The 120049-nt window shown below is 44.3% G+C and overlaps 1 protein-coding gene across 1 annotated transcript; it reads left to right on the forward strand.

The window, feature by feature from the left end:
* The first annotated feature begins 779 nt into the window (after positions 1–779).
* LOC143988977 (aminopeptidase NAALADL1-like) lies at positions 780–90536 on the forward strand. Its single transcript, XM_077488948.1, has 19 exons — positions 780–1024; positions 3848–4020; positions 9702–9823; positions 11661–11780; positions 21691–21880; positions 28509–28602; positions 34157–34255; positions 37367–37455; positions 42030–42149; positions 43383–43468; positions 47380–47443; positions 49474–49541; positions 62894–62982; positions 63837–63927; positions 73236–73317; positions 75028–75201; positions 80357–80444; positions 87483–87575; positions 89838–90536. Exons 1-19 carry the CDS (start codon positions 834–836, stop codon positions 90019–90021), a joined length of 2217 nt encoding a protein of 738 aa, XP_077345074.1. The 5' UTR covers positions 780–833; the 3' UTR covers positions 90022–90536.
* Positions 90537–120049: the final 29513 nt, after the last annotated feature.

Genomic DNA, 120049 nt, shown 5'->3' on the forward strand with positions numbered 1-120049 from the left:
TTAAGTGAAGTGCGTGCATGGAGTCAGCGCTAGGCACACAGCGGGGTCCCATTCTGTTACTCGGAGTGAGCTAGTGAAGATATGCTAGGCAGGGGGAAAGGGCATTGGCTCTGCATGTCCCTCCTAATTGCATTAGTGACCAGGTGGTATAAATTAACATTGAGAGAGTTAACTAGTGTTCAGCTGTCCGTTCAAGCAAAGGTACCCCATGTGTAAGGCGGTGACCCTTTTCAAGGTGCCTAGCGTGGCCCAGAAAAACCCACACCGGTGCCCAACGAGGAGGGGAACATGGAGGAAGTGTTAACCACCTACTAGTGTCACTAATCACTAGTCAGTGACTGATGGGTCTTTTTACACCACATCTACAAAGTCATTTCTGCTACAGGTGACACCAACTTTGAGGCCAAGGGCCAAAGTCAACAATTTCCACTGAATGAACTTATTTTTCACATGACTGTATAATCCAATGGGAATTTTTTTTTTTCGTTGAAATAATGATGTGGCTACAGGGTCTCTTTAAAGAAAAGCATATTGAGCATCTAGTGAACATTTAACTTACAGTTTATGAACCACCATATAATAAAAATAATTGCCCCTAGAATAAATGTGTTATATATAATTCCACTGCCAATGTGCAAAGGGCATCCTATCAGCAAAGACACCGTATGATTATTTTGATAATTTTTAACCAAACTGCAATAAGTTCTAGGTTAAGGAAAAAGGCACTCTTATCTCTCTTATGATCTAGGCTGAGGACTCCCGCTTGCAGGGCAGTTATAAAAAGACATCCCAGCCAGGTTCAGTCTCTGCCAAGCACCAGGTTGTAAGGGAACATGAACTGCATAAAGGTGGTGGGTAGTGTTCTAGGGGCTGCAATCATCCTGGCCATTGGTCTTCTGATTGGCTATTTTGGCATTCCTGGGAAGCCAGAATGGGTGACGGACCTTGCTCAAGATCTTGATGAAAAGTTTATTAACCAGTTCATGGAAGAAGTTGATAACAAAAGGATAGAAGATAACCTGAGGTGAGACTTGCTCTGTTCTTATATTTAGGCTTGGATTTGTGGAAGGGCAACGTAGACTGTGATCTCGAGCAGAAAAACATTATCATCAGCAATAGTCTGGCTCTTGTTTTATTCCGAAATTATTATTTTTAGAAGGGTGGTGAGTTGAGTGATGGAAAAGCTGCCAACTGTCAATTTTGCTGCAGTACCTGTCCTCTGTAACGTTCCAGATCTGGCCAACATTTGCCAGGGGCACACATTTGGTAAACCGTCTCCATTTTCTGTGAAGATAAACAAAAAGAGTAGAAGAAGTTTTTAAACATTCTCCAAAATCTATTCGAGAGCACTATTGATGCTTTCAGGTACTTGTGATAAAGTGATGCTTATAATCTGATATTACAAGGCTGATTTGCAAGATAGAGTTGAGAATCTTCACTTATATTGAATATATTGAATGCATAATTACTTCAATTATCCAATTATATGACAAGCTAATTCATGTTTACTTTTTTATATGCTCATGATTGGGTGTCCAATGTAAACAGGAATTTGCTTTTCACATGACTGATTAATTGAATTGAATGTTCACTCAATCTATTCATTGATGAATCTTAACTAATTTACTATCTAAGCCCAGGTTCACACTGATGCGGGTTAGAAATCGTGCAAGTTCAGCTGAACACGCACAAAGTCAAAGTTCGAAATTCAAATTTCAAAGTCTGACTTCAGGGGTGATTTGACAGACATCTGTGCGGGTTCATGCACAGATGTCTATTCAAATTACCCTTCGAAGTCGCCAAAAGTAGTACAGGAGCTACTATTGGGAATTGGTGCGGCGCCGCCCCAATTTGGACGGTGCCATTGCCAGCGATAGCGATAGCCATGTCAAATCGCATGCCAAATCGGCCCAATGTGAACGTGCACTAAATATCTGTTTGAATTCATACTCAACTTTACAGTGTGTTAAAACACTAAAGAATAAATCTTAGACAGGGTATATTCTACAATCTTGTCTCTGACATTCTTGGACAGCTCTTTGGTCTTGGCCATGGTGGAGAGATTGGAATCTGATTGATTTATTGCTTTTGTGGACAGGTGTCTTTTATACAGGTAACAAGCTGAGCTCCTTTTAAGAGGGTGCTCCTAAGCTCAGCTCATTACCTGTATAGAAGATTGCTGAAAGGCAGAAATCTTGCTGATTGATAGGGGATCAAATACTTATTTTACACATTTTTTTGTGTTTTTCTGGATTTTTTTCTTGTTGTTATTCTGTCTCTCACTGTTAAAATAATCCTACCATTAAAATTATAGACTGATCACTTCTTTGTCAGTGGGCAAATGTACAAAATCAGCAGGGGATCAAATATTTTTCCCCTCACTGTACATATCATAGTGTAGGCAAGCAGAGTGTCCCTGAGGACATCAAGACAGACCCGCTATGGTAGAATGAATGGCAGTCTCAGCCTGGACCCCCCCTGCAGACTATGCCTCCAACGTATTTTGCGATGCCCCCAAAGCTTGTTCATCTGGGCGGAGCAAAACACATTAGGAGTGTGGGCTGGCGGAGGTCCAGGCTGAGACTGGCCATCATTCTACCATCGCGAGTCTTTCTTGATGTGCGGCCTCTGGGACACTCTGCTTACACTATGCTTGGAGCACAGACAAGCACCTTCCCCAGCCAGCACTCACAGCAGTGGGTACGGGATCAGCATTCCTTTACAGCCTGAGCGGCAAACATCCTTTTTCTTGATTCACAGTTAATATACCATACCTGGACAATGCACCTGGATGCTGGAAATCACTCTAGTAGATACCACTACTCCAGTGATTTCCACTTTTTGAGCGGCTGGCCTGCTACACTGTGATCAAGGAAGGTCGGCAGCTCAGCAGGGGTGCCATTCAGAGAATGCTTTGCATTCCTTCTGTCAGCTTCCTAGAACAGTCTCCTGCTGGCAGCTGGGTTTGAGAAAGAAGGGCTGTCCTTCGAAACACGTTACTGCCCTTCTCTTTCCGCCAGCATGTAGTGGCCACTATGTGTCATTAGGCAGCGGCACTGGATGCTGTCTATTTGCGGCTTTTTGACAGCTGTCAGAGCGGGTCTCTGTGATGCCGGCCAGGGGATCTGGCGTTGCCGTTTCCTGTATACAGCCTTGCTTTGTCTCCACCTTGATGATTCTTACCACCTATGGTGATTCCCAAGAACTTTAACTGTGAGTGTGCTATTATTTTCTTTTAATAAATTATTACTGTTATGCTAACGAGGATCACCCACTCCTATTTTCTTGTTGGTTAAGCTGCTTTGGATCATCCCAGATCTCTTTTGGAAGCTGCAGGATCCTCCTGTCATATTTCCTTATCATCCTTCTCATTGGATTAGGATTCTTATTGGAGCAAATCACATTGATATTACTGCCATTGGAAGCTGGGACTTGTAGTCCACTTTGCTGGTTTTTGGATTTACTTTCTTCTACATGGCGAAGTGTATGACCTGTAGCATATGGGATACCATTGCTGTAAAGTGGCTCATTTATGTGAACAGTCAAATACACTGGTTAGACCCTGCCTACATGCTGACAGCCACATAGGTGAGTATGCTAGCCCTTTAATTGCAGGGACGTAGTTGTTTTTTTTTTATAGGGCAGCTGACAGGGTCCCTTCAACTATATTAAGACAACCAAAATGACCTTAATTCACAAGAAAAGTTATTTTGATAGGTTGGTATCATTTTTGTAACGGCAGCTCTCCCTATCGAAGTGTCTTACGATCGCATATTAGTGACTGATACATAGATCTTCCTGTACGGCAGTTGAAATCTTCAGTTTCGCTCTATACCTGTCTTTACAGAATTCTCTCCGAGAAGCCACATGTAGCTACAAGTGCAGCAGATGAGGAGTTGGTGAAGTTGATGCTGTCCCGCTGGAAGGACCCTAATTCTGGCCTGGATGAGGCAAAAGAAGAGCGATATGATGTGTTTCTCTCTTTTCCAGATGAAGCGAATCCAAACACCGTCAAAGTTTGTAAGTGGATAAGCATGGGTAAACTGTGGGCATCAACATTTGCTACAGCTGAAGCTGCACTCCAGGCTAGACATGTGCAGAAGGAAAACGTTTTGTTTTATTTATTTAAATACATTATTTACATAAATTTGTTTAGTTAAATTTGTTTTTGGAATTTGTTTCATTTATTCATATTCAAATTGATCAGAATTTTCCAAATTCGAAACAATTCAAATTTTCTGAATTCCAATTGACTTGAATTTCCGAATTCGAAATTGTTCGAATTCTATTTGAAATTCAAATTTTGGATGATGGTTATATTCTTTCTATTCCATTCTATTCTATTGTTTTTTTAGTCTATTCCTTTATTTTATATTATATTCTTTACTTTTCTATTATATTATATTCTTTTCTATTCTATTAAAACGTATTCTGTTTGAAATTTGAATTTCATAAAACAGTTATATTGTTATATACTTTCTATTCTATTGTTTTCTGTTTGATTCTATTAGAATTTCGGGAAATGGTCATATTCTTTCCATTCTAGTCTATTTTTTTTATTCTATTCTTTTTTTTCTATTTCATTCTTTTCTATTCTATTCTTTTGTTATGTTTTCAAATTTATTCTACTTGAAATTGGAATTTCAGAAGATGGTTATATCCTTATTTTATTCTATTCCATTCAATTATTTTTGTTTCTATTCTGTTCTTTATGTTCTATTCCATTTCATTCTGTTTTACTCTATAATATTATATTTTTTTATGTTTTGTTATATTATTTTCTATCCTATTCTATTTTTTATTTTCTATTCTATTTTATTCTCTTTAGAAATTAGAAAACAAATTGAAAAACTATTCAAATTCAAAAACTTTTGAAATTTGAATTTGAAAACTTTGAATTCTATTTCGAAAACTATTTCAATTGACTCCAATTCGAATTTTGTCCAATTTCTTTTTTCGTTATTTTGGATTAATTTAAATGCGTTACTTTTGTGATTTGGAAATTCGGATACATTAGAATTTCAATTCAGAACATAACAAACTGCACATGTCTACACCAGTTTGACACAGTTTGACACAAAGTTGAAACATGTACATAGGGAGTATATTACCAGCCAAAGATTTGCCAAAGATTTGTATTTCTGTCCAGCCAGTCCTGAAAAATATTCTCCACTAACAGACAGCATAGTGAGACCAGAGACCTGACTTTTCTCAGTTATACATTACAGCCAGGTCAACAGCAGCAGAAGACTAATGAGGTCATCTCTCCTCTCTCTTTCTGTTGTCCTACTCCTTGTCAGCCCATGTATGCTTTGTAAGTAAACCTGATTGATTCTTAGAGCTTAAATGCTGCAATGCAAGGAAGGACAGGATGCTGATATCAAGTCAAATTTGGGTACTTATGTGTAGCACACACACCGCTCGTAGGGGTTGCAGAAATTAGGATTCACTACTGCTACACGGCCAGGCACACAGCATTTCCTTCATGCATTCAAATGCAGAAAACAGTCATTTGTCTTTTTAGCACAAATCTGCCTATTTTCAGTTAACCTATGCATTGATGTTTTGTCTTTCTTACTTTTTATATATTGTAAGATATGGCCTGAAGTATAGAAAATAAAGCATGCACACCTTTTTCACAGACTTACCCTCTGAAAGGTTTTACCCTCTTCATGACCAGGTAATTTTTTGCTTTTCGGCACTGCGCTACTTTAACTGACAATTGCGCGGTTATCCAACGCTGTACGCAAATTTTATTTATATTATTTTTTGCACACAAATAGAGCTTTCTTTTGGTGGTATAGAATCACCACTGGATGTTTTATTTTTATTATATAAACAAAAAAGTCCAAACATTTTGAAAAGAAAACAATATTTTTTACTTTCTGCTATAAAACACATCCAATAAAAATTGTAAAACAATCACATTTTCTTCATGAATTTAGGTCAAATTGTATTCTGCTACACGTCTGCTACACGGTAAAAAAAAATCCCAATACATGTATATTATTTGGTTTGCGTGACAGTTATAGCGTCTACAATTTGATATATATGCTGGAATTTTTATTTACTTTTATTTAGTTATATTTTTATACTAGTAATGCCAGTGTATTATAGTGTGACTGTGATAGTGTGGCGGTAAATCTGATACTAACTGACACTGGCTGGGGGTACACTAACTGCCAATAACATCAGTGATAATGCTATATGCTGTCACTGTACTAATGACACTGGCTGGGAAGGGGTTAAAGTGGTGCTGCACACACAAAAAAAAATTTGGATTTTTTTTTTAACTTCCCTCTAAATGGCTGTTGCTACGGCGTCCCTTGTAGTCTGCCTCCTTCAGTGCCTGAGCTGGTGACATCACTTCCCCTCGGCGCAGGAAGGGCTCAGCTCTGCCCCCACCCTCCTGTCAGCCATCTGGGACACGTGACAGGTCCCAGATGACTGCAAGGCCAATCGCGGTGCTGCTCGTGCATGCACAGTGGGTGCCCGGCTGTGAAGCCACAGCCAGGTGCCCAAAGTTGCAATGCCGGCGCCGCCAAGCGGAGGGGGGGACAAGTGGAGCTTCGACCCCCCCCCCCCCCCCCCGCATTGCTGGACCCTGGGACAGGTAAATGTCTGATTATTAAAAGTCAGCAGCTGCAGTATTTGTAGCTGCTGACCTTTAATTTTTTTTTCAAATGGAAACTCCTCTTTAACATCTAGGGGAGATCAAGGGGTTAACTGTGTGCCTAACAATGTGTAATATGTGGTGCATTTACTAAGTGATCTTGTTCTTTTCCCTGCTTTGTAGGGAATAAAAAAAACAGTAAGATTTCCTGTCAGTGTACAGAGCTCTGTGTTGTTTACCAACACAGAGCTCTTCTGTAAATGATGGAACAGATCAGTAGGTCCCAGTGATCAATCATTGAACATTTATAGTTTGTGTCAGTGTAACCCCTGTATCTGCTGTCAGTGATTATATGAACAGGAATGACGTGGCTTGCAGCCACTGCACCTGTGTAATGGCAACTTTCAGTGGCCTATTAGGAAGCGCTCTGATTAAAAGTTATAATACATTTAACTCTGTGTAGCCAGCCCTTGGCTCTGTCAGAGCTATCACTATATCTTTGCTATGCCTTTGCTTCACTCTGGACACACTTGATCACACCTCTTATAAAAACTCTTTGTACTGCCTAAGTGGCTTCAAAACTCTCTCACTGTAAGCCTGATTTTAATTTCATCTGGTATGACGCAGAACATTCTTGATGTTTAACTCCAGGCTTCTCCTTCCCCAGAGGCTTTATGTTACATATACCTTTATGGAATGAATTCAGGCCTGTTTCATGATGTGCAGGGTTTTCTTCCTCGATGCAGAGATCTCCACTCAAAGCATTGTGATTGAAGGGATGTGTGGAGAATGAACTATGACAGAATGCCATGGGGGCATGGCCCAGATGGCCTGCACTTATAGTATGTCCTCAGTCTTCTGTGTAGAATGATGCTGGGCATCATACCACCTAGAAGACTGAGGACATCTTGTGTCAGAGAGAGGGTACTACAATACACAATGCTTAACCACTTGCTTACTGGGCACTTAAACCCCCCTCAGTCCCAGACCAATTTTCAGCTTTCAGCGCTGATGCACTTTGAGTGACAATTGCGCGGTCATACAACACTGTACCCAAATGAAATTTTTATCATTTTTTTCCCACAAATAGAGCTTTCTTTTGGTGGTATTTAGTTACAGCTGGGAGTTTTATTTTTTGCTAAACAAACAAAAAAAGATGCAAAAAAAAATAAATAAAAAATCATGTTTTAATAGTTTGTTATAAAATTTTGCAAACGGGTCATTTTTCTCCTTCATTGAAGTGCGCTGATTAGGCGGCACTGATAGGCTGCATTGGTGGGCACTGATGGGCTGCATTGGTGGGCACTGATGGGCTGCATTGGTGGGCACTGATAGGCTGCACTGGTGGGCACTGATAGGCATAGTTAAGGCGGCACTAATAGGCACAGATAAGGCGGCACCGATGGGCACAGATAAGGCGGCACTGATGGGCAAAGATGGGCACAGATAAGATGGCACGGATGGGTGGCACGGATAAGTGGCACGGATGGGTGGCACGGATGGGCACTGATAGGTACCACAGATAGATGGGACTGATGGGCACTGATAGGTGGCACTGATAGGTGGCTCTGATAGGTGGCACTGCTGGGCACTGATGGGCGGCACTGCTGGGCACTGATGGGCGGCACTGCTGGGCACTGATGGGCGGCACTGGGGTGCAGCACCTTTGAGGCAGATTTTGGGTGGCACTGTGGGTGGCACTGTGGGTGGCACTGTGGGCACTGCTGGGTGGCACTGTGGGCACTGCTGGGTGGCACTGTGGGCACTATGAGCACTGCTGGGTGGCACTGACAGGGGGGCACTTACTTTATTTCAGGATGGCACTGCGGGTGGCAGGTGGGCACTGGCAGGGGGCAGGTGTCCGCTGGATATGCTGGCCGTGATCGGGACTGATGTCCCGAACACGGCCGCCGGCGATCGGCTTTTTTTTTTTCTCCTCGCGCTGTCAGCGCGAGGAGGAATACTAGCCGATTACCGGCTCCGTTTTATCACATGATCAGCTGTCATTGGCTGACAGCTGATCACGTGATAAGGGGTCGGGATCGACCCCTTACACGGATCGGTGATCAGGCGAGTCTCACGGACTCGCCGATCACAGAGCGCGCCGCGCGCGCCCCTCAGGGGGCGCGCAGGCCGCTCGTAACCGGGACGACGTCAATAGACGTAGTCCCGGCAATCTAGGTCCGCGCTAATGCCGTCATTCGGCAATAGCGCGGTACCCAAGTGGTTAAACACTTAAGGACCAACTGCCGTCATTATACTGTGGTAGTTTGGCTCTCCTGGGCGAATTGCCGTAAGTGTACATCAGCCGCTTTAAGAGCAATAGGGGGTGCTCGCGCACGCCCGTGGCACAATGCCGCAGTCAATACACATCCCCAGCAGCCGCGGTGTCTGTCGGCCACCCGCGATTGCACAGGCATCTGTCAATGTAAACAAACAGATCCCCAATCTGACCGGGGAGGAGAGATAGATCTGCTGTTCCTAGTAATTAGGCACAGCAATCTCTCTCCTCCTCCAGTCAGTCCCCTCCCCCCACAGTTAGAAACACCTCCCAGGGAACACATTTAACCCCTTGATCGCCCCCTAGTGTTATCCCCTTCCCTACCAGTGACATTTACACAGTAAAGCATTTTTATAGCACTGATCGCTGTATAAATGTCAGTGGTCCCAAAAATGTGTCAAAAGTGTCCGATCTGTCTGCCGCAATGTTGCAGCCCCGCTAAAAATGTAAAAAATGTACAGCACAGTGATTATGTCACTGCTACTTTTACAAGGTGAAAAATGGGTTTACCAAGTCACGCAAAATGGAATTATATCCTTTGTGACTAAGTAATACACTTAAATGAGAGTTTTTGCGCCCAAAGTTCAGCTGTACCTAGGTGCATGTGCAGGCACAGGTAATCTCAGAAATGGTTTACATGTATTCAAGTGCCCACAGGTAAACTTTAGGGATCACTGAACCCAAAAACATTTACCTCCATTTTTGGATGATGCTGGAGAGTTCCACAAATTATTTTCTACCTCTCTCTGGGATTAGAAAGATTTAGAGCCTCAACTTCTAAATTAAACCCTGCCGTGTTGTTCACAGTGACCCCGGATGGTAACAACCAGTTTACTGCCAATCATACAGAGGATCAGCTCACAGAAGACCAGAAGGATCCAACCATTCTTCGGCCGTTTCTTGCCTATGCTCCCAATGGATCTGTCAAGGTAATGAGATTTTGTATCGAGCAATGCTATGAATAGAATGTATAAAACCCTAGGCGAGACTATAGATCTAGCACCTATGCTGCAGCTGTTCCAAGTTGGCTCTAAGACCGAGAACTGAGCAATCACATGGCTGCTGATCACTCAGCTCTCTGTCTGCTGGGAGAGGAGAGCAGTGACTGTAATTCATTGCTCTACGCCAGGGATATGCAATTAGCAGACCTCCAGCTGTTGCAAAACTACAAGTCCCATCATGCCTCTGCCTCTGGGTGTCATGCTTATGGCTGTCAGAGTCTTTCTATGCCTCATGGGACTTGTAGTTCTGCAACAGCTGGAGGTCCGCTAATTGCATATCCCTGCTCTACGCTCTGCTCCTCAAGCACTCACTGGAGCACCGGGCAGGGGAGGAGGAGGGCACAACTGGCTCTGGTTCTCAGAGGAGCTTCACTGAGAGGTGAAGCCAGCTGTTAATCAGGTAGCTGGGTGTATTTAGACAATATTGTCAGAATCCTTCCAGAGCCTGGAGCAGCTCTGCCATATCATCTGACTCTGGAAGGGCACACCTGGCTCTGGTTCTCAGAGGAGCTTCACTAAGCCCCTGTACACACGGTCGGAGATTTCCACAACCAAATCCATCGGATTTTGCCTGTTGGATTTTGTCCGTCGGATCTTGTCCGAAACTGTTGCATACACACGGTCGGGCCAAGTTGGCGAAAAATCCGATCTTTCAGAACGTGATGACATAATTTCGTTACGATAGGACTACGTTCAGGCTAGTAGCCAATAGCTTTGATGTAGGAATTTCATCTGAGCATGCGTGGCACTTGGTCCGATCAAAATGCTCTACACATGATCGGATTAGGTCTGTCCGGCCCAGTTGGTCGGGAAATATTTCCAACATGTTGGAAAATTGGGTCGGACGGAGATTCGGATGGAATCAGTCCGATGCATACCACACACAGTCGGATTATCCGACGACACGGTCCGATAAGACGCAATCCGACAGATTATCCGACCGTGTGTACAAGGGCTAAGAGGTGAAGCCAGCTGTCAATCAGGTAGCTGGGTGTATTTAGACAATATTGTCAGAATCCTTCCAGAGCCTGGAGCAGCTCTGCCATATCAGCTGACTCTGAGTCACAGGACAGCAAAAGTGAGCACAATCCTGTGACAGACTTCTATTGCAGGGAGGTGCTGTATCCAACCAGATCTATTAATGAGTACTGATTATTGAGTGCATTGGGTCTAGCTCTGCTTCTTATTGTACTACACCTTCTTATTCAGACACACTGCATACCTGCTGTAACAGGAAAGTGCAGGTAATACTGTAGCAGAGTGCCCATGTACTCACCATGCTCAGATGCAGGCACAGGCCACTTTGACTCCATTTTTGCACCCAGGAAGTATAAATTCCTCTGCTTCCCTTTCTTCATCAGCTCAGAATGGCGCACCTGATAAGGCAGATGTAGCTGGGCCAGAGATCTGCAGCCAGGTAGGAGGCTCTCCACTCTCAGCATGGGTGTGCAGCATTTTCAAAGGACCCAGCTACTGTGCACCAATTGCTATCAGAGTACTGCTGTTTTCATGGGGTGCCCATCCTGTGTTATTCAGCCTGGAATCCTTCCAGCTGCTCATTTGTGTTACTGGAGCAACCCTGGACTTCACTGGGTAGGATGCTCTCTATGAGGATAACCACACTTATGCCAAACTAACCAATAAGATTTAGACAATTTTTACTTGCAGTTTAGAAAATAGGAAATCAGATACCGTATAGCTCCTATGTTTTTATTTATCTGCATCATTATATCACAGTGTATACTTTATTCCGTCTCTTCTATAGGGGAAATTGGTTTTTGCCAATGAAGGGAAAGTAAGTGATTACCAGTACCTGGCTAACCGTATAAACCTGACTGGCACCATTGCTATTGTGCGCTATGGAGGAACAGGAAGAGTGAACAAGGTGGGGTATTTCCTAAATGAAATTATCATTTACAATACAAAAAAAAAGAGTACACCTATGTGAATGTAAGAAATGTGCACAGGTACTGTATGTTTATTTTGATAGCAAATCCTGAGCATTAGGGAGGCAGGCTAGGGATAGTCCATTTTTTGAACGTTTCACCAAGAGATCTAAAAATTGGGGTTGGTTCCACTGTAGTCCCAGGCAGGGCAGGACTTAGGGTGGTGGGGGCCCCTGGGCTTGAGTCACTTTTGGGCCCTACCTTCTATACATTACTGTATTTATTGACGTATAACATGTGCCAGCATATAACACGCACCCCAAGTTTAGGAGGGAATTTTAAGGAAAAAAACTTTTAGGAGGAAAGTTTAACCAGTTCCCGACCGGCGCACGACGGTGTACGTCGGCAGAATAGCACGGGCAGGCAAACTGGCGTACAGGTACATCCAGTTGAATTTTCCACCCTGCCATCGCATGCGTGCAGCTGCCGGCGCGCGCGCACGTGCGTGTAGGGGTTGGTGACCCCCTACATGAGTCCGGTCGTGGATCCCGTGGACTCGATCGCCGCGGTGATACCCGCGATCGTCTCACGGGGAAGGAGAACGGGGAGATGCCGTTGTAAACAGCATCTCCCCGTTCTGCCTAACAACAAGTGACGCTGATCTCTGCTTCCTGTGATTGGAGCAAAGATCAGTGTTCACTAGCACACAGCCCAGCCCCCCACAGTTAGTAACATGCCCCTAGGACACACTTAACCCCTACACTGCCACCCCCTGGTTAACCCCTTCACTGCCAGTGTCATTTACACAGGAATCAGTGCATTTGTATAGCAGTGATTGCTGTATAAATGACAATGGTCCCAAAAATGTGTCAAAAATGTCCGATGTGTCTGTCATAATGTCTCAGTCACAATAAAAATCGCTGATCGCCGCCATTGCTAGTAAAAAAAAAAATTATTAATAAAAATGCCATAAAACTATGCCCTATTTTGTAAACGCTATAATTTTTGCGCAAACCAATCAATAATTGCTTATTGCAATTTTTTTTAACCAAAAATATGTAGAAGAATACGTATCGGCCTAAACTGAGGAAAAAAAATGTTTTTTTATATATTTTTGGCAATATTTATTATAGCAAAAAGTAAAAAATAATGAATTTTTTTCAAAATTGTTGCTCTTTTTTTGTTTATAGCGCAAAAAATAAAAACCGCAGGGGTGATCAAATACCACCAAAAGAAAGCTCTATTTGTGGGAAAAAAGGACATCAATTTTGTTTGGTAGCCACTTCGCACGACCGCGCAATTGTCAGTTAAAGCGATGCAGTGCCGAATCGCAAAAAGTGGTCTGTCATTGACCTGCAAAATGGTCCGGTCTGAAAGTGGTTAAGGAAAAAACTTACATTTAAATGCCCATCAAAGCAGCCTTATCAGTGTCCATCTGCAGCCTTGTCCATCCATCTGCAGCCTTGTCAGTGTCATTTGCAGCCTTGTCAGTGTAGCCTTGTCATTTGCAGCCTTGTTATTGCAGTCTTGAAGTTTAAAAATGGTGCCTCCGAGATACAGAGTCCCGTGTATCTCGGCAGATCTCGGGTCCTCTCAGCGGCTCTCGGGTCCTCTCGCAGACCCGAGCGGAGCCGAGAGTAGCTGAGTCTACTCGACTCGGCTCACCGTCACGCTCAGTCCCTGTGTTATGCCCATCATAGGGCAGGACTGGGCTTGACTGTGAGTGGAGCAAAGCCGATTACACCGAGTACACTCGGCTGTGTATCTCAGGGGGCCTGCAGGGCCCCCTATTGGGCCGGGCCCATGGGCTTGAGCCCAGTCAAGCCCAATGGTAAGTCCAGCCCTAGTCCCAGGTGATGTGCTCACAGCTGCCCTGGATTCCACTGTAAACCATTGTTGTCCAACCAAACCTTTTTTTGTTTGCTTTTTCAGTTTTCTGTTGCTGTCTGTGCTCTCATTAAGAAGATTCTTCTTCACTTGCTGTGTGGTCACAGATGCAGGAAATGAGGAGCAAATCTTCACTGGGGACATAGAAAGTTTTTTATCTCTGTGGTCACCAGGAGAGAAGTTGAAAGGAATTTGCCTCATTGGGGCTACAGATATAAAGAGAATCTTGACATACAGTATCTCACAAAAGTGCGTACACCCCTCACAACATTTTTGTAAATAATTTATTATATCTTTTCATGTGACAACACTGAAGAAATTACACTTTGCTGTAAACTGGTGAGTGTACAGCTTGTAGAACAGTGTAAATTTGCTATCCCCTCAAAATAACACAAAACACAGCCATAATTGTCTAAAATCGCTGGCAACAAAAGTTATTACACCCCTAAGTGAAAATGTCCAAATTTGGCCCAATTAGCCATTTTCCCTATCCGGTGTCATGTGATTTGTTATTTTGACAAGGTCTCAGGTGTGAATGGGGAGCAGGTGTGTTAAATTTGGTGTTATCGCTCTCACTATCTCATACTGGTCACTGGAAGTTCAACAGGGCACCTCATGGCAAAGAACTCTCTGAGGATCTGAAAAAGAATTGTTGCTCAACATAAAGATGGCCTAGGCTATAAGAAGATTGCCAAGACCCTGAAACTGAGCTGCAGCATGGAGGCCAAGACCATACAACAGTTTAGCAGGACAGGTCAGAACAGGCCTCACCATGGTTGAGCAAAGAATTTAAATGCACATGCTCAGCGTCATATCCAGAGGTTGCCTTTGGGAAATAAATGTATGGGTGCTGCCGGCATTGCTGCAGAGGTTGAAGTGGTGGGGGGTCAGCGTGTCAGTGCTCAGACCATACACCGCACACTGCATCAAATTGGTCTGCATGGCTGTTTTCCCAGAAGGAAGCCTCTTCTAAAGATGATGCACAAGAAAGCCCACAAACAGTTTGCTGAAGACAAGCAGACTAAGGACATGGATTACTGGAACCTTGTCCTGTGGTCTGATGAGACCAAGATAAACCTATTTTGTTCAGATGGTGTCAAGTGTGTGAGACAAATATAGAGAAAAGAACATTAAGGCTATGGGGGTACCTCATCCTTATTCAACTTTGCATAGATAGAGAACCAACATGATGGATTATTGCAGTACCAGAGAGGGATTTTATACACAGGTTAATAAAGAATAAATTTATTGTAACAAAATGTACACATAAAAAACACACATGATAAAAACATCCAATTAATTGTAAGGTTCAATACAATAGTTACAAAAAATATCACAGAGATTGTTGACGCGTTTCACTTAATAGCTTCTTCAGAACTGATTACTCAGTGATTTGTAACAGCAGAACCTCATATTAAGAACCTGGAGGAGAAAAAAAAAGAGAGGCTGAGGATAGTTTCATGTCAAACAGGTATGGAGTACACATATCCCATGCAAGAAAATATCATAATAATCAAAACGTCTTCAGAAAAAAAGAGAAAAAAGAACTATACTTAATTTAGCATACAGACTTACACAAGATAGCTTCACCTACTCCACCTAAAAAAGGAGAATTGATATGCCCATGTCAAAAAAAGGAGGAAAGATGGATGAATAGATGCCAATACACCGCAGCCCCTAGGTGAGAGCAATAACCAATATAATAATCCAAAATACTTTCATTCATCCAACAATATATTATTCAAAAAATATGAGAGTCCCTTATACTAACCTCTCCTATATAATATATAATGGCTCAATAGCATTAGCTGCCAGGGTTCCAACCCCAAGAGGATAATATATATAGGACCCCGAAAAAAAATTATACAAAATAACTCATATTAGAAAACGTAGAATATCCCCAAACACAAAAAATAAAAAATAAATTGCCAGAGGGCTGGGAAAGAATTCCCTGAAAAAATAAAAATAAAAAGGAATGCTTATGGGGCCAGCGAGGACATTAACAGATCACTCCTGCTAGATTAGTTCTGCTAACAATATCCAGCTATAAAAGAGTATAAACATAGAATTACAACAGGTCATATGAAAAAGGACTTAACATAGATTGCTCCAATTAACCACCACCGTCAATACAGTAGCCTGTAAAGGCAGACTCACCATTCATATCTTTACACAGCAGAAAAGGAGCAGCTCACAAGACCACACCACCAACGCTGACTATATAGTCAGCTGGGCACCAAAAAGCAGCATTCAGCTGATTACTCAAATCCACATCAGCTGAGGCTGTGCAAATACCGGAAACCGGATGCAGAGTTACTCCTATCCATAAGGCGCCGTCATACACAGAACGTCCCGTGCACCAGCGGCATGGCTTTATATAGAAGAGATCATGGCTAATTAGCACACTTTATAATAGGTTCCCAGGCAGCAACATACCTATATATACCGGCCCATCATTAAATATAGTGAATCCCTGTTGTACTAATATATGTCCTCACTAGACTGACTATAAAAAATGGCAGATGATGGACCCCAATAAATCAAAGCATGTTCTCATCATGTGAATGGTAATGACTGATGGGAACCCCCCCGACGTCTCCACCTCAATTCCACCACAAGGCATTAGTCTCCTTGCCCACAGATAGATACCATGCCAGGTGGGACCTGCCATATCATAACTACAGGGAAGGCAGCCCTGCATCAATTCACATCCAAACCGTTCCAAAAAAAAAATTGCAAGAAGGCTGGGAAAGAATTCTCGGAGAGAAAAAAATTGCCAGAGGGCTGGGAAAGAATTCCCTGAGAGAGAGAGAAAAAAAAGGAATAATAGGTTCTGTTGTTGCAAATCACTGGGTAATGGGTTCTGAAGAAGCTATTAAGCGAAACGCGTCAACCATCTCTGTGATATTTTTTGTAACTATTGTATTGAACCTTACAATTAATTGGATGTTTTTCTATGTGTAAATTTTGTTACAATAAATTTATTATTTATTAACTTGTGTATAAAATCCCTCTCTGGTACTGCAAAAATCCATCATGTTGGTTCTCTATCTATGCAAAGTACAAAGACAAGTCTTGCCTACAGTCAAGCATGGTGGTGGGAGTGTCATGGTCTGGGATTACATGAGTGCTGCCGGCGCTGGGGAGGTACAGACCATTGTGGGAACCATGAATGCCAACATGTACTGTGACATATTGAAGCAGAGCATGATCTGCTCCCTTCAGAGACTGGGCCGCAGGGCAGTATTCCAACATAATGACCCCAAACACACCTCAAAGACGACCACTGCCTTGCTAAAGAAGCTGAGGGTAAAGGTAATGGACTGGCCAAGCATGTCTCCAGGCTTAAACCCTATTGAGCATCTGTGGAGCATCCTGAAATGGAAAGTGGAGGTGCGAAAGGTCTCTAACACCCACCAGCTCTGTGATGTCATTATGGAGGAGTGGAAGAGGACTCCAGTGGCAACCTGTGAAGCTCTGGTGAACTCCATGCCCGACAGGGTTAAGGCAATGCTGGAAAATAATGGTGGCCACACAAAATATTGACACTTTGTGCCCAATTTGGACATTTTCACTTAAGGGTGTACTCACTTTTGTTGCCAGCGGTTTAGACATTAATGGCTGTGTGTTGATTTATTTAGAAGGGACAGCAAATGTACACTGTTATACAAGCTGTACACTCACTACTTTACATTGTAGCAAAGTATCATTTCTTCCGTGTTGTCACATGAAAAGATATAATAAAATAATTACAAAAAATGTGAGGGGTGTACTCACTTTTGTGACATACTGTATCTAATGCTTCCCTACTCCATACCAAACTAAGGAAAATGGTCTAGCTGTACTTAGGCTTTGAGCGACATACAGTTTATAGTAGCTTATTACAATAAACCCATACCTTTCGCATATGTGGCCTTAGAATTTTTTTTTTGGTTTCATAATATTTCATACGATTCATTGGATAAATACTTACCTTCTAAACATTTTCTCTGTCAACATTTATGAAAATGTATTTCTGTATGTTTTACTCACTTTGATAAAATTTTGTGGAATAAGAAAAAAAAAAAAAAGAAATACTGTAGCAATGCATCTACAATCTATCTTCAGTTAAACATGTATACTTGTGCCTATGGGAAAGAGGGAGGGGAGCACTGCAGGGAATACCATAGCAATTGGCCACCCTGGCCAGCTGATTTTTCCCTTGTGTTAACTCATCCAGGGAACATTGACCAGGCCCCCAGATACAGGCCCCCACCCTATGTGAATGAGTATGGGGTACCATGTACCCCTACCCATTCACCTGGTGAAAAAAGTGTAAATAACACAACACAAGTTTTTAAAATACTTTAGAAGACAGCTCCGGGGGTCTTCTTCCGTCTTGGGGGGTTTTCTTGCCGGACTCCTACTCTTCTGCTAGCTCTTTTACTAGTTGAGGAGCCCTGCTTTCTTCTTCGTCGTTGCCGCCGCTGTCTGGGGGTCTTCTTCCGACTTCGGGGGTCTTGTCCCCCTCTTCGGTTCTTCTTTCCGGGCCTCCGCTATCTTCTTATAGATCTTTTACTAGCAGTGGCCCGGTCTTCTGTTGTCGCCTTCTTCTCTTCTTCTGACTTTGGGGGTTTTGTCCCCCTCTTCGGTTCTTCTTGCCGGGCCTCCGCTTTCTTCTTCCAGCTCTTTTACTAGTGGTGGCCCGGTCTTCTGTCGCCGCCGCCTTCTATTCCTCTCTTCTTCCTTTCGATGTAGACACGCCGCACAACGCGTTCCTGGTATACCAAATACAGTGCCTGGTATTGGTGGGAATCCAGTTCGGATCCCTGCACCAGTGTGAACCCGGCCTTAATGTCAGCGATGCTTGTCGCTTATCGGGAAAGGAAAATAAACATTTTTCCTTTCCCGATGTGAGCCGGCACGGCACTGGCTCCCCACGACGGGGCTCGCAGGCTGTCAATCTCGCCGATAAAAGATTGACACAATATCGCTGGCACCTACTGTATGAGTTCCAAGTTGGCCCACAGGAAGTACTCGGTGAGGTCACTTCCGGGGCGTATGAAGTCATCAGCGGGCGCCGGAGACATTAATTCCTGTCTCTAAATGGCGCGAACAGGGAAGCTGGTATTTAAAAGAGTAAAATCCGGCAGAGGCGCTGGACCACTGCAGGGGTGGTATGGACTCCTCTGCGATACCTGCACAGGCAGCGGAAGCAGGCCCTAACATCAGCACCTCACAGGTAAGCCTGAAGTGTATTTTACTTACTTGCACATCCTGTGAGTGTTCTCCCCCTTGTAACCAGTAGGGACTAGGTGAAGGGGGCACATTTTTACTTTCCTCTTGCATGGGGTGTTATGGAGTGTATGTGGCATGAAATTTATTGGGGTCATTTGTTCTCTTGCAGGACAAGGCCCAAGCGCAGCCACCAAAAAGGAAATGTGCGGTTTGCAGAAACAAATTTAGCTCCTCAGGGAGCAAAGCAGTTTGCCGCACCTGTATAGACAGCCTTGTTATGAATGACCCGATAGTCTCCTGTCAGAAAATGCTGTCATCTGTTATGAGTTTTGATGAGTTTTCTGATGAGTTTGTCTACATTTAGCTCCAGTTAGGGCTTCAGCTGGTCCTAGCACTCCACAGCAGAGTGTGGAGAGTGAAGACTCTGAGGCTGAAGCCGGATCTGCCCAGTCTTCCCCGGAAGTATCAGGGTCAGATACAGGGCCCAGGGATAAAGATACTGCAAGGGGCTTGAGGTATAAGTTAATATTGGAAGATGTAGATGACTTAGTAAAGGCTATCTATACGATGCTCGATATAGAAGAGAAGGTAAAATTGTCTTCTTTTCCGGTAACCTTAAAGGGATTGTAAAGTAAAAACTTTTTTTTTTAAATAACAAACATGTTATACTTACCTCCACTGTGTAGCTCGTTTTGCACAGAGTGGTCCTGAACCTGCTCTTCTAGGGTCCCTCGGCAGCTGTCTCTGCTTCTTCCCGCAGGTACTTCTCACGTTCATGCGAGCTCCCTCGCATGGTGAGAAGCACCTGCGAGCGCGCTCCTGTGATACAGCCAGCGGCTATAGCTGCTCGCTGTCTCACAGGGCCCCACCCCCCGGCGTTCCGGGTCATTGGATGTGATTGACAGCAGAGCGAGCCAATGGCTGCGCTGCCTTCAATCCATCCACTCCAGCCAATCAGCGGCCAGGCTGAGCGGCGAAGAGGACGGCGGGGGCGAGCGCGGGACTTTCGAGGGGTGAGGTAAGTAAAACGGGGGGGGCTGGGGGCGCTGGCAGTGTGAGATGTTTTTTCAAATTAATGCATAGAATGCATTAAGGTGAAAAAACATTTACCTTTACAACCCCTTTAAAAGAAGGTTTCTATTTGAAGAGGACACAGCGCAGCAATGGAACAAAAATCCTAAGTTAGATGCACCTCTTTCAAAAAACTCGGACCTAGCGTTTGACGATATGGGCACACTTAGGTATCTGATGGATAAAAGAGGAGATATCCTTCTTCACAGAGCCTGGGACTCAGCCATTGGGAATCTTAAACCAGCTCTGGCCTCCACTTGTGTAGCCAGAAATTTAGAAGTATGGTTGACACAAATACAAGCACACTTGTTGGCAGGTACCTCTAGAGCAGATATTTCCCTCTGCTTTTCTGTGCAGTTTGTTCTTGGCTCATTCTGCGGCAGAGTCAATAAGAATGACAGCTAGGACCTCGGCCTTAGTGAACTTGCCCAGAAGAAGCCTATGGCTTGGTCAGGCGATGCTGCCTCAGAGTTGCGCCTATGTGGTCTTCCCTTAACAGGCGATCGTCTTTTTTGTGGCTAAAGTAGGCAGCATGGCCCTAGAGAAAGGAACAATAGGCCCAAAAAACATTGGCAAGGCACAAGGGCAGAGGTGGAGGGGCCGTCTTGTTTAACCCTCCTCAACAACCCACCAAGCCACAGTGACTCGTGTCTCCCAGTGGGAGGAAGATTGAGGTCTTTTCTCCTACAGTTGGACAGCAATCACCTCAAATCCATTCATCCTGGACCTAGTGACCAGTGTGTACAAGTTGGAATTTTATTGCCAGCCACCAGGGCGATTATTGGTCACCTTCCCTCCCCAAGATAGGGAAAAAGCGAGAGCCCTGGGTATCCAAATTGGAAACTTGCTAGATCAAAAGGTCCTGATCCCGGTTCCCCGGTTGGATCAGGGCAAGGGATTTTAATCCCATATATTTGTCATGAGAAAGCCACCAGGAAAATATTGGCTTATCGTGAACCTCCGGTCTCGAAACCGTTCAATCAGTTACAAGCACTTTCGTATGGAGACCGTGTTCTCAATCAAAAGTCTGTTTTACTAAAACTGCTTCAGGGCCACGTTGGATTTGAGGAGGAATGCCTATCTCCATCCAGGCTTCCAAAGATTCTTGAGACTAGCGATCAAGATGGGAACAGAGATTCTGCTCTTTCAATTTCAAGCCTCCCCTTTGGTCTGTCCTCAGCCCCACGCATTTTTACAAAGGTGTTGAGGGAGGCGCTGTCTCCGACAAGGGTAAAGGAGAGAACTATAATCCCTTACCTGGATTTGCCAATTCGCTTTGTAAGAATAAATCATCTCTAACGTTGGGTGTCCTGCATGTGTGTAAATTACTGCATTATGTAAAACTATTCGTTTAGTTTTTATATTTTAAAATGGGGTGACTCAAGATTGTGCATCACTTTGAAGGTTTCCTTGAATGAAAAATGGTTGAGAAAACGTGGGGTTGATTTACTAAAGGCAACAAGACTGTGCAATTGCTCCAGAGCTTAGTAAATGGAGTAAAGCTTCACTTTGCAAAGAATAGCCAATCTCATGCAAGAAAAAATAAAAAAGCATTGTTGCTTGGACATGATTGGATGATGGAAGTCAGCAGGGCTTCTTCTCATTTACTAAGCTCTGGAGTAACTGCACTTTGCCTTTAGTAAATCAACCCCAATGTCTTAGTGTACGAACATGTGTAACATGTGGCGTTATGTTTACAGAATACTTGTTAATGTCGTCATGTATTTGTTTTAGGCAATTAATGCTGCCAAATTTGGAGTGATCGGTGTAATAATCTACACTGACCCGAAAGATATAAATGATGGATTGTCAAAGCCTTCAGATACATACCCAAATTCCTGGTATTTGCCACCTTCTGGAGTAGAGAGAGGATCATTCAAAGAGAATTTTGGTGATCAGCTCACCCCGTACTATCCAGCTAAAGGTAATAACTGAAGAGAAAGGGCATGCACTCTCTTTGCATGTGTGTGTGCTGTGTGGTTGATTTACTATAACTCATATCCTACCTACTTATTCCCCATATACTCATCTTTTATTATTCGCCATGTCCTGTTTGGTTGTTATTCCCCATATCCCACTTTATTATTATCCTCAATGCCCTATTCTATGAATATTGCTTATGTGATATTTTTCTTTTATTGCTCTATATGCTGCTCTCCTGTTTTCCATCTCCTGATCTCTTAATATTTCTTCTGCTCACTCTGTTTTATTTCACATGTTCTGCTGTGTTATTATTCCCTCTAGCCTGCTCTCTTATTATTCCTTATGTAATGCACCAATCGGGCCCTGTTGATTTGCTCCAGGCTCTTTTCCCCTTCAGGTATACAGGCAGCCATGCACACTGCAGCTCATGTAGCCTCACAACACAATACTCCAAATTTAGTACACAAATAGCCAGAGGACACCCTTCACTCTGTCTACTCTCTACAGGGCAACTTCTCCTCTTGCCAGGCACTAGGGGAACAGACACTTCTGGGACTCCAGCATTAGAAAGGTCTCAATACAGCACGCTGTAGCAATTTCTCAAGGAGTTAAAACAGTGGACAGTCACTAGGATCTTACATCCAGGCCTATACTCACAATGTCCCTATATACTTGGATGCCTCCATCCTATATCGTCCAGAACCTTCTCCTGTGAATCTCCAGGCCAGATCCTCAATGAATCCCCCTTGATCCAGCTCTAACTATTTCCAGCAAATGGGCCCATCGAGCTGGAACCTCGAGGAGCTCCTGCAGACTTTAGCTAAACTGCCCATAATGGCTGCAGCCCTTCAGGCTGGGATCTTTTCCTGGACAACAACTCTGCTGTTTCAGGCCACAAACGTTTTATGCCTTCCTCAGCCACCTACTGAGCATTCTCCACCAGAGATTGCCTGAGACCACATAGGTATTCAGGCCAAGGGTCTGCCTCTTCCAGCCCACTACATTCGAGAATCCACTAGAAGGCAGAGAGAAGTAGTTTAGCCTGCAGCCAGTAGGACCCAGAACAGCCAAAAATTACACACTGCTCCAATGTTTACAGAGGAGACAAAAAAATTGGTTTACCTGAGCCTCTCAAGCAACATATTTAAGGAGGGTGCTCCACTAATGTCCACCTTTCTTATTATTCCAATATGCTGCTTTCTTATTCCCCATATCCTAGTCTCGTATTACTCCTTATGCTAACTCTCTATTATTCCTCATTTCCTGCTCTCTTATTATTCCCTGTAGCCTGTTCTTTTATTATTTTCATTTTTTTTTCAATATTTTGCTGTTATTGTTCAATAATATTGTGTTTTTTTGCTGATATCTTATTATTTTCTATTTCCAGCTCAGTTATTATTCCCTATATACTGCTCACTAAATATTTCCATATCATGCTCTCATAATAAGCCCCATGTCCTGCTCTTATTCTCCATATCCAAATTTCTTACTTTTCCCCATGTCCTGCTTCCATGTTCCAAATCTACTGCTCTAATACTGTTCCTAAGTTTAGTTCTTATTGCCATGTCCTTCTCTCTGGTCCCCACATTCAACTTTTTATTATAAAAATATTCCACAAATCTTGCTTTCTTATTATATTACACATTTTATTATTCCTCATCTCCTGCTCTATGCGGTTCCCATATCCTGCTTTTTTATTAATTCCCATATTGTGCTCTTATTATTCCCTGTATTTTACACTCTTATTGTATCCTATAGCCTGTTGTCTTATTATTTTCGTTAACCTGCTCTTATTCCCAATTCCCTGCTCTCTTAATATTCTCCATCTCGTACTCTCCTATTATTTCAAATGTCCTGCTTTGTTAATTCCCATATCCCAATATCTTATTACCATGCCCTGAACTCTTATGCCTTGTGCACACGATCAGATTGTTGGGCAACAAAACCGTGGAATTTTGTCCGAAGGGCGTTGGCTCAAACTTGTCTTGCATACACATGGTCACCCAAATGTTGGCCAACAATTACGAACGTAGTGACGTCCTAGAGGTACTACGTGGTTTATCAGCTCTTTAGCGCCACCCTTTGGGCTCCTTCTGCTAATTTTGTGTTATTATAAGTTTGGTGAGTGTTGATTCGCGACTTGCTTTTCGCGTTTTTCATTTCATGCTTTTCAGTTAGTTTCTGAATGGCTGTTCATCAACCAGCCATGTTGCGAAATCGGAGGAGATAAGGTGTTATTTATTATTGTTCTTGGAGTTATTGCTTTAACATTTTTTATTTATTTTTTTGGTTGAATAATGATTTGATTTCGTATATTTTCTAAATTTTTGGATGCATAGAATGCACTTTTTGGTTACGTTCTATTGGCAGATAGCAGGTCTATTTTTTTTTAATGCACAATAAAAAAAATTGTGGAGAATAATACTTGGCTATGTGTTTTACTTCAAATGACAGTTTGGGAGTAGACAGTTACATTTTAAAAAATACAATGTAAAATTGACAAGGGACATCAACATAGTTGTATCTTTGATCTTATAAACGATGGGATAATGGTGTTGTGGTAACTTGCACAAATAAAAAAAAAAAAAACATAATATTATTCTTGATATCACTAGAAAGAAAAGGCCTTCTAAAATTTGTTCGCATTAACTTCATCAATATCACCAGCAAAGCAGTGTCATTATTATCCCAATAAAAAGAAGAGAATTGTGCGCTGCATTTGGAGATTTCATAATTTGCCACATCACGAATGTTAATTCTCCATTATGAACGCTAGTTTACAAGACCGACCGCTTCTGCATCCGAGCATGCGTGTTTGTTCTTTGGACTTTTGTCTGACGGACTGTGTACACACAATCGGAAAATCTGACAACCCACATTTGTTGGCGGAAAATTTGAGAACATGCTAGCCAACATTTGTTGGCGGAAAGTCCGACAACAATTGTCCGATGGAGCATAAACACGGTCGGATTTTCCGCCAACAGCCTGACATCCAACATTTCCTGTCGGAAAATCCGATCGTGTGTACCGGACTGTTCCATATGTCCTCCTCTATCATTGCTTTATTGTTCCATATGTCCTCCTCTATCATTGTTTTATTGTTCCATATGTCCTCCTCTATCATTGTTTGTATGTTTTGCTCTCTTATTTGCATGTCCTTCTCTCTGATGTTCCCTATTACCCCTTTATTATAACATTATTCAACATACAGTATCTTGCTTTCTTATTATTTTATTATTCCACATATTCTGCTGAAGTATTATTTACCAAGTCCCACTCTTATTATTCTTCAAATGTTATTACTGTAGTGCTCTTTTTTTCATTCCACACACCCTGTTCTCTTGTTTTTCCCATGTCTTATCCTACTATTGTTCATCCTATCTTGCTATTTTATCACACTGGAATCCTACTTGCCTTGCTTTGCACATTATTCATTACAACCCTTACCATTTCTCCTATTATAAACCCTGAATTGTCCCAGTGTTATTCATCATCGATTGCTCTCTTGTCTTGTTATCTTCAATTAGAGTTCTTTGTGACCTATTATTTTTTCATGTCCTGTCCTACACATAATAATCTTCAGTGAATACACCTAACTAAAATAAAATAAAAGTGAGGTGTGTGGTGCTCATAAACACACAAAAAAAAGGCTTGTATAAATACAATAACCTAAATAGTGGGTTAACCTAAATTTCCCTAATGGAAAATGTTACATATAAATTAATAAATGCAACACCCAACATAAATTACTGTCATCATGTAAATACAAAAAAAAAAATTCAGTGCATTCTAATTGTCATACCGCCAATCCCATTGAAAAAGTCTCCTATGACGAAACATATCTGGGCGTGACTTCCTGGCAATCTGAGCGGGGTGTAGGACAGAGGAACGCAATCTATTACACCAGCTTGTGTCTCACGGGGCAAGGAGTGGGTGAGAGTACTGAGAGTTTATCGCACACCCTGGGTCCGCTGTGACCGATTCCGATTGTATCACCAATGTTTGGTCTGATGTGACAAGATTGATGTTTGGCGCTGTTTGCTATTTGACACATGTGAGTGAAATAGTTGATGAATGTGCATTAAAGCGGGAGTAAACCCAGTTTCAAAAAACACTTACATTCCCGGCATGCCAGAAATGCTAACTTTCACATTGGTTGTGCTCTCAACCAAACTTTCAAACCGTCCAATGGCTGGTTTCATAACTGATCACATGTGCAGCATTATGGCAGTTAAAGAATCATTAGAGGCCAAGATGGAAGGTTTACTTCCACTTTAAGCCGAACACGAGAGTGGGAGGCAAATTTATTTGGAGAGTGTGTTTGAACAAGGGGAGTGGAGGCACGAGCACAGCGGTGTGGTGGAAGAATATCAAATTGGATTAACCTGTTTTTGATTTTACACCGTTCATCGGATTGTTTTTTTAGAGACTTAAATTTCACGGACATTTATGTTGAATATTAACACTTAGCATACACTGGGTAATTTGTTTAATGATACTTTGTTATTATCATTTTAGCAACAGTATTGGATACACATGTTGTTTAGCACTTTATGTATGCACTGAAAACATTTTTTGTATTTACATGATTACACAGTAATTTATGTTGGATAGTGCATTTATTAATTTATATGTAACATTTTCCATTAGGGAAATTTAGGTTAACCCACTATTTAGGTTATTGTATTTATACAAGCCTCACTTTTATTTTATTTCAGTTAGGTGTATTCACTCACGATTTTGATTTTTTAAGTGGTGGCTTGAGTTAGAAGTTTTTTCACTAGTTCATAAAGCGCAGTGGGGTACACAAGGGGGGTGTTTTATTTGTGCACTATCAGTTTGAACATTATAATCTTTACCTTGTCTTGCTCTTTAGTCAAGTCACTTGTATTATAATCCTATACAGCGCCTTGAACTTTTCCATAGTTTGTCATGTTACAACCAAAAAGGTATTTGTATTTTACTGGGATTTTAGCGATAAACCAAGACACATAATTGTAAAGTGGAGGGAAAATTTATAAATGGTTTTCAAAATGTTTTACAAATAAATATGTAACACCCTCTAGTGTGTTAGGAGTGATAGTAGTTTTGTAAGAGTAGGTAAATTTCAAAGCTTGGCTGGCGACCAAGCCTGGATGTGTTTTGATCTGGGTTGAGAGTAGCTCAGAGTAGTGCTGGGTGACTCACAGGTGGCATCACCAGGACCTCCCACTTCTTTCCAGAATATTCTGGTGTTTTCTGGAAAGACATGGAGAGGGGAGGTGGAGCCACCTGGGGTGTCCTGAGGAGCCCTGACAGACGGACTACTACACTCAGCAGCCCCTACAGGGGTACCACTACGAATATGTGAAAAGTGTGGTGTGCATTTGTATTCAGACCTCCTGAGCCAATACTTTGTAGAACCACCTTTCACTGCAATTACAGCTGCAAGTCTTTTTGGGGATGTCTCTACCAGCTTTGCACATCTAGAGAATGACATTTTTGCCTATTGTTCTTTGCAAAATAGTTCAAGCTCTGTCATATTCCCTATCCCTGCTAAAGAGAAGCATCCCCACAACATGAAGCTGCCACAACCATGTTTCATGGTGGGGATGCTGTGTTCAGGGTGATGTGCAGTGTTCGATTTCTGCCACACATTTTTTATTTTTTTTTTGCTTTTAGGCCAAATAGTTAAATTTTGGTTTTATCTGACCAGAGCACCTTCTTCCACGCGTTTGCTGTTTCCCCCACATGGCTTCTCGCAAACTGCAAACAGCACTTCTTATGGCTTTCTTTCAACAATGGCTTTCTTCTTGACACTCTTCCATAAAGGCCAGATTTGTGGAGTGACCGACTAATAGTTGTCCTGTGGACAGATTCTCCCAGCTGAGCTGTGGATCCCTGCAGCTCCTCTAGAGTTACCATGGGCCTTTTGGCTGCTTCTCTGATTAATGCTCTCCTTGCCCGGGGCCTGTAAGTTTTGGTGGACGGCCATGTCTTGGTAGGTTTGCAGTTGTGCCATATTCTTTGCATTTTCAGATGATGGATTGAACAGTCCTCCATGAGAAGTTCAAAGCTTGGGATATATTTTTATAACCTAACACTGCTTTAAACCTCTCCATAACATTATCTCTGATCTGTCTGGTGTGTTCCTTGCCCTTCATGATGCTGTTTGTTCATGAAGGGTCTCTAACAAACCTCTGAAGGCTTCATAGAACAGCTGTATTTATACCGAAACTAAATTACACACAGGTGGACTCTATTTACTAATTAGGTGATTTCTGAGGGCCATTGGTTCCACTAGATTTTAGTTAGGGATATCAGAGTAAAGGGGGATGAATGCAAATACACGTCATACTTTTCAGATATTATATTTGTAAAAAAATGTGAAAAGTATTTTCCTTTCACAATTATGTGCCACTTTGTGTTGGTCTATCACATAAATTCTCAATAAAATACATTTATGTTTTTATTGAACCAAGGCAAAATGTGGAAAATTTCAAAGGGTATGAATACTTTTTCAAGGGACTGTATGCTGTGCTAATTTCTCAAATCTCCTTATTCTTTGTGTTACAGTGTGTGCCTATGGATTTCTGCTAACATTGCCCCCATTCTACCAGGATATTGACTTTGCTTCACTTATTTTGCAGAGTCCACCTATAGAATTCCTGAATCTAAGATCAAAGGTATCTCTCACATACCAGCACAGCCCATAGGTTTCCAGGATGCTCAAGCATTAATATGGTAACTAACTTAAATCCTCTAAATAAATGTATTTTTTTTTTTAAATAGAGATAGGATTAAGCAACTAAATGAAATCCTCCCTAGCCCGCATACATTTCTTGGCAAGATTATTCTGGCAATTGGCTGGATGGCACATTGCAAGTTGACTTTGTGGTCAATTTGTGTACTCTAAATATTATTCCTCTAACTTGAAACTCATAAAAAATCCTGAAGCCTGACCAGAAAACTCCCAGAGATGGCATCATCCCATCTTGCCTAGGACTTTGATAAGACACTCCCAGCCATCACTGCTCCCCCCCACCATCACAGGAGTGATTCAAACCCCCTTACACATTCTCGCTCTCTCCACTGTTGCAGTAGCACTTAGTTCACCAGTGCTGTGACCAAAGAGATGGCGGACTCAGGGGCGGATCCAGGGGGGCAGCGGGGCAATTGCCCCCTCCGAGAATACAGCTGGCGGAAAACAGCGCGGCTGGTTCCGCAGGTGCCAGCATGGCCGGTTCCGCGGGTGCCAGCGTGGCCGGTTTCGCTGCCGGTTCTGCGGGTGCCAGCGCGGCCGGTTCCACGGGTGAGTGCTGGTGAGTGGACGGGTGAGGGGGGGGCAGCTGGGCGGCTTAGGAGGGCTGCTGGCCAATCAGGAAGCCAGCGGGCAGGGGAGCAGGGAGATGTCATCATCTCTCACTGCCCTGCATCTCTCCAGTTCCGCCCTCACTGTGCGGGAAGCTGTGTGCAGCAGAGAGATTACATCATCTCTCTGCTGCTTATCTTCACTCTGGGACACAACAAAAGACCACCTTAGCAGAAAAGTGACACAGTAGGTGACAATCCGCAATGTGTGGCAGGCTACGTGGCAAGTGACAATCCACAATGTGTGGCAGGCTACGTGGCAAGTGGCAATCCGCAATGTGTGGCAGACTACGTGGCAAGTGGCAATCTGCAATGTGTGGCAGGTGATGTGGCAAGTAACAATCCACAATGTGTGGCAGGCTACGTGGCAAGTGACAATCAGCAATGTGTGACAGGTGACGTGGCAAGTGACAATCCGCAATGTGTGGTAGGTGGCAAGTGACAATCCGCAATGTGTGGCAGGTGACATGGCAAGTGACAATCCGCAATGTGTGGCAGGTGACGTGGCAAGTGACAATCCGCAATGTGTGGCAGGTGACGTTGGCAAGTGACAATCTGCAATGTGTGGCAGGCTACGTGGCAAGTGGCAATCTGCAATGTGTGACAGGCTATGTGGCAAGTGGCAATCCGCAATGTGTGGCAGGTGATGTGGCAAGTAACAATCCGCATTTGGTGACAAGTGACGTGGCAAGTGACTATCCGCATTTGGTGGCAGGCGACATGGCAAATGACACCCTCAGGGCTCCCACTGAATCTACATTATGGTGATTTGAACCATTTAATTTTATATTACAATGTATTAATAGAAATTATGCACCTCAATCATCCTGACACCATAACAGCCATGGTGCCCTAATGATTGAAGCGCCAATACCAGCCATTTCCCATATAAATTGCTCCCAAAAAAACATATTTTATAGCAGTGCCCCTCCCGAGACTAGACTCTGGATCCGCCCCTGGGCGGACTGCGGGGATTTAAGAACTTACTCCTGTGATGGTAGGGGCGAACAGTAACAGCTGGGAATTAGGAAAATCCTAGCAATAAGGCAGCATGGAATGATGCCATCTCTGGGAGTTTTTTGGTCAGGCTTTGGGAGGAACATAAATAGCCTAAACCTATAGAAAGAGCATTATTTAACTTTAGTCAAAGCTGCACAGTTTGTTTTGATCTACAGGCATAGGCAGATTTTTCGGTAACGTTGAACTAAACATTTAGCCCCCTATATGCCAGTCAATTCTACCAAAGCAGCAGTATAAGACCACCTCCTGTAATCAGCAGTATATCACAGATCTCAACCAGAGACAGTACTCTAATGAACCAGGGTTGTTTACAGAAAGTGGAGTTTAACAGTTAGTGGCATATGTACCCACATATTCAAAATCATTAAATCTCCCTATTGTGCAAGATTACTAGTCTTAGCGGGTGGTTGGGTCCTTCAGGTCAGTTATGGAATGTGAAGCCATGCAGAATGGCAGATCTAGGGGTACATAGATAAGAAAGAAGTTGTGCTTGGTAACACTGCACTTGGTTACATAGTCTTAAGCTTGCCATACACTAGCAGCTTTTCAAACTAACGTTTGTAAAAAAAAAATCTCAGTACATTTGATGACTTAATGAACGTCAAAGTGTTTCAAAATATTATTTGCTTTTACCATCTGATTTTGGAATTAATGTCATTTCTGGAATGAAAAGCCAATTCACTGTTGGAAAATTCTTCTCAAGCAAATTTCTATCCTTCTCCTTTGAATTGTCGTGTCACAGCAGTCAAAAATGAACATTGATTTGTCCCCCCTAAGGAGTAGAAAATTGAGCAAATGTTCTGAAAATAAAAAAGTTGGAACTAAATTTTACTAGTGTATGATCATTTTGACCTATTCGTAGTATACGTTGCACACATATGCCATAGTCCTTGCACCCACAAAATACACATTTACTTAACCACAAATTTGAGTTTTACAGATACACAAACCCCAGTAAAAAGTATTTTAAAATATGTGTATTTAAATATTTTCAGTCTGCTCTGGTCCAGTCATGTGATTCTGAGGCTCTGTGCATAGGAGCGCTTGACAACAGCTGTGAATTCTGGGAGAGGTGGTGTCACCCATAAGCTCCTATAGAGTAACTGTTGTCAGCACTTTCTTGTCTGATCCTACAGCAAGGAGAACAGAGAGCAACACCCTCATGGCTAACAGAAGACAGAATTAGAATTAGACTTGGGAAACTTAACATTAATAAATCACCGGGACCAGATGGCTTGCACCCGAGGGTACTTGGGGAGCTCAGTCAAGTAATTGCCAGACCATTGTTCCTAATTTTACTGACAGTCTACTGACTGGAATGATATCAGCAGATTGGAGAAAAGCCAATGTAGCACCAATTTTTAAAAAAGGGCCCAAAATACATCCCTGGGAATTACAGACCAGTTACCCTAACATCAATAGTATGCAAGTTCTTGGAGGGGATGATAAGGGACTATATACATGATTTTAGTAACAAGAACGGTATCATTAGCAGTAATCAGCATTGATTCATGAAGAATCCTTCTTGCTAAACCAATCTATTAAGCTTCTATGAGGAGGTGAGATGCCATCTAGATAAAGGAAGGCCTGTAGACGTGGTGTATCTGGATTTTGCAAAAGCATTTGACACAGTTTCCCATAAATGTTCACTGTACAAAATATGGTCTGTTAGCATGGACCATAGGGTGAGTACATGGCTTGAAAACTGGTGAGTTCAGAGGGTGGTGATAAATGGGGAGTACTCAGAATGGTCAGGGGTGGGTAGTGGGGTCCCCCAGGGTTCTGTGCTGGGACCAATCCTATTTAATTTGTTCGTAAACGACCTGAAGGATAGGGTAAACAGTTCAATCTCTGTATTTGCGGACAATACTAAGCTAAACAGGGCAATAACTTCTCCGCAGGATGTGGAAACCTTGCAAGAAGCTCTGAACAAATTAATGGGGTGGGCAACTACATGGCAAATGAGGTTTAAGGTAGAAAAATTTAAAATAATGCATTTAGGTGACAAAAATCTGAATGTAATCTATACATTGGGGGGAAAACCTCTGGTGGAATCTAGGATGGAAAAGGACCTGGGGGTCCTAGTAGATGATAGGTTCAGCAATGGCATGCAATCCCAAGCTGCTACTAACAAAGCAAACAGAATATTGGCATGCATTAAAAAAGGAATTTACTCCAGGGATAAAGTGAAAATTCTCCCACTCTACAAGACTCTGGTCCAGCTATACCTGGAGTATGCTATTAATTTCTGGGCACCAGTCCTCAGAAAGGATGTACTGGAAATGGAACGAGTACAGAGAAGGACAAAAAAAGCTAATTAAGGGTCTGGAGCATATTAGTTATAAAGAAAGGTTGACAGGACTTATTCTCTCTAGAGAAGAGACGCTTGAGAGGGGATATGATTTCAATTTACAAATACTGTACTGGTGACCCAACAATAGGGATAAAACTTTTTTTGCGGAAGAGAATTTAACAAGACCCGTGGCCACTCATTAAAATTAGAAGAAAAGAGGTTTAACCATAAACTACGTAGAGGGTTCTTTACTGTAAGGATGTGGAATTCCCTTCCACAGGAGGTGGTCTCATCGGGGGTGGGAGGCATCGTTAGTTTCAAAAACTATTAGATAAGCACCTGAACGAACACAATATACAGGGATATGCAATATAATACTGACATATAACCACACACATAGGTTGGACTTGTGTCTTTTTTCAACCTCACCTACTATGTAACTATGTAACATACTACTAATAAAAAAACAAATCTCACTTCAAATTTCCTGACAATCGCAGTTAGAGGTAGCAGTGCCTCAGATCTCACACTGCAGATAAGGTTGTATGCACATGAGTGCCTAATCACCCCTCACATAGCAGAATTGAGGACAAAAGGTGAGTTTTACATGGTACTGTTAAGGCACAGTTAACATTTTAGCATAGGAAATAAACTATTTCTTTTCAGGGAATATAAGAAGACATGGGGGCCACTCAGTGAAATTGGAGGAGAAGCAGTTTAACCTTAAACTGCTTTGGGGGTTTTTTACTGTCAGGGGGGTAAGGATGAGGAACTCTCTTCCACAATCGGTGGTGTCAACGGGAAGTATTGATAGTTTTATAGAACTCTTAGATGGGCATCTTAGCGAGCACATTATACATGGAAATGGGATATGATTTTTGACATGAGCACACCCACACAGTTTGAGCTGGATGGACTGGTGCCCTTATTCAACCTTACCAACTATGTAACACATTTTTAAATGTTCCCCATCTCATAGCAAATCTTCACTTTTCCGAGTTTTGTTCACGTGCGTTGTGACATCCGTACCTGTTTTTTTTTTTTTTCTGCACTTACAAACCAGGGTTTTCTGGATCTGGACCCATGTTGGATCCATGGGCGGCCCGCTCAAAACCAACTTGCATATGAGGACTACTTCAAATCCGTTACACTTAGATCCAGAAAAACGAGAAAGGATGCTGATCTTTTCCATCTTTTTTCTGGGCCTGGACAGAGTAACAGGTGAACTGATGCAAACAGGTCAATGTCCAATTACATCCCCCTACCTACAGCCTTGCTATCAGTACCGCCTGAAAAATTGGCATGTAGACCTGATCACGCTACCTATGTGAAAGGGGCCTAAAGAAGATCCTGATAAAAACAAAAGAGGAGACTTGGTAGCCAATAATTGTTGGACAATTACCACTTTGACCAGGAATATGTAATGTACACCATAGCTTGGAGAGTACAGCAGCCAGGAATATATCACTTCCAACATAAATTGCAGTGGCCAGGACTAAGTCATTTACAACATGGTGTACAGAGTACAGGGGTCAGGAGCATGCAACATTGCCCCTTAAATTGATGGTCAGTGAGAGGAAGATCATATAACACCATAATTCTGTTTATTCACAGTGAACTGGCTGGACCTGAAGCTCCAGAAAACTGGCAAGGGTCTCTGGGTTGTCGTTATAACATAGGACTTGGATTCAAGCAAAACAGATTCAGTACGAGGTAATGGACAGTACATAAAAAGCCTTCTTTTGTGTGTGATATCAGATCTGAGGATATCACCATGAGGGTCTCATTGGGACTGATTAACAAAAATGATTTAAAATTATACTATGTGCAATAAAAAAGGATCACGGACAGTACTCAATTATTCCTGTCCCAAGTACACTAATACATCTACAATCACCTCAAGCAATATAGGAAATAATGCACCCCAAAATGTAAAATAAAAAGTACATTATATGAGCAAAAGCATATGGACATGTGACCACCACACCTTTATGACCTTTTTGGACTTCCCTAATATGAATGAGTGGAGGCTACTGTTAGGCTGGGTTCGCACCGCTGCGGCAGCGAGAACCGGATGTGATTCGCACCGCACTGCAGTGCAAATCACATCCGATCTCTGTGCGATGGGAGTTCAGCCATACAGATAGTATGGCTGAATTCGCATCGCACCCGCCGCAAACTCGCACGGGACCCATTTTTTGGTCCGCAGCAGAATCGGATCGCATGGGTGTTCACACCATGCGATCCGATTCCTTCCGAGTTTGCAGATCGCACTGCGATATGCGAACTGATCTGGGGGTGTCATTAACATTTCACTGACACTCCAGGCAGTCCGCATAGGGCAGTGTGAACTGCCGGCGGGAGGCATGCGATGCGGGAAAACGCTGGGGATTTGCGGCGTTCCCGCATCGCTCCGGTGTGAACCCAGCCTTAAAGTGGACCTTTCATGGCAAGCGGAAGGTATACAAAAAGTTATTTGTAAACAAACCGTTCACTCAAAACAAAACCCTCCAAAAAACTTGACCTTACCCACTTGTGCATCCAGGGGGCACTGTGCTTTCCAGTAGAACAGAATTCCTGTAAAAATGCACTGTTGCAAAAAGGTTGGAGGGCAGTCTTGTCATATCTCAAGCTCCCTGCTCTGCCAGGAGGCATCATTCATGCCTTCCACATGTGTAGGAGGCAAGGGCTGGGGTATTTTTTTTTCTGGGCAGGTGGGTTAAACAATTTATTTAGCAATGGCTTTTCAAATCCATCTATGTTTGGAGGACAGGGGGCCTTACATCTGCCATGGAAGGTACACTGCATTTAACACAATTTTGTGCCTCCAACATTGTGGCAGCAGTTTTGGGAAGACCCTTTTTATTCAAGCGTTTGTCCTTTGTACAAAGCCAATTCCATAAAGAGATGGCGGCTGATTTACTTTAACTGGAGAGTGCAAATCTGGTGTAGTTCTGCATAGAAACCAATCAGCTTCCAGTTTTCTTGTCTAAGCTTAATTGAACAAGATGAAGTTAGAAGCTGATTGGCTACCATACAGCGCTGCACCAGACTTTGCACACTCCCTTTTTAGTAAATCAACCCCATGGCTTGATGGGTTAGGTGTGGAGGAACTTTAGTGGTATTCACTGAACCCTGACCTCAACCCTAGGAAAAGCTTTGGGATGAATTGGAACACCATTTGAGACTCAAGTGTTCTCCTCCAAAATCAGTACCTGTTCTCACCAATGCTTTTTTCGCGGGCAAAAATTCTCATAGATATACTCCATAATCTTCAGGAAAGTTTCCCCTCTAAAATGAAGGCTTGTATAGTTACAATGGGGGACCAACTGTATATTAAAGTGGTTGTAAACCCTTACAAACCACTTTGACCTACAGGTAAGCCTAGATTAAGGCTTACCTGTAGGTCCAAGAAATATCTCCTAAACCTATACGGTTTAGGAGATATTTACCTGAAGACAGCCACCGCTGTCTACGGCGCATGCGCCGTAGACAGCGGCACGCAGGCGCACTGGTTAAGCCGCAGATCGTGGCGATATGCCGCAAGTGTCGGCTCCCGTGCGCATGCGTGGGAGTGACGTCATCACTGCTCCGGCGAATCACAGCGGTGGAGCAGCGAGACCCACCAAGAAGATGGACGCTCGGAACTACAGGGGACAGCGGTGACTTCGCTGGCTCCTGTGTCAAGTAAGTGACACATAATGGACTACTATGCGATGCATAGTAGTCCATTATGCTTTACCTTTGCAGGGAATCAAAGAGGAAGTAAACCCATCAGGGTTTACTTCCTCTTTAAAGCCCAACTGAAATATCAATTTAAATGAACTAAATCTTATTCAGATGCATCAAAATAAATGGTTGCCAAAATCTCCTTTGCCTTACTGTCTCCATGTGACAGCAGCAGGGGTCCCTCTGCAGAAGTCTGACAAACCTCCAGCTCAGTCTGAGTGCTTCAATCACCAGAGCAGTGCAGGGACAAGGTCATCTAGATTGTCAGGAAAAATCGCCCCCAAAAAATTGAGCACTAATCTGCATGCTTACTTCCTAAACAAAAATTCCCCCAGTACAAATCCACCCTCCTGCTGAAACCCCCCATTTCAGCATAAATCTTTGCCCTCCATTCCCCCAACACAAATGTTCCTCCCCAGAAAGTCACCCCTCAAAGTACACATCCTCTGCCCCTCACTCCAAAACCCCCCTCCTAGCATGAATTCCCCCCAAACAAGAATGTCCCCTCCTAGAACAATTTTCTCCCCTACACCATATCCCCTCTTCTAGCACAAACCCCCCCAAATCCCCCCCTCTCAACACAAATCACCCCTCCCCTCAGTCTCCTCACAGCCCCCTCCACCTCACATGAAATCACAGTGCCCAGGGCAGCTTCCACTCCTGCCCACCCCTTGTTCCGGGCCTGCACTCAGCATGTTGGGCCTCTGCAAAGAGACAACTTCTTCCACATAGGGAGCAAGGGTCCTTTTTTGCAGCATGTAGGTAGCAAACAGTCTTTTCTACTCAAGCTGTGGCTAAACAAACTATAAGACTTTGCAAGCCTTTTGTTTTGGCAGACCTGGAATGTTTTTGGCTGATTTAAAAAGAAAAATGTAGTGTGACAACAAATTCATATACTTAAAGTGTGGTGGTCAGGTGAGCGTAAACGTTTGTCCATATACAGTAGTGCCCATTTTTATGGTCTCTGAACTTGAATATCTTTACAGTTTGCATCAGGGGATGCATTATGCTATCATTATGCTATCTATATATGCATGAAAATCTGTATCACAACAATCATATCACTAGGATAACAGTTTGCTCTTCCTTTCCTAGTGATGATGTCCAGGTTAATGTTTACAATAAACGAACAATAAAATCATCGGCAAATGTGATGGGGATGATCAGAGGAGCCGTGGAACCTGGTGAGTCACCCTTGGCTTGTTATGTTGTCACCATATATGAAGATAACATATCTTGCTATCATTATAAGCCATATTTGCATGCATGCACCATCAATGGTTGTGTCACTGGTATTCAATGTTAATAACAGCTTTCACTGTAATGTTTTTCTTCAATGACTTCCAAACACATTCATCCCATTTATGTGTGTTCTTGTAAGTGGTCTGCATCAAATATATTTTCCCATGAAATGCATGTATAGTATGCTAGGTAATGTGCAAGTATAATGCTTAGAGGCATTATTATTACTTCTGCTGACAATACCTTTATCTGTTATTTCTCTCTTGAAGTATATTACAGCACCATCTCTATTCAGCCATCATCCAGAGTCTGCATCTTCTTCCTTCCTGACTAGGGATGGGCTTTATGTTCAGGTCAAACATGAGCTTGACTTGATCAATGGCTGTTCGCCGAATAGCGAACAATTTGGGGTGTTCGCGGCAAATTCAAAAGCCGCGGAACGCCCTTTAAAAGTCTGTGGGAGAAATCAAAAGTGCTAATTTTAAAGGTTACTATGCAAGCTATTGTCAGAAATTTTTTTTGGGGACCTGGGTCCTGCCCCAGGGGACATGTATCAATGCAAAAAAAGTTTTAAAAACAGCAGTTTTTTGCGGGAGCAGTGATTTTACTAATGCTTAAAGTGAAACAATAAAAGTGTAATATTCCTTTAAATTTCGTACCTGGGGGGTGTCTATAGTATGCCTGTAAAGTGGCGCATGTTTCCCGTGTTTAGAATAGTCCGACAGTAAAATGCCATTTCTAAAGGAAAAAAAGTCATTTAAAACTACTTGTGGCTATAATGAATTGTCGGTCCCAGCAATACACATCAATGAACATTGATAAAGAAAAGCATGGGATTCCCCCACAGGGGAACCCCGAAGCAAACATTTTTAAAAAAATATGTGCGGGTCCCCCCAAATTCCATAACAGGACCTTCAGGTCTGGTATGGATATTAAGGGGAACCCCACGCCAAAATAAAAAAATGGCTTGGGGGTCCCCCTGAAAATCCATACCAGATCCTTCTGGTCTGGTATGGATTTTAGGGAGAACCCCGCGGCAAAATAAAAAAAATGGCATGGGGTCCCCCTAAAAGTCCATACCAGACCCTTATCTGAGCATATTGGGGAACAGGAGAAAGTGCAGAGAAGGGCAACCAAACTGGTAAGAGGCATGGAGGAACTCACTTATGAGGAAAGATTAGAGGAGCTGAATTTATTCACTCTTGATAAGAGGAGATTAAGGGGGGATCTGATCAACACCTACAAATATATAAGGGGTCCATATATAAGGGGTCCATATATAAGGGGTCCATATATAAGGGGTCCATATAGTGAACTTGGTGTTGAGTTATTCACTTTACAGTCAACAAAGAGGACAAGGGGGCACTCTTTACGTCTAGAGGAAAAGAGATTTCATGTCCAAATATGAAAAGGTTTATTCACAGTAAGAACTGTGAAAATGTCGAATAGACTCCCTGCAGAGGGGGTTCTGGCCAGCTCAGTGGATTGCATTAAGAAAGGCCTGGATCATTTCCTAAGTGTACATAATATAACTGGGTACTAACATTTATAGGTAAAGTTGATTCGGGAAAATTCGATTGCCTCTCAGGGGATCAGGAGGGAATTTTTTCCCCTGCTTTAGCATATTGGATCATGCTCTGCTGGGGTTTTTAACCTTCCTCTGGATCAACTGTGGGTATATAATTGGGTATATGGGATTGTATGATGTTATTTATTTATTAATTTTTTTTGTGGTTGAACTGGATGGACTTGTGTCTTTTTTCAACCTAACTATGTTACTATGCTATGTAACATTGTGAGGGTGCTTTGGGGTAGCCCCCCAAAGCACCTTGTCCTCATGTTGATGGGAAGAAGGGCCTCATCCCCACAACCCTTGCCCGGTGGTTGTGGGGGTCTGCAGGTGGGGGGCTTATCGGAATCTGGAAGTCCCCTTTAACAAATGGACCCCCAGATCCCTCCCCCCCATGTGAATTGGTAATGGGGTACAAATGTATCCTTACCATTTCACAAAAAAGTATCAAACATGTTAAAAACGACAATAGATGTTTTTTGACAATTCCTTCATTAATGTCTTCTTCTTTCCCCGCTTCTTCTTCCATCTTCTTCTGGCCTTCCCTCGGAGTTCTTCTTCCTCCATCTTGTGTTCTTCCCCCGCTTCTTCCTCTATCTCCCTCTGCTTCTTCCTCCTGTGTTCTTGTCCAGCATCTTCCTCCAGCTTCTTCTTCTCTGCTTCGCCCTCCCAGTGATCTGCCTCAATGGGAGTCTCCTGCTATAACAGAGGGAGGGGCCACCCAGTGACCCCGCCCCCTCTGACGCACAGGGACTTCCCTATGGCTTTCCCCGTGTTGTCGGGGGGGGGGGGTCAGTATCTGTTCTTATCAGTGTTCAGTAGGGGTGTTTCACTGCCATTCTAGGCTTGAAACTTTGCTAGCTGTATAGTGCCCCTGCTGGTATGATGGGTGTCCTGAAGGAACTTCCTATAGGAACAAAGGCGGGCGTTTACTGGGTAGGGTGGGACATGGGAGTAATTCCCTGTGGAGGATCCTGAGGGGCTCAGTGCCTCCTGTTCTGACTGTGCTGCCTTGTCCGGTCAAGAGCTAGGAAAGCAAAGGCTTGCGGTGCTAAGCACCCCCTGGGAGTGGCACCCTGGGGTGCTGAAATAACACTATGGATTTGGCACTTCACTTAGTGAAACAGCACTAGGCCACGACATCAAATGCTTTTTACACCATGCGTCATAGCTTAGGCCTTTTGGCTGAACCCAGGGCAATTTTTGTGATCAAGCTGCAAGGCCTAGCCAATGCACTTGCACTAGAACCTTTCTTTTTTTTTTTTTTTTTTTTTACACAAACTTAATTTATTTTCTCTTCACAGGTATCTCCCCCTGTACTTATTTTTGTGTTTTTCTTCTTCACTCAAGATGGAGGGTGTGAGTCTTTGGGCCTACCCTGAAGTCTAGGGGCAGGATGTGTGGCCATCAGGTTCCTTTCTCCTGGCCTTGGAGGGTCTCTCTTCAGGAGAGCCCCTCACCTAGTATTCGGGGTTCGGCTTTGGCTAACCATAAGAAGCGGGGTCTGTAGGGCTTTTCAGCTAGGTGGACCCCAGTTTGCCTTATCCCCAGATTTTTTTTTTTACACAAACTTAATTTATTTTCTCTTCACAGGTATCTCCCCCTGTACTTATTTTTGTGTTTTTCTTCTTCACTCAAGATGGAGGGTGTGAGTCTTTGGGCCTACCCTGAAGTCTAGGGGCAGGATGTGTGGCCATCAGGTTCCTTTCTCCTGGCCTTGGAGGGTCTCTCTTCAGGAGAGCCCCTCACCTAGTATTCGGGGTTCGGCTTTGGCTAACCATAAGAAGCCGGGTCTGTAGGGCTTTTCAGCTAGGTGGACCCCAGTTTGCCTTATCCCCATCAGAAGTCTTGTGTTCCCAAGGTTTTAGGGAAGGGTCTTTCTTCTTCAGGAAGGGGCGAATAGATACACCCTAACTGTACTTTTTTTGTTGTGTTTTCATGATCTTTTAGTTTACTTAAAGGTTTAGTTTTTACACACCCACTGCAGGCCAAAGGCAAAATTATTCTGTTGCTGTATATTGCAAAATGTCAGAAATGCATTCCTACAGACCTGTACAGCTACTGAAAGGTCCACTTTGACATGTATCTTGGATAGAAGTTCTGTGTTCTGTTCTATATGCCCACATCCTATGATTTGTACATACATAAACACACTTGTAGCCATGGGCTTTTTTAAAGGCATATAGATAATGACACCACATCAACAACCATATAAAAGCATAGAATTTATTATTCATGAGATTTATAATCACATACTGTAAGTACTGTGGTTATATCAAGATATATATATATTTTTTTCAAATATAAAGTTTATTAATCTCCAACACGGGAAGAAGACACCAGTGTTACAGCATTTACAAAGATATTACGTACATAACAGATATCCATTAGTCCTGTGATGCTGAATGTCAGCCAATATAGAGGGCAAAAACCAAACCACATACCTCAATAGTTGCAGAAATCAACAAGTAAACTCGTTGAGAACCTGGCCATGTAAGCCCTAGTATCGTTAACTGGTCTCTCTTCCCAAATTTTTCATTTTCTACCTACTAACTACAAGTTCGGGGGGGGGGGGGGGGGGGGGGAGCCACCCCACATCGAAAGGGGTGGGTGAAGAGGGAGTGAAAGTAGAGCGGAGGGGAAGGTGGGTTGAGGGTAGGGCAAGATATTATTTTTAAGCTGTTGGGATTTTGGGGCTCCAGACAACACTTAGTGGACTCTGTCATACCCTGGGAATTTGTACTTCATTTATGTTTGGACGATCCAAGCTTGCATTCTTAACGAATGATATATCATGAGAAAGCTCTTAAAACAGTAAGCAGTCAGTCATCCCACCTCCATCTACTGTCTATGGCTGCTTTGTACAATATCACTGAGTATACAATCCTTTTTTGTGTATGTGTAGATATTCTATGTACTCACCCCTCTTGCATTATGTGTTATTAGACAGGTATGTGTTGTATGGTAACCACCGAGACAGCTGGGTACATGGAGCCATTGATCCGAGCAGTGGCACTGCCGTAATGCTGGAGATAACAAGAATTCTGGGCACTAAATTAAAACAAGGTAATGAAGATACACTAGCTGTACTCCCTGTCTCTGTCCGCCATGTAGATTTGAATGTTTCCACCCACTCTGGGATCTTGCTTCTCCATTGTTTATCCTAAAAAGTGGCAGTTGGTCACCGTGGCAAGCTCCACTTATTCAAATGTTGCCCCCTTGACCTCCCTAATGCTACATAAGGTGGAAAAACTGTTTAATAATATACTTCCCTTTCTCCCGACCTACTACAGCAGCACCTAGGCTAGCTTAAAGTCAGGCTGCTTCTGGCCAGATCTTGGAGAATGCTGGATAGCCCAAATCTCATGAGATTCTCATCCCCCCCCCTCCTATGTGTGGTGACCTGTGTTAATCTGCAGGCTCACCGCAAGGAAACGTAAAAAACAATTGTCTTTTGTGTGCCCTATTCACACCACAATACTGCCTTGAGGTGAGCTGCAGTGCATTGCTGGTAAAATACAGATATATGCGCTTGGCCTCACCTTCTCTGAGAGCCCCCATAGCACTCATACAGGCTTGATCCCGAGCCACACTGTGTGTGTCTATGCTCCCAGAATATAAATTACAGCCAAGCCTCCTGTGAGAAGAGGGAAGAAAATAGCAGAACTGCTGCAAATGTGCACAGCGCTGGATCGAACTCAGTCTCATTAAAAAAAAAAAAAATTCCCTAATGCAGAGAATGCATTAAGGTATAAAAACATTTACCTTTACAACCACTTTATCAGTGCTTTGCATTGTAAGAATGCAAGACACTACCCCCCTCACCACCCATACCTAACAAACCCGACAAATGGCAAAAAAATCTGACAAAACTACCCTTCCCCACTCTACTAAAAATGTGTCATTGTCTGTGCTAGTGTTATAGAGATTGCCTGACAAATAAAATTGGAAATCTCCCCAACAGAGACACAAATGGCAAAGATGAATCCTTCCCCTAAACTTTGTCTGGAGTTGGGCTTTAATATTGCTATTATAAGTGTGACCTACATCACGTCAAAATATATGGTAAACCATTGGTGACCAGCTGACAATATTGCCATTGGTTACCAGCTGACAGCGCCTAGAGGCGATTCAGTTCGCATTGTGCGCTATATAAGTATTTCATTCATTCATTCATTCAATATTGCCCCATTTATAACCCTAGTGCATTACCATGGGTGGTGACCTTCAGGGATTGGGGCTGGTGGTGGGAGGCTGGTTGTATTACAGCATGGCTCTTTAATAATGGTAATTTCCTAGGAAAATGGCGCCCTCGAAGATCCATTGTTTTTGGCAGCTGGGGTGCAGAAGAATTTGGACTCATTGGCTCAACCGAGTTTACTGAGGTACATTTTTCAACAACTACTTTGCAATATTGCTTTTATATAGGGTAGGGAAGGGTTAATAGGTTTTTGGATAATGTGAAACCATTCCTGGCCTTGATTGAGGACAGGGATTATAGTCAAGGACAATGGTTTTCGTATTTTCAGCTTAGAGATTGTTATACAAAGCACAGGCCCCTTACACCATTTGAAAAACTATGTAGAGGACCACAAGCTCAACAACATCCTATTTCAACAGTGTACGTGATTTTGCTTTCTTATATGACTTTAAAGTTATCATACTATCTTGCTGAAAGGGAAATAGAACTAGGGTGCATGATATCTCAGAGTGAGTTTGTCAAAGCCTTTACGTTCACTCAATAAGATGTCATAAGATGTCAATAGCTGGTAGGATACAAGAGAGGAATTTCAAGCTGTTAGCCAGATGGTATTAATACCCCGGCATTTTATTACATAAAATATTTCCTCAGAGGTCTAATGTGTGTTGACGGTTTCTGGGCACACTGTTACATACTGTATGTGGTGGTCTTGTTCAAAGGTTGAACTACTCTGGTCAGCAATATTTGATATTTATGTTTCAGGGAATTGGGTAGCTTGTGTCCCTGAAAATACATTGTCTATGAAAAATGCCAAGGAAGGAATGTTTTGCTTTTTTTTTTTTTTTTTTAATGACTGCTAAAGCAATTACACCAAAATATTGGAAGTCATCATCCCGTTGAACTTGAGGGAGTGGGTGAATAAAATGCAATGTCTACAAAGAATAGAAGAACTATCAGCTACACTATATGATAATTATAATCATTCTTGGAAGTGTGGTTCCCATGGAGAACATTCTGCACATCCTCTAAATTTAGGGAACTGTGCTGGAATTGGGATGTCTTCTGTGATGGGGGAGTCTGGGGTGTGGTGGGGGGATGTCTTCTTATACGGGGGAAGGAAATATATATACGTGAGTGTATACATATACATGTGTGTAAGAGGAGAAAGGAATTTTCTTGACGTATGAGCAGATGTTGGGGGGTGCTTTCCTTATGGAAAGACACAATGCACTGTAGAAGTGCTAATTTAGATAGATAATTGGATATTTTGGATGTAGGCATAACCTGTTAGTGGAATAAAATGGTTTTTAGATGTGTTATTATTGTATTCAAAGATACATCATTATATTACCAAAAGTATTGGGACACCTGCCTCTACACGCACATGAACCTTAATGACATCCCAGTCTTAGATTGTAGGGTTTAATATTGTTATCCCACCCTTTGCAGCTATAACAGCTTCAACTTTTAAGCCCCTGTACACACGGTCGGACATTTCGACAACCAAATCCGTCGGATTTTGTCCGTCGGATCTTGTTCGAAACTGTTGCATACACACTGTCGGACTAAGTTGTCGAAAAATCCGATCATTCAGAACTTGATGACATAATTTCGTTACGATGGGACTACGTTCAGGCTAGTAGCCATAGCCAATAGCTTTGATTTAGGAATTTGATCTGAGCATGCGTGGCACTTGGTCCGATCAAAATTCTCTACACATGATCGGAGTATGTCTGATCGAACCAGTTGGTCGGAAAATATTTCCAACAAGTTGGAAAATTGGGTCCGACGGATATTCCGACGGAATCAGTCCGATGCATACCACACACAGTCGGATTATCTGACAACACGGTCCGATAGGACACATTCCGACGGATTCTCCGACCGTGTGTACAAGGGCTTAGGGAAGGCTGTCCACAAGGTTTAGGAGTGTGTCTATGGGAATGTTTGACCATTCTTCCAGAAGTCCATTTGTGAGGTCAGGCACTGGTGTTGGACAACAAGGCCTAGCTTGAAGTCTCTAATCTAATTCATCCCAAAGGTGTTCTATCGGGTTGAGGTCAGGACAGTCAAGTTCCTCCATCCCAAACTTGTTTTATTCATGTCTTTATGGACCTTACTTTGTGCACTGGTCCATAGCATTTGGTGGAGGGGGGATTATGGTGTGGGGTTGGCCCCTTAGTTTTTGTGAAGGGAACTCTGAAGGCGTCAGCATACCAAGACATTTTGGACAACTTCATGCTCCCAACTTTGTGAGAACAATTTGGGGATGGCCCCTTCCTATTCCAACATGACTTCACACCAGTGGACAAAGCAAGATCCATAAAGACATGGCTGAGGGAGTTTGGGGTGGAGGAACTTGATTGGCCTGCACAGAGTCCTGACCTCAACCCGATAGAACACCTTTGGGATAAATTAGAGCAAAGACTGCGAGCCAGGCCTTCTCGTCCACATCAATGCCTGACCTCACAAATGCGCTTCCGGAACAATGGTCAAACATTTTCATAGACACACTCCTAAACCTTGAGAACATTCTTCCTAGGAGAGTTGAAGCTGTTATAGCTGCAAAGGGTGGGCCAATTCAATATTGAACGCTATGGACTAAGACTGGAATGCTATTAAAGCTCATGTGTGTGTAAGGGCAGGCATCCCAATACTTTTGATAATTTAGTGTATTTTGTGAGCGATTGTGAGTACGTTTTGTTTGAAATATGCCATTAAAAAAAGGGGGGGTTTTGGATTTTTTTAGTCTTCTGTGTCCCATTGAGGGGGGGGGATTCTCATTGCTGCCACCCAGGGAGGAAGAAGAAGTCTCTAAAAAGTCAGACAAATGTCCTCTTAGGAGCCACTAGAACAAATGTGCCCACTGGACATTACAAGCTGGAATGGATTTGGAGAAATGTCATATAGGTTCAAGCAGATGATAGAAGATTGTTAAGGGGTTGTGGGCTGACTCTTGACTCATATTTATTCTCGGGGAAAAACCAAACTTATATACGGTGCAGCTGAACTCTAATAAATGTATTTAGCAGTTGTCCACCACCAGGTAACAAGCAGATGCTTGTCCTTAACAGTGAGCAATAGATAAATTGTTTATGAGAAGATTTACTGGCTCTGTCAACAATGAGCACATGTAACAATGAGGATTAGATCTAGTAGAGCTAATATTTGTTCTATTATATGACAAAATCATACACCAATTTAGATTTCCCATTGTGAATAGGAAATTCAGATGTACAGCAAAATACAAACCAATCCATTGAATAAGCAAATGTTAAAAATCATGACAGACGACTACATGAGTGACTTATAAACATTCCTGACTATGAGGCTATAAAGATGTGTGATTATGGGATAACAAAAACAGTCCCATAAATATGGCCCTGATCTTGCTGATTTCTATGGAAAATACATTGTATAGTCAAACATTTGTGGACATCTGGCTAACACACCTATATGACTTGTTCAACATCTCATTCTAAATCCATGAACATTTATATGGAGTTGGTCCCCCCCCCCCCCTTTTCAGCCGTAACAGCCTCCACTCTTCTTGGAAGGCATTCCATAGGATTGTGGAGTGTCTGTGGGAATGTTTGCTTATTTAGCCAAGAGAGTGTTTGTGAGATCAGGTACTGATGAGGGGACAGGAAGACCTGGTTCAGTGTTCCGATTCATAACCACGGGTTCAGCATGGAGGTCAGGGCTCTGTGCAGGCCATTTGAAATTCTCCACATCAAATTCATAAAACCATGTCTTTATGCTGTTGGTTTTGCACAAGGACTCAATCATGCTGGAACAAAAAAGTCCGTCCCAAAACCAGTGCCACAAGGTTGGTGGCACAAAATTGTCCAAAATGTCTTTGTATGCTATAGCATTAACAGTATCCACCTCAATGGACATGCCTGAACTCAGTTTGGAGGGGTTGTTCACATCCGTTGTACATTTTGCCATATAGTCCACAAGTATTTGGTCACAAGGTGTATTTATCTCCATCAACATAAAAAGTGAACTTTACATTTATGTTTCTTAATTTGTTTTATTTATTAATTTTCAATGGCATTGATGTGTGACTATACAATCCTTTATTTATTTTAGGACTACTATAGCAAATTAAGAGACAGGACTGTAGCCTATATTAACGTGGATATCTCTGTATTTGGTAAGAAATGGCTAAACTTACTATCAAAATTGTTAATGTATTCTTGTATATATGTGCATAGACAGTCCCTGCCCTCTTGTTTTGTATGAAGAAAACCTCAGGCAAATACAGAGCACACCATTTGTTTATTTATGCAACTGATAGTATTGGCATATTAAGTTTGAAAGAAAGGCACAAGGGAGATAACAGTTTTTACTACAGATGGGGAATATATTGCTACTGGTTTAGATTGAGCTGTACTAAATCTCTCCACGAGAGAATAGAAACTGTACAGGCAGAGCCAGTCTAGAACTTTAATATAAGTCTTTGATTGGTGAATACAGCACCACTCTGTTAAGCTTTCAGTTTTCCCTTCCAGAGCCTCACCACACACTCACATGTGTCTCTCCAAAGCCTCTGCTTGTCCTCCCAGAGCCTTCCCACACAATCAAATGTGGGTCCTACTCACAGAGCCTCCTACACACTTACACATGAGTCTTCCTCTAGTAAAGTACCTCAGATTTTCCCCCAGATCCTCCCTTTAGACTCAAAAATGTGTTTTCCTCTAGTGGCTGAGTTCTCTTGCCAGAGTCTCCCCGCACTCTGACACATTTGTCTCTCTTTTGTACCTCAGCTATACCTTCCAGAGCTTCCCCACAAACTCACACATGGCTTTTCCTCTATTGACTCAGCACTTCCTCCCAGAGCCTCACCATGCACCCATGCATGGGTCTTTCCCTCCACACACTCACACATGGGTCTTACCCTTGTATACCAGTTTTTCCAGCCAAAGCCACCCCACAGACTGTGACACGTGTTTTCCTCTAGTGGCTCAATTCTTCCTTCTAGACCACTGTCACTCACTTATGCATGTGTTTCCCATATAGCCTCACCTATTCCCCCTAGAGCCTTACCACAGACTCAAGCATGTATCTTGCATGAATGTCTAAATTCTTCCTTTTCACAGCCTTCACGCAAATCGGTCTTTCTCTAGTGCCCCAGATCTTCCTCCAAAGTCTCTCCAACCACTAACACAGTACATGCGTCTACCTCTTGATCCTCCTTTCTTACATGGATTTTTCTTTTGTGCCTTAGCTTTTGCTTTCAGAACCTCCCCAAAGATGTACATATGTATTTGACATAGTTGCCTCAGCTCTTCTTTCCAGAGCTTTCCCACAACCTCACATGAATGTCTTCCCTTAGAGCAATGGTCTCAAAACTGCAACCTGTGGGCTGGATGTAGCCCTTTGCTTGCCTCCCAATGATATCAATGATTCCTCTTCCTACTGGCCACAGGTACTATATAATTTTTTTAATTCCATTGGCCACCAAGCCTGAGGCATTTTCCACTCCCACTGACCATAGTCTAGCTCTCCTAAAGTCTGAAGGAGAGTAAACCGGCCCTTTGTTTAGAAAGTTGGAAGATCCCAGCTCCAGAGTCTTAGTTCTTCCTTCCAGAGCTTCCCCACAGACTAGTACATGTACAGTATCTTTTGTAGTCCTCTAGCTGTCCCTTCCAGAACCTCATATGTATATCTTTCTCTAGTGTCTCAGTTCTCCCTTCTACAAACTTCTGCATACACCGAAACATGTGTCTTTCGCTAGAGCTTCAACTGTGCCTCCCAGAACATCTCTGCTGATCCATCAGAATACAACCTTTGTATAAGTCCATAAGTTCTAAATCCTCTCCAGAATCCCACTTCCTACTAAAGTCTGGACCAGTTTCCTCCTGTGCACTAAGAAACCCACCACTAAAGTATTTCGCTCAAGTGATGCTTAAAGGGGGCATAAACAGCATTACATAGAAGGTTTGTCCAACCAAGCCAGGATTTCCTATGCACCAAACCTGATGCATCTTTTTTATCAATCAAATAAGCTTAGAGTTCAAAGGATGTGCTATTTTCATCAGTCGTATGCCATTCAAAATCACTGTGAACAATGAGCAGCAGTGTAGCTTCTTCCTCTGTTTCTTGCTTGCCAGCTTCATTCAGACAAGAATTAATTACAGCATCTTTTTTAATGCATTGTCTTGTCACCATTTTTCTGTTTAGCCAATGCAACTTTGAGGGTCCAAGGAACACCTCCTGCACAAAATGTTGTCTTTGCTGCATCCAAACAGGTAACTTATAAACTAACTTAAATTCAGCTAAAACTTTTTTTCTTAATTTTGAATAGAGAATTGGAACTTCTGTCAGATTTTAATATTTGTAATGTCCCCGTTAGAGGGTAACATTTCCTGACTGTATCTTGGGCAGGATTTGGTGTCGCTTCCAGCTACTTGGTTGGAGTTGGTATCAGTAGGTTCGACCCTGGGATCTTACATATTTCAGTAAGAGTTATAACAAGCTACTGTAGCTCATCTACAGTAAAGTCAATGGAGGCTCCAGTTTTCTGCACATAGCCATTTTGTAAATCCAGATTGCCAATTCATTAGGGAGCATTGATATACCGAGGCACCAGCTGTGTGAGGGCTTGAATGTTTTCTCACATCACTTAGGTAAAAGAAGACCAATCCTGGGCCCAGTGGACATTTTTTGCTCAGGGCCTTTATTGCAGTAGTGCTTATGGTAACCTATACAGGCAGCTGTGGTATTACTTGTTGTATAACTGAATATCTGCATAGCTCCCACCTGTCCCTCATTTTAAAGGATTTTCCCTATTTTTGGTCTGGTGAAGCAATCCCTATTAAGAAAATATACTATACTCATAAGTTTTATACTAGACTAAGCCTTTTTTTTTATCCAACCTCTACATAGTAACATAGGTGAGGTTGAAAAAAGACAAGTCAACCAGTGTGTGTGTGCTTTTTATGTCAGTATTACACTGTATATCCCTGTATGTTGTGGTCGTTCAGGTGCCTATCTAATCGTTTTTTGAAATTATCGATGCTCCCTGCTGAAACCACTGCCTGCGTCTCTTCTCCAGAGTTCAGTGCTCGTAACCTTTCCTCATAACTAATGTCCTCCAGGCCCCTTATTAGTTTTGTTGCCCTTCTCTGGACTCTTTCCAGTTCCAGCACATCCTTCCTGAGGACTGGTGCCCAGAACTGGATGGCATGCTCCAGGTGCGACCAGATCAGAGTCTTGTATAGTGAGAGAATTCCCCCTAGTGAGTATATTGCATTCATATTTTTTCCACCCAAATGCATTATTTTAAATTTTTCTACATTAAACCTCATTTGCCATGTAGATGCCCACCACATTAATTTGTTCAGATCTTTTTGCCAGGTTTCCACATCCTGCAGGGAAATTATTGCCCTGCTTAGCTTAGTATCATCTACAAATACTGAGATTGAGCTGTTTATCCCATCCTCCAGGTTGTCTATGAATAAATTAAATAGGATTGGTCCCAGGACAGAACCCTGGGGGACCCCTCTTTCCACACCGAACCTTCCCAAGTACTCCCCATTTATCACCACCCTCTGAACTTGCCCCTGTAGCCAGTTTTCAATCCATGTACTCACCCTATGGTTCATGCCAACAGACCTTAGTTTGTACAGTAAATGTTTATGGGAAACTGTGTCAAATGCCTTTGCAAAATCCAGATACACCACATCTGTGGTCCTTCCTTTATCTAGATTGTGGCTCACCTCCTCATACAAGGTTAATAGGTTTGTTTGGCAAGAATGATTCTTCATGAATTCATGTTGATTACTGCTAATGATACGGTTTTCATTACTAAAATCTTGTGTATAGTCCCTTATCCCATCCAAGAGCTTGCATACTATTGATGTTAGGCTAACTAGTCTGTAATTCCAAGGGATGTATCTTGGCCATTTTTTAAATATTGGTGCTACACTGGCTTTTCTCCAAGCTGCTGGTACCATTCCAGTCAGAATGTTCTTAAAAATTAGGAACAATGGTCTGGCAATTACTTGACTGAGTTCCTTAAGGACCCTCGGGTGCAAGCCATCTGGTCCCGGTGACTTATTAATGTTAAATTTGTCAAGTCTATTTCTAATTCTATCCTCTGTTAGCCATGCAGGTGCTTTCTGTGATGTGTCATGAGGATAAACATTGCAGTTTTGGTTACTGAAGCCCCTTGTTTCCCTTATGAAAACTGAGGAGAAGAATAGATTCAATACCTTCGCCATCTCTCCATCCTTAGTAACCAGATTCCCTTCATTATGGGACCAATATGATCTGACCTCCTTTTCTTACTATTTATATACTTATAGAAATATATAGAAATAGGTAGCTGCACTAATCCTTTTAATTATTATAATTCCACCTATATGTATCAAAAAATATCCACTCTATTTAAAGTACAACCCCAACTTAATATTCACACCAATATTCTCAATCATTTGTGCATACAAAAATACTTTAAATTATAAGTTCCAGTTTATGTTCTTCATGTACAGTGCCTTGAAAAAGTATTCATGCCCCTTGAAATTTTCCACATTTTTTCAGGTTACAACCAAAAATGTAAATGCATGTTATTGGGATTTTATTTGATAGACCAACACAAAGTGGGATATAACTGTGAAGTGGAATGAAAATGATAAATGGTTTTCAACATTCCCCCCCCCCGAGTTAATACTTTGTAGAACCACCTTTCGCTGCAATTACAGCTGCAAGTCTTTTGGGTATGCCTCTACCAGCTTTGCACATCTAGAGTGAAATATTTGCCCATTCTTCCTTGCTAAATAGCTCAAGCTCTGTTTTTTGATTAAGATTTTACATAGACTGATAGGATCTAAAGCCGGAAGAGACGCGGGGACACGTTGAAGGTCCAGGCATGACCTGAAGAGACCGTTCTGGCGGTCCAGAAGTCTTGGATCGAGGCCGCCCAGACATGCCGAAAGTGGAGAAGGTGAACCCCCACCTGGCCTGTCTGAGCGGGCCCAATCTCAAAAGGACTCAAGGCCTGTCCTGTAACTACGCGCTTTCTTGGCACACTGCTGGTTCTGTTTCCTTGGAAACTATCTTCTCTGGCCTTGCAATCGCTGGTCCTGAGGGAGGAACCCTGACTTACCTCTGATGGCATGGGTTATGGCGTTATTCAATTTGTTGCCAAAAAGGGAGGACTCATCAAAAGGAATTCGGCACCACACTTGTTTATATGCTGGGTCGGCCAGCCAAGGGCAGAGCCACAGGGAATGCTTGGTGGAGATGGCTGAAAGCATAACCCAAGCCACCAGGGAGATGATAACAATAGAAGCCTCCCCCAGTAAGGCCGATGCCAACCTCAGCTCCTGGATGGGTGAACTCTTGGCCAGTTCCTCCAAGATGTTCCCAAGCATCAAGATCGGGGGGTTGTGGCCGGATGTGAATGGGAGTGAAGACGTGTGAGGAGTGAGAGCATGGAGCTGCTCTCCCGCTCCCCACCCTGTCTACCTTGAGTTCTTCGCTCCGCCTGGATCCTGTGTGCCCCGGGCTGCCTGGCGTTGCTTGGAGGCTCCCCTGTGCACTGCCTTTTCTGTGGCTTCCATGCCCCATGCTTGGGCGGAGATCCCCTACCTGAGCTGAAGTGCTTGCTGCCGCCGGGGCTCGGAGTACGGGGCCGCTGTTGCTGATGGGTGGTTGGTGGAGCAGGGGCCGAGAATCTCGCTGAAGATCTCGCGAGATTACGAACGGCTCCCGGGCTCCCGTAGTACTGCTGCGCTTTCCATTCGGTTTGAATCAGGCGCGCGGACTCGTGCGGCGTGTCGTGCGCCCCAGGAGCTGTACGGCGGGCTGGGCAGGTGCGAGGGGATGCCTGTAAAGAGCTACCTCTCCCCCTCTTACTGGCTGGTTTCTATCCTCCTCCTGTTTACCTGCCAAATACGGAAGGTGAGATGAGAGGCAATTAAATGTAACTGTACCGACTGCCTAACCTCATGGGGAAGTGAGGGGAAGATCTGGATGTCCTGTATACTCTTCTTACGGATCCATGGATTATGCACCAGCAACTGAGATAAGTGTTTTTCCTTCTTCGGGTCTTTAATTATTATTGATGTGAACTACTGACCTGGTTTGCCCTACTCTGAATATACATTGTGAACACACTGTGAATACATGCATATGTATGCAAATATAAATAACTCATTATAGGGCGGTGAGTCTCTCGCTATTGAGTCATTTGCTGAGGCTGGAAGTTAGGAGTTAACCAGCATCGTCCCCCTCTGATAAGCAGTATTATCTATACTTTTTTTTCTCCTCTTCTTCTGTGGGATATAACTATCTTTTTATTATTTGATTAGCTGATAAGCAGAAGCCGTTAATTTGTAAGGTGGGTTTTTACGTGGCTACTCAATCCAATTATGTCGAGAAAAAGATCCCCTGAGGAACAAATACCCGTAGAGGGTCAACAAATTACTCGTGCCGCCAAGGATAAAACTAATCAAATGGCGGCAGCATCAGCAGCGGCAAAATTGGAGCGTTACGCCCATTCTGGCCCAGTCTCACCCAGTAATTCAAGCACTCAGCGGGGAGATTTACATAATAAAGATACTAAGAACTTATCTGCTGATAGAAGGAGCCAAGGCCAGTCTCTGGCCAACCCCATTTTACCAGCTGCTAAATTGGGGGGCAATAAGGGAGGGGGGGGAGGAAAATTATCAATAGCAACAATAAATTCGGAAACAACGCTAAGCAGCTCCCATGCAGTGATGCCGAGCAATGCGGATGAGGAACCCACATTAAGAGACATTTTGAACGCAATTAAGGAATGCAAAAACTCGATATCCAATTTTGATGAACAGCTAAAATATATAAAGGAGGAACTATTGTCCATGAGACAGGAGTTGAATAGGACTATACTAAGAACTACCGAGCTTGAGGAACGCATGGGTGCAATGGAGGATGAGTTGAGGCCTATGAGGCTGGAAATTGATTCATTTAAAAAAGCAGCTACTACACAAGCGGATAAACTCGACGAGATGGAGAATAGGAATCGAAGAAATAATATTAGGGTGCTAGGTCTCCCTGAACATTGCGAGGGGACTAATCTAATAGGTTTTCTGGAGGGGTGGTTTCGAGAACTTTTCGGGGCGGAAACATTTACCCCGATATTCGCAATAGAACGGGCACATCGTACCCCGGGAAAAACCCGCCATATGGGGGAGCGTCCTAGGCCTATAATGCTTAAAATTCTTAATTACCAGGATAAAGTGTCTCTGCTGCGAGAGGCCAGAATGAGAGGAGACATTAGGTTTAAGGGAGCTAGGGTGTCTTTGTACCCCGATTTCTCTCCTGACCTCCAGAAAAGAAGAGCTGAATTTATACCAGTCAAAAGAGAAATGGTTAAATATAAGTTAGAATATGCACTCCTCTATCCAGCCCGCTTAAGAGTGACTGCATTAGGAAAGATGCTCTTTTTCAATACCCCAGAGGAAGCATCCCAATGGTTAGATGCAAGTAAAAAAGACCTATAAATATATGTTACAGGGCAGTTGGGTGGTTTTCAAGGGATTCGGGGGTATATATTTTTGGGGGGGGGGATAGGAATAAGGGGTAAGTTTGTTGAAAATTGTTACATTGGTATTATGCACAATATGAGTGGGGGGCAGGGGTTGAGCAGTAAGGGTGCGTGGAGTACAAGTGGGTATTTGTAGTGGGGGATAAAGGGTTCCCATGAGTGGGTGGAAAATTGGGGTGAGAGCACCGAGTAGGTTTGGTATGTGTGAGTGGTGGGAGTGTTGCAAGAAGGTCACAATTGTACCCCTAGGGGGTAGCCCTATGGGGCGAGGGGGGTGGGAGAGGGAGTTCGGTAAAAAGGGAGGGGGGGCGAGGGGGGCGGGAGAGGGAGGTTGGGGAAAGGGGAGGGGGGAGAGTTGAGGTGGGAAGGAGGGGAAAGGGAACAACAATAAAAATAACACAAGGACACAAATATTTGGGTGGGAGAGTTGGGAAGGGAGGGCGGGGTAAGGGAATGACAATAAAAGTAATACAAGGATATACAAATTTGGGTGAGGGAATGATAATAAAAATAATTCAAAGATACATAAGCTTGGAGATGCACTATCTAGGAGGGGATGAGAGAAAATGGTATGCACTATATAGAGTATACGTATGTAAGATTAAGGGGAAGGGAAAAGGAGGGGAAGGTTCTTTCCTTTCTTTTTTTCTCTTTTCTGGTATTAATATATTTATACACTTTCTTCACCGTTTTTTCTGTTATTTTCAAAACTGCCCAATTGTTAGGTTATTAAGTAGGGATGCAGGGGAAAAGAATTAGGATAGTATCATGGAATGTGCGGGGCCTGGGAGACCCGACCAAAAGAAAAGTGGTCTTGTCAGCTTTAGAGGGTAAAGGACCCGGACTATTATGCCTTCAGGAGACCCACTTAACGGGCGATACGATTCGGTGCCTACAAGGTCGGAAATTCCAGACCCAGTTCCATTCCATATTCTCAACCTATGCAAGAGGGGTTAGCATCCTTGTTGACAGGGCGATTTGTTTCTCTTGCTATAATAGCTGTATAGATGTAGAGGGTAGGTATATTTTTTTATATTGTCAAATTGAAAATAGTCCCTACGTGATAGCCAACATATATGTCCCTCCTCCAGCTAAATTGGAGATTTTATACAAGCTATTAGCCTTTGTAATAGATAAACCTGATACCCCGGTGATAGCAGTGGGGGACTTTAATGAGGTCTTGGACAAATCCTTGGACAGGTTTCCAACTGGAAAAACACCAACGGTGAAAGAGGAAACGAGGTTAGCTCGTTTCCTACTTGAAGCTGGCCTATGCGATGCATGGCGCACTCGGTACCCGGGGGAGCGACAATATTCTTGTTACTCCGCAACTTTCTCTACACTATCAAGACTCGACATGGCTTTGGTTAACAACAGTGCGATGTCACGAGTGGATGAGGTAGAATATGGCCCGAGAGGAGTCTCGGACCATTCCCCCCTAATATTGACACTTTGTGTAGCTAAGAAACAATATTCTGGCCAATGGAAACTGGACCCCGTATGGTTGGAATTAATGAAGGATACGGATCGGGTGACAACCATGTTAAAGGAGTTCATTGAGGTTAATATGGGCACAGCATCAGTGGGGGTCATCTGGGACTCTTTAAAGGCCTTTTTAAGAGGTTTTTTTATTCAACAAATCGCCAGAAGTAGGGCCGAGATGAAAAAACAGGAAAAGGAAGCTACCAAGGCGGTATTAGAGACAGAAAGACAGTACATTATGAATCCGAATCCTACTACACAGAAGGCTTGGCTGGATAAACAGCAAGAATTTAAGACAATTATTAGGTATAAGATGGACAATAGACGCATACTGCAGAAGCAAGCAAATTTTGGGGAGGGAGAAAGAGTGGGGCGAATGCTGTCATTTTTGGTTAAAGTAAATACGTCACCCTCAGCGATAATATCAATTAGAACCCTAGAGGGAGAAATTACTTCTGAACCATCCAGTATCAATAACATATTTTATCATTACTATAGTTCACTATATAAATCCCAAGGAGGAAGTGAAGGGGGAGCTATGGCAGGCTTTTTGGGGAATCTGAATATGCCAACAGTAATAGCAGAAGACTTAGCAGTTTTGGAGGCCCCAATTACTATCGAGGAACTCCAAAGAGCGGTGACAGAGATGCCTAACTTAAAAGCACCAGGACCCGATGGTTTACCAATCGAGGTCTATAAGAGATATGGGGAGATCCTGCTCCCACAACTATTGGAGACATTGAAGCAGTCCTTGCAGTGTGGAGACTTGCCCTCCTCGATGTTGGAAGCCACGATAGTGGTGGTTCCTAAAGAGGATAAAGACCCATTGGACCCGGCCTCATATCGTCCGATCTCGCTTTTGGGATCGGATGTTAAAATATTAGCAAAAGTGCTCGCAACACGCCTAAAAAGAATTGTCCACAAGCTTATCCACCCTGACCAATCGGGTTTTATCCCGAATAGATCTACTAGTATCAATATCCGTAGACTGTTTTTGAATGCCCAGTTTCCAGTAGATAATGGAGGCCCCAGAGCAATTTTGACTCTGGATGCAGCCAAAGCATTCGACAGCCTTAAATGGGAATATTTATTTAAAGTGCTTATTAGATTTGGGTTCGGACCAAACTTTCTTAAATGGATAAAACTGCTCTATACAGACCCAAGAGCGAAAATTAAAATTAATAATGAGCTTTCTGAGACCTTCTTATTGGAACGAGGTACAAGGCAGGGGTGCCCCCTTTCCCCCTTATTGTTTGTTTTGGCAGTGGAGCCATTAGCCATCGCTATTAGGGCTAGCCCTGATATACAGGGATTTAGGAGAGGACAGGTAGAGGAAAAAATTGCATTATTTGCTGATGACATCCTGCTTTTCCTGGGGGATGCTCAGGCCTCGGTGAAAACGGCAATGAAGATAATTAGAGAATTTGGTCTCATATCAGGATTGACTATTAACTGGGATAAATCCGCTTTGTTGCCGCTGGAACCGGGGTTCATTTGCGCTCCCCAAGAGATTCAGAATCTGAAACAGGTTGAGAAGTTTAAATACTTAGGGGTGTGGATTACTAGGGACGTAAACTCTTACCTGGAAGACAATTTATCTCCTCTCCTAGTAAAATTAAAACAAAAGGCTGATATCTGGAGTCGCCTCCCCCTCTCGATGGCGGGCCGCTGCAATCTGGTCAAGATGGTATGGCTCCCTCAAATTTTGTACTTCCTCCATAACTCACCAATATGGATAGGGGAAGGATGGTTTAAGAAAATAGAATCCTTATTTAGACTTCTCATATGGAAAAAGGGCCCCTCGAGGATTAGCTTACGGACCTTGCAGCTCCCGTTGGAACAAGGGGGGTTTGCGATCCCATATCCTAGACTCTATTACTTAGCGGCCCAGCTACAGCATTTAGCTGGAGCAAGGGCAATAAGTGAAGCTAATCCCTGCCATAGGCTGTTAATGCTAGGCTGTCCGCACAAGATGCTTGTGGAGGCGCTGGAGGCAAATTCATTTAATATGCACTGCCCAACAATTACTCAGGCAGTTAAACTATGGAAAACAGTTAAGGCCTTACTAGGATATCAGAAGATATCCGTGTTGGCCCCCTTATGGGATAATAGAAACCTAGACAAGCTATTTAAAGTGGAAAGATGTAGGGAATGGGAAACTCAAGGGATACATAGGTTAGAGCAAATTGTTCAGGGTTCAGCTATTAGATCATTTTTTGACCTAAGATCTGAATTTTCTCTATCAAACCGCTCATTCTACAAATATCTCCAGATCAGACACGCAATTCAGGCCCAATTTAGATCGCAGGAGATACAGTTGATCCAGGTCCCGGTGATATCTCAAATCATGTCTCGAGATACGCTCAAAGGCTTGATTACGCTTATATACGCTAGGCTGGGGGACAAATTGCTAGATCGAAGCGGTATGATTAAAAGTAAAATGAAATGGGAGAGTGATGTGGGTCCAGTGTCCATACCCGATTGGGATTGGATAATGGAACAGGGAACCAAGGTTTCTATTTCCCCGTCACAGAAAGCTTCTCAACTCTTCTTCTTTCACCGGGTATATTATACACCTAGGAAAATGCTTAAAATGGGATGGAGGGATAATGATCAGTGCCCCAGATGCGGGCAGGTTGGAGATTTCGTTCATATGTTCTGGAGGTGCCCGAAACTTTTTAGATACTGGACACGAGTTATAGATCATGTGAACGAGATCTTCGGGTTGACATTAAAGGCAACAGTGAGGACCTGCTTGTTGGCTATACCGGAGGGATATAATATCTCTAAAAATATATTTGCACCAGTTACTAGATGCCTTTTCCAGGCAAGGAAGTTAATTGCCCAGAACTGGCAAGCACACTCTAGCCCACTACCAGAAATATGGTTGGCCAATATAAGAAAAAATATTGGTAATGAGAGGGTTTTCTTTTTTAAGCAGGGTAATGGTAAGGAGTTCAAAAAGATATGGGGCTCTGGATTGGGAAAACTAGGGATTCCCCTATAAGTAACTGTGATAGAACAAGTGCCCTCTAGCTTGTATATCTCTACCACCTATTCTTACTATGTATTTAATTGTTTAGTATGTCTTCTTATGAGCTGGGGATAAGGGGGGGGGGGTGGAGGAGGGGAGTAGGGAGAGGGAAATTTGTATTAGATATGAGGTACCAGGACAATAGATATCGGCACGATGGGTAGTCTACAAACACTAGGGGATCATTTATTACCTTTGTATTTAAATTAAATGACACAAAATCTTTATGTGATTACACTAAGTCAAATATTTGTACAACTAAATACGCCACGATGATGTGGAATTGAGAATGAGACATGAGTGAGCGACAAGCTGAACCTAGTCTCTGGTATAGAAACACTGATGTGGCAAAAAAAAAAAAAAAAAGATGTTCCCAAGCATCTCATCCACATTATCCAGCCAAATTTCCATGGCTTTTGACATTGCAGCCAGAGCCAAGGCTGGCTTGCAGGCCATTCTGCTGTAAGATCCATTTTACGTCAGAGTCGATCTGTCTATCCAAGGCGTCCCTGAAAGAGACTGTATCTTCCATGGTAAAGGCCACATGTCTGACCAGCTTCATCACGGTTGCATACACTAGAGGAGCTGATTGCAATTGTTTAACATCTTCCTCTTTGAAGGGAAAAAGCCACAGTACCTTTGAGAGCATGGAGTTAGGGGCGCAGCACTAGTGCGCATGCACGATTATCGTCATTGTGGCAGCAACACAGGAAAAAGGCCAGAGACAAATACAAAACCACAAACACTGCTGCCATTAATGGAACAAACTCACCGGTCCTGCCACAATCGTCACCAGGCCAAGGTAAGACACACAAGCTAGTGGCTAGGCCTATAGCATCTTCCAGCGCCTCTTCCATATGTCCACTCCATACCCTGCTAGTAGCTAGGGCTTATCGGAGTATTGCAATGCCTCTTCTCCAGGGTCGCAGCTTGGCCGGTCCTGATCGTAAGAGGAAAATATTAGAGTAGGATGACCATCAACTAGGTCCTTCGCAGGAGGACAAAAAAAAAAGAACAGGGCCGCTGGCTCGAAGCAAAGATTTATGGGCTAGTAGTAGTAGTAGAGGTGGGACTAAATTCACGTAGGCTGCCATGGAATCTGTCAGGAAATATTGATTGTTTTCAATCTTTTTCTTTATTTCGCAAATAATAAAAACCCTGTGGTGATCAAATACCACCGAAAGAAAGCTCCATTTGTGTGAAAAAAATGATATAAATTTAGTTTGGGTACAGCCTTGCATGACTGCGTAATTACCAGTTAAAATAGCACAGTGTTGAATAGCAAAAATGGCCTGGTCATGAAGGAGGTAAAACCTTCCGGAGCTACAGTGGTTGATCAATCATTTATTGCATTTTTAGTTCATATAACTGGGGGATTTGACAGGGTTGTGTTCTTTTTTTTTTTTTGCACACAAAGTTGGAAAGTATAGGTCATGTGCAACTGCCACCTTTGTTCTTGTGCCTGATAAGAAACTGCTCAGCATGGATCAATAAATTTTAGATAAGATTTTTCTATTGCTCAACAGTCATTGTTAAAATTTAGACTTCCATTCTGGCACCTTTCAGTATATGACTGAATCTAATTGGTGACTTAAGCCTAGTACATACAATGAGAATATTGGATGTATGATCGTTTTTTTTTTGTTTGTTTTTTTGCATGCTAGTCTTATATTGAAATAGGTTACTACAGCTATGAAAATTCTCAGAAGACAGAATATAACTTTGGAACTACTTTGTGTACTAGTTAACAATTATCAGACCATTGCTCCGATGCATTATTTTTTTCCAACTGATATTCCTATCGTGTGTATGGGCCTTTATATGTGAAAGATAAGCTTTTTATCTAAAACACGCTTATAAGTATCAGTAAGTGCGCAACCAAATCCAAAGATGATGGCTTTCAAAAACAAGGGCATTTTTGCTGTGTTGCATATTGTATGTATCTGCCCAGCTCCATTTAAGCTTGAATGGAGTTTAATGCTTCTTGACAAATTAAGTGACTTCCATTAAAAAACTTCATGCTGTCCGGTCTTTGAAAAAGAAATTACAGGATACAAGTAAAATCTTTCATTGAGCTGTTCATGCTGTTTTACCTCCATTTGAGTTCCCAGAAAGTCAAAATCCACCTAGGTCCTCACATGTGGGGTGGCTTAGTCTACCTCCAATACGAGGTTCCACAACTTTACCTATTTACAGAAAAAAAATACTGCCGCCCCACCTCTCCACATCAAATGATTACCCCATTCCCCATATTCTGCCACCGCACTGTTACTCTGTATGGGACAAAAGTTCAAACTCTACGTAAGCTTTATGTTGGATGGTTTCAGAGCCTCAAAAAGTCCATGGCTTTGCACTTATGGGTTGGGGCCTGACAGTTGGCTGCTCAGGCCCATGCACTGTATCCTGGAAGGAAGGAAAGTAGTAACGTGCTCCCTCATTCCTGAAAGTAGCAGGTATTTTCAGGCAGAGGGAAACACAGCAAAGTTGAATTTCAGTAGATTGTATGGGGGGTGCTGTGGTTTCAACACCACAGGAACACCATTACAGCACTAAAACGTGTAGGAAAATGGGGTTCCCAGATCAACAGAATAATAAAAAATAGGAAAAACTGGTGGAATGGTGCACTTTACCACAGTCTAAAAAAAAAAACCTAAAGCCCTGAACAGACTCCTTGCATACATTTCAAGGCTTAATTCACAGTTTTCAATGGAGTGCATGTAGGCAGGCGCAGTCTACTTTCTTTACTGTAGGTGGTGCTCTTCTGCAGCAGCACTGCAGTTGGAGAGGAAGTTAAGAGGACAACAGTTCCTCTATGGTTTCCTGGGTCACTGGGGAAGCGTCCAATTGGATGCTGCCGCCCCATGTGACAGATTTTGCCTGACCCAAGATGGCTGCCAATTTAAGGCCCTGGCTCCAAGGTTTGGTGCACATTTGCAAGTTTGGAGGGGGCAGAAGCTTGGCTCCTCAAGACCTGCGCCACCTCATGCCCTCTGCTATACAGCTGGAGTAAATAATGAGGACTCTGATGTAAAGACAGGACTATGTGTTTGGGGGGGACTGTTTAATTTAGGTGGGGGGAGTGAGATTGCTCTGTTGTGATAGGGGGAATCTTATGTGATGGGGGCCTCTGACAGGTACTCCCCCTGCTATGTACAGTACTAGCGGCAAGGAAAGGTTTCTGATGAGGAGGGATAGCGTAGGGCTCATAACTTCTCTGGGCACCTGCCTGTTTGGCACAAGACAGCCAGGCCATACTCTTCCCCTCTCTACAGACACTGCTCTTTATTCACTGATGGAACTGTGATTATTTTTGGTTTGAGTGTCTCTCCAACAGGTTAGTTATGAACTGTTTCTGCATTATTTCAATACAAGTTCTCTCATTGCATTGGGACTGAGTGTGTATTTCTGCTGCACCCCACCTACATGCATCTTCAGGAAAAGTGTAGTGTCAGAAAGCCCACTTTGCCTTATCAAATCACTGTTTTACTTTCTGTGAAATTTATAGAAGATGCATGTCTACTAACATTTTTGTGTCTCAAATTCTGTTTACACAGGTGAAACATCCATCAAGTTCTCTTACTGTGTATGATAACTGGAAGGAAAACTCTAATCGTATCAGCCCGCAGTATGGTGTCATCCCTCAGTATGTGCTTTATTTTTACACTGATAAATGTATTAACATGCTATAAGACGGTGTTTCTCAACCAAGGTACCTTTTCAGTTATCCAAGGGTGGAGCGAGCATGGGACTCAGTTTGACCTGGATCAGCATCATGCGTTGGCATCATGTGCATGGGCATGCCACCAGAACCACAACAATCAATGATGCTCAGCAGCATTATGCATGGTATCATTCATTCCCATGGTGTTGGCAGATGGCCTACCCTTACCATGGCAACTCATGACACTGATCCAGGGCAGAAGCTTGGCTCCTCCAGACCTGCTCCACCTCATGCCTTCTGCTATACAGCTGGAGTAAAAAATGAGGACTCTGATGTAAAGACGGGTCTATGTGTTTGGGGGGGACTGTTTAATTTAGGTGGGGGGAGTGAGATTGCTCTGTTGTGATAAGACTCTGTGATAGGGGGAATCTTATGTGATTGGGGCCTCTGACATATAGGAAGCACTCTGACATTATAGGGGGACTCTGGGTGATGGATAGACTTTTGATGCAATGGGGGACTTCTGATGTGAAGGGAGCTTTTTATGTGAAGTTAACTTCATCAAGTTAGTTGTGTTCATTGTACCAGGCTTAGGTTTCCCATTAATAAGTAACATTTATGTTTTTTCATTTTGAACTGGACTACCTGGGAATTTGACATATTTTTAAGGGTGCCATGAATGAAAAAGGTTGAGGGACACTGCTGTAGAATCCAGGGGTGCTAAATGTGCCCTATAGAACCTTATATATATATATAATTTCCTATTGCACTTTATTGCCTTAGCATGTTTGAGCTAAATTCTGCCTTTCTTATACATATGCATTTTTTTCTTCTAGAATTGGACTTCTGGGAATTGGAAGTGATTATGCTTCATTTCTGCACTACCTGGGAATTACCTGCATGGATATAGCATATACGTATGACAGGGTAAATTCACTTCCTAAAATGTTTGCAGGGTTCTCTTGTTGCTGTTTTATAAGATAGTTTATAGGATAAAAGCATGACCTCTGTATTGTCTGACACCTCCCCTCAATATCACTCTTACCCAAAAGATACCTCCACCTCTCTCCAAACCCAACACCACCCATAAACCAGAGCAGACTATGTTTGGAGTAAATGGCCGACAGGCCTTGATTTATTTAACCAAAATATATATATGTAACAAAATATAAACTTTCAATAAATAACCATAATTAACATGTAAAAAACTTTCCTTTAAAACTGTATCCTGGGTCATAGCATAATAATAGACCCTACTGGTCACTGCACATTACCTTTAACCTCTTGACCTCCAGACGGAATCCCCTGTCTCGGAGGCTATACCCAACCAATGCAGTGACCTACCCCTTTTACTCTTCCCGGTTGACCCCATGTAACCGTGAAGTACAAATCCCACCACCCCCATCACCATGGATGGGTACCACCTATTCTCCACCTGCACCACTTGACCTTCTCAACTGACCCCAAAATACTGCCAAACCAGCTAATCTTAACCTGCTGAACCATCCCCGAAAAACAAAAAAGGGAGGGTGGGTGGGAATCACTTCCTCCTCCGCTCTCCGACTGCCCCTGTCTTCCTCTGCCTCGTGACTGCAAAACTACAGGCTCCGCCCACCGCCCCGCCTACTCCGATCTCTTAAAGCGGCCACTATCCTTGCCCCTTAAAACGGCGACAGTGCATTCAAAGCAGCTGTCATGCCGTCCCTACGCCCACAGCCTGCTGCTGCGGCTCCGTGGACGTTCTTGACCTCTGTATTGTCTGACACCTCCCCTCAATATCACTCTTACCCAAAAGATACCTCCACCTCTCTCTAAACCCAACACCACCCATAAACCAGAGCAGACTATGTTTGGAGTAAATGGCCGACAGGCCTTGATTTATTTAACCAAAATATATATATGTAACAAAATATAAACTTTCAATAAATAACCATAATTAACATGTAAAAAACTTTCCTTTAAAACTGTATCCTGGGTCATAGCATAATAATAGACCCTACTGGTCACTGCACATTACCTTTAACCTCTTAACCTCTTGACCTCCAGACGGAATCCCCTGTCTCGGAGGCTATACCCAACCAATGCAGTGACCTACCCCTTTTACTCTTCCCGGTTAACCCCATGTAACCGTGAAGTACAAATCCCACCACCCCCATCACCATGGATGGGTACCACCTATTCTCCACCTGCACCACTTGACCTTCTCAACTGACCCCAAAACACTGCCACAGCTCGAAAGGTGGTAAAGCCTTACCCTTTCGAGCAGCGCCACACACACAAACCCCTTTGAATCCCCTCCTGGAGACCCAAAGTCCACAGATCCGTCCCCACCTCGTTCAAATGTACCCCATCACTCCTCAAATACCTCCAGGTCTCAAACTCCAGTTCCTGATGCTGAACCGCCAATCCCCCATTCCTGATAAAAAAACCTACTCACTTCCTTATTAACCTTAACCCGGGCCCTATCCACTTTTTTGTCCGACAACGCCCACCTCCACGACGTCCTGCTAACCATGTCTGACCATATCATGACCATGCCCGGGTAAGCGGCTTTTAGCCAAAGAAAATCACATTTAATGTCTCTGATGACCCCCATGTCATTACCCCCACGTGCAAAAGTAGAACATCAGGCGGACGATCCAGGCGAGAAAATCTGTGCACCTCATACTGGGGACCCCAATCCAGCGAACCTGCGCCTCGTTCCTAGGAATTCGAAGCTGTCTCCCATTCGGCCGAACGTCCGCTCTCTTCGAACTCCAAAACACGTATGAGTAGCCCAGAATCCATACCAAGCCAACATCATATCCTGCAAACAAAAACCAAGTAAATACACGACAACCATAACTCCACCCCAGAAAACATACACATATCCCCACCTAATCCCCCAACATGCTCATGCTAACAGGTCTGGCCGAACATACAGCCTAAACCTCTCGGAGTCCCACCTCCCAATTCTCCGAACCGCCTCCGCACTAAGCCCGGCCCTAGCCGCCTCAGTAGCTGCCCCGATGCGGAAGGAGTGGGATGAAAAATTTTTAGGATCAAAGCCCACTGCCACCACACATTTTTTAAAAACAGCCCTGAACTGAAATGTGGACAAAAAGGAACCATCTCTGTGCACGAAAAAGGGGCCCGGACCCGGAGGCCTCACTTGCAGGAAAGCCCCCACCGCCCCCACAGGACAAATAGTGCTCTCTGCAATCGAACCCACTTCCACCAGCATCCCCTTCTCTTCCTGATCCGTCTTGGACCTGCGTAACCAAATCCTCACCACCCCTTGGCCTAGCTCGACCTCCCCCATTGCCAACCCCCCATGTCGTGCCCTGGCCGGGAAAAACATCTCGCCAATCCGGAAAGCCCCAAAAAAGGTTAAGGAAAAAGCCACCCGAAACAATACCTGTTCGTATACGGAACTACATACTGTCTCTAACACCCCGCACAGGCCGCGGAGCACCTGAAAGGAAACCGGACGCCGCACGTCCCTCCGTCTATGCTCCTTCCGGTAACCCTTCACCGCCTGACGCAACCAGAATTCTTTGGTATAGTCCCGACCTCCCTCCCATTTAAACAAAAAGGCCAACCCCGCCAGTTTCCTGTCAATCGAGGCCGCTGAAACCCCCTCTTCCATAGCTATGCTAATGAAGTAAAACACAGCCTGAGCCATGCCCGCATCGCCCGGGGCCATGCCGATCGCTATCAAACAGTCAGACCATTCCTGTCACACCCTCGAATAAGCCTTCCACGTCGTCTTACTCACGGACAACTCAATCCACCTTGCTGTGAGTCCAACGCTATGCGCCACATCCACGCCAGGCAGCTGATCCCGTGACGCTCTGCCTCTGGTGCCAGTCCCCGAAACCTGTCCCACTGAAAACGAGACAGCGCGTCAGCCAGCGTGTTATCAACCCCTGGCAGGTGCACAGCATAGATGAAAGCATTCAACTGCAAGCAGCGTAAGACCAAATGGCGTACAAGCCTAATCACCAGCCCGGAGGCCGCGGTCAGCCGATTGACCACCTGTATCACCCCCATGTTATCGCAATTGAAGCGCGCCTTAAGGTTCCGAAACGACTCCCCCCAAATTTCCAGGGCCACCACAATGGGAAACAATTCCAACAGCACCAGGTTCTTCAGAAACCCGGCCTCAGCCCACTCCGTGGGCCACGGTGCCTCGCACCAATGTCCCTTGAAATAGGCATCAAAACCGGAAGACCCTGCGGCATCCGTAAACAACTCCAGATCCCAATTAATAATGGGACCCGCCATCCACAGGGCCCGTCCGTTTTATATGACGCTAGGAACTCCTGCCACACCCTCAGGTCCTCCCTGTGTTCCCGCTTCAGTGTCACGAAATGCGTGGGGGCCCGAACCCCAGCCGTAGCCGCGGCCAACCTGCGGCAAAAAATTCGGCCCATCGGAATAATCCGACACGCGAAATTGAGCTTGCCTAACAGGGATTGTAACTGCCGCAACTGCAGCTTGCGGACCCCTACGGTCCCCAGAATTTCCTCCTGCAACGACTCTAATTTGTCCAAGGGCAGATGGCATTCCATCTTGACCGAATCGATCTCAATCCCCAGGAACGTGATGCAGGCCTTAGGCCCCTCAGTCTTACCTGGAGCCAAAGGGACACCAAAGCGTTCCGCCAGGTATTGCAGCGTTCCTAAAAGGACCGCACAGATGTTCGAGCCCGCCGGGCCAATGCACAAAAAATCGTCCAAGTAATGGACGACCGAGTTAATGCCCGACGCATCCCTAATGGCCCACTCCAAAAAGGAACTGAATTGTTCGAACAGGGCGCAAGAAATCGAACACCCCATGGGTAGGCAACGGTCCACGTAAAATTCCCCCTCCCAACGGCACCCCAAAAGCCAAAAACTATCCGGGTGAACAGGCAAAAGCCGGAACGCCACTTTGACGTCCGATTTTGCCATTAGCGTCCCGCGGCCATACCGCCGGACCCACGACACCGCCATGTCAAAGGAAGTATACGTGACCGCACAGTCCTCAGGCGCGATGGCATCGTTCACCGATCCCCCTTTCGGAAAGGACAGGTGATGGATCAACCAAAACTTGTTCGGCTCCTTTTTAGGAACCACCCCCAGCGGAGAAACCACCAGATGTGGGAGAGGTGCCTCCTGAAACAGGCCGGCTATGCGGCCCAACGCGTCTTCTTTACCCAACTTTTCCATCACCACAGACGCATGCTGCAGAGCTGATTTCAATTTTTTTGTCAATGGAGGCACTGACGTCAAGGAGCAAGGAATCCGAAAACCCGGAGTAAACCCCGCCTCCAGCAATTGTGCCCCCGCCCTGTCGGGGTATCTATTGAGGAAAGGCAGCATCCTTTCCACTCAAACCGGAGTCGTCCCTTTTGTTGACAGAATCTCCGGGGCGCCCCTTCCCTTTCTTGAAACATTTTGCAAGGGCATGGGACCCCCCGCAGCCCGAACACAAGTGCCTGAAACGGCAGTTCGACCCGAATTTGCAAGATCCCTCGTTAAACTGCCAGCAATAACCCCATCATTTTCGGCCGGTTGTCCTGGGGTGGCAGAACCTCCGACCCCCGGCTGAAAAAACTGGTTAGGAGCCCTCGCCGCCATCATCAGCTTCATCCACAAGCTAATGTCCTTGTGGTCCCAGCGAACCGAAGGTCGGACTGCCATCCGCTGCCTGAACTGTTCATCATACCGGAGCCACGCTGTGCCGCCATACGTCCGGTGTGCTTCACTAATGGCTTCCAGATACACGAACAACGCCGAGCAATGTTCCGGCGCCTTCTCACCCACCACACTTGCCAAAATGGCAAACGCCTGGAGCCAGTTAGCGAAGGTCCTGGGAATTAACCGGTACCTCCGCTTCTCCTCATCTTCCTTCTTCCGCTCCTCAAGCTTCAACCTATCCAGGTTGAATTTCTCCAGCGGTAGCAGGGTGAAAATCACGACGTACTTACCCTTCCAAATTTTGTCTTTCACTTCCGGCTTCAGATGCGCCCCTAACGGTCCCTCGAAGCAGACGTAGACCTCGCTCCTCGCCGCATCAGCCAACCGCACCTGGTCTGCACTTTTCTCACCCACCTTCTCCGAAATCACGTCGGGCGCGGGGCCAGAAGCACCCGCCGACTTCTCCCCCCCGCCACCGGAGCCACCGCAGGCGAAGATGCTCCTCCCGTCGTCCCCGCCGCAGCCGAGGCCTGTGTCCACGCCTGGGCTGGCCCGCTCACCGCCCCACTCTCGAACCGCTGCACCAATTCTTTTAGGCCCGACAACAAGCCCCCAAGGCCCTCCTGCCCCTTGTCTCCTGCTGAGGCCCCAGAAGCCGGGGGCTGGCCTGCTGACCCCGCAGTCCCGATCCCCACACCCCCACCAGGTGACCCCTGCAAGCTACCCCGACCCAATAAATCATGCAACAAAGTAGACATCATAATAGAAGGGTTACACTCACCGGGCTGCCCAGGACCGGGCCTCGCAGCCGCCGCTCTTGGACCCAGCGCCATATCCTCTCTGCGATCTTCTCCACCGTCAGACTCAGACAGCTCACCCTCCGATCTCCCGCTCTCCACAGCCGACACGTTCTCAGAAGTAGGACACCCAGACGGGCCTGCTCCACTGCCCAGGGGTCCTCGGTGCAGCGCTCTGGAGTCCCGCCCCCCCTGCCGCCAGCCCTGCCTTCCTGCCTGGGAGAAGGGCTCCTGTGTCTCCCGGTGCGCCGACTCCTCACCCCGCGTGTCCCCTCAGCCACCCCTCCTGGGCCCTGGCTAGCTAAATGACCACTGCTGTTGTCCCTGGGACTGGGGGCCACCCAGCCGGGCCGAACCCCCACCCGCTGCACTTCCGATCCCCTCTGGCTGCCCCCCCCGCTCCCGCAGCCGCCACGGCCTGGTCCACGCACTGGTGCCGTGCAGGGGGCGCCGACTCCTGGGATGCTCCTGACCCTCCAGCCGGACTCCCTTGTCCCCTCCTTCGGGCCCTGCTCCTGGCGGCATACCTGCTGCTCCCTTCCCCAGGTGGGGTGGAGGCCGGGGTCATCCCTTCTCCCTGCGTCTGCTGCTGTAAGCCTGTGTCACGACCGGGGGTGCTGTGCGCCGTCCGCGAGGGCCCCCTGCGGCCTACTTCCAGGCTGAACCGTTCGGGCGGCCTGGAACGCCGCGCCCGAGGTGTCTCTGCTGTCCCCCCCTCCCTGCCGCCTCGCGCTCCGCCGCCACGGCCGCTATTTGCGCCTGTAGCCATGCGGCGCCCTCTCTCTCCATTGCTGCTCTCAGATGTCCCAAAAACTCTGCAGACGCCATGTTACCCGTCGGAGCGGCGAGGGTGCACGTCCTATCACTTCCTCCTCCGCTCTCCGACTGCCCCTGTCTTCCTCTGCCTCGTGACTGCAAAATGACAGGCTCCGCCCACCGCCCGCCTACTCCGATCTCTTAAAGCGGCCACTATCCTTGCCCCTTAAAACGGCGACAGTGCATTCAAAGCAGCTGTCATGCCGTCCCTACACCCACAGCCTGCTGCTGCGGCTCCGTAGACGTTCTTTATACTGTTAAATTGAAAAATTGTGTTTGTTGCCAAAAGAGCACTAGGTGTGAACTATTGTGATCAGGAGGACAAAATGTACAAAGCTTTAAAGAGGGCCTGTATCATGAAATATGTGTCAAAAAGGTAGATAGGGGTCGAAGAAATAGTCACCATTATTGCCTGGAAGGCAAGAATATTGGAAAAATAATGTCTTCACCTCACCTGCCAGTTGACACCTGTCCCGGTACTGACTACGAAGTCCAGCCTTGATTTTCCTCCAGCAGTTCTTTTACACACTACAATTACTGATAAACCAAAAGCACCGGGAAGCTGCTGCATACTTTGCAAGGCCATGCACGCGTCTGATTTAGGCTCAGTCCATACCAGGGTTCTGCTTTTCAGCAGGCCCCAACTTTGGGTCCCTGATGCTTAGACGGGTAGACCACAAAGCCATAAATCCACCCTTATAATAGAACCACCATCACTGGCCACCACAGCCTCCTCTCCCGAACTGACTGTTTCTCCTCCTTTTTACTTATGACTCTCTATTATCCATACGGTTAACATGAAGGTTTACACTTTGTTCCCCATTCCCCTACACTGTAGGATTTCACTCTCAATCTGTATTCCCAGTTGAGCAGACCACATGATTCCTTTAACCAGTGACTTTGTTTACTGAATAAAGTTGGCATGACATACAGGATTTTTTTTCAATGCAGCAGATAACATAGGACAGTAAAAGGCAAGTTTTTCTCATACCTTCAGCTTGTAAAGGTTCCCAACCAATAATAATTTGCTTGCTATACAGTCCTGTTTTAGGGTCCCCCCAAGGGGTAACCTACTAAAGTTAACACTACATCTCTCTGTGTGTGGTCCTTCTCAGTCTTATGACCAATCTCCAACCACTCACTGGCCCAACACCTTCTTGCTTAAATACCCCTGGTATGGGAAGTTCAACAGACAACATGGCAGACACACCACAACATGTTTACCCTTACATCGGGTAGCCAGACAGCAAATATTTAATGCAATACACAATTGACACAGTTGTCACCTCCCTACACCTTTACCAACTTACCATGCCTTGTTCTGCACTATTTGGGGGCAAACATCTTAGTTCAGGCAGGACTTTACTTCCCTATGTCAGAGCTGCCACCTAATAACTGGCGATATGATGACTATTAGCAGGTTATTGAATCATGTGCTTGAAAGCTTGTTAAATGCAAAGAATACTTTACTTTCATGGAGGATTAGCAATGCATGTCTTACAGCATTAGGAAACATGACACAGGAAACAGGAAAATACAAGCACATGCACTTAACATAAACAGAACATCCTGATATTACTTTACCATAGAATAACACACAACAGTGGAACCTTGCATTACGAGCATAATCCGTTCCAGGAGAATGCTTGTAATCCAAAGCACTCGCATATCAAAGTGAGTTTCCCCATAGAACTCAATGGAAAGGAAGATAATTCGTTCTGTATTGATTTCTATTACATGCAATACCTCGTGTGACCAGAGGTGGGGGGGCGCAAAGCCTCGAAAATACTCAGGGACAGCTCGGCTGAACTTGGAAAGGCTCGGAAACACTCGGGAATGGAGTATTTCTGAGTGTTTCCGAACGGCTCTGAACTGTTCCGAGTGTCACCGGCGCCCCTGCACCACTGGCCAAATGCGATACTGCACACCCCATTAGCTTGAATTTTGCTCGTTTTGCGAGACAACACTCGCAAATCGCTTCAGGATTGAAAAAAATTTGGAAAATTGCTCATCTTTCAAAACGCTCGTTAACCGCGTTACACATTAACCAAGGTTCCACTGTATAATACTGCAGCGCCACCTGCTGGATAGATAGATATAATGCATATACACAGTCACAGTATGTAAGCAGATTGCTGTTGCTTTTCCAACAATGACTAGTGATCAAGAAGCAGCAAGAAAGGTAAAAAGGGACAGCTCAGAGACACGGAATGATTGAAGAAGCATAGGGATTCTTGTCTGCAAGTCCCCAGGTCCAGCTTCCCCTCCAGCAAGGAGAACAGTAAATGCAATACACATTATCATGCAACATTATGTCCTTTAAAGCACTGCAACAGATTGAATAGGCCCAAAAGCAGTAAAATTACAGAAATATAGTAATGTTAATGAGAACTCATTGCATTGTATATACTAAATACTGTATATTTTATTGGGTGCCTAATAGTGTGCCTTTGAGGAGCATGTCACTGTGCCCCTTGATTAAAAACCAATCTGTTCCTATGACGCAGTGTGGCTCGCAGGATTGTAAATATCCCTCTAGTAAAGTGACTAACCTTCCCAGCCCGGACAATCCGGATGGGGCTATACCTTTAAGAAAGTAAAAGGGAAACATTCAGTACAGAAATACATTCTAGTGTTGCTGACTTGTTTTTAAAGTTGCTCCTTCCTTATGCCTTACTTCACATGTTGGTGAATCGCTGACCTAGAAAAAGCACACAATAGGATCAGAATTACAGCTAGGGGCCTATACCTTTTCACCCCCCCCCCCCCTCCTCATCTAGAGACGAGGAGCCTGTAAAACCCTGCAAATCTAAAGGTAAGGATGGAGTTCAACTTTAAGACAAACCACAATGGCAGTTCCTGTATTTGTACCCTCCACAAGTACATTTTTCTGCAGATTGTAGAAGCTTAATTTATGAGTTCAGACCCTAATTTTGTTTCTTTTCTTTTAACCCCGCAGAGAGTGACATCAGCTCGAATTTACCCCACCTACCATACAGCGTTTGACACATTTGATTATACTGCAAAATATATTGATCCAGGTAAAATACAGTTGGGTGTATATTTTACTAGTGCTATTAACATAATACTTCCAAAAAGTCTATTCGTTATTTCATTTAGACAACATGAAGATCTACTGACCCTCATTTATCAATGTCTGTGAAATGAAAACTGTCTGTACTGCTTCATTGTGACCAAATTGGATTTGAGAATTGGAACTTAAAAATATCACAGGACAACATAGACAGTTATTTCAGAGGGTTTGATAAATAACTCTTATGCCGCGTACACACGATCGGACTATCCGGCGGACAAACCACCGGACTTTGCAGCAGAGGTCCGCCGGACTTTCCAAACAAGCGGACCTGCCCACACACGACCGGACTTTTTTCGGCAGACTAGGTACGGTGGACAAACCGCTGGACTGTGGCTGGACTTTTGAAATGTACGGACTTGCCAACACGGAGAAAAGTCCATTCATTTTGAACGCAACTCCAGGTAGACGGGACTAGCGAAGGAGGTCAATGTCGCAGCCTCCATCATTGAGATTAACACCTCGCTGGCCCTGTCACCTGGTATGGACTTAAAAGGGAAGCCCTACGCCGAAAAAACGTCCCCCCCAAAGTCCATATCAGACCTTTATCTGAGCACGCAGCCCGGCCGGTCAGGAAAGGGGGTGGGGACGAGCGAGCCCCCCCAAGCCGTACCAGGCCATGTGCCCTCAACATGGGTGCTTTGGGGAAGCTGCATTTATAAATGTCAAGGGTCAATATAAAGGAATAGTAGTGGTAAAGAAGCACTTGCGGGTCCGTCCTATGCCTACATACTTTTGCTAATAGGTGCCCCTCATTCCCATTTCAGAAAGTTGGGAAGTATGGAGTCATGCATGTTGGCGTATACACAATGCTAAATGTCACTCCCCTCCCTCCTCCTCCATGTCCTCCTATTGCTAAACACTTTGGGAGCAGGATATATTATGCTGATTGTTTACATTCACTAAAACAAAAAAGCTTTGTTTTAATATAAATCAGTATTAAATATAGCAAATGTAATTGCTGATACCTGTAAAGTAAAAAAGAGCCTTAGATGCAGATACTGTCTGAACAAAATAAAGGCTAGTTTCAAATATTTGACTCTGCCTACACCAAATTAATGCAGAAAATATATACATTTCATGTTCAATAGAGATTTATTGGGAGTTGAACAGTTTTTTTAAAATATAAATGAGCTAATTTAAATTGCTCTTCTGAAACTGTTTTTTTGTCATGTGACTGGCACAGCACCAATCAGGTCTGTGCAGACAGGAGTAATAGAAGCCCCTCCCAAGGTTTTTTTCCTGCAGATACCAAAGAGCAGGGAAAGATCATGTGACCAAAGAGCAATACAGGAATAATATAAAAACAAAACAAAAAAAAACCAAATACAGTGGCATAATATGATTCCCGTGGATGAGGAGTAAAACATCTTTCATTAGTATCACAGCTCCATCGTGTGGCCAAAATGCAGTATATTTTTTCATTGAGAAATTTTATAAAACAATACCGCATTTTGGCCACTAGGTGGCACTGAGGATCCAGGAATTAATCTATTGGAAAAAATATGCTGAATTTTCATTCAGGTTGCATAAATGTTTCTGACATTCGTGTAATGAATGCTTTATAAATGGAGCCCTATGAGTATTTTGATGTAGGTCCAATAATGCTGCAAAAAATGTGAAGTTAAGCCAATTTGTGTTCCTTACTGTTTTGTAGGTTTTACCAGCCATCAGACAGTGGCACGCACAGCTGGGAATGTTCTACTGAGACTCTCGGACAGCCTCATCCTCCCGCTAGGTGTAAGAGACTACGTTGAAACCCTGGAGGATTACTATAGCCGCGCAGTCGATAACTTTCAGGCAAACCTCACAAAGCACAATATCTCACTGGGTAGGTAGGCAAAGTACTAGAGTAGAGTACTACAACACACTGAACACCTCCAATTGTGCTTTAAAGTATATGTCTGAGCAAAAATAAAAACAAAATCAGTATACCTTTGCATTACCTACACATTTACCAATGTGCTATCCCTTTAAGAACAACACATGTAGTGGGACGCCTGCCTTTACAGTCACATGAACTTTAGTGGCATCCCAGTCTTAGTCCGTAGGGTTCAATATGGAGTTGGCCCACTCCTTACAGCTATAAAATCTTCAACTCTTCAGGGAAGGCTGTCCACAAGGTTTAGGAGTGTGTCTTTGGGAATGTTTGACCAATTTTCCAGAAGCGCATTTGTGAGGTCAGGCACTGCTGTTGGATGAGAAGGCCTGGCTTGCAGTCTCCACTCAAATTCATCCCAAAGGTGTTCTACCAGGTTGAAGTCAGCACTCTGTGCAGGCCAGTCAAGTTCCTCCACCCCAAACTCGCTCATCCATGTCTTTATGGACCTTGCTTTGTGCATTGGTCCAAATCATTTGTTGGAGGGGGAATTATAGTGTGGGATTGTTTTTCATGGGTTGGGCTTGGCCCCTTAGTTCCAGTGAAGGGGACTCTTAGGACATCAGCATACCAAGACATTTTGGATGATTTCATGCTCCCAACATTGTGGGAACAGTTTGGGGATGGCCCTTTCCTGTTCCAACATGACTGTGCACCAGTGCACAAAGCAAGGTCCATAAAGACATGGATGAGAGAGTTTGGGGTGGAGGAACTTCATTGACCTTCATTGAACTTCATTGTCCTAGCCTTAACCCGATGGAACACCGTGGCAGCGGCAGCTGGTGGTAATTTATTTGGGGGGGCACCCGCAAAGTCCAGTGAGCTCCAAACTCCCTGTAGTGAGTTGGCAGCACTGCCTCTGCTACACTGAAATCCCAAGTAGTGTTTTCAGCTGAACAGCAATACTCCGCCTTTCTCCATCCCTGTCTGCCTGTATCCACATGCATAGATTGATTTTTTTTTTCCCAGCAGCCATATCTTCTGAGCCCCTGTACACACGGTTGGAGATTTTGACAACCAAATCCGTCGGATTTTGTCCATCGGATTTTGCCCATCGGATCTTGTCCGAAACTGTTGCATACACACGGTCGGACTAAGTTGTCGAAAAATCCGATCATTCAGAACGTGATGACATAATTTCGATACTATGGGACTACGTGCAGGCTAGTAGCCAATAGCTTTGATGTAGGAATTTGATCTGAGCATGCGTGGCACTTGGTCCGATCAAAATTCTCTACACATGATTGGAGTATGTCCGATCGAACCAGTTGGTCGGAAAATATTTCCAACAAGTTGGAAAATTGGGTCCGACGGATATTTCGACGGAATCAGTCAGATGCATACCACACACAGTCAGATTATCCGACAACACGGTCCGATAGGACACATTCCGACGGATTCTCCGACCGTGTGTACAAGGGCTAAGACTCTGCTCACACATGGTGTGCCCTTGCGAGAAGTCCGGTGCTGAGATCACTTGGAGTAAAAAAACCTGTTGTTCCCTGCAACACCTCAGTTTAAAAAAAATGTTGGGACATGGGGAGGAAAGGGAGATTTATGGGGTACATTAAGGTAATATATCACAAATGGCAATCTGGCAGGAGACACTGGGAAAACGTTACAAATGACAGCAAAAATCTGATCATATTAGAGTTATCATAAAAATCTTAACTTTTTTATCTTTATAGAAAAGTTGGCACAATCTCAGGCCCAAATATAGAAAAAGTACAGCTTCACCAAAAATGGCCTAAAGGAAATCACTATTCACCGCACAAAAAACACACATAGACATAAGACAATACTTACAACAATTAAAAATATCAAAACGATACTGTCACTAAAAATACACTAAAATCATTATTAGTGGACACAAAGATAACATAACTTACAAAATTCCTGCTAAATCTAAAAGATAAAACTGCAGTGAGGTAATAAAGTTCTGTGTGTAAATGAGGCCTCGGTTCTCATTCACATAAGTATTGTGGCCTGTACAGTGTGAATCAGTGTTTTTTTGTTTTTTTATGTGGCTATTGCTGTGTGTAAGCAGCCTATGTTACGATATGATGACACAACAGCTGTATGGACACAAACTCAGGTCCTCATTTGGCAAGGGTGTGGATGCAGGTGTATGGCCCCAAACACAGACAGTGTGTATTTGGGGGGACTCACCCACACTTACACACTAATCAAGTTAGGATCTGCAGATGTGTTCATACAGCCATTGCATCATCATAGAGTGAGTAAGAGATGGCATCAAATCGCTCACACTGTATAGGCCAGAGATCCCATGTGAATGAGTCCATTTAAAAAAAATGTTTTTTACAATTTTTTTTTTTTTTTTTTTTTTTACAATTTGTATTTTTTTACATTTTTTTTTTTTATTATTTTTTTTACAATGCTGTTGGGGGGGCTTGGGTGAAATATCAGGGGTCTAAACACCCCTGACTTCTGTTCTTTGAGACAAAGAAAGGAACTGAGGACACGGAGGGTTTGATTTACTAAAGGCAAATAGATTGTTACACTCTGCAAGGGCAGTTGCTCCATAGCTTAGTAAATGAGGTAAAGATTCACTTTGCAAAGACTACCCAATCACGTACAAGGAAAATTAAACAAATTGCATTTTTGCTTGCACATGGTTGGATTATGAAAATCAGCAGAACTTCACCTCATTTACTAAGCTTTGGAGCAATGGCTCTTGCAGAGTGAATCTGCACTTTGCAAAGTGCAGTCTATTTGCCTTTAGTAAATCAATCCCAAAGTCTTCAATTCCTTTCTCTGTTGCACTGAAAATGAATGATCAGGACCCAGAGGCTCCTGTCTATTCATAAACGAAAGTAGAGTAAACAGTTTACTCTGCTTCCGTTTTGAATGGACACAGGAGCGATTGGTACCGATCGCTCACTGTGTCCAATTTAGAAAAGGAAGGGGCGGTAAATGAGATCTTTATCAGTCCCTTTCCCCACTCTCTATGCCCCTGTATACTCACAGAAATCAGTGGCAGAGGGTAGCCGGCAGTGCTGTGGGGGGGGGTGGGGGGCCCTGGCAGATGTGGGTAGCACATGGAGGGGGATTAGTGTGGCAGGAGGACAATTACACAATGATGCACTGTCTGTGTCTCTCCCTCCAGCAGCTGAAATCCAGTGGCAGAGAGAGGGGAGAAACCAGCTTTCAGCTGCTGGAGGGAGAGACACAGGCACAGTGCATTGTTCTGTAATTGTCCTCCTGTCCCGCTGCACCGATCCCCCTGTTGTCCCGCCCCCCCTGTGTGCCCAGGCCCCCTACAGGAATCCTGGTGATACCCCCTGTTGATGGCCCTGCTTGAGGTCCTCTATATCATGAGAATTGATAACCACTGGTCTAGCTGAAGTTTTATAATCACAATTTTACATGTAAAAGCCAACTTGTTTTGGTAGGAACCCCCCTTCATTGGGGCATAGAAATATTGTGCTGTGGAGTCTGGACGAAGGATTGTTTTCCTAAAATTACATTTTAAGCAGGCTCCAAACATATTAAATGTAGCCCTAAGGTACTAATCTTCTGTCCAGACTGCAACAGGATAAAGCAATACAAAAACTGACAGTTGTATGTCTTTCCCACTTTATTTGAAACTAAGCCGTGGTTCACACTGAATACGGCTTTGAAATCGTGCAACTTCACTTGAAATCGCACAATTTCAAAGCCGCTTGTCAGTGCGACTTGGCTGACATCTCTGTGACTTCACGCACAGATGTCCAGGCATGTTGCACCGAAGTCTGCAAAAGTAGTGCTGGAACCATGTGCGTCCGCAGGTAGGGGCAAGGGGGGTCAAGTGCCCCCCCCCCCTGGAATCAGGGATGAGATCTTAAATTCAACACAGTTCCATCCCTATCGGGGTGTGGGCAGCCCACACCCATGTGCAACCCGCCAGTGGGGTGACACCATCAAGGTTCTGCCAAGCCCCCCTATCAGTGTAGCGTGACTGCGGGCTCTTTTCCGTGCTCAGTCCAGCAGAGAACTCAGCAGCGGTGCTATCAGGTTTACCCCGGTCACCCCCTCCTTTCTCCTGTCAGGGAGAAGAGACGACGGCTCTCCCCAGGTTCCTTTCCCAGCTTCCTGCCCGCTCTGTTCCTTCCCTATTGGCCATAACTGTTCCTGCCCGCTCTGTTCCTTCCCTATTGGCCATAACTGAGGGCCAATCAAAAGAGACTAGGAGAGGAGAGAATCATAGGACATGTAGTCCCAAAGATTGGTGGCCCCATTTTCCACAGGGAGGAGGATACAGCTTGATCGAGAGATTGAGAGACTGTAGCCGGGGAAAAAAGCTGAGGGAGAGGGTGCTACAGGAAAAAGAACAAGGATTGTGCTGGGCAGAAGCCAGAGAGAGAGAGCCACGCTGCCCAGCGCCACCAGAGAGAGAACTACACTGCCCCATGCCACCAGAGAGAGCCATGCTGTCCAGCACCACCAGAGAGAGCCATGCTGTCCAGCACCACCAGAGAGAGCCATGCTGTCCAGCACCACCAGAGAGAGCCATGCTGCCCAGCACCACCAGAGAGAGAAAGACTGAGTCACTGCCAGGGTACATGCATGCTACACTACTGACCAGAGTCTCCCCCGTGGCGCGTGAGCAATCTTCCAGCTGGAGGGATCACTGGTGTTGTTTCGCTGGGTCTGGTAAGAGGGCCTGTTGGCCATTATCCATTACCTATCCTAGGGATTGTACTAAGTCTGCAGTCTCTGACCATGATAATCTGATAATGACATTGTCGAAAAGGGGTGGCACATGGGTGACCTTAAAATTATGCCCCCCCTTGAAAAAAGTTCTGCGGACGCCCATGGCTGGAACTACTATTTTAAATCAGTGCAGCACCAATTTGAACACTTCTAATGCCGACAATAGCGGCATCGCACATATGTGAACATGGGTGAAAGAAAAAGCACTGCCAAAATCAATTGGTAAGTAACACAGTGGCAGATCACTAGCAATTTGACATACTGTAGCAATTCTATTACAAATAATGGAACATTTTCAGATATTATTGCAATTATTAATTATTATTATTATTATTAAGTTGCAAATTCTGCTATCTCCCAGCAGCTGTATTAAACGCATAACTTTGTGTTGTAGAACCATTGAGGACGGCTATTAACAGATACAAGAAGGCTGCTGATGATTTGGAAGGTTCAATTAAGAATTTAAAGGAGTCAGATAAAACGTAAGTACATGATGGATATCTAGGGAGTGTGGTCATGGGGTAAAACAAGAAATTGGATCTTTGTGTAGTCTTCAGTGTTTCAAAATGTAAAAGGGTCAACGAACATCCATTTTACCCCAAAGCTTTAGTAAAATGTGCATTATGTGAAAGAAGTTCTACTAACATTCATATTATATTTATCTTTAAAATAAACATTATGCTTTAGGGCTAGTTTACACTTGCTTCAAAACATGGCTTCAGACAGTCTTTGTTAAAGCTCTTGTCACTAAATAAAATGGTTAGCTTACAGTCCTGTTTACACCTTGCATTTACTTTGCTTTGCTTCAAAAATTATACCCCATGTCGCTTTAGTGGTGCTTCAAAGCATCTTCAAAGCCTCCATAGAAGTCTATAAGCTCCCTTGAAGCTTGCTTGAAGTACCTTTTTGAGAGGCTTTAATTCAGCTTTATCTTCACTTTGTTTTGGAGAAATTGCAGGTATGAAATATCCACACACACAGGTACATCTGCCAAGCTTCAACATAGCTTCAAAAGAGCATCACCAAATCTTCACCGAATCACCACTGAAGCTTCATCAAAGCACCACCGGAGCATTAAACACGTCATAAAAACATTTTGAAGCGGTAGGCGATTTAATGTGTGTGGAAGCCAAAGCCATTAAGGGCTCATTTACACTTGCTTTGGCTTCAACACACATTAAAGTGCATACAGCTTCAACATGGATTTATGATGTGTTATTGATGGTTCGGTGGTGCTTTCATGAAGCTTTGAAGCATCGATGATGCTTCCAAAGCTTTATTGAAGCTTGACAGATGCCCTGTGTGTGTGTGTGTGTGTGTGTGGATATCTCATACCTGTAATTTCTCCAAAACAAAGTGAAGCTAAAGCTGAATTAAAGCCTCTCCAAAACCACAGGTGCTTCAATCGAACTTTGTCATGGATTTCTCTGGAGGATTTGAAGACGCTTTGAAGCGACATGGTGTATAATTTTTGAAGAGAAGCAAACCCAAGCTGTAAATAGGACTGTAAGCTAACCATTTTATTTGGTAATAGGAGCTTTGACTAGCGTTCAGAGAGCTTTAACCAGTTCCCGACCAGCGCACGCCAATGTACGTCGGCAGAATGGCACGGCTGGGCAAATGGGTACCTGTACGTCCCTTTAAATTTGCCACCATGCCATTGTGTGCGCGCCGCCGCTGGCGTGCGCGCCAGCCAGGACCTCCGCGAGTCAGGTCGCGGGTCCCGCGGACTCAATCGCCGTGGGGATACCCGCGATTGCCTCATGGAGAGGAAGAATGGGGAGATGCTAATGTAAACAAGCATCTTCCCATTTTGCCTAGTGACAGTGTCACTGATCTCTGCTCCCTGTGATTGGAGCAGAGATCAGTGACATGTCATACTTAGCCACACCCCCCCCACAGTTAGAATCACTCCCCAGGACATACTTAACCCTTACACTGCCCCCTAGTGGTTAATCCCTTCACTGCCAGTGTCGTTTACACAGGTATCAGTGCATTTGTATAGCACTGATGTATAAATGACAGTGGTCCCAAAAATGTGTCAAAAATGTCCGATGTGTCCGCCGTAATGTCACAGTAATAAAAATTGCAGATCGCCGCCATTACTAGTAAAAAAAAATATTAATAAAAATGCCAAAAAACTATCCCCTATTTTGCAAACGCTATAACTTTTGCGCAAACCAATTAATAAATGCTTATTGCGTTTTTTTTTTACCAAAAATATGTAGAAGAATACGTATTGGCCTGAGGAAAAAAAATCGTTATTTTAGATATTTTTGGGGGATATTTATTATAGCAAAATGTAAAAAATAATGCGTATTTTTCAAAATCATCGCTCTTTTTTTGTTTATAGCGCAAAAAATAAAAACTGCAGGGGTGATCAAATACCACCAAAAGAAAGCTCTATTTGTGGGGAAAAAAGGACTCCAATGTTGTTTGGGAGCCACGTCACACAACTGCGCAGTTGTCAGTTAAAGTGACGCAGTGCCGAATCGCTCTGGTCTTTGGCCAGCAAAATGGTCCGGGGCTTGAGGGCTTAACGAAGCCTTGTTTTGAAGCAAGTGTAAACTAGACCTAAAGGTTTAGTTCACCTTTACCATTAAACTGCCTATGCAGATACGGGGCACTTGTAAAAGAAAACAAATTGTGCAGCTTTGACTAAAGTTAGATAATGTCCTTGCTATAGGTGTAGGCCATTTACGTACCTCCTGAAACCTGGACAAAAAACACCCACAGATGGCATCGATCCATCTTGCATTGTTAGGATGTTATTAACACAGCCATTACTGCTCAACCATTACTGCTCAACCATTACAGGACAGAGCTCTCAAACCCCCTTGCACATGTGTGGTCCATTAACTCCTCCATAACAGCATTGCTGAGCTCAGAGCTATTGCATCAGGGGAGAGAACGCATGTAAAGGGGTTTTAATTGTCTGGGGATTATCTTAGAAATGTCCTAGCAACAAGGCAGGGATGATGCCATCTCTTGGTAAAAGTGAACTAATCCTTTAAGTATGGCACATGTCAAGTAGTCAAATCATCAATCAATTGCTAAAAATCAAATTTTTAGCAAAAACTTAAATAATGTAAAGGCCAATTCATGTTGGGGGTCTATGACCCCAATTTCATCATGGAACAATAATATTGTGCAGGAAATCTGGACAAAGGGTTGGCATCCTTAGGTTAAATTTAAGCCTGTGACCAGTGCATGTAATCGAGGCCCTGGTTTGCCGCCAGCAATGACCATGCTGGTCAAGGGCCCCTACTGCCATCCTCCTGCTCATGAACGATATAAGGTACAAACACACACCCGGGGAAACTCTGCCATCTTTGTTCACTATAATTCTTCAGGCCTAAGGCCAACCTCCAGAAATAGGGAATGCCCATATGTTCAGCTTTTCAATTAGTTTACCATAGGAGAAATATATGCTGTAAACAGGCACCACCTTTACCTCCACTCAGCCCCAACATCCATATTTCTGCACAAGTCCAACATTAATATCAGATAGCCTTCCATTGTTCTCTTTGCAGGTTTCCCCATAAATGGGTTTTCCAACCGAGCCTGTTGCACGCTATCCCACAGGGTTAACTTCCTAAGACTACACGCTTAAATGTCAGTCTATTAGAGGCAGTATTTTTCCATCGCCATTTCCCCCAGGCTCTTCCAGGGCTAGATTATATAGGTAGACTAGCTCCACCCACATCAAGTGGCTTCCCTAAAATGGGTACTAACCCTTGCATATACTAACATATCCTCCCCCCCATTAACATTGGCACACTCCCGCAGCAAGGCAGTAGGGCACAGCATTATGAAGCTTTTAATAAGTAGGAAGCAAAACTTGCTTATGTAATAAGCAAATATGGTTGTGTAAAACCTACAAAAAATTATTTGCAAATCTCATAAACCCATATTTTATTCACAATAGAAAATAGAAATGTTTAACCACTTCAGACCAACGCTATAGACGAAAAACGGTTATAGCATAGCTTTCTCCTTCTGGAAGGGTGCCCATGGATGTCCTCCCAGAATCATCCCTTCCCTTCCTACAGACACAGCTGATCACAGATCACGTCAAAGGGCCAATCACAGTGGCCCTTTACCATGAGATCAGCTGTGTGCAGTCACGGCTGATCACATGTAAACAGACTTGCTGGCTATCAACATTCCTTTCCTCATGCACTGGGACAACATGAGGGGAGGAGAGCCGGTAACCAGGCAAGTGTGACAGCAGTGGTGGAATTACCAGGGTCACAACAGTCTCACTTGCGACTGGGCCCTGGAGTTCTGCCCATGTGGGGGGGGGGGCCCAAGAGCCCGGTATGTAAATCCGGGGTTGCTGGATGCAGTTATGAGCAGAGTGTCTATTACACTCTCTGTGACACTGCTTGGACCCCGCACTGACAGGCCACCCCTCCTCGCACGGATGTCGGACAGGAGAGGAGAGGAAAGAGATACAGAGAGAGCAGAATCTTCTCCTCCCACCCCCCTCGTGTGTGTCCCTGTGGCCATGTCCACATTCCAATCCTCGGCAACTCTGTGCTTCGCAAAGAGAAACTGCAGCAGCCTACAGGTATATAGTGGAGGAAAGACCAGCTTGTACTATGGATGCTGCAACCCCCCACAGAGGATCCACAGCTCTTCAGGTCAGCCAATCGCCTTGCTTCCTAAAGAAACTTCTCAGTGATTGAAAAGAAAGCAGCACGCAGGTGGGTCAGTCATTGATGGGACTGAGAGAGTGTGTTGTCCCCTCCATGACCTATGCATTCGGTAATTACCCCTTCCCGTAAATATTCCATTTCACTACCCATACCTTACCATTCCCATTTTTACCTTCCCCTTTCCCAATAAATAGACCACATCGGAGTTTGGAGTATAAAATTGGCCATAGCAGCCTTTTATTTAACCAAAACTTTAACCAAAATAAAATAAATAACTTTATTGCTATAATAGAAAAATACTTATATTGCAACAGCAATTACAACTCCCAGTCGTTTGGTCTTTGACGGTACCTCGGTTCCATTTAACGTTACCTTTTTCCCAATCCACTGCGGGACCAAAATTTTACCATACCAGGCCTCCGGCCGTTTAACAGCCCGGAGACAACCCCACCTTCCCGCAGTGTCAACAAACCCGTATCCCAGCCTACCCTTTCGCTGGGATACACCAAAAGGGGCACATACCACCTATGAGCCCCCCCACACACTTCCATCACCTAATTTTCTTTACCCCGTCAAAGACCAAAGACACCGCCTTCCACTGCTATGACGACCTCCTTCACCGAACCTGCAAGAAAAAAGGAAACACCGACAACAACCCGAAATCCAAACAACACAGCAACTTAACCTAAAGGGCGGGTGGGCGGGCAACTTCAAAGCTTGTGACCCACGCTTGCTGTCTTTGCTCCTCCCCCCTTTTATATACTGCTCCGCCCTCCCTTCTTTCTTTCCTTCCGCTCCACCCCTTCCTTGTTCTCTCTTCAAAGTTAACCCTACAGGGGCTCCCTCGCATTGGTCATGCCAGCCCTGCACCTCCCTCTAGCCTACGTTTCCGTGCCTCCCTGAGCCCCTCAACCAACACAGCAGCCCACTGGGGTTTCCCTAGTGTTGTGCACTACAAGCCCAAGCAAACGCACTGCTCCAGTGTGAAAGCACTCAGGCTTTCACACTGGTGAGACAGGAGAGGCGCTTTACAGGCGCTATTTTTAGCACTTTAGAGCCTGTAAACTGCTTCAGTGTGAAAATAGCCTTAGTGTATGTATAGCACAGGCTAGTAGATCTTGTTTCCTGACCAATCCAGGGCCCAAGCCTCCATCTATAGTAAGGGATCTCTTTTCTCGTCAGCCTCTGAGCACACTTATGTAAGGGAGAGCTCTGTGAACTGTAATGTAAAGGGGGACTCTGATGGACGTGGGGGGCTTTGGTGAGCAGAGACCCCCTTACATCAGGATTCCCAGAGCACCTCTTACATCAGTTTCCTTTACATTACAGTACACAGAGCTCCCCCTTAGGGCCCTTTCACACGGGCTGACTCTGCCAAGCAAATTCACCTGCTCAGTGGGAATCTTTGCGCTGATCCCCACCAAGCAGGCTGATGACAGGTCCATGTCTGCTTCGCTTGTGCAGAGTGGAAGCAGACTGCTGTTCTCTATGGACCAGTTTGACTGTCATTCAATCCGCTATGTGGATGGGGAATGCATCTCCATCCATCTGTTTTCATTGGAGCGCATGCAGGCAGGTGTAAATGGACATGTCTGTTTACATCCGCCTCGCCATACAAAACAATGGGTGGTCCGATTGGTTCAAATGTGTAAAAGAAAGGGGTCCTGCTGTAGGACCATAATCAAGGGCCCCGGGATGAGAGAAAAGGACACCAGAATCATTAGAAAGGGCCCCGGGACCAGGGGCCTGGGGGCCCATCATGGTTCCTTGCATCGGGGCCCTGAAGTTTCTAGTTACAACTCTATGTGACAGGGGACATTTACATGGATAATCAGGGCATTGATCATCAGTGCGTTGATTATCAGTGAAGCCCCATCAGTGCCGCCTCTCAGTGCTCATCAGTGCTGCTTATCATTGCTTATCAATGCCGCATATCAGTGCAGCCTCATTTTTGTTTGTTTAGCAAAAAATAATAATATGTTGATGTATGAAATGTGTATTAAATGTAAAACTTCTTGTTGCCAATTTGTGTAACTGGTCTTTTAAGCTCAACCTCTACTGCTAAACTCTATCCAAATGTGACCATATTTAGAAAGGCTACACCCATTTCTCATGCCCCCCCCCCCTTTTTATGAGCTTAAAAATGGAAAAATTCAGGTAAGTATTTGCACTGAATTAAGGTAGGTTATGACCACAATTCAGCAAAGTTCAAATTACTCCTCCTTTATTTGTATAAGTCCAGGTACACAAAGAAAGACAGAGGCCTCCAATGCATTTCCATGATTAAGGATGTTTTAGCGTGAAATGTGTGAGGTCACTGTCTTCCTATGTGCACCGGTTTTTATGGTTTCATACGAATGAAAGTGGAGGTTCACACAAAAATTAAACCTCAGCTGTATTTGCACCCACTTCCGGGCATAGACTACGCCTCTTCCTGTGTGTCTGTGTAAATCCAGGAAGTGAACAGGCAGCAGCTTCAGCTGCTCACAGTTAAAATGGATACAGCCAGACTCAGTGGATGGAGATTTATGCAGCAAGTACAGAATCCCAGTATATATAAAATAATATACAAAGTGTTTGGAGGGAAGCTTCAAAATGGCAAAGATATTTTTCTTACACATTATGTGAGCAGACTGCAGGTTCGCTTTAATCCTGTTTCTCAGTGATGAGCTGGAAGTGCACCCAGGAATAGTGCAGGCAAGGGCGAACATACCAGGAGCAATTTCACAACTCTATTTAAATATTAGGACTTTTGGCAAAATGTGTGACTGAGCGTGGATGAAAGAAAGTACACATTACATATGTATTAATGCATTTGGCAGTTCTTGTAATTTAAAAAAAGTCTGCTGTTACTTTCAGGCCTTTGAACATTCGAAGGATTAATGACCAGCTTATGCTCTTGGAACGTGCTTTTATTAATCATCTGGCTTTTCCAGACAAGCTGTATTTCAGGTATGTATTTTTTTGTTTTGTTTTGTATGTACTATGCTTAAAACAAAGCAATCATAAAATGAATAAACTAATTTGTCATAAATTACTAACTGCTAAACAAGGACTTGCCTGAATGGATACAAATTGATTGAGCTATTAGGCTCCATGCACACATAGTGTTTAGCCCCAGGTCATGGGGCTCCAGCTTGTAGCTGTGGGCAGAGGGCATAGGTGTCCCATTCAGCCCCACTGCCAGCAGCCTGTAAGCCTCTATAACAGGATGAAAGTCTGTGTTCTGAATGTTTATTCTGCTGCTCCATTGCCCTAAATGCAGGTACCGCTAAATACACTGCCCAGCCCTGTCCAGAGTTTGAAAGGCTGCTGGTTAAATGTGACACCTCCGCCCATGGCTTAACTCTGGATGGAACACCATGCATCGGGGCTAAATGGCCAGGAGGGGGCCTTTATTGAATAAATGGACCCTGTTAGCAGTGCCAGGTCTGCTTTATATAGCAATGCTAAGATGAGCAGAAAACTGAGCTGATCGCAGGATTTCAAAATATTAATTCCTATCACTGCCATTAAGTTGTTGTGCATAGAATGGGGAAAGTTTAAAAGCTCTGTCAGGTTTTTAATAAAGTCTGAGATAAAGGACAAGTGACCAGTATTGCCTGTGGTCTCCTTGCAGTTGGTCTTTACCCTAATTATTGACTTATGATGTTCTCTACTGTCAGAAGGAAAGTGCAGGAAACAAAGATCTGCAGCATGATTGAAGCTGAGTGATCCTTGCACTACAGCTCCTCGGGTACAGTTTGCCCTCCAGCATGGAGAACAGAGCAGCACAGTAGTGACTCACCAAATCTCACTTCAAATCTTGTAAGACTAGCAGTCAGAGGCAGCAGTGGCTTAGATGACCTCACACTGCAGACACACCTCTGTCAGGTTTTTATTTAAGTCTGGAACAAAATACTAATCAGCAATATTGCCTGTGGTCTCCATACAGTTCATCTTTACCCCGTTATTGACTTATGATGTTCTCTAATGTTACCAGATAAATGGTGACCTGATGTTTGGTGGAGTAGAACGAGAGTGAAGGAAACAAAGATCCACAGCATGAATGAAGCAGAGTGATCCTTACACTACAGATCCTTAGGTTACAGCTTGCCCTCCAGCAAGGAGAGCAGCAGTAGTGACTCCCCCAAATCTCACTTCAGATCTTGTAAGACTAGCAGTTAGAGGCAACAGTGTCTTAGATGATCTCGCACTGCAGATATATACCTATGAGACTACAAAACAGGATTGGTTAGGTATTGTCAAATGTCAAAAAGTGCGCAGCTATTTTTCATGAAGGCAAAAGGTAGTTTTTTCATGGTACTGCTTAGACATGATTAAAGTGGTTCTAAAGGCAGACGTTTTTATTTTAATGCATTCTATGCATAAAGATAACAAACCTTCAGTGTGCAGCTTCCCTCAGCCTCCCTAATACTTACCTGAGCTCCATCTCAATGCAGCAATGTTGCATGAGAGCCTCAGCTGTCCGGGATTTTCCCTCCTGATTGGCCGAGACACAGCAGTGGGTGCCATTGGCTCCTGCTTATGTCAATCAAGTTCAGCGAGCCAAAGAGTAGAGGGAGGGGGTGGAGTCGAGCCACAGCTACTTGTCTGAATGGACACACAGAGCAGCAGCTCGGCTTGGGTGCCCCATAGCAAGATAGTTGCTGTGGTGCAACTCGGCAGGAGGAGGGGCCAGGAGCATTGACGAGGGACCCGAGAAGAGAAGAATCTGAGTTGCTCTGTGCAAGACCACTTCACAGAGCAGGTTAGTATGACATATTTGCTGTCTTTAAACAGAAAAAAAAAACAAGACTTTATTATCACTTTAAACATTCTTTATATATTTTTAGGAAATATAAAGATGTTCACTTTCAGTGCAGGACCACGTAGGGATGCCCCACCAAAGAGGGCAATGGTTGCCCACAGTACTAGCCCTGGGTCCACTTTAATTGCCATATACAGTATGTGGGGAATTTATCAAAACTGGAGCAACCGGATACTGGAGCAGCTGTGCATGTCAACCGATCAGCTTCAATCTTTCATTGTAAGAGCTTAACTAAATAAGCTAAAGAAAGAAGCTGATTGGTTGTTTTGCACAGCTGCTTCAGACTCTGGTTGCTCCAGTTTTGAAACCCCCCCCATGTCTCCTCACTCCATTTACCATGTTATAAGCAGTAATCAATCTGAGTGCTCCATATATTTATACTTTCTCTTGTGTGTCCGGTATAGCCACATCCTCTGGGCCTCCCGAACCTCGAGCGTGGTCACGTTCCCAGGTCTTGCAGATGCCTACCAGACCGCAAAGGAGAGCGATCTGAAAGCTGACTGGAATCTTGTCCATCACCATCTAACCATCGTTATTCAGGCTGTGGACAATGCAGCTTCAACCCTAGAGGACGTCACCAATATATGAAACTGACCTCAGTAGAAGTACAATGTTATTATTACTGGTAGCACATCAACGTGCTCTTTTCAGTTACCGGTAATTACATTTTTCATCCAAAAACATTTCAGCACCATAGAGGTCAACACAACACGACCGTCAATAAAATACAAGCAAAAAATGACCAAAAAAAACCTAAGCATCAGCATAATAGCACAGAAATGGTAATACAATGGCATAATCAGGAACGCCAATGGGGTACCGTAGAAGGTTAGCCGAGCTGCCAATCAGCAGGAACTCTTTTATTAGTGAAAGCTGCAGCAAAGCTGCAATGAAGTTTCCAATTCCCTTTACAAAATATTGTAAGAAGTGGATGCTGATGCAGGGAATTCTATGTTGGAGAAACTGCACTTCTATCATGGCTGCTGTGATGCCCAGACCTAGCCAAAGCACAATGTGCTTCATTTACTGGTATTCTTTATTTTTTATTTTTCTTCTAAACATTGCATTCAAAACAATCATAATTAAACATAAAATCACTTTAATATTTGGAGTGAGTGTCTTTTAATAAGTGTACTCTTAAATAGGGCCATTTCTTGGAATAGGAAGTTGTGAAGAGTGCCATGAGCTGAAGTGGGCACCAGAGTGGAGCGAGCAACAACAATTTCAAAAGCCAGTTCCAGCCAAAACTTTTTTTTTTAGTTTTGTGTAGACGTTAGATTAATGCCGCGTACACACAACCGGACTTTTCGAGGGACTAGGTCCGGCGGTCTTTCCAACGAAGTTTCGGCGGATTTCCGATGGACTTTCCGAATGAACAGACTTGGCCACACACAATCACACCAAAGTCCGATGGATTCGAACGTGATGACGTACGACTGGACTAGAATAAGGAAGTTTATAGCCAGTAGCCAATAGCTGCCCTAGCGTCTGTTTTTGTCCGTCGGACTAGCATACACACGAACGGATTTCTCGGTCCAGTGGAGTTTCGGTGGAAAAATGTAAAACATGTTCTATTTCTAAAGTCCGCCGGATTTTTGGCAAGCAAAGGTCTGATGGAGCCCACACAAGATCGAATTGTCCGACGGACTCGTTCCCTTGGACCTTTGCTGTCAAAAAGTCCGGTCGTGTGTACACGGCATTAGGCCCCATGAGCCTATCAATTTACTGGTGTTTTTTGGGCGTTCTTTAAGCTTTTTTGCAGCTTTTTACAAGCTTTCTAATAGTGCTTTAGAAGTGTATTAGAAGCGTTTTACAGCTTCAGGCATTTTTGTTTAGCCAATAGAAAGCACTAGGGGGAGGAGAGGGAGAGGAATTTAGAGGTGGAGAGCTGCTATTTGAGCGTTTTACAAGCATTTTTCTGCTTAAGACAGGCGTCTTGAAGTCTATGAGGTCAAAAGCGCTTGCAATCTGCCAAAAAGAATATCATGTACTTTTTTGAGCTTCAGGCAACAAAACACTCATACCCTGTTTCCCCTAAAATAAGACCTAGTGTGATTGTCGGTGATAGCTGCAATAAAAGCCCTACCCCCAAATAAGCCCTAGTTAAAGTCCTTGTAGGTCTTCTTTTCAGGGTAGGGCTTATTTTTGAGGAAACAGAGTAGGGCTTATTTGGGTGGTAGGGCTTATATTGCAGCCAACACCGACAATCACGCTAGGCCTTATTTTAGGGGAAACGGGGTATGTGAACAGAAGCCATTGAAATGAATGGGATTTTGCTCGTTCGATCTTCAGAGCTGAGCATTATACAGGCTGAAAAACACTCAAGTGTGAACAGGGCCTAATGCTGCTTTTATGTGCTTTCTGCGACCCAGTTTATGGCTCCACTTTCCTGTGACAGCAAAACAAGAAATAAGAGCAGCGCTTGTCACTGAGGCAGAAAGACACAAACACAAGAGTTTTTTTTTTTGTAGTCTTTGTCCTTTCTTGAGAGATTTCTCATAACTTCCTGTCCAGACAGAAAGTGAGGGTTATTCTTTGCAAAGGCTTCGTCATTATTCTCTGCCCATACATGATATTATGAGGTTAATTTACTAACGGCAAATAGCAAGTGCAGTTGCATTCAGAGATTACTAAATGAGGGGTAGCTCTGCTGACTTCCATCATGCACAAGCAAAAATGCAGTTTTTTTATTTTCCTTGCATGTGATTGGATATTATTTGCAAAGTGAAGGTTCACCGGTGGCAGCCCATCCATTAGGGACACCCTCTCTCTCCATGCCACCCCCTATATGACTAATGGATAGATTCATGCATAACATGAATCTATCCAGGGCCGCCACTGCCATCCCCTATTCAGGCATCATTACAGTGGCGGGGGTGTGAAGCACCTGATTATAGACATAGGCTCTAATAGGCTTCAAAGTATATGGGCTCGTGGCACAGAGCATTGCGCCATGAGCCCACCCAGGTGTTACAACAATGAATGAGCATTCGCTGTTGTAACACTGATTCTCAATCCAGCCAACCAGAAGCAGATGTGAGGCATGATCGAAAAGAGACTCCTGATTGGCCGCCAAGAAGGGTGGAGGAAACAGAGCCAGAGCCCGTAGAAAGCAGGAGAATGGGAGATCCGCCACCACTGAGAGCCCGGGAGAAGCGCTGCATATATGGGGTAAGTGCACCAGACCCGCTGGACTGAGGGGTGGGTGGTACTGTTTGGCACCCCCCAAAGAAAATTACCACCGGCTGTCACTGAAGTTCACCTAAATTGCCAAGCTCTGGAGCAACTGCACTTGCAGAGTGCAGCTGCATTGCAAAGTGCACAGTCTATTTGGCTTTAGTAATTCAACCCCAATGTCTGTGTCCACATGTAGCAATTCCTTGTATGGTCTGAGGTCTGTACATTGTAAAGAAAACCTTGGTCAATGAACAGATCGGGACGCTTCTAAAGTAAGGAAGACTCAAGTCAAATTAATTCAAAATGGCATCAATCCAAGAAAGCCTAGTGCATGAGATCTTCTTATTTCCATGGGTTATTTACTAAATTTATGTTAAAATTGTTTTCTTACTTCCAGTAAAGATTTTATCACACAGAACTTCTTCAATTATCTTGTGAGTTGTAGTATCCATTTTGTGTTAATTTAAATATGGATGAGAAAAAAGTTTTTATCTTTCTGAAATTTGGATGAAAATATTGAAATTATAGTACATTTTTACCAGTTTAGCAAAATGTCAGTGGGGTAAGTGAAATTATTGTCATGTAGAACTATCATTTTGGATATTGGAGGGTTATAACCTTTATCAGACTTTTTTTTTTTTCCATCTCTGTCCCATTAGAGAAATTTCCTATCCCATAGCCAAACAGGAAGTGAGAGGAAATCCCTGAAAATAAAGGGAATTTCTTGGGGACCCCCAGGTCACCAGAACATGTGTCCCCATTGGAATATTTCCCCTCCTATTACAAATAGAGAGGGTGAATATCCTTAACAGGGGCACAGACAGCAAAACCCGTCAGGGGCGCTAATCCCTCCCCTCTTCATCCAAAATATTTAAAAAAGTTTTGCCTTTAGTTCTACTTTAAGGGTTTTAAATTGTTCCTTAGGGTTATGGAAGTTCCTTTCAACTATCCTGGTGTAAAAAAATGGCCCCTTTTGTTAGCTTCATTATTTTAGTTTTTTTGTTGTTTTTTGTTTTTTTACACAGAGACAAAAAACAGACAATGGGAAAAAAAGTAAAATTAAAAATCTACAGTACAGTATTAGATCAACTAAAGTACCTTAATAAAAAAAAATCTATAAATAAAGGAACAATAGAGGGAGATTTTCTAAAAACTGATGCACTCAGTAACCTGGTGCAGATTTGCACGACAGCCATTTAGCTTCTTCAATTAAGCTTTGGTAATAAAACCTGGAAGCTCATTGGTTTCTATGTAGAGTTGCACCAGATTTTGCACTCTCCATTTTTTTTGTAAATAATCCCCATACTCATTGTGAAGCAAATGTCACCAAAACAGCTCTGTGAGCAAAACTGAGTTTCTGCTTTGGAGAAATCTTGTCAGTGGTGAAACCAATTGCCAAAAACCACTCCACTCACCCCAAATTTAGTATATCAATTCACAAAGATTTTAATGTGGGACTTCTTGGTGGAGTAAACCGTGTATTTCTGAGCATTATCTATGCAGAAGTTCATGAAAATAAGCCTTTTTTAGGCATAAATAAAATAAAGTCTCCTTAGATAATATACCCAGCTGTACTATGACCCCCTGCGACCAATGTAGATACACCCTTGGTTCTGCAGGCAGATGCAGAGCCTATGTCAGGGCCCTGCTATGCCTCCGCACTAGGGAAATCATTGTATACAAGAATTTTTTTGGTCAGCTAGGGATCCGAGGATAAAGGCACCACACTTCAAAATAGAATAGTAATTTTAGAAGTACAGAAGTGGGATTTTTAGGGTGCAAACAGATATATATCAACATAAGTATAAAATCAACTAAGCTTTATTTCATATATTTCAAAATTAAAAACACTTTGTTTTAATAAAAACCATTGAAGATACATTAATGCAGTCTTATTGTGTGTACAGTGGTTTCCGCTCAACATGTTTCACAATAAAGTGGCTTCTTCTGAAGTTCATGAAGCCTTTACAGAATATCACTACAAATAAAGAACAATGTTTTAAAATTAATCCATAAGCTTTGATGCAATTATTTATACATAAAAATGCAAGCGCCAGCATATTGTGTATATATACATTATTAACACTGCATTCTTAATAGGTCAACAGGTGAGTCATCTTAGCCTGAATGCAAGTAGGATGCAAATTAACACTAAAGAAATATATTTGTTTTTCCTAGAAAGACTTGCAGTTTTCCTATATCTAAAGCAACCCTGTCATTATAGTAAGGTTTCTAGGAAAAAGTTCACAAGTATAAGAAGAGTGTGGATATATACCTCTTCTGCCACCCGAGCTACTAAATATCACTACGTTGCCTTTGAAATGGTCCTCTTAGTCCAACGGGAAACCAACACCACCACGAGTGGAAATTACCTGGGTTCAGATTCACAGTGCAGCTCGCAATTGATGCCCAAATGTTGAAAGATCAGAAACTAGTGCTGCTTTAACCATCTGCATTAATGTAAGTCCCTTACACTAAACATCCTCAACACTGTGGTCAGAGTGGGGCTTACCAAAAAAATTGACCTCCTCCTTGATTTAGAGTATTCAAATGGTGCTTTTGGTAATATTATTCCTCCACGTCAAACAATCATCCTCCCTTCCAGTTACGAGGAAGTGCTGATAGCATGAAACGTGTTAACATCTCTCCCCCCGTACTTACTGGTTTTCCATGTTTTTAATGATTTCTATTATAGAAGATGTTATACTGGAGTGTGGCCATTCTTATTTTTTCTTGTGTCCATATTCAAATTATTCCTGACAGCAAAATGTGCACATTTACAGTATGTTTGAATACCTTAGAATGCAACACTTGTTTTTATCCACTAGATGGCAGACTAAGAACAATACAATAAATGTTATTCTATGGGCCAAAAGCTGAAAGTACTGGAATGAAATATTTCCTGCAAAGAGCTTAGCTTTGGCTGCCAAATATAAATAAACCCAATCAGTAAAAACCATATCATCTTTAATATATTTTATAATCTAGTATACATTAAAACAATACCTGTGTCGGCGGTCATCCCATGAAAGCCTTTGTTTAGGCATTCCTATAATGGCGAGACAATGCTCTGTCCCTGTTTCAACAATTGCCACCCAGTCACAAGTAGGGATGAGCTTCGAGTTCGAGTCGAACTCATGTTCGACTCGAACATTGCCGAGTGTTCGCGGCAAATTCAAAAAGCCACGGAACACCCTGTTAAACTCTATGGGAGACATCTAAAGTGCTAATTTTAAAGGCTAATATGCAAGTTATTGTCATAAAAAGTGTTTGGGGGCCTGGGTCCTGTCCCAGGGGAGATGTATCAATGCAAAAAAAAGTTTTAAAAACAGCCATTTTTTCGGGAGCAGTGATTTTAATAATGCCTAAAGTGAAACAATAAAAGTGTAATATTCCTTTAAATTTCGTACCTGGGGGGTGTGTATAGTATGCCTGTTAAGGGGCGCATGTTTCCCGTGCTTAGAACTGTCCCTGCACAAAGTGTAATTTCTGTAGAAAAAAAAGTCATTTAAAATCACTCGCGACTATAATGAATTGTTGGCTCCCCGTAATACAGGGAACAGTCATTGAAAGTCATTGATCAGAAAAAATTAATGCGTGGGGTTCCCCCCAAATTCAATTACCAGGCCCTTCAGTTCTGGTATGGATATTAAGGGAAACCCCGTGTCAAATTTAAAAAACAAAATGACGTGGGGTTCCCCCAAACATCCATACCAGACCTGAAGGGTCTGATGTAACGGAAATCTGTGTTACATCAGAGGGGGGCGGGGTCACCCGTACATCACCGGGGAAGCCCGGGTTTCCCCTTGCATCAGAGGGGGAAGGTGTCAGGTGACGGGTGGCCCCATCCTCCTCAGCTCAGACCTGTCAGGCTGCCGGGATTCCTGCGGTGTTTCCGGTGGAGACAGGATGTGCTGCGCTGGATGTCATCGGGAGAGTTCATCCATCGCTGGACCCCGGAGAGATGATCAGCCATCACAGGATACCAAGAGTGGATTACCACCACTGGAATCTTTTTTTATTTATTTTTATTACACTTTTATTGTTTCACTTTAAGCATTATTTTTTTTATTTATTTAATTACTCTTTATTGAAAAGAATCTTTTCTTTTTTTTCTCTCTTTTTTTCCATGATATAACATAGACATAGTTACAAAAAATTGACATATAAAACAACAAGAAATACAAATTCTACCATCGTAAAATTCACCAAAATACACAGATGTAACCATGTAATAACAAACTAATTATCCCTACACCCCATACTAAACCCCCCCCCCCCAATACCCCATTCTAAGAACACGTGTTGCTGACGCCGGCCTGACCAATTCAGGCCGACCAGCGGGCGAATGACAGATCACTTCGGGAGCAGCAATAGAGAACGCCGAAGCGTCCTCAACCTACGCCGAGCCCAAGCCAAGTAAGTACTCACTAAGTCTTATCATCCTCTGTCTCATCCAGGGGGTAGCCAAAATCCCTCAACCATGGGTTCCAAAGTGCCCTAAATTTTTTTATATTATTTTGTCTAACAAACATTGTTCGTTCACACCAAATTGTAGAGTTTATGGCATTTACCCATGCTTGTAATACTGGGGGGCTTTTTGCCTGCCAGTTCAACGCAATTAGTCGCCTAGCTTGGTATAAGCACCTCAGTATAGATATCTTTGTTACAGCAGATACTCTACCCCCTTCCATAATCCCTAGTAGACAAGTCTTAGCTTCTGGTTTTAGGGCAGCGTTAAAAATCCTATTAATTCTATGTACGATTTCTATCCAGTACTGATATAATTTTGGCCATTTCCATACCATATGGAGAAGGTCCCCTAATGCCCCACATCTGGGGCAGTTGCCGTTGAATTTTCTATTTATTTTCCACATTTTTTTAGGGGTGTAGTATGCCCTATATATAAAAAGCTTATGGGACATACACTGTGATGGAGAAATAGATACCAGGTTCCCCTGTGCTAGGGTCTCGTCCCATTGCTCTTGCTTAAGTGGTCCCAGATCTACCGCCCATCCCCTTCTACTCTTATCAGGTCCCTCTCCTTTCAACACTTTGTCCTTAAGTTTTATGTATAGCTTAGAGATCTGGCCCTTTGTTTGCCTTCGTTCAAGGAGTTCCTGAAGTAGGGGGGACTTTATCCTCTCAATAGTAAGTGTGCTATACTGTGCTTGTATCCCATGCCTCACTTGCAGGTAGGTGTAGAACGTTTTATTCGAAATGCCAAATTCCTGCCGAAGAGCCTCAAAAGATTTCATAGAATTCCCTTGGTAGAGATGGACTAACCTACTAATCCCTCTTCTCTCCCACTCCAGTGATTTACCTATACTGTTTAATTCAGCCAGGTCTCTGTTGTTCCATAGGGGCGTGTACTCAGTTACTCCCTCATAGTCTAGGAGTTGCTTGACTGTCTGCCATACCTTCCTCGCCAATACGTTGGTAGGACATTTGCATGCAAATGAGTTGGCCTCCAGAACCTCAGCTAATGTTTTATGATGTGCTTTGTCGATCATCAATTTATGGTTTGGGCTACCACCTCCTCCAAGCCCAGCCCCAGTAAAATGCTGGAGTTGGGCTGACAGGAAGTATGTTCTTGGATGTGGTATCGCTACTCCTCCTTTTCCTGCAGACAACTGCAGTGTCTGCAAGCGAATACGAGGCTGTCTCTTCCCCCATATCAATTCACGAATCAGTACCTCCAATCTGGTAAACCACTTCTGGTTGATCCAGATTGGGGAATTATGAAGGATATATAGAATCTGTGGCTGCCAAATCATTTTAACTAAGTTACAGCGGCCTGCCACAGACAGAGGGAGGCGACACCAGCTGTTAACCTTTTGTTCCAGCTTCGCCAGTAATGGTACCAAGTTCTCCATAATATACTGATTTATATCTCTAGTAATCCAAATACCCAGATATTTTAGCTTAGGCACCACTTCTAATCCCAAAACTGACGATGGCATTAAGTCTCCCGGTCCCGACAGTGGCATAAGGGCTGATTTGCTCCAATTGATGACCAGGCCTGATTGTTGCCCAAATTCCTCCATCAGCTGCACTACATTAATTAGAGTAGAGCCCGTGTCACCAATGAAAAACAGAACGTCATCTGCAAATAGGGCCACTTTCTCCTCCTCTGGTCCACGCCGGAACCCCTGGATGTCCGGGCGCGATCTCGCCAGCACTGCCAGGGGCTCCATGGCCAGCACGAACAGGAGGGGAGAAAGCGGACACCCCTGTCTCGTACCCCTTTCTAAATAAAATGTATCCGAGAATCTAGTCCCCATTTTAATCTTTGCCCTGGGTCCCCCATAGATCAACTTTACCCATTGGATAAATAACGGGCCGAAGCCAAAACGTTCCAATACACCCCAGAGGTAACCCCACTCCAGACTGTCAAAGGCTTTAGTAGCATCCAGGGCCAATATGGCACCTGGGCTTTCATTATCTCTGGGTATTTGTAAATTTAGGAAGACCCTCCTAATGTTAGTGCTAGTTGTTCTGCCCGGGATAAACCCAGACTGGTCTGGATGTATTAACTTATGAATATAGTTATTTAAGCGAGTTGCTAGGGCCTTGGCTAAGATTTTTACACCTGAGCATAGCAGGGATATCGGCCGGTATGACGAGACCTCTTGTTGATCCTTCCCCTCCTTTAAGATTAATGTAATATTGGCCTCTAGCATTGAGGCAGGAAGCTTTCCCGCTTCTAGTGCGTGATTTAATGTCTCCAACAGTGCCGGCATCAGCTGTTCGCTATAGCGTTTATAAACTTCTACTGGGAGGCCATCAGGGCCAGGTGATTTATAATTAGGCATACTAATCATTGCACTTTTTAATTCTTCCAACGTAAGTGGGAGATCCAGATTCAGTTTATCCTGATCTGAAAGCATGGGAATCGCTGCTTGATGTAAAAAATTAATGGCCAGGTGTCTATGTTCCTGTATAGTTGATTTATATAGATTTCTATAGTAATCGCTAAGTACCTTCATAATCTCAGGGGGCCTGGAGACAAGGTCTCCATTCTGTGTTTTAATTGCTTGTATTACTGTGGAGGGACCATTAGATTGTACCAATAAGGAAAGAACTCGACCCACCCTTTCTCCTTTACCAAAATAACGTTGACGTTGGAAGATGCGCTGGTTTTCTGCCTTCTTTAAAAGGGCCATTCTATATATCTGCTGGCAGTCCACCCAGGCTTGTTGCTTCCCCGGCGTTGGGTCCTCCACAAACACTCTCTCAGCCTGGATAACATCATTTCTAATTCCTTCCTCTTGCTCTCGCGCTTCCTTTTTAGATATTGCAATTTTTTGTATAAGTGTTCCTCTGAGAAAGGCTTTTAGGGAGTCCCAAACAAATCCGGGCGCCGCTGTCCCTCTATTGATTTGGAGAAATTCCCCTATCTGTGCCCCTAGGAGGTTGGAGCTATCAATTAGCTCCAGCCAAGCAGGGTTTATTTTCCACTCTCTCTGTGGGGCGCTCTCTCCCGAGCTCAAGGTTATAACTAAGGGGGAATGATCTGAAATCCCGCGTGCCCCATATTCTATATCTACCACCACCCCTGATGCCGCTTTATTTCCCAAACCCATATCTATTCTCGATAACGTCTGGTGGGTACTAGAGAAGCAAGAGTACTGCCTGTCCTCGGGATGTCGTATTCGCCAAATATCACTTAATCCAACTTCCAATAGGAATTTGTGTAGCCGGCCCGTTCTATTCCCCCCTGGGCAAGGAAATCTGTCCAGGCTCTTATCTATAGTTTCATTAAAATCTCCGGCTATAATCCATGGGACACCTGGTTTACCCAAGCTGAACACAAGGAATTTGTACATAACCTCTAGCTTGAAGGGGGGAGGTATATAAATATTGGCCAAGACATATTCTTGTCCATCAATCAAACAGTGCAGAAAAACAAATCTCCCCTCCCTATCGATCTGAGACTCTTTACATAAAAAGTCTATACCCCTCCAGACTAGTACACTCACGCCACGAGAATATGATGAATAAAAAGAGTGATAGTGTGCTTGAAGATTCCGATTGTGTAAATGGGGGGCCGTGGTTGGAGTTAAATGGGTTTCCTGTAGGAAAACCAAACCGGGTCCCTTCCTCTCCATCTCCAACATCACGGACCCCCTCTTCTTAGGATCTCCCAGGCCCCTCACATTCCATGAGATTATGTTCCACCTACCCATTGATTCCAGTAGTTACTATATCCATGTAATGGGGGGGATGGGGGGGGAGGGAGCCGCTTCCTCCCCCCAGCACCACCCCCCATCTCAACCTGCTCCCCGTCACCACCCTAATGTCAACAGCACATGTTCGAAAGCTCAACCCCCTCCCCCCTCCCTCCCAACCCTGCCCATCAGAGTGACCCCTAGGGGTCTCGACTGTAGCCGGTATGATCTCACCCCATTCAAAAATACCCGTGCTCCCCACCCCCCCAGACAATCCTACCATGCCCATTTAACATAGATTCCAGGTGGGATTATAATCCCTCCATGGCACCAGTTATGTCCCGAAGGAGAGAAAGGGAAGGAAAAAAAAAAAAAAAAAAAGGGGGGGGAGAGGGGGGGGGGGAGATGCTGATAGGGCTTCAAGAACTCAATGGCCATAATAGTATATACCCCCAAAGTATAACCATATCCCCACTGCTCCCACCCCCCCCCCCCCTCGAGTCTCATCCTCCCAGCTCCGCTATAGAGCCTCATTTGCCACATCCAGTGTAAAATAATATTTAATTTATCCTAATGGTGTCATAGTGCTCCATAACCCATAGTGCTTACCCTACGCCCTTTATTATATCGTTGTCCCTCTTCTCTCGAGTAGCAGACAGTGGCATTATACCTTCCCCTCTTATTCGTTAATATACATTCATAAACAAAATATTACTAATAGTGTTTATACTCAATTTTTGTATGCATTCCCTCACACCCACCCCCCCGCCCTCGCACCCCAACTGTGGATACACCTTACATATACTTATACACAGTGTAATTCACATATAATACACAATAACCTGTGGTGCATTAATCCCCATTCCTGTTGATACATTATACCCCCCTACTCATCCCCTTCCCGTTCCCCACCTCTTCAACCATTAATAACATGTGACAAAAACAGTACAAAGCAAAACAAAACAGCCAGAACCCAAAGAAAAAAAAAAAAAAAGGGGGGGGGGGAACCCACCCCTACCCCCCTCCAGGAGCTAATGCAAAAGATAATACACAGTGACTCTAAATGCCACTTAAAGAGACCCTTTATGTTCCTCCAGCCAGTTCGTAGCCTCCATTGGAGAGCTAAAAAATAGTATTGAGCCCAGGGCGGACACCCGAAGTCGGGCTGGATACAGTAAGGCGTAGGTTATCTTGTACTTTTGCAAGATGCGCTTAACAGGTACAAACTCCGCTCTCTGTTTCTGCAAGTCCGATGAAAAATCTGGGTAAAATTACACTCTAGTCCCTCTATAGAAGATGTCTCCCAATCCCCTGACTCTCTGCATCAAAATCATTCGATCGTTATAATTAATAAATTTCAATATCATTGGCCTGCAGCGTCCCTCTGCCAGATACGATCTAGCAGGGACTCTGTAGGCTTTTTCAATGCAAGAGAGCGAAGAGAAGGAGACACCTCCCAGTAATTCCTTAAACCAGTTCTCCAAGAAGATTATAGGATTAGAGCCCTCGCTTCCCTCTGGAAGGCCAATGAGTCGCACGTTATTCCTGCGACTTTTGTTGTCCATGTCGTCAATTTTAGATGCTTGTGCGACAATTTGTTTCCGGAGTGCAACAATTTTTTCCTGCAGGGGGGATAGTTCGTCTTTCACCATACTTAATCTTCCCTCTAGGGCATTTGTTCTATCAATGGTATTGCTTAATAGTTGGTTCACAGAGTGCAGTTCATTTTGAATATTTGTTAATTGGCTGTCCAGGCCCAAGATAGAAGTTTTACACTCATTAACCGCCGACAGAATCTCTCGTAGGGTAGGCTCACCACTCCCTGCAGGTTTTTGGGATTTATTATTCTCCTCTTGGGGTAGCCCGCTGCCCCCCCCCCTCCAGGAGGTATAGGTAAAGTGCCAGGGTCTATTGCCACATTACTCGCACTTCTCCTATCCCCCAGTGTCCCCTGGGCTTTAGGCTGGCCTGCTGATGGGTAAGGTTGTGTTTTCCTGCCTGGTGAAGTTGCATGTGCAAACCGTTCAAGTTTTGAGGCCGCAGAGGCTTGGTGTAATTTTTCCTTAGCAGCACGTGTCTTTTGGTTCCCCTCCCCTTGTGACATGTCCTCCACAGCTCTTTTACTGAGCATAGCAGTACTTATAAACCAAAACAAAAAAAAAAAAAAAAAGGGGGAAAAGACCTTAAGCCAGTGGGAAGTAACGTGTCTCCCCAAGATTTTCCAGCAAAGGAAATACCCTTGTTACGCTTGTTGCTAAAGGCACAACTAGCAATACATCCCAAAGCAGTACGGGGGGGGGGGGGGTGGCAAGCCTTCCGTCAGGACAAGGAGCGCCAATTTGCTGCCGCGCTAGCAAAATTTTTTATAAGCTTGCAGTCACCATCTTCAGGGCTCTTAAGCATACAGGTTTTGTCCAAGTTTTTCCTTCTCTCTCCTTTTTCCCTTCCTCTTCTCTCTCTCTCTTCCCCCCTTCTCTGTTTTTTCCCTTTAATAGCTTCCAGCAAGCCCTGCTGGGCTTTACAACATACCCAGCATACACAGCATACCTCAAGGTGCCTCAAGGCTCTAGGGATTCTAGGGAAAGCAGTTCCATTTATCAAAAACCCGGTGATATACTCTACCGGGTTCCAGCGATAGTGTCGTCCCAGTCCGAATCAATCACGGGACCTCCTTGCTGTATCCTCTTGCGGCGTCGGATGAAAGCGTTCGGACCTCCTTGCTGTGTCCTCGTGTGGCGTCGGATGAGAGCGTTCGGACCTCCTTGCTGGACCCTCCTGTGGCGTCGGATGAAAGCGTTCGGGTCTCCTTACTGTGTCCTCGTGCAGCGTCGGATGAGAGCATTCAAATCTTCTCTCCAAGATCTCGCGATAACCCGAGCCTGCCACGAGACCGCTATTCGGGTAGTCTCGGCGGCTCTCGACACTTCCCCGGCTTTTCCGACGGTCTCGGCAGGTAGGGAGGGAGGAGGTGGCATACGATCTCCGAAGTCAGCCGCTCAAAACGAAGCCTCATCGGAGGAAAATAGCTCAGATACCTCGGATCTCATGGCGGAGGCAGGGAGCACGGGCATTACTCACACTCTCACTCACTCACTCCCACCTCCATCCGGCCACACCCCTACAACAAACAACCCACTTTAAGCATTATTAAAATCACTGCTCCTGAGAAAACGGATGTTTTTAAAAGTTTTTTTTTGCATTGATACATGTCCCCTGGGGTAGGAGCCAGGTCCCCAAACCCTTTTTAGGACAATAACTTGCATATTAGCCTTTAAAATTAGCACTTTTGATTTTGAACTATCGAGTCACATAGACATTAATAGGGTTCTAAAGTTCACACAAATTTTAGGTCTGTTCGCAGATTCTGGTGTGAACCGAACCGGAGGGTGTTCGGCTCATCCCTAGTCACAAGACATCAGGAAACCAACCCTGAGTAATGCCTTGGAGCCATTGCAGGAGAGCATGTAGACAAGGTGATAAGATTTTCAAAATGAAATCCTAGGACACCTTTATGTCTTTACCCACGTTTAATGGGTGGGGCTAATAGCAGGGGGCAAAGCACCAAATGCTTGGTGTGGCTAAATTGTGCTAACAGTGGGTGGTGCTTAAAAGGGTGTCGTTAAATAAATCCTGAGTCTACTTTTCATAATGCTCTGACCGAGGGCAGGGATCAGGATTGTGTAAAGCACACAGGTCAGGGGTGAGCAAGACACAGAATGCAGAGATCAGAAGTAAGTAACATATAATGCAAGGGTCAGGAGTAAGTAACATAGTTTACTGGGATCTGGAGTAAGTAACACAAGTGCAAAGGTCAGTAATAACACTGAGTTCAGGAGTTAGTAGTAAGTAACACAAAGTTCAGAGGTCAGTAGTATGTAAAGCAGAGTGCAGGGGTCAATAGTATATAATGTAGAATGCAGTGATCAGGAGTAAGCAGCACAGAGTTCAGTAGTATGTAATGCAGAGTGCGGGGGTCTGTAGTAATTAACATAGAGTTTAGGAGACAGTCCTAATATATTGTTCAGAGGGCAGCAGTATGTAACAGTGATTTTATCGGTGAAGATGTCCCTATAGGGTGCCACATCCAAACTCACTAAACAAAAGGATAGTATCCCCTACGTGGACTTTAAAGGCTAGTAACATGGTTGATAGAAACTGTATAATTTATTAAAAACGATAAACAAAGTAAAAACTGAATATATTGGAATGGTTACAGTTACTGTGTACAAGGTACAAGATCACCACAAAGATTGACTGTAAAGTTCTTGTGATTTACCCGACACGTTTCAGAGTATTGATGTCTCTTTCTTCAGGGGTGTTATGAGGAGGTCAATCGTATATCTACAATATAGTGGTTACAAGAAGTCAAAAAAGATATATAGAACTATATAATAAAGACCACTGTATCACATGTATTTTTAAATCACACACACACATATATATATGTAGCGGATGACATTTGGGATCAAATGTCACACGCATTGTAAATTTAGTTTTTGGCCTCAGGACAATAAAGGTCCTGAGGGTTAATTATTGTAGGTAGGCCTAACACCAGTCTGGCCAGGCTGTGTTAAGAAGTTCTGCCTGGTCATGTGAACGGAGAGGTGTACATGACAGACCAGAACCAAGTCTGGTTGGATGTTTTGTTATCATCCCTCTCGGAGCCAATCAGCTGGAGTGCCAGGGCCCGCTGGGGAGTCTGGGAGGGGGTGCTTAAACAGGTGTGGGTCACGTGTTCAGGGTCCTGGAGTTGTTCGTGAGACCCGTGTGGTCTGGTCTGGTTCCAGAACCGGGGTAGCCCGTTGAGGGGTCCCGGTGATGGGGTGTTCGACATCCCACAACATGTTCCTGTTAATGGCCCCTGATAGACCTGTCTAGTCTGGGGTAGGGATCCGTCTGTTCCCAGGTCTCGGAACCTGCTGGTCCGAGGCGCAGTAACTGAGGGAGGATTCAAAGTGTCCGGGTGTGCTCTCGGCTTGGAGGGACACCGCAGCTCATGGAAGTGACCGGGGGAGGACTCTTCAGAGGAGGGCCGGCAAGTGGCATCCTGAGAAGTGCCTGGTTACTGAGTTGGGAAGGACATTGACAAATTCACAATTTTCCAGTACCATAAAGGAAGTGGGAAACGTTCCAGGTACAGTTGGAAAAAGGTTCCTGTATACCCTCAGTTGATTGTTCAAGTTTTACGTCAACGTGCTGACTACCATGATCTCTGGCTAGAGATCTGTCCAGCCTTGAAGTGCCCAGCTGTGAGTGGCTACTCTCTGGGTGGAAATAGAGACTTTGCTAAACCTGCAGTTCAAGGTGCCTGAGTTCTTCACCCATGCCCTCTGTTCCTTAAGAAACTGTGTTTGTGAAAGTTCTACTGCAAAATAAACCTTTTTGAAAGGACTTCATATGTGTCAGTGTACGAGTCGTTGGGTATCAACCCTGGGAACCCCTAAACGCGGAGGAGCAGGCCAAGAGAAGGTAACCGGTAAGCCCATTAAGTCAAGGCCGCCCTGCAACGGGTTATGGCCGCTACATATACACACACATATATATACATACTGAAGCCAATGGAGGGCATCACCCTGTAAGTAAGGGTAATGAAAATGTAATATAAGGCATGACAAGTTATGTTTTTTAAACAGACTTGGATCTAAGGTTTTTACTATATATGTTTTAAGAGTATGAAAGAAAAATGTTAAATAAATATATATATGTAAAAAAATATATGTACATATCCTACCTGTACCCAGTAGGAGCAGATTATTGATGTATCAGAGTGCAGGGAACAGTAGTACTACACAGTGCAGGGGTCAGTAATGGAGAGTTCAGTACTAAGTAATGCAGAGTAGGGGTCTGTGGTAAGTATCACAGAGTGCAGGAGTCAGTAGTAACACTGAGTGCAGGGGTTAGTAGTAAGTAATGCAGAGTGCAATGGTCAGGAGTAAGTAACTCAGAGCTCTGTAGTATGTAACACAGAGTACAGGCGTCTGTAGTAAGTAATGTAGAGTTCTGAGGGCAGTAGTATGTAACGCATAGTGCAGGGGCCAGTAGTAAGTAATGTGAAGTGCAGGGGTTAGACATAACACAGAATGCAGAGGGCAGTAATATGTAACACACAGTACAGGGGTCAGTAGTAAGTAATGCAGAGTTCTGAGGGCGGTAGTATGTAACTCATAGTGCAGGGGCCCGTAGTAAGTAATGCAAAATGCAGAGGTTAGACGTAACACAGAACACAGAGGGCAGTAGTATGTAACACACTGTACAAGCGTCAGTAGTAAGTAATGCAGAGAGTGATTATAAGGGACCACAGATAGCATGTCTTCCCCTCTGTCCACCCCTGCTACTGGTCACGTGCAAAAATGTTATAAACTACTGTGTATTATTACCCCAGTTGTCCACTGTAATTCCTACCAATACAAATAACTGCCTAGCTGTGCACCAAGGCTGTGCTGCGGGAGCAAGGCAGAATCTCATCTACCTCCACAACTGCTGCTTGTAAGGCCGCGTACACACGGGCGGATTGTCTGTCCAATTTAGTCCGCTGAACCGTGTTTCAGCGGACAATCCGCTCGTGTGTGGGCTTCAGCGGACTTTTTCAGCGGACTGTCTGACGAACAAAGTCTTACGGAATTTCCGAAATTTTGTCCGTTCAAACTTGGTTTTGTCCGTCCAAACTTGGTTGCAGCGGACAGTCCGCTCGTGTGTAGGCAAGTTGGACGAACTAAGTATGGCGCATGCTCAGAAAGGATTTACACGGCCGAAGGTTGCATTGCAGTGTATAGGACGTCGTTTTTCTAGTCCCGTCGTACGTGCTGTACACGTCATCGCGCGCGCTTTCAGCGGACTGTCTGCTCATCGTGTGTGGTCAAGTCCGTTCATGCAAATTTTGAACGGACTGTCTGTCGGATTGTCTGACGAACTTAGTTGGCCAGACAATCCGCCCGTGTGTACGCGGCCTAAGACTGTACAAGCCATGGATGCATGGATGTGTGTATGCATCATGAGACCCAGACACAGCCAGGAGACAGACACAAGCAGCCAATTAGAAACATAGATTTTAGATAAAGTGTTGTCAGGCATATAATCCTTCAGACCAGGGGCCAGGGACATGATTAGAGAAATGCAGATGAATCTGGGGACACTTTTTTTCCCTGGGGCCAGCTTCCTGAAATTAGGGACAGTCTGTCCCTGAAAACTAGGTACTTCTGGGCACCTTAATGTAGACAGTATGTGACTGCAAAGAGGTTGCCAGAGATCAGCAATACCAAGATGCAACAGCAGATGAAAAAAGTGTAATCAAGTATTTTACTTTCAAACGTGTTTATTTATTTCAAAGTAACATCCATATATCAAACATCGACAGCTTAGCATCTCATTTGTACATACAAAAGATATAGATATACAATATTAAAGAAGGCACAAGCGTTAAGAATTATCAGGTTTGAATAGGCCCTGAACCGGAGATAAACCCTGTGACCTAACTATCAGGTATGTCTGGTCATGGGGAAGTTAACTGCTTGAAGTGAGGTTTAATGGTTCGCCCCACAGCTCCTCCGACACCCAATTGGGATATCTCTGTGTCTCAGGAGGGCAGCGCCCGAACCCCTCTAACAGGGGGTGTCAAACCATGACCCAAACGAACACAACTAGCCAGCTTATGAACCCACTGAAAGCTCCTCAACTCGTCTGCTGGGTAAAGGATGCCTTAGTGTGTCTCCAAGGGCTCTGACTGCTTACAATCTAACAGTGCCTATGAGATGCTCACACATGAGTATAGTCCTGTCCGGACTAACCTTAAGACGGGAAAGAGAGAGAGAGAGAGAGAGAGAGAGGAAGAGTTGAAAAGAAAAGGAAGAAGAAGAGAGGGAGAGAGGGAGGGGGGAAGGAGCAACACTACTCGCTCACAGTTCCAGGTAAGAAGGTTACACATAAGGAAAATTGGATAGTCCCATTAATCGGGCCCAAGGCTCCCAGGTGGCTATAAATCTATCAGACGAGTCCTCCAAAAAACTGGCAAGCCTCTCCTGGGCCATTACCCAAGAAATCTTCCTCTTACCTTTGGTAAAAGAGACCCCTGGTTCCTTCCAATTCCTGGCTATGGCGAGTTTGGCTCCTAGAAATACAAATTGAGCCAGTCTACTGGAGGGCCTAGACAGATGTGGAATCGGATCATTGAGAAGAGCCACCATGGGAGACCTGGGGATGGGAGATCCAACCAACCTTTCGAGCAAAATGAATACCTTTTTCCAGAAATGGCGGATAATTGGGCATTCCCACCATATATGAGGCATGGTCCCTGTAAGCTGGCATCCTCTGAAGCAGAGAGGGCTAGCGGCTGGGAACATTGATGCAATTCTGGCAGGTGTGTAGTACCACCTGGTTAGTACTTTGGTCCCCGCTTCCATTAGGTTGGTGTTAAGTAGACCTTTGAATGATTTGGCCCCCATCGAGTGCCATTTGTCCACGGGCCATTGAAAACAGAAGTCAGTTTCCCAAGTGACCATATAGGGCGCCTTAGCAACGGGAGTGGTAAGTGATGTGTATATTAAGGAGATCCCTCCCTTCTGGTCCATGGCTTGACCGCACCAGAGTTCATAATCAGTAAACACCGGGGGGTTGGGGTCCTCTTTGCAGAGGGAATGAAGGAAATGTTGAATTTGGTGAAACCGGATAAACTCGGTCTTGGGGAGGTCTAGTTTCTTGGTGCATTGTTTTATGGTGATCGGCCCAGTCGCTGTAAAAAAGTGTCCTATTCTGTATAGGCCCTTATCGACCCACCATTTAAAGGCTAAGACATTTCACCCTGGAGGGTTGTTAAATATATGGGTTAGGGGTTTGATTTCTGAGACCAAGGAGGTAGAAGAGCGTAAGGAATCCCATAATGTAAAGGAGTGTGATAGGGTCGGGGAGAGAATGGAAGGTCTGTTTTTCTGGGGAGTCCACAATAGGAAGTCTAGGGTAAAGTTAGGAACTGCCTGTTTCTCTATGTGGACCCAGTCCGGCTTTTCGTATCTGGAATACACAACTGACATCTGAGTCAGCCTGGCTGCTTGATAATACTTGAACAGGTGCGGTAAACCCAAGCCTCCTTTTTTCCTGTGAGCAAAAAGAATGCTACAGGACAGTCTAAACCCTTTCTTACCCCAGATGAACTTTGGAATTTTGCTTTGGAGGGAATTAGTGTGATTTTTGCGGATGGGGATTGGTAGAGAGCGGAACAGACATAACAGTCTGGGCAATAGTGTCATCTTATTAGCATGTATCCTGCCTAGCCAAGAGATGGAGTGTTGCGACCAAGTCCGAAGGTCTGCTTCTAACTTATGATACATAGGAGGATAGTTATGGCTGTACAGGCTCTCTATCTTAGCCGTGAGGTTGATGCCTAGGTACCTGATGGTGGATTCACTCCATTGGAATTTAAAGATCTGTTTTAAGAGGTCAACCGTGGAGGTATCTAGGGAAACATTGAGGGCCTGAGATTTATTGTAGTTCACCTGAAGGCCTGATATCTTGGTGAAGGTAGCTAGAAGGGAGCATAGATTGGGCAAGGTGGTTATGGGTGATAAAAAGCATGATGTCATCGGCAAAAAGGCCACATTTGTGAGTGCGAGAGCCGCACGATACCCTTTTTATGTCTTGGTTTTGTCGTATGGCTATAGCAAGCGTTTCAATTGCCATCGCAAAAATAAGCGGGGACAATGGACATCCCTGCCTGGTCCCTTGCCTTATCTCAATGGGTTTAGAATAAAAGCCTTGAATTCAAACTCTTGCCGTGGGGGTAGAGTAGAGTGCCTGTATCAGGCCCATAAAGCGTTGCCCAAAGCCCTATTTGCGTAATATGGCAAAAATGTAGGGCCAGGAGACCGAATCGAAGGCTTTCTGAAGGTCTAACGAGAGTAGCATTCCAGATTGTTTGGGGCCTCCCTCCCAGTTAGTTTGAAGAATAGACATAATGTCAGTAGTTCTCCTTATCTGGTCCGGGCCCTGTCCGGGCCCGGGCTCATCCTGACCGCCGTTCTGTGCATACAAGAAGTTCTTGGTAGATGGGGGGATAATTTGTACCTCTGGCAATGTTCGTTTGAGTTTACGGTGTAATATGAACGTTCCCTCATGGATTATGAGAGCCCGGCGGCCATCTTGGTACACCCCGAGATTCAACTTTCGGCCTCCTCGGGGTCTGCGACCGGCCTGGAAAGCCGGAATAGCGTTGATGCGGTCACCGGGCTGGCGAGGTCCCGGTGTGCGGCGTGCGGATCCGGTAGCGGGGCTGGGTGGCTTGCTAACGGTGCTGGAGAGACGGCGTGGCGCGGAGCTCCCGGCTTAGGCGGCCATATTGGAACTCTCGCACATGCGCACTAGTAATCAAGTATTTTATATAAAAAGAAAATGGCAATTGTTTATGACACCCGGTACTTTGAAAAACAAAATATTACCTACTTAGGGCTTGCTTTAATGTTTAGTGTTACATTTCCTCTTCAGAATATACAGTACATATTATTATTCATATTATGACTTGCAGGTGTGACCGGGCATCAAGACCATGTTTAGTAGTATAAAGACCACTGTCTTACATTTGAATATTTAAGGTCTAGATATGTACTCAACAAATTCTGAACAGTGCATTATCCTCATTTCTGCTGGCACAGCCCCAGAATTTGAAGGTTTGTCACTGTACAATTATTTTCTCTATTATGGCGCGTACACACGATCGGATATTCTGTCGGAAAAATCTTGGATGGTTTTTCTGATGGAATTCCGCTCAAGCTTGGTTTGCAAACACACGGTCACACAAAAGTTCTATGAATTTTCGTTTGTCAAGAACGCAGTGACGTACAACACTATGACGCGTCAAGAAAATTAAGTTTAATGCTTCAGAGCATGCGTCAAATTGTTTCCGAGCATGCGTAGGAATTTTGCGTGTCAGAAATTGGTACAGATGATCGGAATTTCCGATCGGAACTTTTTCCGACCAAAAAATTGAGAACCTGCTCTCAATCTTTTGCTGGCGGGAATTCCGCCAGCAAAAGTCCGATGGAGCATACACACGGTCAGAATTTCCAACCAAAAGCTCACATCGGACTTTTGCTGGCGAAATTTCCGATTGTGTGTATGGGACATTACAGAATCTTTTCATTTCTATCTTAAGTTATTATTATCAAACAGAAGGTGTCGTTTATTTGTAGATTTGTACATATTGTTCATGATAGTCGAGCACCCCAAAAGGATCTACAGTCTATCTTCTGCAAATCTCTGTAATATGAAATAAATTGAAAAAATAAGTTAGGAAGATCCCTTTCCATGGCAGCAGCAGATGAAGAGAGCTGGGAACTCCACTGCATGTAAATCTTATCCAGGATTTGTTACAATTGCTGAAGTGTGATTAAGTGGTGGTTCACATTGCAGCGACTTGTCATGTGACTTTGTCGCATGACAGGTCGCACCCCATTAACAGCAATGGAACCGTTCTAATTAGTGCGACTAAAGTTGCAGTGACTTAGAAAAAGGTTCCTACACTACCTTTGAGGTGACTTTGAAGCCGCATAGATCTGAACCTGCACTAAGGGGTGGTTCACACCAGATGTAGTCCAGTGCGTTTTTATTCTGCAACCAAAAAAGCTTGGCCAGTGTTTAACATGGATTCCAATAGCCTTAGTTCACACCAGTGCAGTATGTTCCAGTGCAATCAACAAAAGTTCAACATGGTGTATTTGTTATCTGTGTAATGCATCTGGAACGTAGCAAAGCGCATAAAAACGCACCGGAATGCACGCGCCTTTAATTGAGATAAAGAAAAAAGGGGGGAAAAAAACTCACTGTAATGCATCAAAAATACATTGGAATGCATAAAAAAACATGCCTGCAGAAAAGCATTTGGAATGCAGAAATTGTGGTGTGACCCGGCAAGACTTTGGACCCTCATTACAATGCGAAAGAGTCTCATAGCTGTTCGGGGCTTTCTATTAAAAGTGCTGTTGATCTATTTTAACCAAAAGCAAAGGATAATGACTTAGGGCCGGTTCACACTGCGGGCGATGCGAGGCGACACGACTTGCCTCGCCGCGATCTGACAAGTCGCCCCCGTTCTGTACAATGGAACCGTTCTGAGAGGAGCGACTCGAGTCGCTCCGACTCAGAAAAAAGGTTCCTGTACTACTTTTGGGCGACCTCGGGGCGACTTGCATTGACTTCTATACAGAAGTCATTTCCAAGTCGCCGCTGAGGTCGCGGCAGGTCTCGGCGAGGCAAGTCGGTGTCGCCTCGCATCGCCCGCAGTGTGAACCGGCCCTTAAGGTGACTTTGGAATTTAATGTAAAGCACCAAAACATTTCATAAAAGAGCTATTAAGAATATCAAAACTCAAACGGACTATAACATTGAACAATTATTAAAGTGAATAAAACCTAATTATGTGGCCATAAAAACTGGAGTACAGGTATAGTTTCTTATTTTTTTTTATCATTGATGTGTTTATTGCTTGAAACACTGAGGGAGCTCAAGGTCAGGAATCTGCATGGAAAGGGTGGAGTACGGGGCTGTTTACCTTGTGCTTGCTGTACGACAATAATAATAATTAAACACTTAAATGCCATGTCAAAGTCCACGGAAGGTTGTAGGATTCAATGATCAGCCAAGGTTTTATTTTTAACTTTAGGACAGGAAAAAATGATGAACCCAGTACTGAGATTAAATGTTCACGATCTTTAACCCCTTTTGGCCCTCCACTGCTTGCTGCTTCCCTTCTGAGTCTTCTAAGTATCTGTCTGGGAGCCAACATGTACCCTTTGGTGGACACAATTTATTTGAATCCAACAGCATCAGTGAGAGCTAATGAGTCATTGCCATCTACCTTTTTGTTAAGCAACGGTACGAGACAAGGATGCCCCCGATCACCCCTAATTTTTGTATTGGCTTTGGAGTCGCTTTTATACAAAATCAGGTCCAATCCTGATATTAGAGTTCTTCAGAGCATGACCACCAACCATAAGGTGGTGGCTTGTGCCAACGACCTCCTTTTCTATATTATTTGCCCAGATATAATCATTCCTACCCTTCTTTGCAAATGACAAAATAATGCGGAATTATCAGACTATAAAATCAATATGTAAACAAATATTAAAAATTACAAATAAACATCCTTTTTGAATATTGTAGCAGAGCTGCTACGATATTCAAAAAGGACGTTTATTTGTAATTTTTAATATTGTGTTTACATGTTTACTTTATTTACGTCGCTGCTTTAAGGTACATTTGTACCACAATATTTATTATCGTGGGTGATTGGTCCAAAAGGCACGGAGCGGTGTTTGATAGGGCGCATTAGAACATCCTTTTTTCTATAAAATCAATATCCAAAAATCAGATGCCCTAAATATTAATTTGACTTCTGAGGTTCTTCGCCGAATTCAAAATAACTTTTCTTTTCCTTGGGTCCAGAAGAAAATTTATAATTTGGGCATATATCTTACCCCTTCAAAGAAAATTTTCCTCTGTGACTAGCATCAACCATGATGGATCTGAAACATTGGCACCTGCAAACATTCACCTGATTTTGGGCGTAATAGAATTCTGAAAATGACAGTTCTGCCAAGACTTTTATATCTTTTACAAACCTTGCCAATAGCCATTCCATATTCTTTACTCTGTGTGACAAAAGTGGAATTCCTGAACTTTCTATGGGGCCACAAATCGAAGTGCTTGTTGCCCTGCTCAAGGAGATATTTAACGACCATAATCATGCAGTCCATATGTCCCACAAATTAGACTGGATCAAACACAAAGTCATAGAAGAACTGGGTACACCTGGACCAGTAGTACTACATGAAGTACTACAGTGGCAGTACTGGCCAAAACTGCCTGCCTGGGGTCCACTCTATGGACATTTACTCTAATGTCCCTGATAATAGGTGCCCAGGCATTTATCCAGGTCTTGAAGGATACAAGATGCATATATTTTCTTTTGACCAATCAATTCTGAGTTGAGCATTTTCTAAAGGGAGGCAGATGGCGTTCCAATCTGGAGAACTAGACCATGTTGGATTCGTGGAGGGCCATACAAATACACCATTTCTTAACTACCATCAGATTGAGTAGTGTGAATCACAATATGATTTCTCAGTTCGAACAGCTTTTTTTGACTGCACTGGAAGGCTTCTGAGCGCCTGGGGACAGGAAGGATTGGCAACCATGTGACTAACTCGCCAACTATTGATTGTTAGTGGAGACCAAGAGCCATGTTTGGCTGTTCAGTCTCTGAGCTGGGAAGGTGCTCTCAGCACAGAAACATCAGCCTCCCAATGACACATATGTGCCATGTGTTGGTGTTAAATCCCACCTTTTTGCTGCTGCTGTGTTACGCAAGCAGCTACAGGTTAATGTAGGGCTTTGGGTAGGAAATAATTGCCACCTAACCCAACCTTTTTCCTCTTTTTTTACATCGAGGAACCCTTAACCCTCAACTTTAAAGTGGCTGTAAACCTCTGATTGCGACTTTTACCTATAGGTAGATGTCAAGGTTGGGCTCAGCCCTTCCTTCTCAGAGCAGGCCGCTCAGCTGTCAGTTAATTGCCAGCTCTAATCTTTTCCACAGTGACTCACCTGATGATGATATCATGTTCGTCAGTCCTGCTGGTTACTTAAGCTGTTCAGTTCAGTTCCCCTCTGCCTTTGACTTGGTCAACACACCCTGAGACTCTCTCCTGTGTACCTGTTAAAGACTTGCTTGGCTGACGTCCCTTCTGGTTCCTGATCCTGCTTGCTGTTCCACTACGCTGATTCTCCAGTTTCATGATTTCCTGGCCTGTCCTGAAGTACGCTGATCTCTGGCTCCCTGATGTCCTGGCTTGTCTGACTATCCGTTCCCGCTTACCAAACTCTGGCTATGATTTGACTACGTTGCTCTGTTTACCTTTTACTATTATTATTGTGAAACAAGTGTGATTTTAACTGCACTTCTGTCTCGGTCTGATTCATGGAGAAGGCCATGAATTCAGAGGATGCAGTCAAACCACTTGTTGGTAATATTTTTTCCAGGTTGGATGAGCAGGATCACTGTATGAATCAGTTTTCCTTAGCGTTACACACGCTCCTGAAACACACGGCTCACCTGGAATCTCCCACTGTGGCTGCTCTGGTATAACCTGTGTTGCAGGCCGTCTCTACTGCTGCTCCAGTCTCTGTGCAGGCACCCTTAAGAATTAGCTCTATAAGAGGTATGTCTGTTTCCACTCCTATACCCCAGCAATTTGGGGGCGATCCAGTTCAATGCAGAGGGTTTCTCAATCAGGTTGAGATATAGTTTGAGATGCTGTCCCAGGCATTTCCCATGGACAGAAGCAAAGTAGGTTTTGTAAAAAAGAGGATCGCCAGCACATAAGCGCCAAGTATATGGATTTGAGGAGGTGCAAGACCACAGCCAGAGGCGGCTCTCTAATTAGGCAGAAGAGGCGGTTGCCTAAGGCCCCGCGCTCCTGGGGGCCTCGCGACCGCCTAATTTGCCTGATGTGCCTTTGGAAGAATGAAGGAATGTCCCCGGCCAGTGTCTCCAAGCTGGCAGGGTGAGCGGGCCGGTATGGTAAAGCCTCACGGCCTTTAGTATACAGCGCTGCTGCAGAGTGCAGAGGAATTGTAGAGGAGGCAGAGCTGCCGGCCACTGCTGAAACCGTCAGGAGGTAGGGGCGGACTGGGCCGGGGAGACTCGTAAAAATGGTGCTTGCTCTGCACCGCTGCCTGCAGACGGCCGTGACACCCACCGGCCACCGCTGCGCTGTGTTAACTCTGCAGCAGAGCGGTGCGAGTATTCTATGGGTCCGTCCATCCGACGCATTTACTGCTCTGTCAGGCGAAGTGATCTCCGCCCGACAGGAGCTTCCTAGTGCCGCCCGGTGTGATGTCATTCATTCACAGGCCGGGAGGCGGGATGAAAAGGCAGAGGAGATTGCGGCTGCACAGACCTGCGAGGAGCCAGTGGAGCCCTATGCAAGAGTGAAAGTAAGTTTGCAGATGGTATTTGTAATATGCAGAATGGAGGGGGTTAATGCATTACTATACATTAACGACCAGTGTTAGTTAATTAACCCCTTTGTGCTGCATTAGTGGCAACAGTATCAGTGTTAATTAACCCCTATATGGTGCAGCATGAAAGGGTTCATAAACACTGATACTGTTGCCACTAATGCAGTGCAAAGGGGTTAATTAACTTCCACTGGTCACTAATGCATCAGTAGTGTATTTGATACTATCCCCACCATACACTCCACACCCCTCTCAACTACATACTACCCCCACCATACACTCCGCACCCCTCTCATCTACATACTACCCCCACCATACACTCCACACCCCTCTCATCTACATACTACCCCCACCATACACTATGCACCCCTCTCATGTACATACTACCCCCACCATACACTCCGCACCCCTCTCATCTACATACTACCCCCACCATACACTATGCACCCCTCTCATGTACATACTACCCCCACCATACACTCCGCACCCCTCTCATCTACATACTACCCCCACCATACACTATGCACCCCTCTCATGTACCTACTACCCCCACCATACACTCCGCACCCCTCTCATGTACATACTACCCCCACCATACACTCCGCGCCCCTCTCATGTACATACTACCCCCACCATACACTCCGCACCCCTCTCATGTACATACTACCCCCGCCATACACTCTGCACCCCTCTCATCTACATACTACCCCCACCATACACTATGCACCCCTCTCATGTACCTACTACCCCCACCATACACTCCGCACCCCTCTCATCTACATACTACCCCCACCATACACTCTGCACCCCTCTCATCTACATACTACCCCCACCATACACTCTGCACCCCTCTCATCTACATACTACCCCCACCATACACTCTGCACCCCTCTCATGTACATACTACTTCCACCATACACTCTGCACCCCTCTCATGTACATACTACCTCCACCATACACTCCGCACCCCTCTCATGTACATACTACCTCCACCATACACTCCGCACCCCTCTCATGTACATACTACCCCCACCATACACTACGCACCCCTCTCATCTACATAATACCACCACCATACACTCCGCACCCCTCTCATCTACATAATACCACCACCATACACTCCGCACCCCTCTCATGTACATACTACCCCCACCATACACTCCACACCCCTCTCATGTACATACTACCCCCACCATACACTCCACACCCCTCTCATCTACATACTACCCCCACCATACACTCCACATTCCTCTCATGTAAATACTACCCACCATACACTCCGCACCCCTCTCATGTACATACTACCCACCATGCAATCCGCACCCCTCTCCTCTACATACTACCCACCATACACTCCGCACTCCTCTCATGTACATACTACCCATACACTCCACACCCCCCTCATGTACATACTACCCACCATACACTCCGCACCCCCCTCATGTACATACTACCCACCATACACTCCACACCCCTCTCATCTACATACTACCCACCATACACTCCGTAACCCTCTCATCTACATACTACATGTACATACTACCCACCATACACTCCGCACCCCTCATGTACATACTACCCACCATACACTTCCACACCCCTCTCATGTACATACTACCCCCCACCATGCACTCCGCACCCCTCTCATGTACATACTACCCACTATACACTCCGCACCCCCCTCATGTACGTACTACCCACCATACACTCCGCACCCCTCTCCTCTACATACTACCCACCATACACTCCGCACCCCTCTCATGTACATACTACCCCCCATCATGCACTCCGCACCCCTCTCATGTACATACTACCCACCCCCATACACTCCGCACCCTTCTCATGTACATACTACCCACCATACACTCCGCACCCCTCTCATCTACATACTACCCCCCACCATGCACTCCACATTCCTCTCATGTAAATACTACCCACCATACACTCTGCACCCCTCTCATGTACATACTACCCACCATACACTCCGCACCCCTCTCATGTACATATTACCCACCCCCATACACTCCGCACCCTTCTCATGTACATACTACCCACCATACACTCCACACCCCTCTCCTCTAAATACTACCCACCATGCACTCCGCACCCCTCTCATGTACATACTAACCACCATACACTCCGCACCCCTCTCATATACATACTACCCACCATACACTCCGCACCCCTCTCATGTACATACTACCCACCCCCATACACTCCGCACCCTTCTCATGTACATACTACCCACCATACACTCCACATTCCTCTCCTCTACATACTACCCACCATACACTCCACATTCCTCTCCTCTACATACTACTTGCCTCCATAGACTCCGCACCCCTCTCATGTACATATTACCCACCGTCATACCCTCCACTTTCCTCTCCTACTCAAATTTACCGCCACTGTACAGTAGGGGCCCCTACTAGGGAGATGGTGACCCGTGGCATACAGAAAAAACAGTGAGTGTGGATAAATGATGCTACCTATTGGGCATAGCTTTTTAGTTTGATTAGAAATTTTAGTTTTTAGTTTTTTTATATTCTTTATACAATTTATTTATTTATTTTTTTGCGTCTTTTGGTGAAAGTTTTTGGTTTCTTTGGTGAGATATCAGGGGTCTAAACAGAACCCTGAAGTCTCACTTTTGAGACAGAGAAAAGAAATGACGAAACGCGTTCCCCAGTTCCTTTCTCTATAGCGTCAGCTGCACTGCAGATGAATGAACAGGAGACAGAGGCTCCTGTTAATTCATAAACTAAAGCATAGTATGCCATGAATGAACACAGTGAGTGATCAGTTCCAATCACTCACTGTGTTCTTTTAGAAAAGGTAGGTTTACCAGCCCCCTTTTCCTGGCCTCTATCCTGAAGATCCCCCCACAGCAGTCAGCTGGAGAGCAGAGGAGGGAAGTGGGGGCACACCTTTATTTTTTATCGATTGAATTATTTTTTCCATTATGGTCGTGAGTGGGGCCTCATGTCTAAGTTTTGCCTAAGGCCTCACAAAGCCTAGAGCCGCCTCTGGCCACAGCCCATTGCTTATAAAGCGTGATTTGGTCCCTCTGGACCTTTTATAGAGGTGAGAGGCTGGGGGAAACAAGGGGTGCACTCTGAGCACTGAAGTGTGGATCATCGGTGGATTTTCACTTGTTGTTCACATTGCATAGCCATTATTTGAACTTTGGGATTCATTTGCACTTTATGAAGATTTTATTGAATTTATTCATATATTTAATTTTTGCACTTTGCACTTTGATTGGA

The sequence above is a fragment of the Lithobates pipiens genome, unplaced genomic scaffold (genome assembly GCF_037356315.1).
Source record: "Lithobates pipiens isolate NorthernLeopardFrog02 unplaced genomic scaffold, aLitPip1_a1.2 Scaffold_18, whole genome shotgun sequence".
In the NCBI taxonomy this organism is placed as follows: domain Eukaryota; kingdom Metazoa; phylum Chordata; class Amphibia; order Anura; family Ranidae; genus Lithobates; species Lithobates pipiens.

Coding starts and splice junctions, on each gene's coding strand:
- LOC143988977 (XM_077488948.1), top strand. CDS start 834: ATGAACTGCATAAAGGTGGTGGGTAGTGTTCTAGGGGCTGCAATCATC. Junction 21,881..28,508: donor CCCGTACTATCCAGCTAAAG/GTAATAACTGAA, acceptor CTTATTTTGCAG/AGTCCACCTATAGAATTCCT. Junction 49,542..62,893: donor TCTTTGCTGCATCCAAACAG/GTAACTTATAAA, acceptor CTGTTTACACAG/GTGAAACATCCATCAAGTTC.